General features: G+C 41.6%; 1 protein-coding gene and 2 long non-coding RNA genes across 4 annotated transcripts; 2 read left to right on the top strand and 1 right to left on the bottom strand.

Annotated features, from left to right (window-relative positions):
• Positions 1-43,502: 43,502 nt before the first annotated feature.
• On the top strand, positions 43,503-104,601 carry PXYLP1 (2-phosphoxylose phosphatase 1). 2 transcript variants are annotated; one of them, XM_083442803.1, is made up of 6 exons: positions 43,503-43,699; positions 70,806-70,937; positions 83,827-83,988; positions 86,040-86,166; positions 101,614-101,753; positions 102,832-104,601. In XM_083442803.1, the coding sequence occupies exons 2-6, from the start codon at positions 70,859-70,861 to the stop codon at positions 103,761-103,763; spliced, it is 1,440 nt and encodes a 479-aa protein (XP_083298929.1). In that variant the 5' UTR covers positions 43,503-43,699; positions 70,806-70,858; the 3' UTR covers positions 103,764-104,601. The 2 variants fall into 2 exon arrangements, with proteins under 2 accessions (XP_083298929.1, XP_083298928.1); XM_083442802.1 differs by lacking the exons at positions 43,503-43,699; positions 70,806-70,937 and adding an exon at positions 82,821-83,108.
• LOC310678243 lies at positions 51,552-53,162 on the bottom strand. The gene is made up of 2 exons (XR_014511711.1): positions 53,106-53,162; positions 51,552-51,799 (listed from the first exon to the last, which is right to left on the bottom strand). It is a non-coding gene; the product is annotated as an uncharacterized lncRNA (long non-coding RNA).
• On the top strand, positions 99,741-101,499 carry LOC310678771. Its single transcript, XR_014511957.1, has 2 exons — positions 99,741-100,086; positions 101,279-101,499. It is a non-coding gene; the product is annotated as an uncharacterized lncRNA (long non-coding RNA).
• Positions 104,602-144,179: the final 39,578 nt, after the last annotated feature.

Raw genomic sequence — 144,179 nt, 5'->3', positions numbered from 1 at the left:
TCTACATAAGGCTGTATAATTTTCTTGTGGCTGAATTTCTTTTGTTCTTCTTCTTCTTCTTCTTTTTGGTAATTAATTTTTATTGGTTTCCAAAATAGAACATAAGAAAAGAAGAAGAAAACACAAATAAAATTCAACAAAACACAACCAGGTACAACCTTTATACAAGTGGCAGGCCAATACATACGACTGAATAGAATGTAAAATGAAGGGCTTTCAAAATCCATACATTAGAAAACACCTTAGGAACATGTCTGTCGTTGTACAACTTATTTGTAAAAGCAATAAAGGCCCCCCACTTAGCCGAGAATGTGCCTTTGGCTGTGTATACACCATACCTCTGAAACACATTCTTTCCCTCAAAGAATTCTAGGGACTGTCATTTGTTAAGAGTTGCTAAGCATTGTAACCGTGAGGGGTAACTACTTTTAATTTTAAATCATTTACTTTGCTGCTGGTGTTTTAAACTATGTACTGACATGTAAACCAAATGCTTAAACCTTCAGAAGCTGGTGCAGATCTGGGTGTAGTGGTGATATCATGCACTGATGATGTTCTGCTACAATCACGCCTGTCACACACCACACTGGGGGATTAAAAGTCTCGGGGCTAATGCAATAGCTCTATTGTGCTGATGAATAAGGAACGGTAGAAAAAGGTTGCAACCCTTGTCATAAGGAAACTTGTAAGAACTTGTGATGGGCCTTGTGACAAGCCCTATGTTCAAGTACTTTAATACTTCCTCGGACAAGAGTTCTTTCAAAGACTACATGGACTCAGATACATATGTGGGCCTCTGTGAGGCTTAAAACCTGACCCAAACCTGGGCCTCTGTGAGGCTTAAAACCTGACCCAAACCTGACCCAAACCTTATTACACATTCAGACAGATTTTCTTTTTACATGTCACAACGTTCCCAGAAGGTCTTTTTGGAAAGTCTAAGAGATCCAGAATTTACTTGATAGTTTACATATATGTCCTCATGACCACTGTCAGATTTATGTATAAGCTAAACAAGCTATAGCTTATGGCCCCACTCTCTGGAGGCCCCCTGAAAATTTAAAGGAAAAAAAACCTGGATGTGCATTTCCAAAATATAAGATAAAAAAAACAAATAAAACAAAACATGTGTTTGCATTATTAAGTTTGTTATGAATAAAAAATCATTTTAAGTTAGAGCTTAATAATTATTTCCCTATTAAGATACTTCTTAATTGTATTTCACTATTAATATACTTCTTAATTGTATCTGAATTCAACAATTACTTTGATAAAATACATATTTTGTTACATGCAAATGTCTTTAGATACCTATTAGGTCCATAAATTATGATATAGCATATATGCAATACAAAAAACCGCAGCAATTTGTTTTTGACAAAGGACAGCTGGACATATAAAGGGCCCCATTACCTCCAGTAGCTGAGGGCCTCATCAAACCCAAACTACCTTCTCCTCTTCCGCTCCTGCCTGACTGTCTGACTGACTCTGTGTGGAGAGAGCCTTATCTATGTAGTGATTAGATGGCTGAGTGGGAGCTGTTACACTCATGCAAGCCAGTAGTTCTTAGTTTGTAGTAGCCATTAGAAATAAAAGGAGTTATGCTTCACAGCTAGCTTCCGCGTTATTTATACTCTACTGAGTTTGGTGCTCTCAGTGCTCAGTTGTGAGTCCGGTGTACTGAGGCCTCCTTTCCAGGATTGGAAGGTCTCTGTAAGTGCTCCAGCTGCCTAGCCCAGTCGGGGAAGAACCAGTTATTGAGCCCAGTCGCTGGCATCGGTTGAAAGGCGTACTGACAGGTACTAGGCGTGTGGTACTCAGGTCCAAGAACTGAGGATTTTGGCTAATTCTGGAGAGTTGCAATCTCCAGGTACAAAGGTACAAAGCTGACGGCTGCTCTTGGAACCATCTTTGTCCATAGAGGCCCAAGTAGCCCAAGTGAAGAGTGCCAAGGGTGGATTTGGGACAGTGTGATGGGTTGTCCTGCACAGGGTGCAGGGGTGAAGGCAGCGCCTTCTTGCCTCCTTCCCAAAACCTAGATAGCACTTGCCCAACTTTAGGAAGGAGACAGGAGGGCTCTAGGACCCAGCCAGAGCCTCACCTCCTTCCCAAAGCCTGGTGGCTCCCTGACATGTCTTTGGGAAGGTGGCTTTGGGTTAAAGTCAAATTTTGGCCTCGCACAGGGCACTATGGTACCAAGGCCTGCCCCTGAGAGGGCTTATCACCAGCTTCAGGTGGTGTGTCAACTGCACCCTGTCCTAGACAAAGATAGCTGTAACAGATACAGTGGTACCTCTGGTTACGTATTTAATTCGTTCCGGAAGTCCGTTCTTAACCTGAAACGGTTCTTAACCTGAGGTACCACTTTAGCTAATGGAGCCTCCTGCTGCTGCTGCGCTGCCACACAATTTCTGTTCTCATCCTGAAGCAAAGTTCTTAACCCGAGGTACTATTTCTAGGTTAGCGGAGTCTGTAACCTGAAGCATATGTAACCTGAGGTACCACTGTACTTATAACCTTGGCATTATCAGCACCATGCTCTAACCAACTATACGATGGTTTTATTTTGTATGTAATCGTGCGTTTTCATTATGGGTGTTTATATTCCAATGCTTGTGTAATTGGTTTTTAAACTTGCAAACTGCTTAGAAACCTGCTTTGGCATTAAGTGGTACACATGCATATCTATAATAATGATGATGATAATAATGATAATAATAACAGTTCAGGCAACTTATTTTGCTTTCACAAAAGCATTGAAATGGGAGTCTGTGGGAAAGAATGTTATTGGAAAGAAGATTCATTTACTTGAAAGCTCAATGAGAAAACTAGCCACCCAACTCTGAGCTTCATTTCAGTGTTTTGTTGACTTTCTAACCTTTATGCAGAGGTAACAATAAAGCAGTGGTGCTTGGGTTTTGATGGACACAAAGTTGTCTGTAAGGACTGGAACTTCAACAAGAATTGCACAACTATTTTTGTTTCAAATACTGTCTGCTAGATGTCTGCCCTCTGGTGGTTAAGAAACACCATCACTCTGCAAAAAAATATTCTTTAAAACAGGACTTCCCATACTGTGGATTGCAAGCTTCATTTGGGAGGTCTGTGGTTTCAAACAGCCCAACCCGAGGATGCCAGGATTGAACCTACAATCTTCTGCACACAAAGCAGTCTATTGCTGAGCTATTACCCTTCCCAATGCATTGACATTAGTGTTTAAAGCCCTAAACGACACAGGCCCCAAATATCTGAATGACCGCTTCCTTCCCTACAGACCCTCTCAAGTGTTAAGCACACAGGGTCCTCTTGGTAGTTCCACCAACCTCATAAGTTTGGAGTGGTTGCTCAAGAGAAGGCATTCTCTGTGGCAGCTCCTAGGTGGTTGTGGAATTCCCTCGTGTGCCTGTCACCTTCATTGTGCAGTGTTCATGGTATGCTGAAGATGCACCTCTTTGTCCTGGCCTTTGATGCTGGACATAAGTGTTTTCAGGACCCACCCTATTCCTGTGATTGTGATTGGTTTAAACTGTTTTTATGCTGAATTTCAGATCGTTGTAAGGTGTCCTGGGTCCTGCTGCCAAAAGGTAGGTAATACATTTGTGTTCGTGGGAGCCACTGCAACAAATCCTGCTAGCACAACAGGACATTCTTAAATTGAGATTCCTGCATTGCAAGGGATTGGACTGGATGATTCTCATGATCGCTTCCAACTCTATAGTTCCATGATTATATTTTTCCTTCCCTCACATCTACTCATTGCTATCAGATGGATGTAACTCTGTTGTTCCTGTGCACTTGAGGGCTCCTCCAGCCAGTTTATTTATTGAATATTCATCCTCATTTGCTTGCACAAAGCTTACACAGAGGTGTGATGATATCTGATCTATAATGAACATTCAGTCTAAGTCAGGCATCCCCAAACTCGGCCCTCCAGATGTTTTGGGACTACAATTCCCATCATCCCTGACCACCAATCCTGTTAGCTAGGGATGATGGGAGTCCTAAAACATCTGGAGGGCCGAGTTTGGGGATACCTGGTCTAGGTGGTTTGTAGGGAGGTTATCTGGCAATGAGCATCCATGCTGATTTGCTTGCAATATGTCTATGTGTCTTCCAGTTGATCATTCAATAATTCCACACTTTTCTTTTTTATATAATAAATGTTGGAAATGTAAAGAAAAAGAAGGAACATTTTATCATATGTGGTGGGAATGTAAAAAAGTAAATAACTTCTGGGAAATGATATATAATGAGATGAAAAAGATGTTGAAATATACATTCTTAAAAAAACCAGAAGCATTTTTACTTGGTATTATAGGTCAGGACATTAGTAGGCAAGATGTTAAATTGTTTTTATATGCAACAACTGCAGCAAGAGTATTATTAGCCCAGAAATGGAAATTCCAATGAAAGAAGAATGGCAGACGAAATTAATGGACTATGTAGAATTGGACAAAATGGCAGGAAGGATTCGAAACCTGTGGGACCAGAGATTTACAGAAGATTGGAAGAAGTATATGAATTATTTAAAGAGCAACAAATTACGCTAGTAGGACTACAAGAAGTTTTGTAAGGAGAAATATATGAAGTCAAATGATGACTTTGGGGTATCAATAGTGAAAAGAAAAATGGGTGGTGGTGTGGAATGGAATGGGCTGTTTTGAGGAAATGATTGGCTGGAGCCCTGAACCTATCATGCTGGAGCCTATCAGGAGGGAGGATACAGTGAACATCTTCTTGCAGCTCCCACAATCATTTGAAATACCAAGAGTTATTGAGAAAGGCAGAGGCTAGAAACATTTTGTTAAATATCCTATGTTCATCTCTGTTCCATCCCTTGATTTTTTTAAAAAAGTATATTTATGCGAACTATATATGCATAAAGTATCACTGGGAGATCCCAAGCTAAGTTATTAGCCTGAATCCCAAGATAAGGTAACTTCTCTAAGTTCCCATTTGCTTTTCCTCCATCAGGAGTGCCAGCTTGGCCCTGCGACCGTGGGTGCCCGGGGTTGTAGGTGCCATGCAGTGTGCATGGCCCTGGCACCAAAATTTGTGGGTGCCCGGCCCCTTCATGGGGAATTTTGCTTGGGCACCCAGGGTCCCAGGGAGTTGGCACTTATGCCCTCCAAATGGGCACCTGAAGCCCTCTTAAAATCCTCTCCAAGGAGTTATGGGGTCCTTCTGAACAATGTACATTGCAGAGAGCTTGGGGGGGGGGGTGAGGAGGCAGTGAATGTGGAACTTTCATTCTGTAAGTTAACTTATCTTCAGTTCCAGGTCCAATCTGGGGCACATTTTCCCTTCTCCAGCAGCTGTAGATGGGACTCCGTTGGCTCAGGTGGATAATGGTAGACTCTGGACTTATTGGTCTGATTGGGGCTGGATGGGGAAGAATAGACTGCAATCAGTTCTTCAGATATTATTGACATTTCCAAATTTGTTGATCCTACCCTGTTGAATCTGGGGACCTGCCTCCTCATTCTGAGCCAAGCCCTGGATTTCTGCTCCCAAAATCTTGCCCTAATGGCACCACTGATGGACTCAGGCACCAGCTGATAGCAAATATGCCAGTGCCAGTAGCCACCTTTTTATTAGGAGTGCTTGTCCACGATACATTCCTATGTGGTTGTGGAAGCACGTTATGAGAATTAATAGTTTCTTCTGGAATACTGATACAGTCACTGGGTTGTTATTTTGGGTGAGATATTTCTGATGGATTCACTGCTATTTTTAATTTGATTTAACTGCTGAAATAGTAATGGTATTGAGTCATAGTTATTCCCAGTCTTAGTCTTACATAGCTATTTCAAGTCTAGACTGGATCCGAGTGATGCACAGAAGCCACACAGAAAAGTGCTTCAGTTTTAAGGCAAAATAGACCTCTCTTAGTGTGCCACTCATATACCTGAGTTTATATTTATCAGTTAATCAAGATTTAGATTTTACTGCGCTTCTCTGCAGTTGCCTTATTCATTAGCTGCAAGTACGGTAGTTTGATCTGGCATTTTGGGTACTTGATTTCCTTGACCATTTTTAACGGGAAGTTTATTTACTGATCTTGCACACCTCGGCAAAGTTTTCATATCTGAAATTGAGATCCTTGAATCAGAGGTACATACGGCTTGCAATGAATCAACTTTTTATTAGTTCGTACCTCACAGAGAGGTCTCTCTCCACTAGAAACTGGAGTCATGCAATAAAGCTGAATGTTGTGAGATTCAGAACAGATAAAAGGAGGTCTTTATTTATACGTCACTTTGTTAGTCTATGGAAAATGCTTCCACAAGAGGCAGTAATGGCCACCAACTTAGATGGCTATCAAAGCAGGTTAGACATACTCATGGAGCATCAAGCTAAGTTTTACCTCTGCTATCAGAGTTGGACTGTCCATTGTGAATGTCCATTGCTGGGAATCACAAGTGACTCAGATTCTGCTTGTGGTCTCTGACAGAACAATATTCTGGACTGGGTGGCTTTTTGGTTTGATCCAACAGGGCTTCTCTTCTCTTTATAAAGGTCACACTCTGTGTTCAAAGTTTCAGAATTTTAAACTGATCATATTGCTAATTGTAGCAAATTTGCTTATTATAAGAAATTTCATACTATAGTGAAATGGCACCCCCAGTCCTCCCCACTGTCTTTCTTATGCTTTTGCTCCTTAGATACAAATGAGGGATAAATACCCCATTCATAGATAAGCTTAGTGCCATCAGATCACCCATTACCAGACAGAGTGCAAGGGGACCACTGGTACTGCTGTAGTCCAGGCATGTTTCATATGTTGCCTTGGCAATGTAACACTTACCAGGAGGCGGGGGGGGGGGGGGAGATTCTTCTTGGTTGAAGTTCATATGCTAACATATCCCAGAAGTGCAAACATGTGCAAGCATCCATTTCATAAGCTTACAACCCCCACAGCACCAGGGCTAGTCCTAAAGCATAAGATGTAAACATGTGATTGGGCCAGACTATATGTTTGGGCCTCATATGCGTTACCACTGTAATATGGAGCACCGTGCATACAAAAAAGCATCTTCACTGCACACCATAACACCGAAGTAATGTATTTCAGATAACAGCTCAGAAATGCTAGCTATTAGAGCAGGGGTGGGGAACCTTTTTGACCCGATGGGCTAGATTCTTATCACTTTCGCAGACCAACTTTGACTGACAGGTGTGTTGTCTCACCCACCTATCCCCTGATGTCATAATGATGTCAAGTGATGGACACCTGTCCCTTGCCCCAGTAACTCAGGAAGCTGACCATTGGCCCATCCAACTCAGTATTGTCTATACTGGCAGCATTTCTCCTGGGTTTTCAGCAAGGAACATCTTCCCTCCTCCTTTGAGATGCCAGGGATCGAACCAAGTAATAATAATAATAATAATAATAATAATAATAATAATAATAATAATTTATTTATACCCCGCCCATCTGGCTGAGTTTCCCCAGCCACTCTGGGTGGCTCCCAATCAAATGTTAAAAACAGTACAGCATTAGATATTAAAAACTTCCCTGAACAGGGCTGCCTTCAGATGTATTTTAAAGATAGGATAGCTGCTTATTTTCTTCACATCTGAAGGGAGGGTGTTCCACAGGGTGGGCGCCACTACCGAGAAGGCCCTCTGTCTGGTACCCTATGTATGCAAAGCCTAGTTTGCTTTCAGGGTATTTATACATCTTTTTATTCATCATTTGTCCCTCTCATGCTTTTCAGTACATTTCTCTGTTGCTCTCCTAATTGCAAAAAGTCTTTTGCTTTTTTTAAAGTGGATTTGTTATGCTACGTCTACAGAGCACTTTAATCCTATTTAATTGTGTGAGCCTAAATTTCTGGCATACACTTGAATTCCCCCCCGCCCCCTGAAATAGTGACAGCCTGGAGGCACCCAAATATTGCATGTAGCCTTAGTCGTCTCCACCCAAAGACAACTTTGCAGCATCCTGAACAGCCTCTTGAGATTTCAAGGTAGGAAAGGAGCCTCGGTCAGTACACTTCTTTGCTGCCAGAGGGAGCCTGTGTTCCTTCAGTAAACGTGTGACTTAATGAACACACATTCATATCTGCTCCTTTCCGAATGAATGAAAAGTGCTGCTTGTGGATTCATCAAAAACAACAGCAGTCCTTTCCACTAGCATCTACATCAGTTAATGAAACTAGTTTCCCTAGGATTGCCTGAAACTGATCTTTAGCTTCTAGGTCTTGGTTACTCCTGCCCCAAAGTGGATCAGTCCAGTATCACGGACACCTGTGCCTTTTGGGCTTGTTTTGGTTTTTTTAAAAGGAGAGAGAGAAAAAAGAAGTCAGGAGAAATGGGCAGGAGGGGAGGCATTGCCAGAGGGAGGGAGGGAGGGAGAATATTGAACATATGGTTTGAGAGCAGAGATGGATAAATTTGCTTCCATTTGCATTTTAATGTAAACCTACCTAATTTGCATTTGCAGGGCTGAATGACAAGGGATTTGCCTTTTAGCCACCCCAAATCATTGCCACCCAAATGGAAAAAGGTGAAGGTAAAGGACCCTTGGGCAGTGAAGTCCAGTCAAAGGCATCTCGCTTTCAGGCCGAGGGAGCTGGTGTTTGTCCACAGACAGCAGTCCAGGTCATGTGGCCAGCATGACTAAACTGCTTCTGGTGCAACAGAGCACCATGATGGAAACCAGAGTGCATGGAAATTCTGTTTACCTTCCCGCCACAGCGGTACCTATTTATCTACTCGCACTGATGTGCTTTCGAACTGCTAGGTTGGCAGAACCTGGGACAGAGCAATGGGAGCTCACCCTAGTGCGGAGATTCAAACTGCCAACCTTCTGATCAGCTAGCCCAAGAGGCTCAGTGGTTTAGACCACAGCACCACCCGCGTCCCTGCCACCCAAATGACCAGGATGTGAGAAGGTGCACCTGGTCAAACAAGGTTAGCAAGAGGCATTCCCACTGCATACCATGGCTACCCAGCTCTGAATCAATATGCAGCAACTGAGCCCCAGCTGGGTTATGTGAGCAGTAAGAAATGGCAAAAAATATCCATCTGAGCCTCTCAGCCAATCTAATGTATATACCCCACGTTCATCACATTTCTTCCATGAATAAAACTGTCTTGCTTATCTTCAAATCTGGATTACCCCAAAAAGCTAATTCAGCGTGAGCATATGGATCAAATTGTAACTGAAGAGCCAATATACAGCATTTCTGTCTAGTTGCTAAAACTGAAGGTGGCATCAGAACCATAGGAGCCATCTATGTCGGGCAGTGGGGGGACACTGCCACCCGCAATGTTCTATGTTTCCCATTGAAAGTATGACTACAAATTTCCCCTGATTTTATTGTTTTATCTTTCTGCAAGCCACTTTGAGGGTTGTTAGGTTTTTTTACAGTCAAGCGATATATAAATTTTATGAAACAAATAAAATAAAAGTATTTCCTGAACTTTCTTGCCAATCTGTTTCATGCAAAAAAAAACCCACCTAAGGGAGACATAATAATCTAAATACATTGTTATGCTTCCTCCCACATCCCTGAGTAGTAAGAAGTTTCTTTAAAAGAACCCCCCCACACACACACACACACTTTTAAGAGATGCTGTTGCAATTTTCAGAAGCACAGATAGCATTAGAAGTATTTAAATGCTCTGCTCTGCTCTGCTCAGGAAGCCTTGTAAAACAAATATTCTCTTCCAGGAAACTATAAAAAGGATAAATCAGCCAGCTGCAGACCATTTGGTATACTAACAGCTATCTTCAGATGGAAACCACAGTTTATCAACAACATGGATGCTCATTACATTTTAGAATATCCAGATTTTTTTCTAGTAGTTCTCCTGTGCCTTTTAACAGCTGCATGAGAAGGAACAAATAATCAGGTAAAGTTGATGGAATAAGCAGGAAAGTATTATCACTGGGTGAATTTTCTTCAGCTCTGCAGATGTTAAAAGCATAGGAGTGTTGCCAGGGAAAGTAGTCTCATATTTTAATATGGCATAATAACATGTTCTATCTATGCTACATCCACAGGGCTGCAGAAATCTTAAGACATGCTAAACTAAGGCTGCCATGCTAGAACAGGCCCACAGGCAAGAATCAAGGCTGAGATAGCTACAAACCAGAGCAAACCTAGGTGAATAACAGCAGCAACTAAAAATTAGTTAGCTGGTTATAGGCAGGTGGGATTCAGAATGCTGACAGCCTAGGTCTAATTCAGATGTCTGCAATGGTGTGGGAACTGCTGCAACAATGTGACTCCTACATCACTCCACAATGCAGGACACTCTTAGCAGACTCTGTAAGGCTGGAGGAGCCAGGGCAAGAACGCTTATGGTGTTATGGGAGGGTAAAGCAAGTAGACAGGATCCAAAAAGTAAGTTTCCTCAGAATTATTGACTTGTCAGTGCACCTAGGTAGCCCTCAGCTGGTTCTGACCCAGCCTGCTCAGGTGTCAAAGATACCTGTCTGACATTTAGCAGTTCCTATCTCCATCTGAGGGACGCGGGTGGCGCTGTGTGTTAAACCACAGAGCCTAGGAATCCCTGTGACGGGGTGAGCTCCCGTTGCTCGGTCCCTGCTCCTGCCAACCTAGCAGTTCGAAAGCACGTCAAAGTGCAAGTAGATAAATAGGTATCACTCCAGCGGGAAGGTAAACAGCATTTCCGTGCACTGCTCTGGTTTGCCAGAAGTGGCTTAGTCATGCTGGCCACATGACCCGGAAGCTGTACTCCGGCTCCCTCAGCCAATAAAGCAAGATGAGCGCCACAACCCCAGAGTCGGCCACAACTGGACCTAATGGTCAGGGGTCCTTTTACCTTTACCTATCTCCATCTGAAGACACCACATTCACACGCAAACAAAAGGTATATGTGACAAAATACTTCTTCTTCTTCTTCTTCTTCTTATTTTATTAAATGTAAATAAAGAAGGTCTTAGGATGTGCTACACTAAGGACCATATTTAAGAACCTAAAGTGAGCTCAGGATGGAAAGATGTTTGGCCTCTGAGTGCACTGATTCAGCACATCCAGCCCCAAGGTGAACACTGGGCTGATCACCACCAATCTTCCTAGCAGAGTGCAGGATAGTCAAGATCTGCATAGGTGGCAAGTTCAAAAACAAGGGACTGCTTACTGCTGGCAAAGCTCTTGCAACTTGGTATTGTTTAGTTCCTCCCTTGAGTAAATAGGCTATTCCTGCTCATTTTCTGCTTTCAATGATCAATATTTTTTTTAGCTCAGTAGATGCACTGAAAGTGCTTATCACATCAGACTTTGAACCTAGATTGTCCATCCCTGGACATTTGGAATGTTGATCATCAGGTCACTGTGGTTCTTTATACACAGTGGCAGGAATGTGAGGTTAACTTACACTAAATCAGACCGCTGTGACATCTAGCTTAGTATTATGTAGTACAGTGGTACCTCGGGTTAAGAACTTAATTCGTTCTGGAGGTCTGTTCTTAACCTGAAACTGTTCTTAACCTGAGGTACCACTTTAGCTAATGGGGCTTCCTGCTGCCACTGCACAATTTCTGTTCTCATCCTGAAGCAAAGTTCTTAACCCGAGGTAATATTTCTGGGTTAACTGTATACAGTTAATAGAATGGCAGTGGCTTTATAGAATCTCAGGCAAGTCCCCCCCCCCCCATTCATGCACTCTGAGATCCTTTAACTAGAATGCCAAACACTGAACTAGCAGCTTTCTGCACGTACTGAGCTATGACTGTTCTCTGAATTACCTTCTTTGACTAATATCTGGCTAGCAGATTTGATCTGATACTACTGTAACAGAAGCATTCTTATTTTCCCATTTAAAGCAGCACCACAACCTTTCTGGATCCCTGGAATACTGCAATCTTATGTACACTTGTTTGGGAGTAAGTTCCTTTGGGATTTACTTTGGAGTAAAGCTGCGTAGGATCAAGCAGTGCATCTTAGCAAATGGGTGACCGTGAACAAACTAGGTGGATCTTTGATTACTTTCAGAAACAATTAGCATCAGATGTCTCCAGTTCTACTCTGATCCTTTGAATGTAAGCATGAGCAAGATCAATCAGTGTAATGAGCACAGTGGAACAGAACATGTTTTGCAACTGTTTGTCAGACGAGGATAACCTTGTTTTCTGATCTCTGCAGAAGATGCAATAGAACTTGCTTCATCCTGCTACTGGTTGCCAGATGGCAATTCTCCCTAAAGGAACAGGCTATGCAAATCATAGGTTTCTGCATATTTTCTCTGATATATACAGTATAAGAAGAATGTTTCTCACAGGCAGGCATGAATGTTGGAGCCAAGAATTTCCTGTAACAGTTTCCTCTTCAGAAATTGATTTCTTTCTCTAGTTGAATGAAATCTGGAACTTGTTTAAATCCCTTTCTTTTAGATCTCGTTCAGGTAAAAATGGTGAGGTATGAGCTATTTAGTGACTTTTCTTTTCACTGTTCCTCCTTGCTCACCCCCACCCCTACCCAAACCTACAAAAGGGATTATAGGGGTGCACATACATTTTAAACTAGAAGGGGAAGAAGGTAGGTGCTGAATAAATTTGTGCCATTCCCTTGTCATTCTTTGAGCTGCTGGCGGGGCAAGGCGAATGAGGCGGGGAGCCAAGCAGAGAATAGAATTTCAGCAATGGATGCTGTTTCACCAGTAGAGAATGCCAGTTAGCCAACTTCAAGTTTTTATTCTTTGTACATAAATAAAGCATTTTAACAGTTTGGGACCAATTTACTTAAGGATCACCTTGCCTCAAACAGGCCTATTCAACCACTTTGATCTGTGGAACTTGAAGTTTTATATCATGCTTGTTCTGCACCTGCGAGGAGCTGATCTTTTAGTGTGACAGCAACTTTGTTTGGGAACTCCTATCCTATTCACATCAGGCAGGTGTTTGCATTGTTTTAGATGCCTGCCAAATTTATTTTGCTTAATCTCACCAAGCCTATCCAGATATAGAATTTCATCAGCTGTATTTGCTTGAAATGTTTTGCTGATTTTATTTGCATTTTAATGATAATTGTTTCATGTTTTTGATTTGTTTGTGGATTTTATTTGTGCTGTTGTTTATTTACTGCTTGGAGAGCTCAGTGATTAAGTGATATATAATTTTTTCTTCTTTAAAAAATTGAAACAAATTGTTAAGGGGTCACTGTCATTGAGGCTGAAGTGTGTGGTAGGGGTGCCATTTTTCTACTCTGAGGATCCCCACTGGAGATTAAGCTTTCCATAGGATTCCTCTTAGAGGGACTGTGACACACAATATTATGAGTAGGTTCTGTTGCCGATCAGAAGGTCGGCGGTTCGAATCCCTGTGACGGGGTGAGCTCCCGTTGCTCAGTCCCTGCTCCTGCCAACCTAGCAGTTTGAAAGCACGTCAAAGTGCAAGTAGATCAATAGGTAAATGGCAGGAAGGTAAACGGCATTTCCGTGCGCTGCTCTGGTTCGCCAGAAGCAGGTTAGTCATGCTGGTCACATGACCTGGAAGCTGTACGCCGGCTCTCTCGGCCAATAAAGCGAGATGAGCGTCGCAACCCCAGAGTCAGTCACGACTGGACCTAATGGTCAGGGGTCCCTTTACCTTTACCTCTGCCCTTACAGCTGCCAAGAGTGTTCCTAAATGCACCCGTTTATTTTGCCTCTTTAGGAGTCAATAGCGGCTATGCACTAGCAGGGGAGAAAGTAAAGGGAAGTCCTCAGGAACAAAAAGCCGCTCAGAAATTTGGGGGAGAAACTTGATTTCATTGCATTTTAATGAGGAACTACCTACTTCACACATTCCAAGCCAATATGTGAACTGAAACACAGCTATTCTTTGAAATCCATGTATCTCCAGATTTCACAGTGCACTTCTCCAACCAACTAGTGTACTGCATATTCAAATGTTTTCTTCTTCTTCCATAAACATGGTTTTAACAATGAGTCCGTAAGTCTGTGGAGGCCAATTCTGGATCCATATGTCCTTCCACAGTGGGGACATTGGTTTCCGGGCAGGGGTTGATCACGGTGTGGATTTGCCAAGCGTGCCTTCCTCTTAGCACGTTTCTTCCTTTTGTCCTGAGTTTGAGTGTCTTCAAAGCCCGTGACACCTTTGGTAAAGGCTGTTCTCCAATTGGAGCGCTCGCAGGCAAGTGTTTCCCAGTCGTTGGTGCTTATATTATATTTTTAAAAAATTGCCTTGAGACAATCTTTAAACCTCTTTTGTTGACCACCAGCATTATGCTTTCCATTTTTAAGTTCAGAAAAGGGTAGTTGCTTTGGAAGATGATAATCAGGCATCCACACAACATGACCAGTCCAACGAAGTTGATGTTGAAGAATTATGGCTGGTGATCTTTGCTTCTTCCAGTCCACTGATATTAGTTCACCTGTCTTCCCAAGTGATGTGTAAAAATTTTCCAAGACACAGTTGATGGAATCTTTCGAGGAGCTGGAGATGGTGTTTATAAGTGGTCCATGTTTCACAAGCATATAGTAGGGGAAAGGTTAAATAAAAATGCATGCTCTCATGAAAATAGCACATACTGTTTTAGGGGGAAATGCTTGCAAAAATGTGAAAGGTAGTCAAAACCTGTGCATAAATATGTGTACCTTAGGAGAAATTTGCCTAATAATTCTGATGAATTTTCATGAGCTCCCCCCCCCCTTTAATTGCAAATTGCTGCTTCTATTATGATTGGAGAAAATGAGAAATGGAGAGAAACCCAAATGGCCAGATTCATCCATCCTTTACTATACCTCTCAGCTTTTATCTGCACCTCTTTTCTGTGTTTTATGGCTTTGCAAGGCTGTACTTTTAATTGTTCCCACAGTGCCTGGAACTGGCCATATGCAAGCAGAGGCTGCTCTCTCTGGATCCTTCCTGCCTATTTGGTTTTACTTAACACCCTTCAAGGGAGCTGTGTAGCCTAGCTGTTCCACCAGCCAGCTTCTCTACATTATCCAGTCTGATTTCTCACTGCCTTTTTCTTGCAAGACCTGTTGGCCAAGAAAACCGTCAGCTCTTCCTTGTAATTGCTGCTTATGTTTCTCATTTTCCCAAGTGTATCTTGACCTGCTAGCCTGAAGGGATCATTAAACTTTGCCCAGAACTCTTACTGTAAAACTGTTGAATAATGCTCTTGGAAAATGAGCATGGTTTTGCATTGTTTTGCTTGTGAAATGAATTCCAGTTAGCAGAGAGTCTCTCCTACCACCTTCTTCATTGATCTACACCCTGCCACCCTACATTTGCCTCTCAAGCAGATATTTCTCTTCTTCCTTTTAGTAAATCTCACTTACTGTGCCCATGACATACAGTAAATAGGGCAGTATTCCAGTGAAGTATTGTATTGTGTTTTGAGAAATATGCTTTTTAAAAAACAGCCTTGCTCTTGTATTCCCCTTGAAGACTTGGAGAGCATTTAGGCTTCAATGTACGCCCATTAACTGGCAAAATGTGGGAGCAAATTAGGAGCCAATTTCTGGTGTGGATTCTGTGAGAAGTAGCTAGCCATCCTCAAAAATTCTTTGCACTGAAGCAGGTTAGCAATTTTTCTGAAAGAATTAATCGGAACACCTATGAAAAACCCTTTGAAGGAGAAGGTTTGCAGATTGCGGCATTAGCCCCCATCTATAGACTCAGGCTCAGGAGAATTTGCTCTCATGATGTCCTAGTTAAATACATTGCAATTGTTTCAGGTTTTGCCATTTGCTGCAAGCATGGGAATCTGCAGTGCACTTCCCAGCCACCATTGGCAAGTGATGATGGATAGAAAGTTGCTCCTCAGTCACCACACACTGGGCAATGGTGGGGACCAGGATTCAGGCTAAAGGCACTGTGCCTGTACAAAGAAGCCTATAGCAATGTAGGGTGAGACATGCTGATTGGGTGTGCTTGGCCCAATATATCTGAAGGAGCATCTCCACCCCCATTGTTCAGCCCGGACACTGCGGTCCAGCTCCAAGGGCCTTCTGGCGGTTCCCTCCCTGTGAGAAACCAGGCAGAGGACCTTCTCGGTAGTGGCGCCTGCCCTGTGGAATGCCCTCCCATCAGATGTCAAGGAAATAAACAACTATCTGACTTTTAGAAGACATCTGAAGGAAGCCTTGTTTAGGGAACTTTTTAATGTTTGATGTTTTATCATATGATGATGATGATGATGGGAGCCTAATAATAATAATAATAATAGGCCTTTTAAGAGGCATATCTTTGGAACAAATGGAGCCACCGTTTGTAAGTAGTTGCTTAGCAGCCTCAATTCTTCTTAAATGACTAATTTCTTCCAGAATGCTGGAAAACTATATATATGGAACCAGGAGGTTTAAGGTGCCCCTTCATAATAATAAATGAAGATCTGCTCACTTCATGTGAGCAATGTCCCATCTTTCTTTCCTAAATGCTTGAAGATAGCCAACATACTCTCAAACTTCACACTGGCCTAACTCCATAAGCAAGCTGAGTGGCTGGCAATATTTTTAGGGCCATGAATGTACAATCCAAAAAATGTTCTGTAAGATCCCTTGCAATGTTGCCCCTCTGTTAGTCATGTTTATATTGAGTTATCACACAGCAGGTGTTCGTAGCATTGTGGTCAGTTGCTCAGGAAGGACAAAAGAAAATACTCTTTTGCTTTACTGTAAAACCCTATTCTGTAATGTGCCTTGCCACAAAATAAAGGAGAAACAGTGAAGTACCAATAATCAGTTGCTTGTGTAAGTCATGGTATGCATGTTCACCAAAAGTACTTCCTAATAAGGATAGCCCAGCTACATCAGACCAACTAGATGTCTCTAGGAAGCCACAGTACGTGTGACAATCACTATCTGGATTATTATGAGCTGAACTACATTGCCGCCGCTGTGAACATGTGCCTTTGACCTTTAGATTCCTTCTCCCCTAAAGGTTTTCTCCCATTAAAAATCATTATTGTGCATAGAATATATTCAGATTGTGTGCATTATAGTGGATAAGAAGTGAAGAACAGAGCAAAAAGAAGAAGAAAAGAAACCAGAGACTGACTTTTATTCTGTAGCCATTCTGCTACATTGCTGCACAGAGTCCTTCAGAATTGTAAGTGTATAATTTTTCAGAATTGTGCATGTCCATGAATAAGATATTTTCCCTTAAGACCTATATTTGTTCTTGTGCCATTACAGTATAAAGCTTAGTAGATAGGTGATTTTTTGCATTGGAATGTCCTTGAATAATCCTCTCCTATATACTTTAGAAGCTCTCCTTTCCTACAAGAGAGTTCCTTGATTATACATTACCCAGACTTTGCTTGCCTGCTGCCATTGAACTACATTACTGAATAGCAGTTCCTTTTGAATTAGACTCTTCTCCTGTACTTTTCTGACCCCCTTAGAGACAACTGTGCTGGGCTGTGAATGGCTAGCATGAGTTATCTTTTATTCATTAGGATGCTAAATGTTATTGAAATATATGCTTAATTATTCCCTGCTGAAAACAGTGGTGTTCATGAACAAGTGTTTTGCATTTCACTATGTCCTGCTGCTAGCATAGTTAATAATGCATGTAATAAAAATCAGAAACTATTATTGCAGAAATAATAGAACTTATTAACATGATTCAATTTAGGAAATTGTTACTTCTGTCTTTCAGGAGCCATGAGCAGCCGTCTCTGAATAATTCAGGTGGCTAATCGTTATATGGAACTTTAGAGCTGAAATGCCAACATTTCCTGTTTGTTTAGAAAGAAAATCACTGCACACTGTGCTGCGAGTGCCTTCATCCTGGCATAGGAGTTCAAGAATTCCAGTGCCACCCCAATGATTCTATGCTGGGGAAAAAGCTTGCCACTTCCCCACCCCCCTTATGAGCAGAAATTTAATGGGCAAAGCTTTCCTCACTACTGCATTTCCATGCTGGCAAGAGTTGAATTTTTGCCTATCATTCAAGTTGTTGAATGCACAAAGCCTCTGCAGCTGAGGGGACATGAGAAGAAGAAGAAGAAGAATTTGGATTTGATATCCCGCTTTATCACTACCTGAAGGAGTCTCAAAGTGGCTAACATTCTCCTTTCCCTTCCTCCCTCACAACAAACACTCTGTGAGGTGAGTGGGGCTGAGAGGCTTCAGAGAAGCATGACTAGCCCAAGGTCACCCAGCAGCTGCATGTGGAGGAGCAGAGATGCAAACCCGGTTCTCCAGATTACGAGTCTACCGCTCTTAACCACTACACCACACTGGCTATATGAGATATAGCTGGGGTATTCCCCCCCCCCCAGTCTTGTGGGGAACATATGCAAAAGTGAGCAGAGCAGTGGATGAGCTAGTAGCCTACATTCCACTCACACACAAGTCAAGGGTATCCATAGTACACACAGCCCTCTGTCTGCATCCAGGCAAGCCAGAGACACCATCAAAGGATGCATTCCAGATGAGCAAAAGCCTTTGAGGAAGTTGTAGACCAGGGGCACTGAGGGGCAAGGGCAGTAAGGGGAAGAGGCCTGTGAATCAGATGGAGAGGTCTGTGGGCCATATGCAGCTTTGAGGTTCACCTGAGGCCTGTGTATACCTCATCAATGTTTATGGGTCCTGGTCATACAAAATACCTTATGCTGAAGACATAGGGAACTTGTGGTCTTCAAGATGCTGTTGAATTCTAGCTCCAAACATGACTGACCACCAGATCATGCTGAATTTGAAGCTGCGGTCCAACCTCAACCCCCTTGTGCTGGACTGTGAGGGGTTTGGACTGAGCGGGAGAATCCTTTTGCTCACTTCTGCTGGCTGCTGAACATGCAGGTAGGTGGAAGGCCTGCTAGCAGCAAGCTCCCAAATGGGTATTCCAAGAGTGGGGTGGGGTGGGGGTGAGCTAGCCCAGATCTACTGGATTCTGAGCCATTCTCACTGCCAGTACTGGCTGGTATCTGGCTCGATCTGATTTAAATTGCTGCCCACCCAAATCAACCCACCCTGTTAAACAGAATGAATGAAGCAAGCAGGAACTTTTCACTATGATAGAATAGAGCAGGAACATTCCTCAAGCAACCAAAATTTGTTTCCAATAACTAAGATTAAACATAAACCTGCACATTATGCTTTTTCACAAATGTGCCTAGATATGCTATTGCAATAATTCTCCATTTTTCTCCAGAAGTTGATTATCACCTGCCTGGCTTTGTACCTCCATAGCCCTCATTCCAACAATTACACACATCCATGGTTGTCCCTGGCAACCAGAAGAGCCCAGGATCCTACCTAGATCCTGCTGTATTTTAAACACCTGGAGGCCAGGAAACCAATAGCCATCTAGTGATTTTACAGCTACATCCAAAATGGTGAAGAGAAGCTTTAAGGAAAGTAAAGGAACAGCAATTGGCTGGGAGCCATACACTCAGATTATGTCTTTTGCTTCCTCCAATTGCAAAGCCTTTAGGTCAGTGAGGGCAAGCCTGTGGCCCTCCAGATGTTGTTGACCATCAGGTCTCACCAGCCCCTGTCAGCATAGCCAATGGTCAGGGATGACAGGAGTTGTAGTCCAACTACACCTGGAAGCCCAAATTTCCCCAATTCTGCTTTAGAGCTGTGATTGGGTGATTGGTGGATTTCAAACTGCTAAGTTGGTAGATCTGAGATGCTGTTTCTCCCAAATTAAGTCTGGCAGCACAGAAGATTAATCCCACAGAATAAGGCTTAAAGGCTCACAGTCTAGCATCCTGTTCTAATAGTGACCAATGAGTTGCCTATGGGAAGCCTGTAAGCCGCAGTTCTACTCCTAATTGAAGTGCAGAGTGTTTGAGGACCAGGACATTCACAGGGAAACCAAAATGCTTGTTTACAAAGCTATTGTACTACCAACCTTACTTTATGCTTGTGAAACATGGACCACTTATAAATACCATTTCCAACTCCTCGAAAGATTCCATCAACGGTGTCTCTGAAAATTTGTATACATCACTTGGGAAGACAGGCAAGCTAATGACAGTGTACTGGAATAAGCAAAAATCACCAGTGTTGAAGGAATGATTCTTAAACATCAACTTTGTTGGACTGGTCATGTTATTCAAATGCCTGATTATCGTCTTCCAAAGCACTCTATTCTATTCTGAAATTAAAAATGGAAAGCATAATGCTAGTGGTCAAGAAAAGAGGTTTAAAGATTGTCTCAAGGGAAATCTAAAAAATTGTAGCATAAACACCAACAACAGGGAAAAACTGGCTTGTGAATGCTCCAATTGGAGAACAGCCTTTACCAAAGGTGTCATGGGTTTTGAAGACACTCAAACTCAGGACAAAAGGAAGAAACGTGCTAAGAGGAAGGAACGTTTGGCAAACCCTCACCATGATCAACTCCCACCCGGAAACCTATGTCCCCACTGTGGAAGGATGTGTGGATCCAGAATTGGCCTCCACAGTCACTTACAGACTCACTGTTAAGACTGTGTTCATGGAAGACAATCTTACTTGGCTACGAGTGATCTCCAAAGAAGAAGAATCCATGATTTTGTCTAATCTTCCTTTAAAATCGCTTAGGTTGGTGGACATCACTACATCCTGAGGTAGCAAATTCGATTGTTTAACAGCAAAGAAGTGCTTCCTTTTGTCTGTCTTGCATATTCCAATAGTCAGCCACACTGGATGGCCATAGGTTCCATCATTTATTTAAGTGTACCACATCCATCCAAGGAGGCCAATGTGATCTACATAGTTATCTTCCTCCCTGTTTTATCCTCACAACAATCTTTATTTATCACTGAGAGAGAAAGTGACTGGCCCAAGGCCATCCAGGGATCTTCATGACTAAGTGGGGATTTGAACCCCGGTCTTGCAGGACCAAGTCTGACACTCTAACCACTACACCATCCTGGTAGAGGGGCGGGGAAGTCTTGCTAGCCACTATTTCCATACCATGCATTGTTTCAATGCATCTCTCGTATACAGCTCATATTTTTTCTAAACTAAAAAAAGACCCATACATTGTAACCATTTTCCTCCCAAAGCAGCTCACAGTCAGAAGGTTCTAAACAAAAGTTACAGTAACACAACATTATCAAAAGCCGATTACTTACAGTAGCTGCTCGTTTAAGCATTTTACAGAGCATTTTGCCTCCATTTGCTGGCCATATGTTACATATATGATAGGACAATCACAGGGATGGCAAATTCCGATGAAATATGACTTTATTTGGTATGCATAACATTTGTTTTGTGGTCTTTCTGTATCATGTTGATTTTTGTTGCACATCTGATTTAATGTCTCTTTCTTTTTCTATTCCCTACTGGGTTGTAATTTTAACTTCCTAACAAAGACTTGGATTATTATTTTTTAAGCTGATAACTAAAAATCACACATTATCTAGAAAGTTGGAAAATGCTAAATTCTTAAAAATCTAAACATCTTAAAGTAAAAACAGAGTAGCATCATAACACTGCATAAAAAATGGTAAGAGGCAGCCAGTTTGCTGGATACAACAAGAACATAGGAACCAGGGGAGGAAGAGGAAACACTAGCTTTTATTGAAAGTTGCGAAAGCCTCTGTAGACTTCAGAAATGTTGCCTTATGGAAAAAACAAGATAACAGAAAAATCATTATGCAAAAACATCGCCTTAGAGAGATTTATGCCCCCAAGGAAGAGCTTTTGACAGCATCTAAATATTTACTTTTTACAGAGTTTGGGGACTTCATGAGTACAATAGTCTTAATCTACAAAAGGTTTTTATTGTGCCAAATTTTAAAAAAATGAAGAATGATTTTAGGGGCCTGCAGCAAAAAGGAAGCATTTAAGACCCAGTTATTTTACATAGCATCATTAAAGAGCTCGTTATTTTGAAAGGAAGACAAAAGACGTTGAACGTGTCCCTTTGATTCCCCCTTTGAAGTATCAAGAGGGATTTTGAGATTCACTTGGCATATTTGAAGCTTCTTTGTGTTTATTTTTTTCTTCTGTTTGCAACCAAACCTGAAATTAAAAAACATCTCCCTGATATTCCCATCCTCCATATACTTGTAAATATCCTACCTCAAGAAGTCCGAAAGAAACAATTGTTCCAAGGTTCTGCAGACACACAAACATTATTTTTAGACAAACTGTAAAGTATAATTACTTAATTGACACTAAAATGGGGAATGCCTGAATGTGTACTACTGAAGGCTTTAACATGGGGGATTTTCACTGGAGTATACTAAGTGGTCTCTGAGCTCCTAGATGGATTAAGTATTGTTGTTTTCTGCTAGCTAACATCTGAGTGTTTAACCTTAGATCAGGTGACAAAGGCATTTGGTTGCAAATTCTCTATTCTGGAAGGGTGGTGGCTGAGTCTTTGTTCCCAGGCCCGGTGGGAGTAAAGTGTCTTTCCAGGAGCTGAACAACCATAGGGGCTAGAATGCAAACAAACGGGGGCCTGAGGGAGAGAGAGCTATGTTGGCTAGCTCTGATTATAATTTTCTTTTATTTTTAAGAAGATGAACCTGTGCTGGACTTGTACAATATATTGTATGAAATTATTTGGATGTATCTTTGATGTTTTTGTCTTGCTTTAAAGAAAATTATGACATCAGATTGAATGAAAAAGGTTATTAGTAAAAAGTTTAAAAATTAAAAGATCTAATATTTTAAGATACAAGAGATTAAGTTATATTAAGATATTCAAATTAAGATAAAAATTAATCAAGACAGAGGGAAGGGATTTGTTGTTTGAATATATGACTTGGAATACAGGGAAGGGAGGTCTGGGGAAGTCGGAGAAATAAGTTAACGCAAGGAACATTATGAAGATAAAACTGTTTTTATTTTTGTCTTTTTTTCTTTGATATTTTTTGTCGTTTTGTGTTTGTGTAATTATGTATTTTTTCTGTTTTGGTTGTTGTTCTTTTTTTGTTGTTGTTTCATCTTTTATGTAAAACTCAATAAAATATTTATATATATAAAAAAGAAAATTATGCAAGTAAAGTTTTGAATAATATCTAATTGGTCTGTACAATGCTTCATTCCAAAAGAAGGCAGTTTTTGTGCATCCAGTCACTTCAAGCTGCAGAATATCAATATCTGCAATATAAACACTGATTGATGCAAAATTATTATTATTTTTTTAAAAAAGAGGTGATGAAAAATATCAAGGAAAAAGAGACTTTGAGGGTAGCAGACTCTTATGCAGCTTTCTGAGTGGCACCCTGTCAAAAGCTTCTGAATACTTCTGAACTATCTAGAAAACTATAAAAGGACTAGACCTCTTATGCAAACACACCTCTGTGGTCTGAGCACTTTGATTTCTTTTCTTTTCTTCAAATCAAAACAGATCCCCCCCCAACCCATACATACACATGAGAAAATCTGGACATACAGACCAATCTGCTTGACTAAATCACTTCCACCTCATTATGATGTTAAGTAATGAATGCCTTTTGTGTCTGCATGGTATTGACTAGGGGGTCTGATCACAGCGTTTAAGCTGGCGCGCCATATGGACTGCTAGAATAACAAGAGCTGCGTTGTGTGCCCAGTCTGAACAATTTGGCTCTTTTGCAATCAGGTGAAGAAACTTAATTGTGATTTTCTGTAGGATAGGTTTTGCAGAATGGTTCCAAGTGCGTAATGCAAATCTTCCTGTGACCCTTATCCTAATAGTTATGCACTGCTTGTAGCTGAACAAATATTGTGAGCGACAAGATTAAACAGACAGTGCTGTGAGGCTCCACTTCACTCTTAATAAAAACTCTCTGGAAATTCTGTGGAGATTCTTGTTATGAAGTGGTTCTGTACCATTTGATCTTAGTTTCCTTAGAAAGAAACATTCCTCTTTTATGTATGTACAATAAAATGTCTGTGCAATGTTCAGTTACTGGTGTGTTTACTTTATCTACTTGCCATGCTTTTCTGCTTTCAATCAAAAACATCTATTCTTTCTGTTCTTGAGATTGTTTATATCTGTTAAGAAAGTAACACTTAAATAATAGATTTTTTTATTTTTTAAAATTGCATCATTTCCTTCACAGTTGGACAAACTTGTTGTAGAATTGAGTAACATTTGTGTGAAAACAGATCAATATCACTTAAAAAAAATACCTCAGACTGCCAAACTATACCTAGCAACCTGCGAGTAAGCCCAGTTGAACTCAGTGAGACTTTCTTCTCAGTAATAGCACTGTCAATTATGTCACTACGTACTGGAAAAGATGTCTCTTCATTTTTTAATTTTGCTGATGTTCTGTTTGATCATAACACTTTAAATGCAATTTGTGTTCTATACGTTTGCCAGTAGTGTATCCTAAGGCAAAATTCACAAAGAGAATGAGTCGACAGGATGTGGAACTGATTCAAACTCTACAGAATCTGATAGAAATATATAAAAAAAGCTTTGATCCAGTCTTAAGAATCAATGAAAATACTGCAAAAAGAGGGAACAAGAGCTAATAGAGAATGAAAAATAAAGGGAATAAAAGATACTCAGGCATAAATTTCTGTAAAGAACAAAATCACACTTTGATCTGATAGCTTACAGTTCCATCTTATGTTTGAACTATCTATATGCATTTCATAACATGGGGAAATTCCACTGAAGTATACTAACTGGTCTCTGAGCTCCTTGTTGGGCTGATAATTAACTATTGTTGTTTTCTGCTAGCTAACACATGAGTGTTTAACCTTAGATCAGGTGACAAAGGCATTTGGTTGCAAATCTCCATTTTGAAAGGAGTTGCCTGAAGTCTTTGTTCCCAGGCTCTCCAGGGACTCAGCAGGCTAATGGAGCCTGTGTGTGAGAGAGAGCCATCTTTGTCAACTCTGATTATAAGCACTTTTATTTTTAAGAAGCTGAACCTGTGCTGGACTTGCACAAGATATTGTATGGAATTATTTGGATATATAGTTGATGTTTTATTCTGTTTTACTCTGCAAGTAAAGTTTTGAACAATCTAATGGGTCTGGCCAATGCTTTATTCTGAAAGGAGTCAGTTTTTATGCATCCAGTCACTTCAAACTGCCCAATATTAACACCTGTAATATTAACTGTGCCGATAAGCATCTAAAAGAACGAGAGCTGGAGAGACGTTGGGCTCATCCACACTTTCTTTTATGCCATGTTCTTAGGCACAGGTCCGAGATTTGCAGGTCCGTGTATGAGCAGATTGTTTTTTTTTGTCCCAGTGATTTCCCCAGGGAACGTCTGTGTTTTATCTTTGAATCAGAGGAAATGGCAATTGGGTTTTCCAGTGACACACCTTGCTCTGTACTGTGACTAACAGAAAAGCAATATCTTTTGGGGCTGATAATGCTGTGAGCCCTCCATCCTATGCTCAGTTTTTTTATGTGTGTAAATAAATCCATATATCCTAAAGACACAGCAGTCTCCATTGACCTTTATTCCGAGGAAAACAAACCCTGGGTAAGCTCTCAGATATTGGGGTAGCATGTAACAATATGAAAACATCCTCTGTCTTTATAAAAATGCCTTATTCCTTGGCCTTTCTTTGGAATTGTAACCTTATTATCATTTGATTCATTGCTGAAGCTCTGGGTTCCATGATGTGTTGTTAATACTCCCCCCCCTTTCAAAATGCTATTGTTATATTTTATTTGCACATTTTATCTTGCTTTTATAAACTGCCCTGGGAGCTCTGCAGAAGACTGGACTATTGATCTTTCAAACAAATAAGAGGATATGAAGACTGAGAAACAAGTTTACCAAAAATGCTGATTTGTAAAAAGTGGAAAGTTAATGCATGACAAAAACAATCAAGGCGGTCACCCTGCTGTATGCTTTCAAGTTTTGGGCGATAACATTGGGAGGGGGGAAAGTGGAATTGTGATGGCAGAGTGAGAGCAGCTGAATAAAAGGCTTGATCTTTTTCTCTCTCTTTTTTTAAAGTTCACTTTAAGATTGACAAAAATAGCTGGCTTCTTTCCTGGAGCTGTGTCTTCTCCCTTTAATGAATGTCAATGAAGCAGAGGCAAATAGCTCCATTTTCCTCACGCCGGGGCAGCTGCTCTCAACATGTAGTAATGTTTGGTGCTAGGATACAGATCTAAATTTAATCTTTCCTTGGGACAGAAGCGCAGGGGGAGATTGCAAATTAACTTGAATGTGTTTGACAGCCCTGTGAACTCGTGAATAACACATGTGGGATGGTGGGTAAACATCTCTTGACTCTTCCACCCGTTTGTTATGCCAGGGGCCGCGGGCTCTGTGCATTCTGGATGGTTCCCATGTGTGCAGAAGGAAGAAAGAGACCCTTCTGCGGATCCCTGCAAAGAGGCGAGTTTCTCTCCGGGCTAATGTGCACCCAAATCCCACACCAATTAAGGGGAACTCTGCAGCATCCCGTTTAACGCAGAGAGATAATTCCTCATTTAATCATTGCGTTAGATGAAGCCACAGCATTCGTTTTGGAGCTGGGCGCTTCTATGCAACTAGGAACTAGGGCTGAGCTTATGGAGAGGCGTGTTTCACAAACATTTCAAATGGTATCTGCCCTTCTTAGTCATGTTGTGGGAGGCTGTTAAAGGAGGGGAAGTGGAAACTGAATCCCCACTGTCTCCGCACCATTTACTAATGATCACCTGGTGCTCTGCATGTGACAAACTGAGTCATGCAAGGTACCAGACATCATGCTAGGGATGAGCAAATCTGTTTCAGTTTCATATTTTCCCAATCTTAAGCATGGTTCTCCACATTTCTACACATCAGTTTGGATTATTATTATTTTTAAGTCCTCATGGCATTTTAATTTTGTAGGCACTTTTGTCTCACAGACAAATTTTTGCAAAGCAATTTCCCCGAACACAATGTATTTTGGTATGTTATTTTCACCAAGCTATCCTGTTATCTGCATTTTTTCTACATGTTACTGGGCTGGAGAACTGCATTGCAATCTTGAAAGGATGTATCTCAATTCTCATATTGTAGGTTCATCTTTAAATGCAAACCAACTAATAATAATAATAATAATAATAATAATAATAATAATAATAATTTATTTGTACCCTGCATCTTAAAAAGCAGAGACATCACCTTGCCAACAAAGGCCTGTATAGTTAAAGCTGTGGTTTTCCCAGTAGTGATGTATGGAAGTGAGAGCTGGACCATAAAGAAGGCTGATCACCGAAGAATTGATGCTTTTGAATTATGGTGCTGGAGGAGACTCTTGAGAGTCCCATGGACTGTAAGAAGATCAAACCTATCCATTCTTAAGGAAATCAGCCCTGAGTGCTCCCTGGAAGGACAGATCCTGAAGCTGAGCCTCCAATACTTTGGCCACCTCATGAGAAGAGAAGACTCCCTGGAAAAGACCCTGATGTTGGGAAAGATGGAGGGCACAAGGAGAAGGGGATGACAGAGGACGAGATGGTTGGACAGTGTTCTCGAAGCTACCAGCATGAGTCTGACCAAACTGCGGGAAGCAGTGGAAGACAGGAGTGCCTGGCGTGCTCTGGTCCATGGGCTCATGAAGAGTCGGACATGACTAAACAACAACAACCCTGCCCATTTGACTGTGTTGCCCCAGCCACTTGAATCCCCACCCCCAATTTCTAGCTAAGGCCCAACACATTTCATTCTCAAATCTGGACATCTTCAAATATCTCAAGAGCTGACTCATGGAAGAGGGAACTAGAAAGGGGATTCTGACTAAACATCAGGAAGAACATCTGACCACAAGAGCTGTTCAACATTGGAACAGTCTCCTTCGGGAGGTTGTGGACTCACCTTCCTTGGAGGTTTATAATCAGAGGTTGGATAGCCATCTGCCATGGATGGGTTAGCTGAGATTCCTGCATTGCAGGGGGTTGGACTAGATGACCCTTGCGGTCCCGTCCAGCTCTACGATTCTATTAATGCAATTGGAATGCTTTGGCACCCAAAGCATGGCAGGAAAATGTTCAAAGTTTTTTGTTTCAGATTGATGTTGTACTGAAGGAAGCCTAGTAAAAAGCTGTGAAGTGACTGCTCTGTACTGTTAGATGAGTGTAAAAAGGGTTAGGGAATGTGGGATTTTGGAAATCATCGCTTTTCCCGCTGCCTTCAACATGTGTAGCTGTTAAAGCTGAAGAGCAAAGTGACAAGGTAATTTGAAGCTGTCATGGGAAGCAGCAAAGTGAGTCACAGGGATACATATACCTTCATTATTCAGGTAAGAGACAGCCAGGGGACACACACACACACACACACAAGCATATACACACACTCAAATCAATTCACATATCTAGGTCAAGTGAAGTCAGCCTACCAAGGTTCAGGCGAAAACAATCTTGGTGTCAGCTTCTCCAAGTAAATAAGCCATATTTATTTTTCTTTTCAGTTTTGAGTTAAAACACATGCATTCACACACACTATTTGGGATTAAAAGAGCAGGTTCCTGAGCAACCTTCACCAGAAGCAAATCACAAGGTAGTCATGGCTAGAAAACACAGTGTCTAGCAATGGATATAATGCATTTGTATTTCTTAAATTGTTAAGCAGCCTCAAGGTTGCATGCATAGTTCTTCAACTCCTCATTTTACCTTTACGACAACACTAACAGGAAGTTCCCTCACCCCTTTTAGGTTTTTTTAAACTAGTATCCAGTATCTAGTTTTATTAACCAGTTTTTTTTTTTTTTTTTTAAAAAGAAAACCTAGTATCTTAGATTTATCTGTTTAGGTTGTTTAGTGCTTCTGTGTCCTGGTGTTTTTTGATAATTGGAGTGATAGCCAAATACTGCATACTCAGAGCAGACCCATCTAAATCAATGGATTGCAGTTACTACGTCTATTGATTCAGTAGGTCTGCTCTGAACACAACTAATCATGGAGATAATTGTTGGGTTTTATGACAAGTGCAGCCCTAATCAGCTGTACTCCACACCCTCAAGTGCTTTTGCCTGGTTGGATGAACTTGGACAATGCTTCTTGCTTAAGTGGTTTGAAATATGGGTGGGGTGTAGAAATCTCCGGCCTTTGCAGAGCTGGAATGGAGCCCACTGTACAAAGATAAGAGTCATGTTGGCTTCTCGTCTCGTCTCTTCTCCTCTCCACCTCTGACCCCACACCCACTACTGGCATGCATTTCCTGTGCTGTAAAAGGTCCCCTACAACAGTTTTATGGCATGCCCCTCCCTAGTATCAGTGTCAACTTTTATTCATGTGTTTCGTATAAAGTAATTTAGAAAAATCTCTGCACAATGTAAAAGCAAAAAATTGTTTCATTAAAGCAGAAAGGCGACCCAAAACTAGTAAAAGATTAGTAGAAAAGCAAGTTACAAAACAAAACAGGATTTCAAAATTCAAACAAAGAAAAATGTATGGATGAGGGAAAGTCTGGGCCAAGAAAGAGAAAAAATGTATTTGTGTGTAACCAAACCACCTAGAAATAAATTCACACAGGACTCAAATTTTAGTTTGAGGTTTTGACATAATTTTGGCCACGACTTTATTGATTACAGGCTGTGATTGGTTTGTTTAGGCATTGGTTCAGACTATCTGAACCTGTCCAGGACTGTCCAGGACAGGAACAGAACTGCCAGCTGCCAGCGCAGAGGTCAGTGAAGGTAAGCACCCTGGGAGATTGATTGGGGTGGGAGCAGATCCCAAGATCACACCCAGAATGCTCCCAGGGGCTCTTGCAAGGCCCTATCCCCCTTTCAGGGGTCAGACAAAACCATGGCAAGCCCCTGGATTTCTTTAACAGAATACCCACAAAGCAACCATTGGAGGGACAGCAAGGCCACAGCAACACCTAGTCCTCTCCACCACACATTAACCAATGCCTAACTGCAAACCTTACAAAGTTGTGACAATTTGCTACAAGGTAAGCAAAACCCAAATGGCACCAGCCAATCAGCCAAGTGGGAAAAATTCCTGCTGGGCCTCTGCCCCAAGAGCAGACAACCCACGATGGTATAGCAAGGCCAATGAAACCCTAAATATAGGGAAGGGTGGGCGGTTGATCTGGTGCATGAAGCGAAAAAGGGGAAGCTCAACGGGATTGCGCAGCAGTATATAAAAGTCCCTCAGATGCAAATTTAAGCACCCATTGGTCAGAAGCAGTCCCATGCCTCTGAGGGACCAATCAGGTAGATGTGGCTATCCAAACATACCCACCCCACCAATCAGCAAGCGGTTGTGGTGATCTCACCGCAACACGTGATCTCTGTGAGGAGAACCCGATTTACAAGAAGAGCGAGCTCTGGTGCAGTGTAGGGACTCAGCATGTGAAGCCCTGGGTTTGAATGTCACCTCTGCTCCTCAACTCAAGAGAATGCCTTGGGGGAGGGGGAAATGTTTTCCCCCTCAGTTCCCCTCCTTCTTCACCGCCTCACATACATATTTTTAATAACATTTGTTGTTTTTTAGTTTTCTCACACTTTTTTTTTATGCATTCCATATATTAAGTGGTATAGGTAAAGGTAAAGGGACCCCTGACCATTAGGTCCAGTCGTGACCGACTCTGGGGTTGCAGCACTCATCTCGCTTTATTGGCTGAGGGAGCCGGCGTACAGCTTCTGGGTCATGTGGCCAGCATGACTAAGACGCTTCTGGCGAACTAGAGCAGCGCACGGAAATGCCGTTTACCTTCCCGCCGGAGCGGTACCTATTTATCTACTTGCACTTTGACGTGCTTTTGAACTGCTAGGTGAGCAGGAGCAGGGACTGAGCAATGGGAGCTCACCCGGTCATGGGGATTCGAACCGCCGACCTTCTGATAGGCAAGTCCTAGGCTCTGTGGTTTAACCCACAGTGCCACCCACGTCCCATTAAGTGGTATAGGAATGGTCTAAATAAACAAACAGAATAATAAAAGGTATCAGCCAGAAATAATGCACTGCTGGGGAAAGTTGAAGAATGAACTTTTCTCTGTACCTGACTGTCATTGATGCAAATGAGAGCCCGTGGCTGGTAGGGGTGCAGATGAATTCCAGATAGGCAATTAATAGGCGTGCAACAGGTATGAGTGGCTCCCCTGCCCCAGGGCATTCTGACTTGTCTCCAAGCAAAGTCACAGCTCATGCATATTTTTGGAGAACAAGCACTTCTTAGGCACTTCATAGATCAAAGAATGAAACTGCCATTTCTGGGTCCCAACTGTGCTAAAAATAGAAATATTATCTTGTTAAAAATGGGAAAACACAGAAACATCAATGCTGCTGTGGCTGGTTGGGAGAGTGAGTAAAAGCCAGGAGGTGACAGCATTTCATCTCCATGCAATGAAATCCTTCCAGAGTACCCAGAAGCCCTCTGTGGTGCCAGCTAGTTTGTCTTTCATTTGCTCATATAATTTTCAAATCTTGGCCTGGATAAATATCTTATTGACTGGTGTACAGAATTGGGTTAATGATTCTTTGTGCCTTATTGCATCAATGACTTCGAACAAGGCAACATTCCTCCATGGCGAATGCACTAATCCATTGCTAGGTTCCAATGCTGACATGAAACTATGCTTTGTGCTAACAGAACCAACACCATTGTTTGGGCTTTCAGGCATATAACAGACAACCCATGGTGTCTACTTTTTGTTTCCCATCTACTCACAGTATTTGGCCTCGTAAGCTCATAAATGTACTCCTGCTTCCATGGTGCAGTAGTCTTTTGAGGCTGAGCAATGGCACAAGCTGTAGTTCTGATCCTGGTTTTTCAGACTCAACCAACCATAGTTTGTGTGAAGCTCAAGTTGTTTGAACCATAACTTATGTCTGAACTTATCACACCCATCCAGAATGGGGCCACTAGACTGGTGACTGGGAGTGGCTACCGAGACCGTATAACACCGGTCCTGAAAGACCTACATTGGCTCCCAGTACGTTTCCGAGCACAATTCAAAGTCTTGGTGCTGACCTTTAAAGCGCTAAATGGCCTTGGCCCAGTATACCTGGAGGAGTGTCTCCACCCCCATCGTTGAGCCTGGACACTGAGGTCCAGCTCCGAGGGCCTTCTGGCGGTTCCCTCACTGCGAGAAGAGAGGTTATAGGGAACCAGGCAGAGGGCCTTCTCGGTGGTGGTGCCCGCCCTGTGGAATGCCCTCCCGTCAGATGTCAAGGAAATAAACAACTATCTAACTTTTAGAAGACGTCTGAAGGAAGTTAGGGAAGTTTTTAATGTTTGAAGTTTTATTGTGTTTTTGATATTCTGTTGGGAGCCACCCAGAGTGTCTTGGGAAACCCAGCCAGATGGGCAGGGTATAAATAAATGATGGTGGATAATGATGATGTGTGTGATAAGTCTAGCCAGGTGAAAGATGTCTGTGACAGGAACAAGAATAGTATATTTACATCTCATAGCTTCATACCCAACCAAGTGCAAACTCAACAGGGACCCATAACTAATCACCATTTCATTTAATTGCAAACATATCTGTTGCTTTTACATTTAAGATGTTAGGTGTACACTTAAGGTCCTGCTCATGGGCTTTGCATAGTCATCTGGTTGGCCACTGCAAGAACAGAATACTAGATAAGCCTTTGGCTTGAACCGGTAGGATTCTTCTTAATATCTTATGTTAGGCACACATCTATGTTCTATAAAATATGATGTGTGTGAACAGCCCAAATAACCTGGTTAACAGTTGTGTATATTTCCGAGTATTGTATTGGTTAGTAAATCTTGTGGTGGCAGCAATGTTGACATCTGACCTTCCTGCTCAGTGTTTGCAAGGATGTACAACATGCACAGTACTATTGCATAATAAATCCCAGCTCACACGTGTTAGGAATCATGAAATCCTGGGCACCTGGTCTCTTGATAAATGCCAGAAGGTGGGGCAGCGCTGTCGTTCTCACTTTTGCTTAGACTCCAGGAGATCCTGTGTTTCTCCTTAAGCACGTAACTGCTTACAATTAAGTAGTAAATCCTACTTACAATTAAGTACTGTTACAAAGGTACTGCCAGAATGGGTCTTGTCGAGGGGATACAGACGATATGCATACAGAATAAGTACCAAACTTAGAATCATAGAATTGTAGAAGGCTGATCGCCGAAGAATTGATGCTTTTGAATTATGGTGCTGGAGGAGACTCTTGAGAGTCCCATGGACTGCAAGAAGATCAAACCTATCCATTCTTAAGGAAATCAGCCCTGAGTGCTCACTGGAAGGACAGATCCTGAAGCTGAGGCTCCAATACTTTGGCCACCTCACGAGAAGAGAAGACTCCCTGGAAAAGACCCTGATGTTGGGAAAGATGGAGGGCACAAGGAGAAGGGGACGACAGAGGACGAGATGGTTGGACAGTGTTCTTGAAGCTACGAACATGAGTTTGACCAAACTGCGGGAGGCAGTGGAAGACAGGAGTGCCTGGTGTGCTCTGGTCCATGAGGTCACAAAGAGTCGGACACGACTAAATGACTAAACAACAACAAAGAGTTGGAAGGGACCATGAGAATCATCCAGTGACTGCAGGAATCCTTTGCCCAATGTGGGGCTGGAACCCATGGCTCTGCGATTAAGAGTCTTGTGCTCTACTCACTAAGCCACCACAGAAGGCGATTAAATGACAAGGCTGTTAAATGTGCCTTTTCTTTTAATGGCAATTTTTTAAAAACGCAAATTGCATCAGCTGGTGTGGTGGGGTGAGGACCACAACTAGAATCAAAGCCAGCACGGAGGGATAGTTAACCCTTTCCTTCCTTGTCGTGGTCCTGAGGCAAACCCCAGCTTTTAAAGGTACTCTTTGCTTTGGAAGAAAATCTTCCACTTGTGCCAACAGGAGATTTCCCTCTGCTCCCTGCTCCAGAGCAAATTCCATCATCTGCAAAGAAGACTGTTTAATTTTGTCTGGACTGAGTATTTGTCATCTGAGTCTTTCAAGGAAAATGCATTTTCTTCTTTTAAGTATTTCTGGTTTCAGCCTGGGCTAGGCAGGCGAGCTGATGTAATTCCCATAAATATACTCCATATGTCACTTTCTCTGCTGCTTATTCCAGGTTATAAAACCTTGGAAAAATCTGAATAATAATATGTGGAGAGTGGTTGGGTTGGCAAGAAGCATGTTGGCAAAATGTTACCAAATTAAGACATTCACCCTCTCTTTCTCTACCTTATTTATTTAGTCATGAACAGAAGGGAGGACTGTAGTGTCGCTTTTGCTGCAAATCCCTTGAAGCGAAATGGGCACAGGGGACTGTCAGGCCGGATAAAGATAATTTACTTGGATACAGACTTTCTTGAGTGACAGGGAAGCAATAGCAATGAAACTTACAATGGAATGCAATGGTCTGACTCGTGCTTCAATATTAAGATACCTGCATTTGAATCAGCCATGTGTAATTATTGGTCTCTTGACTCATCACCAGCTTTCAAAACAAGATAAAGGCAGCTACGATAATTTCTTTATGCTTTATTAAATGGGACGCAGTCAGCATAGCCACATAAATCCTTCAATATTAAGCTGCGAATAGCAGTGCTTTATTAAGAACCCCCGCTCAAGCCACAGGAAACACAAGGAATAACGTTTCACTACCTCCCAGTGAATGGTGAGCAAGTACAAAGGACGATGGGAAATTCAATCAAGAAACAAATTCTCCTCTCTGTGAGGTCAGGCAATAGTATTATGTGTGGATGTGGTTTAGAGACAGCCAAATTGGAAGGTTGTTTTTTTTATTTCCCTGTTCCATAGCTGGCATTTCCCTCAGCAAGAAGGTGTGCAAGATGCTCATTTTGCATAGTAAAAAGCATATTTAAGGTCCTCCCACTGTCATTTGAAGCACTGCGGGCCATTAATTATAATTTTGTGGCGGCATAGAAAAACACCTTTTGTAGCTAGGCAGTACATAAGCACGTTTTGAAAAGCCCTGGGCACAAAGAGCTTGCAAGGTAAGCAGCAGATAAGAGACAACAGGTGAATGTAAGCTAAGGATGAATCCACGTAAAAAGAGAGGGCTCAGCTCAGCAGCTGAAATATCCTTTGCTATAAGATGTATTTAATAAATGGGACCATTTCCTACAAAACAGCCTATTTGTATTCCTACACTTTTTATAAGGCTCTTTTGTGTTCTTATAAAGGCTTGCTGGGAAAGTTAAATGTGTTATTGGCTGCAAGATGTCAAGGATTAAAAGCAGGTATTCAAATGCCATAGGTTAGTGGAATGAGTTATAGGCATTATTTAAAGCTCCTGTAAGCACACGGATACCTGGGAGGGCCAGGGCTCCTTTCTTCTGCGTGTCAGAAACATTGTGTGCTCTATTTGCATACAGGGAGTAGGAATGGAGAATAAATCTGATTCAGGTCACATTAAACGCGAACATACATAATTCACACTTTCCAAAATAATAGGAATACCAAAACACAAGTCACCCTTGGAAATCTGTATTACTCTGACTTTTGAAACGCAGTTCTCCATCCAAGTAATGAGTATAGAAATGCATGCAACATTAAAAAGGCATTATTTTAGGGGAAATTGCTTTGCAAAATTGTGTATGTTGAGCCAAACAGTGTGCAAACATGTGCATTTGCACTAAAATGCTGATGAATATCTAAGAGGATAAAAATAAATAAATCAGTGTCTCATGTGGGGAATTAAACTTAAGATTGGAAAAATTCGAAATGGAGAGAAAATGAAATGGACAGATTTGCTGATCCCTAACATGGAGCAATCCCTACTTTGCTTTATTGTTCTCTTGATCCACTTACCTGTCAGAGCTGTTGGTTTGTGGTATAGGTTTTAATACATGGCTCAAGAGTGCTCTCACAATACAATTGCGTGCCTGTTGGTGTTTGAATTATTGAACTCCACAGGCCATAGCCTGGAGGCAGCTCCCATCCTTTGTACACTGGTTCAGTCCCCAGCATCTCCAAGTAGGGCTGGGAGGACTCCTGTCTGTGATGCAGTAAAGCTGCCGCCTAGATAGACCAATAGTCTGACTCAGTATAAGGCAGTTATCTATGTTCCTCATCCCACTGGCTCCTCTCCTCTCAGTTTTAGCAAAATTGTGCTCTTCTGCAGCCTTCTCAGAAGAGTTGTTTAGGTGGGTCGACTCAAAATGGAATAGACCCCTTCTGGGCCCTTGTAATCCATAGAATCACAGCATCACAAGGGTCATCTAGTCCAACCCTTGCAATGCAGAATTATTTTTGCCCAACGTGGGGTTCGAACCCATGACCCTGAAATGAAGAGTCTCCCATGCCTTAAGGCCCTATACCACAAAGAACAGGCACATGAAACCATTTCCCAACAGCCTTATTGTGCACCTGAAGAAATTAGATGCTTAATGAGAAATGACACTGTCAGGATTAAAATAAAGCAACCTCTAAAATAGCTTGTGAAACAAGTAATGGAACACATGATTATATTATGAGAGTATATTACAGTAAATCTGGTTCCTTGATTATTGCTGAGCTTGATGAGGCTAATCTTATAAGAGCATTCTGAGAAAGTTAATGCTGATGAACAAGGAAAAACAATGCAGCATTTGGGAGATATGCAGACTTTTTTGGCTATGTACTTACTGGACTGTAACAACAGATAAACTGGCATGGAATCCAGCTTTAATACCTACCAATAGGCTTGAGCAGGGATCCTGCAAAATCTCTCTCTCTCTCTCTCTCTCTCTCTCTCTGTGTGTGTATATAAGAGAAACAGAGCTTATTCTTAATGGTGTGATGAGTTGCTTGGGTGAGTCAGGATAACTGCTGAGTCCCCTTTTGCCACCCAAATTTGCAGTGGAATAGCTAACAGTCCACAAACATGATGTGAACTTTCAGTACAGGTGTTCCCTTGTTGCAATGATGTTGATGTGTGGCCAAGGTTGGATGGAGATAAAGATGTGATGGAGAGCAGCAGCCAGATATGCTATCCATCATTCCACAACTAAATTAAACATTGTTTTATGCTCTGTAGGGACTTAAGAGCATCTTAGGTTTGGGGAGAATGTGCAGTGAATCCCCGGACCCGTTTCAAATGAAAGGTCCCCTTCATGGATACAGTGTTCAAGCACAACATCAAAGCGGAGGTGGATAGTCTTTATCAGGACTTAAGTAAAAAGGTTTGAGTATTATTTTGTAAGCAGATGGTTTGCCTTCTTCCCACACCATATGGTGTACACAACAGATGCATCACATTTCCTTCCGATTATAGTGGATAGTTAACATCAGCTACATGTCCCTACTTGTATGATTTTCAAGAAAAAGTACTGTATGGAAATATAGGCAAGTACAGGTAGGTTCAGTCTAGCGGCTAGAATGTGAGCATTTGAGTGGGTTTTCAGCATCTGACACCTCAGCTATGGACTCACTGTGAGAGGGCATGAATCTATTTAAGTAAAAAGAAAAAAGCCTAATAAAACTGAAATGAAGCATAAGTGACTGTCTTCACTTAAGGATTGCAAAAAGAGAACCGGAGGACCAGACATGGAAGGAAATATGTATCCTAGGAGGATGCAGGGGGGAAATGAAAATGTATGTTTCCATTTGTGAAGGTTTTTCAGATACACAAAACCTTTAACGACTTGAACCCATTAACCTGTCAAGCTGCCTATTGTGGGGTATTTCCATGCCTCCCACAACAACCTATTTGATATCTGAGGGATGCAGTTTTTTAATTATACGCATACACACTTTTTGCATACCTGGCCTCAGGGCTTTTTTCCCCAGCCAGAATTCATCAGAGCTCAGTTCCGGCACCTTTCAGGTGGGCACCATTGCCATTCTAAGAGAATGAGGGAGGTATTAATGGTGGGTTCCAGCACATCTTTTCCTAGAAAAATAGCACTTCATTGCCCAGAACTATGAATGGGCATCATTTTTGCAACTGCAAGATAGGCTCAATTAACATTACTTCCTGTTCTCTCTAATGCTCAGTCAATGAAGATTCTGGGATATGGCTATACTTCCTGGGCAATGGCAGTGCTTCCATAATTCCACTGTAAAACGACACTCTGAGCTACTAGAAAGAAGGCTATGATACAGATTAATTAAACCAAAGGCAGACAGAACTAATTCAAGTAAAGCTTTGACCAGATGTCTTTCATGGCACTGGGTATTCTGTAATAACATGCAGAACTTTTGTATCTGCAAACAAAGGAAGCAAGGCGGAATGTTCCATGCCTATATTACATTCCATGCACATTGGCGTAAAATGACGCAGACTGTTCTGATTATGAAGGGACATTATTCTTTTCAGATTGTAGATTGGTTCTTTAAGTACTCGGATGTGTTGAAAGAGAGAGAAAATGACAAGGCATTCAAGTCTGTAATTAGCAAACTTAAAGCAGCGTTTGCTAGAAATGAGATACTATCAGAAATGGTTAGTGACCTCTTGCTAGAGGAGGACTGAGGGTTTTACAAAGCATTTGGGGAAGCTGTTCAAAGCATTTGAGCACAACCAAATGCTATGGCTGAAAGGAAGAATTCAAACCTTAAAATTATGATGCAAAAGAAGAAGAAAAGCAAGAACCACAGGCTCTTCCTCAGATTTCAGAGAGTTTTCTAAATGGCATGCTAAATTTCTCTTCTTAATACTGCACATAGCCATAACTTATCTTTCATTCTACACCCATTTCAGACTTAGCAAAAGAACAGTCCAGTTACTACATTGGCAACTTGAGTTAGCAGGACAAGCAGACCCCAGCCTGCATCATTGCATCACCAGGCTCTGAAAAGCCATGCCAGACGAATAACAGAATTCCTATGTTATGGAGAAGGGAATTTCAGCAGCTCACCACTCAGGAGTAAGAAATTCTGTCAAAATGACCTATTTGGCACAACCATTAGAGATATTGGGGACCTCCTTGGCCTTTGTGTCTAGGCGTTCTAGCAATATTCCAGCATTTGACCCTAATCTTGCAAAGTTCAGTACAGGTTGTAAAATCACACCCGAAGAGGTTACAGTTGATGGCACACTGGGAGATTCAAGTGTCAGCACTGATATGAGATAATAGATCTGAAGACAGCAATGAGGCAGGGAGCAAACAGGGATGTAAGGCAGTGCGAGAGAGGTTAAACAGCAGTTTCACTATGTGACAGTCTGCGGGCACAAGAGGCAAAAACAGATTTAGGAGTCTTTGCAGAGCATAGAGAAGAAATATATTTTGGGGTTGGGAGCACATAGGATGGTATCAGAGAACTGTGAACTATTAAATATTTTTGCATGGGAGCAAATATATTTTTCCAAAGGCTATTTATCAGGCAGTTATGGAATATACTTTTAGAAGGCAGCTGCTGACATTTTTATGTTTTTTGGTTCAGCACACAGTGGTCCAGACCAAGTGATAGTCACATATACTAAGGCAGGGATAGGGAACCTGTAGCCCTCAATATTGTTGGGCTAAAACTCTCAACATCCCTGAACACTGGATTTTCTGGCTGAGGCAAAGGTAAGTTAAGAGTCTAACAACATCTGGAGGGACCCGGGTTCCCCATCACAGCACTAAGACATACTATTAGAAATGTAGTGACCCTACATAACACATGGACTTGTATAGTTGTAAGTGGATATGAAGGTGCATTCCCATCCACACTATCTATTCTTATGGAAATTAAATTTAATAGATTATATCTGTGAAAGCACATCTAAATCCTCTGATGTTCACTTAGTTTTTCATGTAGGCCATGGGTCCCTAAAAAGGCTCCCACAAGGATCTAGTTCTTGGTCCTTGCTGCTTTTAGGCCTGAAATATATCTATCATCTATCATCTATCCAGTGGTGTAGCGTGGGGGGTGCAGGGGGGCCGGCCGCACCAGGCGCAACATCTGGGGGGGGGGCGCTCGCACTCGCAGCTCTCTGCCCCTACCTGGCTCACTCACTCTCTCTCACTGCAGTGCTGGCTGTGCGAATCCAATCTGAGCCGCCGGGTCGCTGCCCACTGTGGAGGGGAGGGTGCCAGGCGTGCGGTGCGGTGCGGAGAGAGAGCGAGGGACTATCTGGGGGAGGGACAGTGCAGCGGGGGGGGGGGGCAAATTACTTCCCTTGCCCCGGGTGCTGACAACCCACCCTACGCCACTGCATCTATCCATCTATCTATCATATATCTATAGTACACACACACACACATACATATACATATATAAAGACTAATTGTTGCTGTGGTGGTGGCATGTATGTTTCTGATTTTCCTGAAGTTTACAGCCAGGAAGAGAAATTTAACTCTCCAGTAAGATCATGGTCTTACTGGTAATTTGCAAGGTGGGGAGAGCGAGTGTGCATGCACATGGCACTGTGATGCATGTGTAAGTTGCAGTGTATGCAGGATGCTCACAGTTTCTCTGGTTGGAAATACGCCCAGAGACCCCCTGAAAGCTGATAATGCCTGATCTAGGGCCATGAGTTACATAAGGATCTTTGATTATAGGATGAAGGCATCCAACCAGAAGAAGCTGGAGCATTGTTGAATTGACATGTCCTGACCCAGTCCATGTCTTGACACTGATTTTCTCTGTTATTGGATTGAGATGACTATAAGGAACACATGGGCAAATTTAGTATTTATACAGATTTTAGCAGGACTCCAAACAACTATCATTGCACTATTGGCCAATTTTAAAAATTGATTGATGTTTGCTGTCCATCAAATCATTTGGCAAATTTGCAAAAAAACAAGATCTGCTACTGTCTGTAATAATGCCATAGTATGTTTCCCCCTTTTTTACCTTTCCTGATACAAAAAGGGTGTTCCAAATGCATGGGGTTTGCTTTGCATTATTACCTTCAAAAATTAGATTGTTCAATCGTTATGTAAGTTATATGAAATGTACTGAAAGTATGGATTCAGACTCTTATATTTTACATTTTTATATGAAATTGATCTTACAGTTCTCATTACATGACCACTGGTTATCAAGTTTTACAGAGCAACCCAAAACTGCTGGCTGAAAGGGGCAGAGTATTTGGTAAAAGTCCAGATAACTTGAGATATGCTGCCAGTACATAAAATATGCCAGTGGAACTGCCCTGCTTCAGGGATTGTAGAAAGAAAGGAGCAAAGTCCCCTAGTAAGTGCTCAGCCATGATGGAATTACAGGCTCAATTCCAATTGGTCCACATCTGCCATGCCATGCCTCTCTGTCACCTGGCCCTTGTCTGTATGCTGCTGGGGTCTGAACACAGGTGAGCCACAGTTAGAAAATCAAGCAGACAGATTAGCACTACAGTCTTGGCAGAAGTCCACTTTTCCATGCTTCCACCGGCATTGGAGCTAGGTCATGGTGAACTCAGGTTCCTTCATCCTGGTCCAGACCCCCCTCCCAAGTCTCTGTGCTGTGGGCTGTGAAGCTACCTACTGGGAAGGTTGCTCAGAAGAGAATGTGGTTCCCTGAAAAAAATGTTCGTCACCCTGGTGTATAGGATGGTTCAGTTAATGGCTTGAATGTATGCTGCATGTCACAAAGAGGGCCATATAGGCAGCACTTCTGTTTCTCCTAGGTCACCCAAGTGTCCTGGGTGCTTCACAGATGATAGATTGCATAGGGGGAAATCTTTTCATACACTTCTTATGCTGCAAATGGAGATCCTCAGTAAGCTCCAATTATCCAAGAAAATTAATATGGCTTGGGTAAGCCCATGCATGCTACACATGCACTAGTATTTTCATCAGAACAAAGGAATTCTGTTAAAGAAATTGAACTGACATAATTAGGACGGAACAGATTGGGAATATTGCAGTGTCAGTTCCATAAACATAGTCTATAATTTTTATTTTTATTTTTAATGATGACACAAGCCTTAACCCAAGAGATGCAAACAGATGTCATCCTGTATGGAATGCAACTTCAAGTAGTATTCTAGTTAAAATGTTTCAGACAAGTAGTATTCTAGATAAAATGTTTCAGAGTGAGCCTATAGCCCACCCACACTTTCATTTGTGCTGTGCCTGGAAAGCATGGGGACACAGGGACGCGGATGGCGCTGTGGGTAAAACCTCAGCGCCTAGGACTTGCCGATCGTCAGGTCGGCGGTTCGAATCCCCACGGCGGGGTGCGCTCCCGTTGCTCGGTCCCAGCACCTGCCAACCTAGCAGTTCGAAAACACCTCCGGGTGCAAGTAGATAAATAGGGACTGCTTACCAGCGGGATGGTAAATGGCGTTTCCGTGTGCTGCGCTGGCTTGCCAGATGCAGCTTGTCACGCTGGCCACGTGACCCGGAAGTGTCTGCGGACAGCGCTGGCCCCCGGCCTCTTAAGTGAGATGGGCGCACAACCCTAGAGTCAGACACGACTGGCCCGTATGGGCACCTTTACTTTTAGAAAGCATGGGGGCAAACGATTCCCCCCTTGCTCAGCTCCTTTGCAAGGGAAAAACTGCTCCTAAGCAATAGATCAGAACAAATGAAAAATGGGGGGGAAACAAAATTGCTGTTTGCTCTGGTGGAGTGCTAAATAGTAGTTTTCCCCAGGGAAAAGCAGTGGGTCAAGAGGAAGTATGCATGAGCCCTTAACCACTTCTTGACAGGTGACTGGGCAGCAACCAATGAAGCTGAATACTGAAGATTCAGGAAAGACAAAAACTTCATACAATGCACGGTTAACCTAGAATTCCAGGAGCAGCTTGTTCACTGGGGTGGAAGGACCTGCAACAAACAATGGCCTCCAGACCTCAGCAGTGCTGCCACTTACTGAGACTTACTGGTGAATCTGCGGCTACCAGCGCATCCATGCATCCCTACCTTGCTCCCACCAAGACAATTTGCTCCCTTAAGATGTAGTGATCCCCTAAGATGTAGCGATATTCGCCAGCTTGGGTGGCTTTAAAAGAGTTTCAGTTTAGACATACTCATTGGGGGATGAGGATATCAGTGGCTACCAGCCATGGTGGCTATACAGTGGTACCTTGGGTTAAGAACTAAATTGGTTCTGGAGGTCTGTTCTTAACCTGAAACTGTTCTTAACCTGAGGTACCACTTTAGCTAATGGGGCCTCCCGCTGCCTCTGCGCCACTGCCATGCAATTTCTGTTCCCATCCTGATACACACTTCTTAACCCGAGGTACTATTTCTGGGTTAGCGGAGTCTGTAACCTGAAGCATCTGTAATCCGAGGTACCACTGTATTTTACCTCCAATGTTGGAATTCTATATGCTTAGGTTCTGGTTTGTGTGATTCTCATAGGTGGGCTATTGCTTCTTTTAGCTGTTATTGTTTTATCTGTAATCAAAACTTGAGTCCCTGTCAGAGCAGATGGTGGGGTGTACAAGCAAGCAACCAAGCAAACCAACCAACCAATCAATTTGTTATTCACTAGAGGCTTTTTTAGCGGAGGTTGACTAGCCACTAGTTAGGCTGGTACTTGATATTCCTGCATTGCAGGGGGTTGGACTAGATGACCCACGGGGTCCCTTCCACCTCTACGATTCTACCACGGCTCCGCTTCGTGAGGGGCAGCCAAGCACGTCTTGGGGAAGAAAACCCCATCTCTTAGCGCGGCGACCCGCCCTTACTCCAGGAACCTTCGCTTAGGGACCTGTGTGCCCGAGCGGAGCAGTCGCCGCGCAACACCCTCCCACTCCCGCCTTCCCGCCAGCCTGAGGATTCTCTCGCTCCCAGGATGAAAAGGAGGGAGAGAGAGAGAGCCGGACGGGAGAGCGGCGAGGAGGCGTTCTCACAGCGCAGGCGCGCGCCGTCCTCGCCGTCCCGCCCGGCGGGCGGCAGGTGGCGCTGCCGGGGAAGCCTTCCCGGGCGGCCAATGGATGAAAGGAGGGAGGCGGAGCTCCGGCGCGGAGGGAGAGCGAGCGAGAGAGAAAGCGAGCCAGTGAGCCGGAGCCACGGTCGGCTCAAGTTGGTTCGCGCGCCGCGACGGCGGCAGCAGCTGAGAGCGAGGAAGGGGCGAAGGAGCGGCTGGGCTGAGAGAAAGAGAGAGCGGCGGTTGCGCTGGCTAGGCAGGTAGGAGCTGGAGGGAGCCGCTGCTGCTGCTGCATGTTCTCTCCATTCCCACCCCTTGGAGCCCTTTTCGCTCCTTGCAGAGAAAGAAGGGGGGGGGGGTCTTATCTGTCAGCCAGTCAGTCAGTCACCCCCCTCCCAATTTCTCCTCCCGAGGGTCCCTTCTGCGCCTGCCTTCCCCTTCTGCGCCCTCCCCATAGCTGCCCGGAGGCGGGACAGCGCTTTTCCCAGCGCCCACCCCACACGCGTCCACGCGCACCGTCGTCGCTCCGGTGTGGCGGCAGCGCCTCCTCTCCTCTCGCTCTGAGTTCTCGCTGGCAGCTCAGGCTGCTGCTTCCAAACTGATTTACAATCCCCCCCCCCCAAAAAAAATTCTCCCCATCGCTTTCTAGGCAGGGACTCCCGTCCCCCTCCTCCCTTGCCACTTCTCTGGATCTAGTGCTTTCCAAATCTCTCCTCCTCCGTTCCACTTTAGGAGCCTTTCCTACAGGTTGTGGGGCGGGGAGAGAGGGGGGAGAAACGCCGCCCAGCCCCACCAGTTGAAGCCCTTTGCCTGCCCTATGCTGCCCTAACCTTTCCTTAACGCTGCGTGGCGAGATTCCCATGCCTGTCCAACGTCTCTGCTCCCCCCCTTCCTCCTCCTCCTCCTCCTCCTCTCCAGTTTAAAACTCTCCCGCAGCCTCCCCTTTGATACTTTAGGTCCTCTTTTTCTCCAACGTGTCCTTTAAAGATGCTCGCTATGAATTGGCTCGGGAGGGTCCTTTCGTTTTCAGTTCATTGTTCGCTTTCCACTAGTGGGGCGATTGTGTTTGGTTTCTTGGCACGGCATCAGTTTGCAGAAGGTGGACTTCAAACCCGGGGGACTAGTATTTGGCAAGCCTCCTTCGCATCCTTTTTATCTTTCTTTCACACACCTTCCGTAGCTCAGCTGAGCTCTGCAGCGCTTTTGTCCCCTTTTAAAAAAACCATCCCGGACGATTTTCTTCCTACACCTGGGTTTTGCTCCCAGTTCTGAGCCAGCAGTGTAGTTAGTGAGCAGTTCTTAGGATCATCTGCTGCACATCTTTTGCTGTGTATAAAAAGAAGGAAGCGACTTCATGTAGAGATCTGGGTGAGGGTTGCTATTGCGTATAGCCTTTTGCCAGTTTGATACATAATACGATAATTCAAGCAAGTGTATTATGGTAACTTTGTAATTTAATGTCTCTTTCCCTTCCCCGGGGAAACAGCAAATACAGAACTCAGTTTTCCCTCTTCCTTTATAAACAACAAATACATCTGAGCCTAACATAGTTTTCCTTTGCCAGGGGGTGCTGCACCTATCAATTAAAGCTTCCACTATTTCATGTTTTAATTGTCCCAAGAGTCACTTATGCCATGGCACAGCAGTAAAACTGCTAGCACATCTGCAAAGCTAAGCACAGTCTGGTATGGTTTCAAATTGGATGGGGGATTGAACTAGATGATCCTGAGGGTCCCAACTCTACAATTCTTTAATTGTATGAGTGCATCAAGTTAACCTGCAAAAGCTTCTGCAAGTGTTAATTTAAGTTCTTCCATAGTTCATTTGAAATGAAGTTATGCAGTACAGCTGTCTTGATCTCTTTTAGGAAAAACCTATACGGAGACTGCATGTGCTTTTATCTAGCCAGACACCTATTTTAGTTTAAAACTTTGCTTCACCTTTGAAAATATATATTTGTCTTCTGTTGAAGAAATCGATGGACTAAGTGGATGTAGTAATGAAGGACTTTTTAAAAATGAATTAGATATTCATAAAGAATATTGTGTTGATAGTATGAGTAGAATACAGTATTTAAACTATGCCAAATGGTGCTTCTGAGAGCCATTCTACACATAGACACAGACTATGGAGGTAGAATTCTAGAATGTACCACTTCAGACTACAGGGTTGTGTGCGCTTGCTATTTTGAGTATGCGCCATATAACAAGGTCCTTGAATATAGAATGCTTGCAACCAAGGATTAAGGAGAAATTAGATTCAGTTTGCATTTAAAGGCGGAACTACCAAATTGCTCTTTCCAAAACAGTATATGAACCAAAACACAGTAATCCTTTGAAATGCATACTTCTCCAAATTTTGCAATGCTGTTAATTCTCCAGCTAAACAGTTGTACAAAAGTGCACCTACTTGGATAAAGTGTGTATAAAAAGGCATATAATTGTGAAAATAACATACAAAGTGGCATTATATTGCGAGGTGGAATGCTTTGTCAAAATCTGTACACTTCATGACAGTGAGTTTAGGAGATTGTTACACTAAAATGCTGATAAATTTTCATGAGGATTTTTTTAAATCTGCAAATTCCTGCAGAAATGTGTAGAACTGAATTTAAGATTGGGAGATCTATCTCTAGCTATTACATTGGGGAGAGGGATAAACTTTCCTCATTATCTGTTGGATTCCTGTGTTCAAAGAGTTCTTAATTTGGGTTGCGTTCAACAGTACAGCAGAATGAAGTACTAGACTGGACTGTACTGCTTGAAAGTTCACTGTACAGTAATGCCTCCGCGAACTTCTGCCTCGTCTAGTGTCCATTCCGGCGAACGTCCATGGCAAACCCGGAAGTACCGGAATGGGTTACTTCTGTGTTTGCCACTTGCGCATGCGCAGAAGTGAAAAACCGCACCGCGTGCTCAGACTCAGCGCTTTGCCCTGCGTCCTTTTCGGCTAGCGGCAAGTGCTGCAGAACGGATCCCGGTCACAAAACAAGGTATGGCTGTAGATACAAATCTAAGAGGGTAGGAAACGGTCTAGGTTTGAATTTTCTGCCTGATGTGCTAATTTTGTTTGAGTGGAACTTGATTTTTTTATGTGGGAGCACATTAATCATCTTGATCAGCTTTTTATGCACTTAGGCATTTTGCTGTAAATTGATGCCGTACGTTATGATGATACCCTAGCATGTTCTGATGGTTATCTTTTAGCAGGGTGGGGGAGTATTTGTTCTTCTTAGGTTATTGCAGGTCAAACATCTTTAGTCAGTGCCTTTATATCTTTTTGATGTTGGCGGCATCTGTCTGTCTTGGGAGACAGTGGAGGAGTGCACCTTGAGGAGTAAAGTCAAATTATTGGAGCGTTATAGTGCCTGTCGTGGCTGTAGAGACCAATACAGGAGAGACATGTTTTATTTCAGGTGAGGCAGATGAAGGTGTCCAGTTTTGCTGCTACAGCTGTACCATGGCATTTCTTCCCTCTCTGATCTTTCTTTTTGATGTATACTAAATATTTTATGTATTCTCTAATGTGAGACACCTTGAGATATTTTATGTAGTAGGTGATGAACAATTGCAATTAATACTACTACTGCTAAAAATAGTATCACCTAATTTCCCATCATTCTGCTGCATGTGTTGACACAGACTCAAAAGCAGCTGTAACACTGATGTCCTGTTTTGACATTTATGAAAGGAGGATTAGAGCAGACAGAATTTGTAGTGGGAGGATGCGAGTAGGATGTCAAGTAAAATCTTGTTAAATTTAATCTTTCAAGCAGGTGGCTGAAACTACTAGCACAGAGCATCAGATCACATGCGTATCTTTTATCTAAATGGTTAAACGTGGTTTTTTAATTATATTGGGCATATTGTGATACTAATTTTGATTGTTTAATGCAGATCATTATACTGGGATGATTATTTGAGAATTACTAGGCTAAATGGGTTTCTAAGTGGAATTTATCCCTGCTATGCTGAAAAAAATAATTGCACTGGAGGAAGAGCAAATAAGATACTTCAACTGCAGTCATAAGCATAGTTAATAAGGTGTCCCCTTGAACTCCATGTGTGTACCTCTGTGTAAACATAGGATGGGATTGCAGGGTGCTTGTTAGAATAGCTGTTTAACTTTAGTGTTTTTCTATTCTGCACAGTCTGAAAAAAAATATCTAAGATATTTTTTGCCTCTCATTAAATCTAAGTGTGTGTTAGTGTCAACTGTTGCACCATATAATCATTTTGTTCTAAAACATATTATTTTTTACAGATTTTATATCTATTCTCTGTGTGATTAAAATTCTTTTTAAAAAAATGATTTTGTTTTAAAGTTGCTTAATACACTTAAGTGTAAATGTGGCACCACAATGTGGGGACTAACCTTGGGGAAGCATTCCCTAAGTTGGGGGCCACCACTGAAAACGCCGCCTCTTTTAAGAGGTGATCTTACTATCATTGCATGTGGCATATAGAGCCACACAGAAACATCTCTTATATCTAAACTTATACTGTATCAGATCCTTCCAGTACCCAGAGTGGTTCAAACTACCTATATTCATTAATTACAACTCAGCTAAGAAAAAATGCCATTCCCATGAGATTTGATAGATCTATGTATCCCTTTAGATCTCCACTCATTGTAGTTGGATGCATGCTTGTAGCTGATTTCTCATACTCTTATTTCAGATGAGATCCTCCAAATCTACCGTAATTACTTGTAGCAGAAGTTGGGGGAAGCTAGTAAGTAAGGCAAGTATGTATGAAGAGTCTAGCTCTGCAGTCCTGAGGGTAGGAAGATTTAATTTCTTGTCAATAGCAAGTGACCTCACTATACTATTTATTTGGCAAATTTTATGCAAACCTACCATAGGGTGCACCGGACCATAGGGCGCACCTAGTTTTTAGACGGGGAAATCAATTTAAATATCCCCCCCCCAGCCCCAAAGAGCAGCGTTCAGGCTGCGCACAACCTTTCCCTGCCGGAGGGGTTGTGCGCGGCTATGGCACAAGCCAAGACAGCGAGTGGGATGGATCCCGCTGGCTGCTTTGGCTTCCTCTTTAGCCCCGCGCAATATCTCCCTGCTGGGAGAGGCTGTGTGGAGCTAAAGAAGCCATAGCCCCGTGCAGCCTCTCCCTGCCGGAGGGGTTGCGCGCGGCTATGGCCCAAGCCTGCATTTGCTCCATAGGACGCACACACATATCCCCTCAGTTTTTGGAGGGGAAAAACTGCGTCCAATGGAGCGAAAAGTACGGTACATTGTCTGTTGTAAATTTTTAGTGTGCAATGGCTGAAAATGGAAAAAAAATCAGTGTTTATTTTTTATGATAGTTTTGTATGGTGCTGTGTTCTACACTTAAGTTTACATGGATGAGTGCCAAAGCACCAGCAAATGAGGACTAGGCAATAATTTCAGCTTCTGGACAGCTTTCAAACATATCCGTGTGTTACAGTTGTCTAGCAGGATCTGCAGTAGTCATGGTTGCTGGAACAAGTTTCAGCTAAGAGGCACTGTGTGCTTTAATCATCTTAAAGTTAGAGTTTAGCCCAGGGTTTCCCAGATTTCTGAGACATTGAGTCCCTGATGAGCTTATAAAGTCGCTGTTGGCTCCAACTCCAGTTCTTAGGAATGTAAATGAAATAAAGTAAAGAAATAGCGATGCATAACCAACATTTATTAATCTGAATTGATGGAAAAAAGGAAGCAAAAAAGAGGACAAATATTAATAATGGGCTTTAACAAACATCTGAGTATTGGGCTGCAGGTTTGTGAAGTGCACTCAGTACACTGAGATCATAGGTATTTTTATTATTATTATTATTTGCACTGTAGCTCGTTAACATCTTTTTCCCTTGGGCTGTTTCTGACCCCTTTTTGCTCTCTGCACAGTCTCAGTGACCTTGGGAGGTAATAGTGATCACTTTAGGAGGGACAGCTTCCAACCTAAATATTACTGAAGTGTGTAGTGTAGTCTGTTTCATCAGGAAGGGAAGGGAGCAATGTAACTCCCACCATTAGTCCATTCATCACCTTGACTAGAAAGGTAAACTAGATGGTGGCAAGTATATGAGTCTAGCAGGCTAAACAAAGCAGAGGTTTCATAATATGCTCCTTTAGGAAGGCAGAAATTGCCAATTCTTAAATGGAGGCATTGACTAAATCAACTTCCTTACCATAGTGACATCATCTAGAAAAAGCAAGAGCCAAACACAGATGTCGTTGACTGTACATGGTAAGAAAAAGGTTTCAGCTTATATAGTTAAAATCAGGAAGGTCCTGGAATCTCTGACGTGGAATCTGTAATCAGAGTTAGTCAGAGTAAGGTTACCGTAATAAATTTATTTGAAGTGCTGACATTGAATTTTTCCAGTGGGTCATCATTACCCACTTCAAGGTTGTTGCTTTTAGTGTCTGTGTGTGTGTGTGTGTGTGTGTGTGTGTGTGTGTGTGTGTACAGTGGTACCTTGGGTTACATATGCTTCAGGTTACAGACTCTGCTAACCCAGAAATAGTACCTCGGGTTAAGAAATTTGCTTCAGGATGAGAACAGAAATCGTGCTCCGGTGGCGTGGCGGCAGCTGGAGGCCCTATTAGCTAAAGTGGTGCTTCAGGTTAAGAACAGTTTCAGGTTAAGAACGGACCTCCGGAACGAATTAACTACTTAACCCGAGGTACCACTGTACAGACACATACAGAGACGCACATATACCATAATTTTTGCTCTATAAGATTCACTTTTTCCCTCCTAAAAAGTAAGGGGAAATGTGTGTGCACCTTATGGAGCGAATGCAGGCTGCGCAGCTATCTCAGAAGCCAGAACAGCAAGAGGGATTGCTGCTTTCGCTGCACAGCGATCCCTCTTGCTGTCCTGGCTTCTGGGATTTAGAATATTTTTTTTCTTGTTTTCCTCCTCCAAAAACTAGGTGCGTCTTGTAGTCTGGTGTATCTTATAGAGCGAAAAATGCGGTATATGAAATAAATAAGTCATAGGTTATTTTTTTTCATGGTTGTGTCCAGTATGTTAAAGGCCATTTATCCATATGGGAAAGCATCAATTAACTGTACTACATGTATGGGTTGGTGATAGCATTATGGTTTATTCTGCCATAGAGTAGGTTCAGTTGAATTTATTCCAAGTTACCTGTTATTCAGGTAGTCAGTCCTACTAATTAATTGCCCACCCAGTTCTTGGAACATAGTCCTCAAGTACCAAAGAGTTTAATGTACACTGATCCATTGAGGAATGCATGCCAGAGGATTAAATTGGCTGCCTAAATGAGATCTGTACTTCAGATAGTACTAGAGTTGCAGTAGGATAGGAGGTGCAGTATATTTATAGTCCCTATTCAAGTTACTTCTTGAAACTCATTAGGCTTTGGGACAGTCTTAATAGACCCACCGCATCTACATTGGAACGAACTGTAACGGGTGACTGCTGTCACTGTCACAATGTCCTGTACATAACAGTAGTTAATACTTTCCCTCACCCACAGAGCATCACCCACTCGTTCAGTTCAAAATACTGTACCAAATCTAGTTATGAGTTGATTGGTTGATATCTTAGCAGAACCTCATTCTGGTATTGAGTGTAAAGCCAGGCCATCTGTTTCATGGCATACTTGATGATGAAGACTGAATTCTTGTGCGTCACCAAAATGCTATTGCCACTGATCCCAGCCTGATGCTGAGCAGTGAACCCAGCACATTCCCAGACCTCTTGGCTGGCTCAGCATTTTCATCTGTGAACAAGTCCTAGATGACCAAACTGTAATTACTGAGTTGGCTTTATAAGGTACCTACCACAAAGTTAGCAGGCACCTGACTCTGTGTGCAGGATTCAGGAAGAGCTGATAGATTTTAATGTTCTATTCCCTCTTTCTCCCAGATGACAGCCTTCACTTTTCAATGTCACATGCCCTTATTGTTGAGAAATTTTTATATGAAAACATTGTATATGTAAAATTTATACTCTGCCCTTTCTCTTCCCAAAAGTGCCCAGTGTGACTGACAATATAAGATGAAATGAAACCATATCCCATATGCAATAATTAATATGACAGTTACAAAAATACAGTGGCTAACTGTACCTGCCCCTTTCCAAGTTCCTTTACAAATGAAAATGTATTCAATTTTTTATTTGAACAGAACTAGGGTGTAGAATTGTCTGGCCTCTCCTGGGAATTCCAGAGACACCAGAGAAAGCCTTTGTGTTCACATCCTCCTAGACATCCATTGTATTAATGTAAGAAGGGCCTTTGCTTTTGTTGGTAGACATATGGAGAAGCCATGTCTTCAAGCACTTGGGTTCCAGGGAATTTAGGAATTTGTAGTATCAGCATCTTGAAGATACGGGCAATTTTCAGTCAAACTGAAAGATAAAAATGGAAGAGATAAAAAGGAAAGGAGTCATATACTCAATTTCAATAACTACCTCTTTATTGCACTAAAAACATCCCCTCTTAACAAAGAAATGTCTATATTTACTGGTCAAACTCATTACTATAACAAAGGTTCAAAACCATCTTAGCCCATTATAGGGAACATAACAAGGAATAGTAGATCAGTAACTAATATTTTCCTCTCATAGGTTGACGCAATAAAACAGCATCTTTTGACATTATCTTTTGGGCAGTGGGACGCGGGTGGCGCTGTGGGTAAAACTTCAGTGCCTAGGACTTGCCAATCGTATTGTCGGCGGTTTGAATCCCCCTGCGGGGTGCGCTCCCGTCGTTCGGTCCCAGCGCCTGCCAACCTAGCAGTTCAAAAGCACCTCCGTGTGCAAGTAGATAAATAGGGACCGCTTACCAGCGGGAAGGTAAACGGCGTTCCGTGTGCTGCGCTGGCTCGCCAGATGCAGCTTGTCACGCTGGCCACGTGACCCGGAAGTGTCTGCGGACAGCGCTGGCTCCCGGCCTATAGAGTGAGATGAGCGCACAACCCTAGAATCTGGCAAGACTGGTCCGAACGGGCAGGGGTACCTTTACCTTTTACCTTTGGGCAGTGACCCAGCAGTGAACTGCCCTCCCTCCACCTCCCAGTAAATAAATAATCATCCCCAATGAAGTACTTGGAACTCATTGTAGGAGGATATCCACCCAGTAAGAAGGATTTGGTTCACTATAGAGTTGCATGGTACTCAGCATGAGGTTCGGTTGTAAAACTGTTGCTGTTGAGCTAGTATACCTGCTTTATTTGGGAAATGCAGTACTTTTCCATGTATAAGACTAGGATTTTTTCTTTAAAAGTTATGTTAAAAAGACAGGAGTGCCTGGCGTGCTCTGGTCCATGGGGTCACGAAGAGTCGGACACGACTAAACAACAACAAATGTTAAAAATTGGGGGTTGTCTTATACACAGATAGTGTATCCCCCCATTTTCTTAATTTGGAGTCCCCTCAAAAATGGGGCGTGTTATATATGGGGGCGTGTTATACATGAAAAAATACGGTATATAAATTTTGAAGTGGAAAACAAATTGATAATTCAAATCAACCCACACTGTTAATAATCCAGTGAATTTGTATTTGATGCAGTTGAGAGAGGAAAAGACTGATCAGTTGATATGAAGGCAGATGTAAATGAATAGTAGATATTGGTCTTGTTAATTTATGCTTGTCTAGAAAATTAAACAATGTAGGATTTTGTTATAATCTTTCGATAACTTAGACCACTCACCCATAGTGCTGTGCTTTGTGTCTTTCTGGGTGACATTTTCGTCTGCCACCTGTGGAGACTGTTGACCTTTGGTCTCTGTTAATGATTGTATAATAATGACAAACTAGTCAAATACGGCATCACTTTCAAGTTTTTAGGGCTGCCACGACTCGCTTCTTCCTCTCCCCACCCCGCCCACATCATCAACCGCTATTTTTGTAGTTGAGTTATGTTTTTTGTCTTCGTAAAATGCTTGCCTCAACTTCAGTTTCTGTTTAGTCGTTCAGATAGTTTCCACGCAGCTTTCAGGTTTCGGATAACTTTTTACGAAAGAAGAATGTAAACAGAACATTTATGTTTCAAGTGGAAAAGTTTAAAGGGTCTTTGTGTGTAGAAATATTTAGCTACAGTGATTATTCTCAAGGAATTTGCTACATAGGGAGAAGCTTCAGTCCATTTTGCAAATGCTGCTTTCTGTACTGCCACAGTCTTATCATTTCATCTTAGAGGAGCAGATCAAAAAGTTTTCAATTTAGGCATAGTTAATTGTTTATTTTAGACTGCCTCAGTGGGAGAGAGGAGGAGTGGGGCTTGTTGAGCATGCGGTATATCTTGCTCCTGAACTGCTTCCACTCCAACTGCCATTTGAACTTGAAGAATTGGTGCCTGAGTTTGCTTTTTCTCTATTGACTCCCTGTCTCTTTTCTCTTCTTGAACTGTCTCTTAGATTATAGTCCTGTGGGTAGAGACTGTCTTACTTTAATTGATTGTATTTAAGCTGCTCTGGAAGGGGTTTTGGCTGAAGGGCAACCTACAGATGCTATAAATAAACAGTTGCTTCCCAAGGAAACTTCATTTAGAAGTATCAAGAAAAGTTACTATTTGAATACTGTATATCAGTGGCTAAAGAAATCTCCACAGGACAGCAATTTACCACTGGCAAATTTATCACACGGAGAGGACAGTTCTTCTGAATAAGGAGTTAGTCCACAAAAGTCAATTTTGGGGTGACATGTATGTGCTTTAAGCATGCTTTTGTTTTTAAAACACCTAATGTAAGCATTAACTTTTATATTTATAGCAAATATTTTTAAATATGAAAGGGCCCAAGTGCAGTACAGTCATACCTGTTCCAGATGTCTGTTCGACTTCGAAAATGTTCGAAAACCAAAGTGTGGCTTCTGATTGGCTGCAGGAATTGGAAGCAGCCAATTGGAAGCTGCGGAAGCCCCGTTGGACGTTCGGCTTCCAAAAATAGTTCGCAAACCGGAACAGTCACTTCCGGTTTTGCTACGTTTGGGAGCCAAAACGTTCAAGAACTAAGCTGGTCAAAAACCAAGTTATGACTATATACTGAAGTGGGGTTATGGGTGGAAAGTCCTCTGATCATTACAGCAAGTTATTGCCATGTAATACGCATGGCATATTACAGTGTCTTGTAAGTATTTATAGAATCTCTTCTAGCCATTTATTTAGCATGACCAAGAACTATAGTTTGCACTACATAACTTTTCCATAAAAAGATTTCCAAAGACTACTGAAAGCCTTGTAACTTGATTATAATGATTTACTTGGGTTTTCTTCTTCTTCTTCTTTGGTGATCACTCGTAACTGAGTAAGATTGTCTTCCATAAACACGGTTTTAACAATAAGTCTGTAAGTGACTGTGGAGGCCAATTCTGGATCCATATGTCCTTCCACAGTGGGGACATTGGTTTCTGGGTGGGAGTGGATCACGGTGTGGATTTGCCACGTGTGCCTTCCTCCTAGCACGTTTCTCCCTTGCGTTCTGAGTTCAAGTGTCTTCAAAGCCCATGAAACCTTTGGTGAAGGCTGTTCTCCAACTGGAGCGCTTGCAGGCCAGTGTTTCCCATTTGTTGGTGTTCATACTACATTTCTTAAAATTTGCCTTTAAACCTCTTTTGTTGACCACCAACTTGTATTGGCCTGAATATAAGCCTCACTTTCCCCCCAAATTCTGCCTGTGAAAAATTAAAGTGCAGCTTATATTCACGACCTTACGGTATGCAGCCAGGGGCAAACAGCACCAGGAGTGCGGTGAAGCAGCACCTGCCTCATGCGTAGTCCCCGTCCTTTCCCCCAAGACTGGGAAGGGAGAGAGTGAGGAAGGGGAAAGGCCGCTGGCAGTGCTGCAAGGGTCCTCCCTCCCCAGTATGCAGCTAGGAGCAGCAAGGAATGGAGCGGCTTATATTCAATTAAACCCCCCCCCCCCCAATTTTAAAGGTGCAGCTTATATTCGGGTGCAGCTTATATTTGGGTCAATACGGTATATGAAATTGTAGTATGGAAATATGCCCATGCAGTGGTATCTTCACCATACATAGGTCCTAAGATTGTCATCCTGACTTAAATCTCAAAGCATGGAAAGTCTGACTTGCTGATTTAATTGAAGAGACCTCCTGCAATAGCTATACAAGTGCATTTCTTCTTTGTTGCTATAACCTAAAAATGTACAGAATCATTTGAAGCTTTTAAAAGGATACTTGTTTGGACAGGTTATTAATGGGCTTTGCATAAAAGTAGCACTCCCAGTGCAGTTGTTAAGTTGTGCCAGTGTTTTCAAATGCAATGGAGAATTGGCAAGCTAGATTTTTTTTTATATATAAAAAGCATGTCTTCTACATACAAATTTCCTAAGAAATATGCAGCTTAATCTTAACATGAGTATGATGAACATAAAAAAGGACATTTTAACCGGACACATGGTGTGGATTCACTTTGACTGACTAAAGTGTTAGCCCTTAGTTCACTGCTATTTCTGTGGAATGAGGAATTTCGTATCAGCAAGCATAATCTTTGAGAATAACTTGTGCTGTTTCGTTTTACGAGATTCCTGTTTGTCTTGTATGGATTTTGCCTTGGACCTTCTCAAGAACCATAGAAGAGAGTAAGTGGTAGCGACTTAAGCTGCTTCTATTCAGGCTTATGGGTATCATTTGAAGCAGGAAATTGCACCTGTCCAATTTAGTGACAGAATATTCGCCACCCTTGGGCAAGATATGGATGGTTCGGAAGATAAAAACACATTATGTGCTCTCACTGGGACATGAAGTTGCTTATAAAAGGAATTTTAAAGTAAAGGGTTTTTTATGTAGCAGCAAGCACAATACTGCATGGGTGATGCAGTTCGTGCTACCTCTAATTTTACAAGATTTACAAATTAACACCCCAAAGTTACTAGCCATGTATGATACCTGTATGTAGCGAGTGAATAGTTTTACCACAGGGTTGCTGCATCAACTTCTTGGTAGGGTCTGGCCATGTTTTCCACTTTCTGCAATTTGTCAGACTACATGAATCAATGTTGAAAAGATGACCAGCTTTTCATGGTAATTCCTCTCTGTGTGTGATGATAACACACACACACACACACACACACACACACACTTTCTTTTTTGCATTCCATTGCTTTTAATTTGAATTCTAACCCACATATAAACATTCTAAACAAATAAGTTATCTATTTGTTCTGAGAAAATGTTCATATGTGTGTGTGTGTGAGAGAGAGAGCACGCTGAAAAGAAGCAGTTTTGAGTTTTTTGAACAGTGTCAGAGACATGCGAAGAGAAACACGTTAAAGGGTTTCTATTCTTCCTATTGCAATGCATGTTGAAACTGTGAATTTGTAAATGACAGTTTGTTATAGTGATATTGTAAATCACCAGGGGTGTCTCCCTTTCAACAGACTCTGAATTTTCTATGATGTGGGCAAAGAGACCAAGGAACAAAATAACCACCCTTCTTTGTTTCTAGTTCTGTGTCACAACTTTCCTGGGGGATAAGACTGATAGCCAGTCTATTATTATTACTTGTTTCATTATCCAGTTTAAAGGTATGGAGTTACAGTTGAGGACTGTGGTTTGGTTTTGGTTCTGTTTTTTGTTCAATGCTTTCCAAGCCCCAAGTTAGATGAAAGATTCCTGCATTGCAGGGAGTTGGACAGGATGATCCTCTTGGTCCCTTTCAACTGTATGATACTATGAATTCTAATAAGAGATGCTAAGTGGGACATACTCTAGAACAGTCTAATAATTATTTGCAGTATTTCAGCATTGACTTGCACCAGCACTTTTCATTGACTGCATAACTATCATAGAAGTAAACATGAATAATTTTTGTTCATGTGTAGTCTTCCAGTAGGACTACAATAAGTAAATATATTTAAAATTTATGTAGTAATAAATCAAAACAAATAAACAGCAACGCTTTGATTTGAACCACTTACTTCGCCAAACCTTTGTTAGGCTTTGAAAAAATAGGCCATCATAAAACATCAGTATATAAAATTTTAAAATATGTACAAATAAACAGCCATGTAAGAACGAGGATTTTCATTGGAGTTTCTTCCCGCTAAATAGTGTCATTCACCACTTTGAGAGACTCAGTTGCTAAAAGCTCAGCCACCCTTGCAGTTACTTTGGCATTGAGTTTGCTTTGGCAGATGTTAAAGGAATATAAATTGTGTATTAAGATCAGCAAGCGTTGATCGATTCCTAACTCTACAAGTACGAACTGAAACAAAGGACAGTGATCAGCCCTTCCCTCTCGGGGCAGGAAACTGCGAACTCCCCTTTTTCCTCTGGAAAGTACTCATGGGGAAGGGGAAAGGAGGAACCAGCCAGGTGACAAGACACTCAGGTTACCACCACAACTCCTCCCTCAACCCCTCCTTTTTGTGATTTATCAATGATGTAGTCATGCTGTAGTTGTGATGTAGTCTTAGGGGTGTAACATGAGGGATTAGTAGCTAATAAAAGTTGGGGTCTCCTTTTGTTCAGGGCTTCCATCTTGCTTCATCTTGCATTGGGTGGCAGTCCTGTCATGACAGTCTTCAATAATGACCAAGCCTATTGGCTGCTGTTTTGCTCCAGTTGTCCTGGTTGGTGTCTTTACTTTTTGTCGGATTTCTCTGTTAACAGTAGAAAAATTGGGTTAGATGTTGTGGCCACGACAGCATGTAGGATCAGCCCCAAGATTGAGATTGTAAGATGAAGATGTTCCTCTGAGGTGCTACAGATATTGACTTACGCAATATTTAGAATCTTGGGATAAAGAAACAATGGTTTCTTTCTCCATTATTTTTTTTAAAGAAAATGAAGTCTGACTTGTAATCCAGGTGTGACCGATACCTTAAACAAAACACACAGGCAGAGAGCAGAAGTAAACAGAAATGGGGTATTCTGTTATCAGTGCAAAGCCAGGAGTTAAACCAGTTAAGTAGTAATTGCTGCTTTATCTCAGAATCCTAGGTGTGCAGCCAGATATTGAAGCCCCTCCTTTCACATTCCATTTTGGAAGTGAGTGTACAAGCTGACCTCATGGATGCAACACCCTACTTTTTTCTTTGTTTTCCCTCATCCCAGTATTCCCTGCTTTGTGTAATATTTTGACTGCTGAAGAATTCTGGAGAACATAAAAGCTTACCACGTTTTTTTGTCTTTTTGGTTGGTCCTAATAAAGATACTGCTTGACTGTGGACTTTTGGAGTTTTTTCTTATGGACCAGCATAGCTAACTTAGTTTATACTTATACAGTGGTACCTCAGGTTACATACGCTTCAGGTTACATATGCTTCAGGTTACAGACTCCGCTAACCCAGAAATAGTGCTTCAGGTTAAGAACTTTGCTTCAGGATGAGAACAGAAATTGTGCTCCGGTGGCGCGGTGGCAGCAGGAGGCCCCATTAGCTAAAGTGGTGCTTCAGGTTAAGAACAGTTTCAGGTTAAGTACGGACCTCCGGAACGAATTAAGTACTTAACCCGAGGTACCACTGTACTAGCATAAAACGTATACACACTTTCTCACACATTAAGACCAAACTCAGAAACGCTGATAGCTGTTTGACTGATATTTCCCTTCCAATTATGCAGTATTTTACTATTCCCATTAAACTGTGGCAAAGCAATTGATTGGTAGCAAAATATCTCATGCGGTAGCTGGAGGAATGGATATAATGGGAATGTCATCCCTTGCTCTACAGATTGGTCTAGGAAATGCTTTCAGGAGTTTCCTTGACAACTGATTTCTAGTGCAAGAACAATTTTGTATTATTACCTTGAATAAAAGCTGTAGCTTTTATCAACCTGTGCGTGCCTTTTTTTGTAGTTGCTGGTACAGTGTCCAAAGAATAGCACAATGGAAAGCAAAGACTGAAACTGGTAGCAGGAGGAAATAATGTAATGACAGGACAGATTTCCCAGAAATGCAGATTATGTGATCAAGTCATCTAGGCTTGCCACACATCGCTTCTTCATTGTGCATGGAACATGTATTTTAAAAAGTGTGTGTGTGTGTGTGTGTGTGTGTGTGTGGTTTATTTGTTTTTAAAGCCTGAATAAACTCCTTTACCTCATCATTTTCTCTGCCTCTATAATTTCCTGTGCTCCTAAATAGTACCTTGCTATCTAATTGCATATGTTAAGTTATTCCCAAAGGCCATTAATTAGCTGATGGCCTACGTTGGAGAGTGCCTTTTGGCCCCTTGGCATTTATGCTGTGAAGTGCCACATGACACTATTTAATCCTCAGTGCAGTTGAATATCTATATGAAACTGTTGGGAGTGTGGAGTACGGTGCCATACATATGCTGACAACACTCAACAATATTTCTCTGGAACATGTAAAATAGCAGAGATTGTGTGGATCCTAGATTGGTTCCTGAATGCAGTGGTGTGCTGGCTGAGGAAAAATAAACTGACCTTGAATCTTGACAAGACAGGTGCCGTGGATGAGAAATTGGCTAATTACCTCCAGTCTGGAGATGCTTCTGGATCTAGCTTTGCCACCGGAGGCCCATATGGCCTTGGTGGCTAGCAGCACCTCTTGTTACCTTAAGGCGATATGATGGCTATTGCTGTTCTGCTCAGTCATATCTCCTGGCCGTCAGTGTATCTCTGTGGAACTAACTTGCCTAGAGTGAGGAGAGAGTAGATAGAATAGCATTAAGTTGCCAAACATTCAGCTTGTACTACAGTGGTACCTTGGGTTACATACGCTTCAGGTTACACACTCCGCTAACCCAGAAATAGTGCTTCAGGTTAAGAACTGTGCTTCAGGATGAGAACAGAAATCGTGCTCCGGCAGTGCGGCGGTCCCAGTGCGGCAGGAGGCCCTATTAGCTAAAGCGGTGCTTCAGGTTAAGAACAGTTTCAGGTTAAGAACGGACCTCCGGAACAAATTAAGTACTTAACCTGAGGTACCACTGTAGTTCCACATTAGGTGGTCCAACCTTTGCACATCTTGTCACCACAGGGATACTGAAGAACAATCTTGCCTTGAGGAAAGGAGAAACAATACTTAGAGAACTTGACTGAAGAGCAGTCATAATGCAATGAACACAGAGGCCTGAATGCAGACAACTGAGAGCAAATATCTAAGGGAGGTCTTAAGTCGCATGCCAGTTTGGAGAAAAATGGTTCTTTTTGCTTTGTCCTACTTACTAACACTCAAACCCAGGACGAAAGGGAGAAACATGCTAAGAGGAAGGCACATTTGGCAAACCCTGATCGTGGTCAACTCCTGCCTGGAAACCTATGTCCCCACTGTGGAAGGAAGGACTTGCGGATCCAGAATTGGCCTCCACAGTCACTTACGGACTCACTGTTAAGACCGTGTTCATGGAAGACAATCTTACTCAGCTATGAGTGATCACCAGAGAACTACTATTAACACTCACCTGTTGTGACATAACCAGGGATGAGAGAATTCCCACTCTTCCATTCCTTTATTGTAGTCGTTATTCTGTATTATGAATCTGACTTGTTGTTTCCTTTCTGCTCTGCTATCCTGTGTTTATTGTATCACACTCATTATAGATTGTTAGGGGGTTTTGTTTTTTAAAAAATCATTTAAATTGTTTTGAGATGCCTGGTTTGAAAAGAGGTATACAAATACTACAAATATTAAGGTGTTCCTGTTAGTATATAAAGCCCTCAGCAGCTCCAGGCCAGTTTACCTTTCCATTTTCATGTCCATTTAACCAATTTGATCTGCAGAACTTATACTTCTGCAAGTGCCAAATAGTGTTCATTCCACATCTGCCAGTAATTAATATTTTAGTCCGGCAAGACGTATTCTCTGGAACACCCTGCCTATTACAATCAGGCTGGCATCCTCACTATACTTGTTTAATGTCTGCTAAAACTACCCAGACATAGGGTTTTATTAGGTATACATTGTTTTTAAAATTTTGTTTTTAATTGGTACTTCGCCATAAACATTTTACAATATTTTATGTAAACAACTTGCATTTTGTCCCCTTTATTGGCATGCCTGTTCAAAACAGTGCTCAACATGTTTTTGTGTGTGTGTGTGTGTAAAAGTCTGTCTAGGTTGTGCTTTTAAGATGTGTGTGATAAGACAGAAAAAGCAGGAGATTAAGAATAACATGACACCACAAGTCCGTAATATTCTTTGAGCTACCCTGGAGTGGAACTGCAGGGAAGCCAAAGCATGTTAACACTATGAAATAAAAGATCTCAGTCTCTTTGCCTGAGAACGTGCAAGGAATTTAACTCCAGTAGATATTGAAAGCAGCATATAATCCTTCTTAGTTGATAAGAACATGATTACGTAACGACTGTCCTGATGGGTCAGTCCAAAGGTCTGGCTAGTCCACCGTCCTTTTTCCCACAGTGGCTGACTATATGCCTATGAGATTCCCACAAGTGGAACATATACACAATGACTTTAGTGTGTGATTTTCAGGGCAAAACTGTCCCCAAGTACTTTGCATCAGAATCATAACAAACACTATGTCCTAAGCCATTAGAATATTTGCAATTTCACCAAGAGCTTTTAGGTGGTACTTAGAAGTTTGTGAAATATTTATGATTTAATAAAAACGTTTTTCCCATAACAGGAGATAGTGGGAATTTTTAAAAAGTGGTCTTTTACAAGGCGTGCAGAGAAAGGATATTTTCTTTAAAACAAAGTTCCATGCTTTTTAATGACGCAGTTGTTATTCTTATCTTTGGGCCTTGTGCAGGTCAAGAACTTGTTATTCAAAGAAATGCTCAGCACTTTGCTTTTAAACAGAGGAAAGCGAGGCATAATCTCTGTTCCAAATCTCTCCAACACTTCCCCTGAACACTTTGCTGCTCACTTCCAGCACTGCAATTTGTAATTGAAAAACAAGTGAAACACATGATTAAAGAATTAATACAACCAAATTATCAATTGTCTTTTCTTATGTTTGTATTCTATCATTCCCCAATACTTGGGACTCGATGATTTTGCCATAAGTGAAATCTTAATAAATAAATAAATGTATTTGCACTAACTCTGTATGACAAGAATGGTTAACATTTTTTGGCCTGAGAGTCAAATTCACCCTTGGCCAACTTTCTGGAACCACATACCAGTGGTGAGTGTGGCCATCTCACAAAGTTTACACTACTGTCCTACCTTTTTTTCTTTTAGTTACTTTGTCTTGCCATTAAATCATACAAGTAGCATGAAAGTTACAGCTGGGCACTAGGAGTGTCTAAAACAGCTAAACCTGTGTTTAAATGCAACCTAGACTCAAGCTGGGAGCATTGCAGTCAAAGAACAGTGCTACTCTTGGCTCTCTCCTTTTTCTCATAGGGGCAGGATAATTCTTAGTTGTACAACAAAACAATAGTATAATGGCCAAGTTACTTATCTAGTGAAGTTGAAGGGAGATAGCAGGAGAACTGAAGGCTTTTTTAAAATAATAAACAATGAAATTTGGGGCCTTGGATTCAAACCACCCATCTCTTGCATTTGCACAGCATGTATGTCATCAGTATCTACCCATTCTATTCTTCCTCCTCTGCCATGTATGCACAGTGACACCCCCCCCCCCCGAGTTCAGAAACAGCTTTTCAGGCAATATGAGAGGCTGCCTCAGGAAGGGTCAGTGATAATTATACTGATGTAGAGGGAATGCTAGTCTTGGAGCTGGTGTGCAAGAACATTGAAGATTCAGAATATCAGATGTGGGGATGTAGGGTAAAAGGCCATGTTGAGCATAATTCCATGATCATAGGCATGACTAACAAGTATATTTGGTGGCTGACAAAGGAAATAGGGAGGGCTTGGAGAGGGGAAGATTAGAAGCTCTGTATTTGCAAGAATCCAATTACTAAATAATCCTTTCAAGCTATTACATAATCCTCACTGCCTTTTCATTTGAAAAATGGCTGCTAAAGAAAAATTGCAATTTTTATGTTCTTCTACCTCTCTCTCTATATATATATCGATTTGTTTTGGTTTGAATAATTAGGAATCCCCCCCCAGTAGTGTAAAATATTGTGTAATAGTGAGAGGCGCATAACTGATGGCATTTATGAGAATTATTTCCCCAACTAAATAGCTACAATTATGTCGTACTCCAATAATCTGTGAAGTTATTCTATGTAAACTTCAGTCGCGATCTATAGATTTGCTTTTTCAATGTTGAAGGTAAAATATTCAGATGTGATTACTGATTAACACTCATCCTCTTGAAGAATATAATAGCTGTTTCGCACATAATGCTAAACGAGATTATTTCTTAGCAAGAATGAGTATGCATACAGCCACTCGGTTGGAAAATCTTGGCTGCTTTGTTCTTTTTGCTGCTCCTGCTGCTGCCATGCTACCTAGAACTAATGGCATGGTTTGGTTTAGCATTAGGTGTATACCTGTGTTTGTGTTTGTCTTGCTCCTAACAAGCCACAAGCTGTAACCAAAGTTTGATGTTTGTTTACTGCATGCAATTTGTTTTGGGAAGAAAAGCATTGAGACTAGTTTAGCAAAGGCTGAACCCTAAGAAAACTTGGCGTAGGTGTGCAGCAGTGACCATTGTAATCCTTAATCAGGTGAAGTTCAATGTGTGGAGATGGGGTTTCGAATTTATTCTTGCAATCCATTACTTGAAACACTTTGCTTTGACATATGTAAGGCTGGAAGAGGTTGATTCTTAATAAAAATTTCCAGTTGTCTAAAGCAGGGGCAGCCAACTGGCAGCCCACAGTCTACATCCGGCTCCTGTGGCAATTTGTCAGTCCCTGGCAATGCTAGCTAAGTTGAATCAAAGCAGTTAAAAAATTAACCATAGTTTCAGCCATGAGGATCATAGGAAAGTTTTCAAGATGTAAGAGAAAGAGAATCCATACTTACATTTTGCATCTTGCTGGTGCGTAAATGTGAAGAGTATTTTGGGATCCAGGCTACTATCTGGTGAATGGCTGCAGTGATACAGGGTTAGCCATTCTGGTTTAATCTTTTCAAATTTAATTTTCCCCTCCTTGGCCCCTTCTCTTAGTTCTGTGCTGGAGCAGTCCTTAAAATGTTTTGCCCAAGCTCAAATTAGCTATCTGTCACACTGACAAGGTGTTGAATTCAAAGGACTTACTGCAGCTTGGTTCTTGTAACCAAGCCTTTGGAAGCAATAGAAATTTACTGCACAGTCTAATAATGAGATTTACTCAGGGTGGGAAGCAACTCATTTGTGCAAAACATTCTGGATCATTAATATATGGAGACGAGGGCTGCTTTTAGTTGCCATGACAGGCTATGAAGTACAGTCCTGCGATTGTCAGAGATTTCATTTACAGAAGTCCATGACTGGGCTAGTGATGTCTTGTTGTAACTTACAAAACAAAACTGTAAATAGAGCAAGAATTGCTGGTGTGCATCGAATGTATTGTGGGCAGAGCACACAGGGGTGTGTGTGTGGGGGGGGCGAGTATTCTCTCAGAATAACACAACAGAACTTAGTGGTGAGCCTAGGGTATGCGGTTTTTCCTGCTATCTTTCCATACAATGTTATACAAACGAATATCTGAATAAGGCTAAAGATTGCACCCCTTGGAATGCAAACGCCTGTTTCTTCTGAACAATATCTTAATATTTTGCGCTGGAAATGTTCTTCAGATGTTAGAAAGATTTTCTACAGTAATTAGGGAAAATCATAAGAAAACTTGATCCTAATACTCCGTGTGCTTGTTATCTCCAGCTTTGTGTCACAGAGAATCCTAGACTTTCTGGGTTGCACATCAGAATGTTACTTGCACCCCTCAAAAATTGATCTTGAGGCTTGGGGGACCCTTCATAACAGATTTGGGGCTATGACAGCAGAGGAAGGGGAAGTCCCATTGCACAAGTGGAGCTCTGTTCATGCAGCATTGGATACAACACACACTTTTTTAAAAAAAATCAATAACTAAAGACATAAGATTATTGGAAGATTAGTCGAAACATTAAAGATGTGCAGTCAGTTGATTTTTCTTGAGTTCATTAATCAACACTCTTCAGTGACTAGTTCAAAGATGCAAAGTGAATCAAAGTCTCAATAGGATATTAGTTTCTTAATCAGGAATATTGATTTAGAAAAGATCTGCTAAATCACTTAATTAGTTAATCAAAAATTTCAGAGTGCATGAATTCACTTTGCAGATTGAATAGGAAGGAAAATCAGTGGCAGGTGGTAACTTTGTTAAAGGTTAAAGTTCTGGGTTAGCAGCATTCAGGAAAGGGATCAGCAGATAAGCAGAAGACATGAGAATAGTCAAAGGTAGAGTGAAGATAATGCAGATTAGCCACCCAGTAGAACTTGGAAAGACTAACAATAGTATTCATTCTGAGTACAAAGAACAGGAACAATGTTTTCTTGTGGGTGTCAAGCGCAGTGTCTGCTCAGTGTCACTCTCTTTCCATTGCTGAGGCACACACAGAAGTGTTCACCACAGCAGCAAACAGATCTTTGCAGGAAGGATTTGGAAATTCCTCCTTTTGTTCAGCCTCCCAAGGGACTCTTCTTCCCCCCTATCTGCTCCTGCTAGAGCTACAGGACAGACAGAACTTCCAGGTAGAATGGGAAAGGCAAACTGCCAAGCAGAACTGAGCTGAGCTCATGGCACATACTCATACGTTCACCTGTATTATTCTGTTTTATGTCTAAGCAAGGAGTTAAGGGTCAGTCACTCTATATTTATTTTTCATAGCTGTTCATAATAGGTGAACAGAAGCCTAGAGGCCATTAAGAAACAGTCAAATTGTGCTTCAGTCAAAAATTTGCATGCTATGTACAGGAACTTACTGCTAATTACACCAGTGGAAAAAGGTAACTCGGCAAAAGAAGTGTGATAACATTCCCCCAAAGATATAGTGCATGTATTTCCTGATTCTTATGTGAAACTTAAAAAAGTGGAGGATAAGATCCTAGGTCCTCCCCCCCCCCCAAAAAAGCTATATTTTAAATTTAACTTCTGGAGTTGCTGATAGTTTGAAAGGCCCAATAACTTTTGAAGAACTCACAAATAATGATTCCTTATGCTCTAACTAAATCACTGAGAGCCTCTGATGGGACACTTCTTGAGGTTCCTCACACCCCTGAGGTTTGATTGGCAAAGGAGACTTGTTTTCCCCAACGCTGCTGTAACCTTCTTGGGGGCATATCTATGTGAGAAGGAACAACTGCTGTCTCAGTAGATTGGTCTGTTGGAAAGCTGGAGGAAAGCTGTTCTTTTGCCTTTCCTGTAACTTTACTACATTGAGTTACCGTATTTTTCCGTCTATAAGACGCCCCCTATTTTGGGGGACTCAGATTTAAGAAAATGGGGGGAGATGGCCCATGTATAAAACACCCCCTCATTTTTTACATTATTTTTAGGGGGGGGGACCTAGTCTTATACATGGAAAAATATGGTATATTGTATATCTTGTTCAATGTTTGTATCGTTTACTTTCTTCCTTACAGTGGTGAGTTTTTTCATTTACTGTTTCTCTCTCTCTCGCTTTCTCATATTGTGTCAGTTTGCATCGTTTTGATCTCTCACACCAGATAAGTACAGTAATTTCATGGAGGCAGACTTTGAAGAGTGCTATTGATTATTATGGAGACAAGCCATTTTAATCAATTCATTTAAGCTGTCACAGTGATTCAGTGTAATAATGTGTTTACTCTGGGCGAGACAGGAGGCTGCTGCTCTAAAGTAGCAGAACGATGGGCTGCTTCTGACTCCCGCATGGAAGTGACCAAATACTCTTTTGTATGGTGGCTGAAGCAAAAACTGCTAAACCTGCAGTTTGACCAAATTCTCTATACAAATCTACGCTACATAATCTAGAAGGGCACCATTATGGAGTCCCTTGATGTGATTAAGTCAGATCACATGGTCATACTGCATTGCTGAGAATATTTTTGGTAGCCTCTATATACAGTGGTCTGTTATATGAGATCCAGGGTGTAAACCCAAGACTGCTTCATGTTTTTATTATATGGGTCCATTAATTTAAACAATCTGGTAGCTTGCTGTAGAAAGAACACTGCAGTGAGATACCAATGACTCACAAGCGATGGTGATGTGGTTTCTTTGGCTAGGCGGCTTCTGGCTGACAACAGTATTCGTAGAAAGAAAAAGGAGTGCCAGAAAGATTATAACTCAAAGGGAGTGCCAGAAAGATTAGAACTCATAGCAGTAGTGTTCATTGTCTCTCAGGGGCTTCACATGCCGCCTCCTGCTCCATAAAGGGAACCTTAAGCATCTAGTGTACTTCTTAAAGAGCCCTGTGTGATGCTGTCACTTTGTAGAACAGCTCAGGTTGGGTAGATAAGTCTCCTCAGATTTATTGATGGAAAAATGTAGCCCATGCATAGTTCTGAGGCAATGGGCTGCTTTTATTTAATAAAAAAAAAGGAAAAGAGAGTGTATGGCCCAGTTATTATGATTGTTTCTTAAATTTCTATACCCCCTTTCATCCGAAGATCACAGGGCGGTGTACAGTATAAAAACACCAAAATATGTAACATAGTAACAAACAAAAGAGTTAAAAAGGCCATAGATTGTTTCATTAGCCAAGGCCTGGGAGAAGGAGTTTTTTTGCCTGGCACCTAAAAATATGTAACAGAGGTGCTAGGCAAACCTCCCCAGGGAGAGCATTGCACAAGTGGGGAGCCTAGCTACAGCCTAGCTCCCCACTCTTCCCTTGTTGTCTAAATGTTTATCTGTAATTTCAACTTTGTTGATATAGCCTCATGCCGTACATCTTAATATTTTAGCTATATTTCCTTTCTAGCAGTTAGATACTTCTGAAAGGTAAAGGTAAAGGGACCCCTGACCATTAGGTTCAGTCACAACTGACTCTGGGGTTGCGGCACTCATCTCGCTCTATAGGCCGAGGGAGCCGGTGTGCAGCTTCTGGGTCATGTGGCCAGCATGACCAAGCTGCTTTTGGCGAACCAGAGTCGCGCACTGAAACGCCGTTTACCTTCCCGCTGGAGCGGTACCTATTTATCTACTTGCACTTTGACGTGCTTTCGAACTGCTAGGTTGGCAGGAGCAGGGAACAAGCAACGGGAGCCTTACCCCGTTGCGGGGATTTGAACCGCCAACCTTCTGATCAGCAAGTCTTAGGATCTGTGGCTTAACCCACAGCACCACTTCTGGTGGCCTTCAAATATGATTAATAATAATAATAATAATAATAATAATAATAATAATAATTTATACCCTGCCCTCCCCGGCCAAAACCGGGCTCAGAGCAGCTAACATTAAATGTATAACGCATTAACATAAAATCAGGCAATCAATTAAAATACATCCTAAAATCAGATCGGAATCAGAAAAAAATCAGAAAAAAATCCAATCAGATGGCAACCCGCAGATTAAGAGATGAGTATTATTATTTATTTCATTTGTGAATGTATTGCTGCATCTATGGTGGTCCTGTAACTTGATTGCGTTAGGTTTATTTGTTTTCCTGTATTCTTGTATGAGGTCCACCCCCCACCCCCAGTAATAGATTATGATAGACTTGAAAGTGACAGTTTTAATATCCTGGCTGTGTGTCATTTTGTTTGGCAATGTAAATAGTTTTTATTGCAGTATTATTCATGAGTTATATCGTATTATTGTAATACTTGTACTTGATCCCAAGGAAAGCCAATATCAAGTAGCACCTGAAAAGAAATTGCATTGGCAGCTTCTGTTGGGCACAGTTGTTCATTGGGAATGATCCCAAATCAATCATGGATGGCATAATTACTTTTATTTATTAGATGTCACGATTTTCTTTTAAAACACCGTTTTTGCCTTGCTCTGGTATTTGAAAGCCATTGGCAGTCCAGGCCTACATTGACAAGAGAGAGAGAGAAATTGACGGGGTGACCTGCCAAAACCAAAACCCTCCTGGGCCAAAACCCAACTGTACAGATGCTGGGCTGTCGTCATTCTCTTTTCCCTCCTTTCGTTGATCGTTTTTTCTTGAAGTGTTTTCCTACTTCAAGGGAAGGGAAAGAAAATATGATTGCCACCTCAGGAGCTAGTTCCACCCCCACCCCCCATTCCAGGGCTGTGTCCGGGAAATTGAAGGGTTTTGAATCCACTGGACTCAGAACCACACATTACATGTCCTCAGAACATTTCCTTTTTGCCCTCAGCAGTGGTGAGGGAGTATCAGTCACTGTCCTTACATTTTCTTTGATGGCTGGGATGGAAGTTCTCAAGGTGGACAACCTTCTCTGCCTGACAGGGAAGATCCAAAACATTTCCTATGGCCCCTTGGATGACCTCACAGGGATCATAGGATTTAGCCTTTAAACAGTTACTTACGTTACTTAAACCCACTTACTTCAGTGGGTCCATTCTGAGTATAATGACTCTGAATAGTTGGATACTGTTATACTAACAGCTTTGTACAAAGCAAGATTTGGAATTATATTTGTATGACTTTTGAAATGCTCAGAATATCAGTCCTCAATCGCATTTTGAAATAAGCTGAGTGGGTTTTGCTGAATAGTTATGTATTAAAACCTTTATTTCCCAGTAAAGGGCCCCTGGCACTTGACAACAGGTGAAGAACAAGTTTGGGAATTTGCTTTCAGGGGAAAATAAACTTAGAATGAACAAAAGGCTTAAAGGAGGAGGCAACAGGATTTTTTGGTACGCTGGAAACTATTTATTGACTATTGCAAAGGGAACTCACTGCTTCCTCAAGCAAAGCAAAGCCTCTTTATTATTTGAAGGTAGGGATGACAAAGGTGATACCCGCCAGCTCAGGGCTCAGTGACCTTTTTCAGCCGTGGGCCAGTCCACCGGTCCTCAGACTATATTTTGGAGGGGGAAAAATAATGAATTCCTATGCCCCACAAATAACCAAGAGAGGCATTTTAAATAAAAGGACACATTCTACTCATGTAAAAACACGCTGATTCCCAGACCATCCGCGGGCCAAATTGAGAAGGTGATTGGGCCGCATCCGGCCCACGGGCCTTAGGTTGCCTACCCCTGCTCCAGCTATTCCTGGTCGGCATCTCTCATAGGCCATGCCGGCTGAGGCCAATGGGAGATGGAGCCCAACAACAACTGGGGGGGGGGCACCACATTATTGGCTACCTCTGTTCTAAAGTATCAATTTAAAATGGAATTTGTAAAGATACAATTGCAATTTATTAGTTTAATTCAGTAATCAGTAATAAAGTGGTAGTAATGAAGTGATTAATAATAGTATTAGGTAGTAAAGGATAGCAAGGTAGGCTCTGGTGAATATTGTTTTGACTTTTTCATATACAAAATGTGTATATTTTCTGTCTGATTTTTGTTTTATGGAAATAGTTATTTTGCTAGTACTTACTAAAAAGAATTTTTAAAAAGAAAGAAATCATGTCCTTTTTTTCCTTAATCCTGGAGCTTCAGAGTTTCTCAAAAGGGTGACGGTTATCTCTAATGCATTTTTTTGTATTTGTGTTGACAGGAAGTATCTGACTATGGAGGTGAAATCATGAAGAAGTAGCAGAAAGAATAATAATGCTTTTCCGAAATCGTTTTTTGCTCTTGTTGGCCTTGGCAGCCTTGTTAGCCTTTCTGAGCCTTAGCCTACAATTCTGTAAGTATACCTTGGTTCACATTATGTGAGAAGTGTAAAGCCTCACAGCGTTCGCCATGGCGTCTATTAAATTTGGCCTACTTTCTGTTTGCCCCCAACCTTCCTTTGTAAACCACGTATTTGAATGTAGCTCAAAGGAAGTTGATGCCAAGCTGTATATGTGAATGAGAAATGAATGCCACCACTTTTTCAATTCTAGAAACATGAGTTCTACACAGATTCTAACCAAAGTCATGCTGATTGTGATGATTTCCTGGTTTGCATGTAACATCAAATCATTTTAACTTTATGTGCACATAGTGGTGCATACTTCTACAAAGTCCCTGATGTGATCCTTCCCTGCTCCTGTATACCAGAGGAGAAATAAGTCGGTGGCTGTCTTTATGTATTATGTAAACCAGTGCTTGTGGATTGTTGATCTACAACAAACCATAAGCGATTGCCAAGGTTTCTTGGGGAAACAAACCACAAACATTTATTTTCACCGAACACAAAGTTGCTCAGTTGGTTAGAGCATGGTGCTGATAGCGTCAAGGTTGCAGGTTTGATCCCTGTATGGGACAGCTGCATATTCCTGCATTTCAGGTGGTTGGACTAGATGATTCTTGGGATCCCTTCCAACTCTATTATTCTGTTATTCTTTCTGGCATGGCAGGGGCATGGAAAGGGCTCATCAGGAACTTTTGAGATGCATGCACCAGTATGCTGCTCATTTGTGTTAAGCCACAATTAGTTTTTTCAGTGCATTTTAATGCTACATGTGAATTGGACTGATTGAAGGAAAAGCCCTCCCCACCACCCTGTCTATGTGCTTTCAGATAATTGCTTGATCATTTAAAAAATATTAAGAACTATGTTTTCTTTAAATAGAAATGCATTAATTGTGTCTCTTTCTACAATTTGAGTAATTAAGTAAAGCGTAAAATGTCAGGGTGATTCTCAAACACAGAAGCTTGGTTACAGACTGGGGGAAAAAGAGAACATATATATACTTATTTATATTGGAAGCTAGAAGTGGAATTTGCAGTAATATGATCAACGCAAACTCTCTTTCCAGGGTTGTCATGCTGTAAATACTTATATACTTTCAAACAGTTAGTTGCTTCTGTGCTGGCCTTGGCTGACTAGATACCTGCTTATGTGATTGTGGAAAAACTTATCTCAAGATGATTTTCCATTGATTAATTCAAACTGTGGTGACTGTTGCTAGTTTTTGAGGTCTCTGCTTTTTTAGACTTCTTTAAATAACGGTAGAAGGAAAGTATTATAACCTCTCTTCTTCGTAATATGTGAACCAGCCCTCATGTATTGAGACAGCATGCCTTTTTGTGATGGACTCTTACTGATTCCGATTTGGCATGTTTTGCTAAACAAATAGATGTTCCTACTGATTGGCTGTGATACATTTATATACAGTGGTACCTCGGGTTACATACGCTTCAGGTTACATACACTTCAGGTTACACACTCCGCTAACCCAGAAATAGTGCTTCATGTTAAGAACTTTGCTTCATGATGAGAACAGAAATCGGGCTCCGGTGGCGCGGCGGCAGCAGGAGGCCCCATTAGCTAAAGTGGTGCTTCAGGTTAAGAACAGTTTCAGGTTAAGAACGGACCTCCGGAACGAATTGAGTACTGTAACCTGAAGCGTATGTAACCCGAGGTACTACTGTATAGTGGAGATCTGCATTGGTTGCTGATTTGCTACCAAGCTAAATTCAAGGAGTTATTATTATTACTATTATTTACAGTGGTTTCTTGGTTCTTGAACTTAATCCGTTCCGGGAGTCCGTTCAACTCCCGAAACCGTCCAAAAACCAAGACGCGACTTCCGATTGGCTGCAGGAGCTTCCTGCACTCAAGCAGAAACCACGCCAGATGTTTGGCTTCCAAAAAACGCTTACTTCCGGGTTTGCAGCATACGGGAGCTGATTCGTTCAGCAACTAAGCCGTTTGGGAACCAAGGTATCACTGTAAAGCCCGTTAACAACTTGGGACCAGTTTACCTACAAGATCACCTTACCCCCCCCTCTACTCCCTATGCTTTTTGACTGATTTGATGTTTGCATTGGCCGAATGTCTGTTGCTTTATGTTTAGCATGTACCTTGATACTGTATGTTGAGTGCCTTCAGCACCACACCTCTGCTGATGGCTTGTTCTGAATTAATTTTTCTCATGTCTGTTTGTATTCATATTCCATATTTTTATTGGGAGTAGAGTTGCTGAAGATCTTGCTTCCTTTATACTCCATTTTTGGGATCTCTTGGTAGAACTGTTCACTGGCTAAGAGTACATTATTGGTATGATAAGCTTGTGTTTGTTTTCTCCTATACAAGTGCCATAGTATGAGAAAACAAGGAGTCTGTAGCAGATTATTAGGATGAGGTTCAGGGGAATTGGCACAGGTAACTCAAATGATGTCTTGTTTTCTTGCTTCTTAGCAAGGGCTACAAATTACTATTCCACCCTAACAATTTGTGACCATGGTTGGGTTCTTGCAAAGATTTCCAGTAAGTAGACATGGGGAAGCAATTCAAAATGAATCATTCACAGACCGTACTCAAAGATGAACTCTGAGCTGCAGCTGTCTATGAATTCAGCTTATGAGATAGTCTGCAAGCAAATTGTATTGATTAACATTTTAGCTCAATATTTTCAGCTGAATGCATCTTGGTTGACCATTTATAATTGAAACGTATGTGCTTAGGAGTCATACTTACGATGCACATATTATGTCAGAACTGCTGTAAGGGAATGTGGAGGGGGGAATGGGATTTATTTATTTAAAACATATTTCTTTTTGACAGTATGTATCAACAGACAATATATAAGGGTTTTGTTGATGGCTGAAGATCCTGTTGCTGTATTATTTCTGTGTGTACAGAGTTACACATTTCCTCAGCAAATACGTCTTATAGGTTAGGCTGGCATTTGCCAACCTCCAGATGTTATGGACTACAACTCCATAAGTCTGAACCAGATCTGCTGCCTAGGACTCATAGTTCAAAACATCTGGACCAGGTTGGAAGTAGGTGAAGGTCATGTTAAGCACTACACTTGTGCCTTCTAACGTTCTCCTGCCATGGTTTGACCTTCATTAATATTAGGATGGGTACTCCATGCCTCAGCTATTATTTATGCATAAAACTATTTATCATGCTACTAGGTCATAAAAATATGCCACAACAGCTTGCAGAAATAAAGCAAACAAAGTTAAAAAGTTAAAAACAGGCATCAGTTAACCATTGTTAATGGTCATATTGGCACAATGGCATTTATGACTATTTGTTTGTTTTTGTTCTTCGTGGACGCCACAGCATGTTGGCTATCATTCTACCCTGAGGTTATTTTGTTCTTTCATAAACCTTTATCAAATCATTCCATGCTTTCCCTCCAGCCCTTTGGTAAAGCAATGAACCTATATTCGTATAACTGCTTTTATTTATTCATTTGGCTCCTTTGCTAATCTGCTTGATGCAAAGGAGGAAAACCTTTGTCGCAGTGTTACATATACAGTTTTTCTTTATTAATGTTTATAAACTTTACCCACTCCTCTATTTCTTCACAAATATCTCATGCTTCCTACTTTCTGTCTTCCTTTTGCTTGTCTTTTTTCAGTTTCTGTCCTCCTTCCATTATAATATAATAATAATTTATTATTTGTACCCAGCCCACCTGACTGGGTTGCCCCAGCCGCTGTGGGCAGCTTCCAGCATACCGTATTTGCCCAGATATAAGCCGCACCCGCAAATAAGCCTCACCTTTAAGATTCAGCAGCTTGGGACCCGTGGACAGGATAGGCGCCGTTGCCCCATGCTCCTGGTCTGCTCTGTGTGGGGAGTGGGACCCGCACCGCTTTGCCGGCAGCGTAAGGTCATAAATATAAGCCAAACTTTAACTTTTCACAATCGGAATTTGGAAAAAAAATGTGGCTTATATTCAGGCCAATACGGTATATAAAAACATAGTAAAACATTCTGGTCTGCGTTAGCAAATGTTTTGCTGCAGACCAGAATTAGCAAGATGTCATCTTATAAAGCCATTTTAGTTGTAAATGGTGACATGTGTACATTAAAAATATAGAAACATAGAAAGTGGGTGTATTTAAAAGCTTTCATTAGCTAGAATGAATAGTTGATTTACTGTATGTATGTGGGAGATGCAAACAGCAGTTGAATTATTGTTTAGTTAAATGGCTTCAGGCTAATAATGTGGAAAGTAGCTAACAAGCCAATGGAATCTCCCTTAGTTTACAATATATTCCTTTGAAGACTCTGAGCTCCCAGGACAGATCCATTATTGTGTTGAAATAGTAGGAAGACAAGGATTTTGGCAGTCTAAATCGCTGCAAGTATATATTTTTTAATTTGGCAACAGTTTTTAATTGACTGTATTTCACCTGGTTTGAGAATAGGAAAGCTGTAACACCTCATTATGTCACTTAGTTGCTGTCTCCTAGAGAAAACAAGTCAACCCAATAAGTTCTGCCACAGTGTGATGTGGAGCTCATGTGCATTAGATCCTAGAACAAAGAAAGATGTAGTAGTGAATAGAACATGCTACTAAGTGGATAATGTGTGCACTGACCTATTTTGCATGAACACTACAAATCTGTACACATTTGAGTCTTGGTGGGAGTGGGTGATGATATATTTGTGTAGTATGTATTAAGTATGTAAGCATTCGCTATATAGGCAATGGGGAGGTTAGGTGAAAAGGTGATGTGGTTTTGAAGAATATAATGGGATCCCATTCAAGACTGATATGAGGTGATAACTGGTAATTCCTTTGCAGTAACTACTCTTAAGTGCATTGCGTGATTATATGCTGTTTGAAATAGGCTTGCTTAAAGCAAAGTCAATTTCCTTTCATAACTTACGTTAATACTATGCCAGCCTAGCTAACTGTTGCTGGGTGGTGAAATCCCAATAAATAGAACTATCATATAAAGTTCACTGATTGGTTGCTATTACTGTATTTGTTAGACTTGGGCTGTCCAAAGTTTGTCAATAATTCACATTCCCACAGGTAGCATTTAATGCATGGATGAGCTTCCTTAAGTCTAATTTGGAATTCAGGTTTTGCTAGTTTAGTGATAATCTTCACATTTGTTTCTGCTGCACTTTTAACAAATGCAGGGCATGTTCCTAGCAAGACTGTAAATTCTGCAAAAATGTAAAAATAAAAAAGCAGAATTACTTTTAAGTTACATTGTTTTACTTTATCTATTGGCTTCACATGTCAGTTGCTTTTCAGACTTCTACCAAGGTGTTATAATTATTGAGCTACAGTTATATTTTATGCATGATAATTAGGTGAGATTGTCGATACTTTGCATTAATTTCAAGGAGGAGAAGTGAGTAGGTGTATGACTACTGTCTGAATTACTTTCTGTAAGAGAATGCAAAGAAAAAAATCTGGATGAACTTTTCACATATTTAATTTTCCTCCTGTCATGTGGAATAATCTCTGCAGAAACTAATGAGAGCAGGCTTTTAAACTTAATGCTAGTTTAGTGATGCTTGCACAGCAGTCTGGATGTCTACTGTACATACAGTCTGCACAGATGTGCGTCTCTCTGATGGGTACCATCCTCAAGTATATAGGAGCCTCCTCAATGATTGAGTGAATGGGAATATGGGAAATGGGAATATGGCTAGTTTTAGCCTGGGTATCACCACATTTCCTTGTTAGAATCGGCGGCACATTTTAAATTCTTGAGAATTCTTACTTGGTAAGCAGGCTTGAAAGGGAAGGAGATCTGTTTCAGGGAGCAATCCCACTGAACAGCAACTCTGTTGAAGACAGCACAAAATGGGTTATCTAAACACTCAATGGGTTTTCTTTATAGACTCAAAGAGAATGACTTACAGCAGAAAAACAGAAGGTAACCTTATGGAGCAGTTTCACAAAAAAGCAAATCTACTTCCTAAACTTTAAATATGCTGTTACTTAAGTATTTCTACTTCCCTAATTGCTGTTGAAAGAGCAAAACAGCCGTAGAGTACAGAACTTATACCAGATCAGTTGTCTCATCACTGAATGCTTCTTCTCCTGAGATCTAATGGCCTGAGAGCCAGCCACCAAGGAGTTAATGGCCAGTGATGATTGTGCTATGTTTGCCTTCCACTCCTGGAATCTGTTAAGAAGGAAGGAGCTTCCCTCTTAGGCAGACTAGGCAGCTCCTATGGCCAATCTCCCAAGTTGGTAAATTCACTTCTTCACAGCGTCCATTTGTATTGTCTCAAAACGTTGAATTCACTCAACTAAAAGGTAAATCTGTTCAGGAAGTTGTAAAATCCACGCATCCTTGCATTCCAGGTGGCATTGTAGGTTCCCAAACATAGTTGGAAGCCTCCATTGGGAACAGTGGAAATTTAAAGATGGGGTCTCAGCTGGTATGTGTGGGAAAGAAAGCAATGGGAAATGCTGGGAAACATTGGCAGAGATATGACATATGTTTGGTCTTTCTGAGATTTTAAATAACTCATGGGAGAGTTTGTTATTTAACCAATGCATTTTCTTCTGTACTTGTGTTTGAACTTCCTTTGCTGGGTAAGCAAAAGCGATCTGCTGCAATTTCAGTGTAGCCATACTTTGAAATCCATCTTAGCTGGACTAATACAGGGGATAACCAACAAGTGAGGCTGTTGAATGGTTTTGCATTACTGCCGTTTGTGTTAGAGCTTTCCAGACACCCCAGTTCCCAGTAAATTGAGCTTGTTTGGAGTTGTATGGCATGACAGTACGGCCATTCACCCCTAAGGATCATTTTTCTGCATTTTCTTTTCCTTCTAAAAATGTAACTAAAAATCTGTTTTCTGTTACTGTATTTTAGATACACAGGAAATAATTTCAGAAGTCATAATTTATGGATGTTTACTGTGGTGTGTTTGTCTGTCTTGTGTTCTCCAAATGTGTAATGAGTTTCTTAGCAAAGTATTGCACGTTGAAAAGCAATCATACTGTTCTGTCTTATCATTGTGTAATCTGCCTCATCGGTACATGTGGATATTGCTAATGTCTTTCAGAAGGAGGATTAAAATGATGGAATCTTGCTATGGCTGGTGATAAATTTTATCTTTAGACCCCTGGGCAAATTTTTATAGAGGTAATTAAAAGAAAATGGTTGGAAAGTGGCTCAGTACTTCCTGTGTTGTGCCTTGAGCATAAGACATGTTGGCGAGATGAAGATTGCTGTTTATATCCATGAACACATATTAGCATGTGAGATAAGAATATGATTTCTATTTCAGTTTCAGGCGGGTGAGATGCATTGTAAAATGCTGATGTATGTTCAGTTATAATGGGCTAAAAATTATCAATATTGTCTGGTCTCTGTTTTCTTAACCTGTAGGAGGCATGTGAAAATGCATTGGGTATGTTAAGATGTAAGTAACAGTTATCATGTTTTTTTAAAACCATAAATATTAGGTGCGGGAGGTAGTTTGTATTGGGACCACAGTACACAAGGAAGGTTCATTCCAATCTATGATTGAAATGAAAATCAGGAACATTTTCCTGCTGTGCACCTTAGGGGGGGTGGGGACTCCCATTGAGACCAATGAATTGTGGTGCAGGGGCTGTTTCTATGAGGCTGGCTATTCCACAAGGAACCCTGTAGTGTAGCCAAGTCCATCAGGCTTGAAGTCAGAGCCTCAGGTAGTGACTGCAAGCCTCTGTTGCCAGGGAACAATGGGGAGAACATTTTAATAATTCCTCCTTTTTTATACTGCTTAAAATATTCAAAATATCTGTAAGTGGTGTACAGAAAACTGAAGAAGCAACAAACAACTTAAACAAAGCATTACACAAATACACAGCAACATATAAAAATGTTACACTGAGACAAAGTTACAAATATATATAAATCAATATAGGTTCATTTTCCTTCTGACACATGCTCCTTCTCAGCCTCCAGGTTCTCTCTCAGGGTCCAACAAAAACAGCGAGAAGAGTTTCTGGAAACAGCAGGCATCCCCCTGGTTTCTCACTCTAGACTTGCTTTTTATGGGCAGGCCCAAGGTGAATGGTACTTCCTTAGGCTGCCCAAAGCTGTGTTCCATTCAGCTGCACTTTTTACACTCAGTTTCAGGTGCAGTAGGTTTGTTGAGTTTCCCAGGGAGTTCAAAGGATGGGAAGAGGGGGACCCCCATCAACTCAAAGCTTTTTCCTCCCCCTTTGTCTTCCTCTCCTCCAGCTGCCTGGCCCACACCTGGTGTCATATAATAATAATAATAATAATAATAATAATAATAATAATAATAATAAAATTTATTTATATCCCGCCCTCCCCAGCCGAAGCCAGGCTCAGGGCGGCTAACAACAATAAAACAGTACAAAAGTACAGCACAAACAACACTCTAAAATCATTCATTATAAAATTAATTAATTCAAGCCAGTGGCAACCATTGGGCCAGAGCTCCGCGGTGTGGGTCAGGTGGGTGTGGTTTTGGACGAACCGCCTCACAATGCCAATTGGGACCTGTGCCAGGACTAATTCAGCTGGCAGACAGGAGATAACACACCCCTGTTTTAAAGGGATCTCTGCAAGCAACGCTCAGGCCTTGCCTGAGGTCTTGGAGAGCTTCTGCCAGCCAAAATAAATCATGCAGAATTTGAATGATTTCAACAAAAACACACAGAACTCTTTCGAAAATTGCCCTTAACTGAGGATACAGTGGTACCTTGGTGTTTGAACTTAATCCATTCCGGGAGTCTGTTTGACTCCCAAAACTGTTTGAAAACCAAGGCGCGGCTTCCAATTGGCTGCAGGAGTTTCCTGCACTCAAGCAGAAGCTGCGTCGGATGTTTGGCTTCCAAAAAATGTTCAAAAACTGAAACACTCACTTCCAGGTTTGCGGCGTCCGGTAGCCGATTTGTTCAAGAACTAAGCCATTTGGGAACCAAGGTACCACTGTACTTTTAGTATTGTTGTTGTTTAGTCGTTTAGTTGTGTCCGACTCTTTGTGACCCCATGGACCAGAGCACGCCTGGCACTCCTGTCTTCCACTGCATCCCGCAGTTTGGTCAGACTCATGTTTGTAGCTTCGAGAACACCGTCCAACCATCTCATCCTCTGTCGTCCCCTTCTCCTAGTGCCCTCAATCTTTCCCAACATCAGAGAGTCCAGGGAGTCTTCTCTTCTCATGAGGTGGCCAAAGTATTGGAGCCTCAGCTTCAGGATCTGTCCTTCCAGTGAGCACTCAGGGCTGATTTCCTGAAGAATGGATAGGTTTGATCTTCTTGCAGTCCATGGGACTCTCAAGAGTCTCCTCCAGCACCATAATTCAAAAGCATCAATTCTTCGGCGATCAGCCTTCTTTATGGTACTTTAGTATTAGCATTGTGTTAATATTAGTTTGTCAGCAACATAAGTATGTGTCACTTAATGCTTGGTTTGCAAGTTTGCTCTCAAACTTAGGAAGCTGTTGATGGTTTCCTTTTTAATATAATTTTATTTCCATGCTTGTCAAAGGTAATGGAATTTGTTGATTTAGCTACTACACAAAAGTCTCTTGTTATAGTGTCACAATATTGCGATATTTGTAACTGTCTTACTGTAAACTGAGAGGCCTCTAAAGCTGCTGGAACACATTTGTTGCCTGATTGACTTGGCAAAAAAAAGACTTTGCTCAGTCTGCTGTCAAGTGTGCAAGGTATTTCTTTAGCAATTTGTTTACTTTGAAGTCCCCTGTATTTCAAAATGTAAACACAGTAAACAGTTTCATTCTCTGTTTGCCTTTCTGTTTAAATAAAGTGTGTACTTGAACAATGTTACTTTATTTCTGGTTTCGTCTGCTTCTGTAAATCCTTTTATTTCCCTGTTCTGCAAGGAGAGTTGAATGATCTATCTAGTAATCTCTCCCCCTTTTTTTGGAGGGTGTCTTCTATTTGTGTGAATTATGCAAGGTTATATTAAGCACAAAATATATACTAAAGACCATTTATTTTGAACATACGGCACATTTTGAATTGAAAGTTTGGCATTTCAAAGAAGTTTTGTTTGCGATTTCTCCCTGTTTTCTCTTACTTTGATAGGAAATGGATCTGCTTGGCAATGCAGCACAATAAAAACAAGGCCACTCTAGGAATGAAGGATTGAATGGAATTGGGGAAATGGAGATGGGAAAGACATGTTAGGGGTTAGGAGGAGGATAGCTCATGAGATCTTACATGTCTGTTAACATTCACATCCTTTCTTCATAAAGCGTAGTGGAGAGTTGCATTCAAAGTGGGAATGGCCTCTGCCCCTGATCAAACTGGGGCCTTATCAGGGCCCTAGTTTAGGGTGGGGGCTAGAGGGGGTTTAACTCTTTGCTCTCTGCTGTGGTCTTGATCTGGACCGCGGCTCCTGCACCTTCAATTTGTATTGCCAAAGGAGGATTCATTAAACTGAATAGGTGGTTCTTTTGACAATGCTGGCAATAAGCCTTGGATCTCTATTGTAATGGAGTAGTAAAGGTAAAGGGACCCCTGACCATTAGGTCCAGTCGTGGCCGACTCGGGTTGCGGCACTCATCTTGCTTTATTGGCCGAGGGAGCCAACATCCAGCTTCCAGGTGATGTGGCCAGCATGACTAAGCCGCTTCTGGTGAACCAGAGCAGCGCACGGAAATGCCATTTACCTTCCCGCCAGATCAGTACCTATTTATCTACTTGCAGTTTGATATGCTTTCGAACTACTAGGTTGGCAGGAGCAGGGACAGAGCAACGGGAGCTCACCTCATCGCGGGGATTCGAACCGCCAACCTGATCGGCAAGTCCTAGGCTCTGTGGTACTATGGCATTAATCTTTTGCCCTCCACTGTGGCCCCAATCTGGAGTGTATTCAGTGGCCAACTTGTTTGTCAGTCAATATGAAGACTGAATTATTTCAAAAGTTAGCAACTAGGAAACATCCACCAATGGTCTGTATGCACTGGCATGCTAACAAGCTGTAATCCTGGCCCCTCTTACCTAGACGTAAGCCCCAATGAATTTGCTTTCAAGTAGAGAAATACCGTATTTTTCGCTCTATAAGACGCACCAGACCACAAGACGCACCTAGTTTTTGGAGGAGGAAAACAAGAAAAAAAATATTCTGAATCTCAGAAGCCAGAACAGCAAGAGGGATCGCTGCGCAGTGAAAGCAGCAATCCCTCTTGCTGTTCTGGCTTCTGGGATAGCTGTGCAGCCTGCATTCGCTCCATTAGACGCACACACATTTCCCCTTACTTTTTAGGAGGGAAAAAGTGAGTCTTATAGAGCAAAAAATACAGTAGATGGAATTGTGGTGTAAGAAAGCTCATACTCCTTCAGAGCTCACCGCAACACATGACTAGAATTATGCTACAATCCTAATTATGCTACTCAGAAGTAAGTCCTGTTGCATTAAGTGGGGCTTACTCCCCATTAAGTAGGTGGAGTGCAGTAAACTTGAAGTTCTACAATTCCTTCATTTTTCTCAAGCAATTGACATAAAAGATGTTAAGTAGTCCCAAATATACAACTTTATAATTGAGTCTGGCATGATAGTAGTCCTTAAATTGGCATAGCAGATGGTAAGATTTTCTGCAGTGCATTCTCAGGTTTGCTTTGTGTCTGAATTGGCAGCATTGGCATTGTACCCATTCAGCTGTCTAATCCATATGCAACTTATCTGTCTCCTCCAGGCTGGGTTTTTTGGGGGGGAGGGGGCATAATATCTGCCACTGGGTTTTCTTAATTAACCATTTATTTCCCCTCTCTTTACGTAGCATATATCCACCCTTTAATGTGCTTCTGTGCTAATTAGTCTCTTACTTGTGTTTTCCTTTTTTCTGTATTTGTATATTTTAGTGAAAACTACTTTGCAAGATTTGGAAACCACAAGCCCCTTCTTTAGGGAAGAGGGATAATGAACTTTGAATAGTTCTTATTATGCATATTTTCTCTTCCATGCTGATGAAAAATTGCCACGTAACTTGAAAAAGTATTTGCTGTATGACCTACTTCCTACGTCAGTGAAAAAGTTTTAAACAGTTTGGTTGCATGGAACTGAAAGAGCAGTCTGTATTTAAGGCTACCACTAAGAAAAAAATTCCAGACTGAAATGGCTACTTTCTCTGCATACTCTTTTTGGACCGTTTGTGGTTGCAAAGGAAAAAGAAAATGGGAAACAGATTTCCTTTCTTTTATTCTAATTTTAGGTAAATGGTTTAAAATTGATGATTTTGCTGCAGCTGCTTTCTTCCTTCTATGCTTTTTTGTAATGCTTACATTGCTTCCTATTCTGATTACTATGCTTCAAACAAAAAGTAAACATATCTTAACGTTTTGCAGTCCACTGAAAATATATATAAGACATAGTCAGTGATACCGAAATGCAAGTTTGTAATATTGATTTGGCTTATTGCACGGGTCTTTCTTTCTTCAGAAGTAGCTTTTATCGGAGCCACTGTAATGCGTATATTCTTCCTATTAAAATAGGAACATTTATTATTACAAGTACTGTATTTGTATTTTTGTGTAACTGTAGAACATATTATGAATTTGTAGCTCCTTTTAAAGGTGCTATTGTAGGACTGTGGAGTAGGGTTGGGGAGGATAGCAGATGGGCAGAGATTCCAGGTATATTTTGAAATATATGGTAAATTGCACTTGCACCACAGAAATCAGCTAGGTTAATCTAGCAGTGTGGAAAATATTTCAGTGGCAGGGCATCAGTAGTGATGATTCCACATTTCTTTTATTTTATTTTTTGTTTCCAATCCCCCACCCCTTGTTGTGTGTCACACTTATGGTATACCTAATGTAATAGGGATATCCTGGAAAACATTTGTATTTATATATTGAGTCAAATAATAGAGCTTTAACATAATGCAACAATAGCAAAATGATGTGAATGTTGCTTATTTGTATTTTTAGTACACTTGATCCCTGTTAACCCTGTTAAAGAAGATGATCTTGGCTCCAAGAATCGAAAGAGAATAATGCCTGATCCTTTGACGGAGACACCTGCTATAGATCCAATTTTTGAAGCCCAGTTTTATTGTAACATTCCCAACATACCTGAACGCAGTATGGAAGGTAAACCTGTTACAGCATTGGTGTCTGCTGCTTTATTTTTGTGTAATTACTGGTGTTTTAATTTCAAATGCACGCTTTGATACAGAGTGCTCTTAAAAATTTTCCAGGTAAAAGCGAGCTGCTATAGTAAATAAAGTAAAAGACAAAGCTTTGAAAACCTCACCACCTACTTATGCTTGGCTCAGTTGCAGTCAGTCCTACTGGATCAGACCAAGGGTTCTTCTAATATGGCAATGTGTTTCCTTTTTAAAAAAATAACAATTTATTGATTTTCCAAAAATAAAAAACAATGCAAAAACAAAACAAATTGACTTCCATCTAATCCCTTCCTTGGTTCTATTATTTATAAAGATACTGCATGTCCATTGTTAAATTTGTAACATATTTAAATCACGTATTATCCATTCATAATAAAATTACAAGTAATCTTAAAACCCTGCTAATGTATTAACCTGTGTACATTGCTTATGTATATATGCAATAAATATCATCCATTCTTCCTTAAATTCATTATCATCTCTTCCTCTTAATTTCAGCGTCAATTTTGCCATTTCAGCGTATTCCATTAGTTTAACTTGCCAATATTCTTTGGATGGGACACCTTCTTCTTTCCAATATTTTGCTACTAACTAAAGTCCATGCGGCCATTGTTGCATACATAAACAAATTCTTTTGTAATTTTGGTAGGTCCACTCCTATAATACCTAATAAGAAAGCTTCTGGTTTTTTAACAAAGGTTATACGCCAATGTGTTTCCAACACTTGGCTGATTGGATGGTCTTGGAAACATGAATGCAACACGCTTCCTTGCAAACAGAAATTGAAATATAGACCACCTTTTAAGATAGGCTCTAGAGCAATCAATAATCTGAGGAGGCCCTCCTAGTTGTGCTGAGTCAAATAGGAAGCTTCATTAAATTCAATGGCATTCACTTCTGAGTATGCATATATAGGATTGCACTGTAAATTGCGCAAAATGTTGAGGAAGAGAAGAAACTCCTCATTTACGTAAATGACACATTAAACGCTGGAATCTTGCAAAACTGAACAAAATTACGTTTGTGAGAGACAAATGAGGATGCATTGATAAATAAATTTGAAGAACTGGAACATTTAAATAATCTTTTGGAATTCCAAATAGACAATTACTGTATATACTCGAGTATAAGCCAACCCGAATATAAGCCTAGGCACCTAATTTTACCACAAAAAACTGGGAAAACTTACTGACTTGAGTATAAGCCGGTTCACCACACCACAAACCATCTGGTGGGCGGAGTGTGTGTGTGTGTGCATACGCACACGGCAGAGGGGGCTTCTCTCCTCCCCCCCAGCCCCTCCTGTCCCCCTGCCTACTTAGGGTGCTGCTGAGAGGCAGAGGCTGGCGGCGGCAGCAGCGGAGGAAGAACAAGCAGCCCAAAAGGGCTGCTTTCGGGCTGCTCGTTCTTCCGCCGCCGATAGGGACCCTCACTCGAGTATAAGCCGAGGGGTTTTTTTCCCCAGCATAAAAAATGTGCTGAAAAAGGCAGCTTATACTCGAGTATATACGGTATATCTGATAATCCTTTTCCCATTTTAGTACAGTGGTACCTCAGGTTACATACACTTCAGGTTACAGACTCCGCTAACCCAGAAATAGTGCTTCAGGTTAAGAACTTTGCTTCAGGATGAGAACAGAAATCGTGCTCTGGCGGCGCAGCGGCAGCAGGAGGCCCCATTAGCTAAAGTGGTGCTTCAGGTTAAGAACCGTTTCAGATTAAGAACGGACCTCCAGAACGAATTAAGTACTTACCACTATATTTCCCCTCCCTGTTCTTGTCTTCTAACAACAGTTTATAGCATATTAGAATAATGCATCTTTGTTGCTGTTGGATGTTTGCTTTTGTATGTGTTTATGTTCTGTTTATTTTTTGACTTGTAAAGATCAGTTTATGTGTTTTTTTTCCTTTATTGCCTACATTGTATGTAGCTGAATATATGAACTTGGTGAATTCTAGACTTCTAAAACTGATTGTTGTTGTTTTAAACCAATTTTAATGTTTCTTTTATAGGTCATGCACCTCACTATTTTAAACTGAATTCTGTTCATGTGCTGATTCGCCATGGGGACCGATATCCTCTTTATGCCATTCCCAAAACGAAAAGGCCAGACATTGATTGTACATTAGTGCCCAACAGGTAAAAGTTTCGGATTTTACCATTTCTCTCTAGGCTTTCTTTGTTCAGTAGAATGCAAGTACCCATAAATAGTCCATGGGCATTCTGTATTGGATTTCCACATGCTCAAGCAAAGACGTAAATACTTTAAAAGGGTCCTTTCTATCCGTAGTGCCTAGTCTATATGTTCACACAAAATAAGTTATTTTCTGCTCTCCTCTGTTTCCATCTCTTGCATAAAGATTTCTAAAGGTTCAAGGAATGATGAAAGTGCAGATAAATAATGGAGCATTATTTTATTTACTGAATTTGTTTGTGTGCCCATCAATTTAAACTCTCTGGTCGACTCAGACAACAAAGAATACTAAACTACATTAAAATACAATAACTGAAAAGCAATAAAGACAATAAAATGCAGCATTAAAAGCTCTCCTTCGGAGCAAAGGAAAATAAAATCAGTTAGCTGCTCAGATTATAAAATAAGTGCACCTCAATTACTAAGACCCCACACAACTTGTTTTGTTCTACTTCTGTTTTATAATACAAGTTGTTTAAAAGGTGAGTAAATAAAAGCCTTTCAAAAGGAAGACATCTAGTGAGCCTCTTTGGAAGCCATTCCACTACTGCGAAGGCCCTCTCCATCTTCTCACCTTGTTTGAGAAACTTTGTGGAACTTTGCCTCTGATGATGATCTTACGGAATACACTAGGTGTATTCAGAATAAGGTGGTCTCTAGGTAAAGGTAAAGGGACCCCTGACAATTAAGTCCAGTCGCGAATGACTCTGGGGTTGCGGCACTCATATCGCTTCACAGGCCGAGGGAGCCGGCGTTTGTCTGCTTCCACAGACAATATTTCCGGGTCATGTGGCCAGCATGACTAAGCCGCTTCTGGCGAACCCATAGCAGCGCACGAAAACACCATTTACCTTCTTGCCGGAGCAATACCTATTTATCTACCTGCACTTTTTTTGGTGTGCTTTCGAACTGCTAGGTTGGCAGGAGCAGGGACCGAACAACGGGAGCTCATCCCGTCACGGGGATTCAAACCACCCACCTTTTGATTGGCAAGCCCAGTTGGCACAGTAGTTTAACCCACAGCGCCACCAATTTAGCTAACCTAGTCCCAAGGTATTAAGCGATTTAAAGATTAAAACCAGCACTTTAAATGAGACCCAGGCTGGAAGCCAGTATTACATATAAAGCCCTGCCATAATATGATATAAACACCTAGTCCCTGTTTCAGATCAACAGTTTTAGACCATTGTTAAAGGCAGCCCACATTGCAATATCCTAAATTTACCTCTGGGAGTTACCAGAGCACCTGTAACTGCAACTGAGCTATCTCTATTGATGTATAGTTACAGCTAGTTTATCAGCTGGAGTTGATAAAAAGGTGCTTTGAGCCACAGAGGCCACATGAGCCTCTTAAGGCAGTGCCGCATCAATTAGCACCCCCACACTGTGAACCCGATCCTTTGGGAAGAATATAACACCTTCCAGAGCAGGTTGACCAACACTCATCAAGAGTATCTTTGTTTTATTTGTGTTGAATCTCAGTTTATTAACCCTCGTCCAGTCCATTAAGCTGCTTGGGCAGAGTTCTTCATCCACAGTCCTTCTGAGCTGGACATATTTTCCATGCTGGAAAGTCAGTGGTCAGCTGGAATTGACCAAGTGCTAACCACATCTGTATTCTCAGGTTCCAGTAACTGAAAGCCATCTAGAAAGATGGGACCCAATGATGCTGTACGTTAACCACAAGGGCCAAACAATTTCACCTTCAGAGTGTGTAACAGCTAGCAACTGAGTTATACCTTGGCCAGATGGTAATTGGCCCTGTAGCACTCAGATATGCCCCTCTGGAAAATGATCGAGGAGGAAAAAATGCTTTTCCCACCTCTATCAATGCCACATCGTAGGCTAGATAATGGGCTGTAATGCAATCAAACTCATCATAAGTTTTTTTCTCCTTCTGTGTCAGGGTGTTTTGAGGCAAGGAGAACCACAGAATCTCCCTGTCTCTTCATTCGTCCGCTCACAGTCTTAAAACAGTTTGATATATTCTGTTTGTCAGTTATCTTTCTGTAATGTTAGCTGTAGTGCCAGCTCAGTTTGAGAATAGTGGTGTCCCCACCCCCACCCCCGTTTTTGAACACTTTGTGTGCTCCTTCAACAATAGTGAGATCCTTCTGAAATGCAAGTATGTTGACTATGGATTCAGTGTAAATAAACTGCATTCAGAGGTGTTAAAATAATTGACACGTTCATGTTATAAATTGCTTATTGGCATCACAGATGGAGTCTAGTTTACTTATCTGATGGTTTTGTCAAGATAGGCAGCTAGAAAACAAAAGTTCATTTTTGATGCTACGAAAAGGGTCAGAACACATGCTTAAAGATTAACTAGAATTGCTAAAGGAGGACAAGTAATATGTTGAATGAAGTTGTATCATAATTATAAAGATAATAGTTAAAACCAATCCTGGTTTGTGTTAAAGGTATACCATTACGCAAAGGTGAGGAATGTAACATGATCTTTATATGTGTTCAGTATCTGTAAAATTGCATATAATTGAATTTGGAGGAGGGAGAGAAACAACCAACAGCATATTGCGGTAAACACATTTTCACAAACATAGCTGTACAATCCTGAAACAGGGAATGTATATTAAATGTTTTTAGGGTTGAACCTACTTGGTGTTACCAAAGTGTACTGGCCACAGTAAGCAATTAAATTCTATAATAGGATAAGCAGTTAGTAATGTGCTAATTGCAGTGATAGGATTTTTTAATGAACTTACTCTAGGGAATGAAACATTAATTGAAGAGAGATAATTCAAAGCCATTTGGAAAGCCTACAGGGTTTACCAGTCTCGGCTCTAAAATGTCTTGCTGTATAGCATTAAAGAAAATATTTTGCAGAGTTGTCAAGTGCATGTGACAGGGGTAGAAACCTTTTTTTTTTTTAAGCCTTAGAAGCTGTATAAAACTTAGTTGTAATTAAAATCAGCAGATCACACTGTAGAGAGGCCCACCATACATTGAATTTGGAAGGTCAGTTTTTTATTCTATCCAGTGAGTTACTTCATCAAAATTTATTCAGATCTCCTGATTTAGTTGTTCTCACCAATCACTTGGGAACAACAATAACATTTTCTGAGAAGAGAATAGTGTGATATGTGTGACTTTTGATATGTTAAACTAATTCATTCCTGGCATTCCTTGAATGCCACCGCAAGGCGAGGTGTTGACTTCTTTCCACCAAGCAGAGAAACTTGGTGGACTCTCAAATACTCATCCATACTGAATTTTTATAATTGTTTAATGTGGCTTCTGAAACATGATTGGATAGAACCCCCATAGAGGCCCTCTGGTCCTGCCCCCTCGCTGAAATAGGGTGACTGGTAACCAGCACATCCTTTCTTTTGAATTGTACTTCCACTGAGGCATAGTCTATTTCTTTTCGATAAATGTGTAAAACAATGATATACCTAGCAACCTTAGGATAACATGCATCAGGTGAATTGGACTCTGGTCCATCAAACCAATAATAAATTGGTTAGGCTTTAAGATGCACCAAATGTTTTTACTGTTTTTTTGCTGCAAGAGTTTAACACAACTATTTCTATGGAAGGTGTTACTGGGCAAGCATTCAGGTTGCAGATTGCACCTGCCACGAACAGAACATGCTTCTTGGGGAGCCATTCATATTAGCTCCAAATTTCTGCAATGTGCCTACATGCTGGCCGCACACATGGTTCTCTTGCTTTTTTTCTAGAAAAAAGAGGTACTTTGACCGACAACCCTCAGTTGAGGAGATTTTTTTCAGGGGGAGCAAAACCTTTTTTTTTGGGGGGGGGGAGAAACGCACTGCCCCACAACCTCCGACATATGCACACAGCTGCCAGTATGCTACAAAAGGCTGCCAAAACACACCAAAGAGGTGGTGGAACTCAGTTCTGGTGAGTTACGGCTAAAAAAAGCCCTGTTAAAGGGCTTATCTAAAGCTAGAAGAGAGGCAGATGAACTTCATTGTGTGACATCGTGGAGAGGAGATGAGGGGATCAGCAGCTGTGGAGGCAAATTGAGCTATCCCTAAATAATTGCAGGACTATTTTAGGAACTTTCTAGTTAGGCTTGTAGTGTAGCAAAGAAAGTTCTTTATAATGACATAGTGACTTCTGTGAAAGTAAAGTTGTTTGTAGTGAGAATTAAAACAATGGTAGAACTGCCACATATACATTCATACTGACAGCTGTTTAAGATCAGTTATTTTTTCATTATAATTTGTATTTGTTTAAGCTCTTTGGACTTTGTCTTGAGTTAAGTATCCCATTTGTATTCCACCCCATTCTCCATTTCATTTAGTATTCCGCAGATGGAGTTCATTAATTACGCAGATTATGCTGCAGCCCTATGGACTTCTAATGGATATGCAGGATAGCTTAAGGGGTCCTGCTTGGGCTTTGTGAATTAAGAAGTGTGGTATATAAATAGTGAAGAATGAATGTAAGAAAATAGACCAAGTCCCTGGGGATTTTTCCTGTCAAATTTCAATTAACATTTTCAAATCAAGGTAGATTTCCACAGAGAAAACTTGTTTTTGTAGCTGTTCACCAGAATAATTAACTTGCTATTTGTGTGTGTGTGTGTGTTAGGATTTAGATACATCATACTTTGGCTTTATATTAATTTCAGATGTGAAAGATATGCTGCTTGATTATAATCTGTTCAGAATGCCACCATCTAGTTTTATAAAAAAAAAAGGTAAAGGACCCCTGACAGTTAAGTCCAGTCACAGACAAATCTGGGGTTGCAGCACTCATCTTGCTTTACAGGCCAAGGGAGCTGGTGTTTGTCCGCAGACAGTTTTTCCACGTCATGTGGCCAGCATGACTAAGCCGCTTCTAGTGAAACCAGAGCAGCACACGGAAATGCTGTTTACCTTCCCACTGGAGCAATACCTATTTATCTACTTGCACTTTGACGTGTTTTCGAACCGCTAGGTTGGCAGGTGCAGGGACTGAGCAACGAGAGCTCACCCCGTCGTGGGGATTCGAACCACCAACCTTTTGATCGGCAAGCCCAAGGGGCTCAGTGGTTTAGACCACAGTGCCACCCACGTCCCTATCTAGTTTTATAGTCAATAGTAATGAAATGGCAAAAAGAAAAGAAATGTATATACCAGTTAAAAGAGGCAAATACAAGCTCTGTTATCTGACACTTCAATGGCTATAACAACAACAATGGCAAAACTAACATTATTTTTTTGAAACCTAGTCAGGTAAGTTTTCATTCCATGGATGTCATTCACTGGTGCTCATGTATATATTGTACAAATTATTCCAGCAGGGTCTTTTTTGTCTGATGTCCTCCCAGCAACTCCTGTATGCAAACTTCTTGAGCAGTTAGAAATCCACCAGGCAAAGGCTAACACCATGTGTTTCTTTCCCCTTTAATCTCTTGATCAGCAGCTGTTATGTCAAGGGAGCTTAAAATGGGAGGTCTGCTTGTCGATGTCAAACTTTTGTACTCAATATGCATTTCAGAATATCCTCTGATTGGCAGAACATTCTGTTGGAGGGTTTTCTTCAATACATTGGAAGTGCTGTAAATGAAAAAGAAAATTAGTTCAACTAGTAAAAATATGGGATGGATTTCAGTTCGTGCCTTTGCACTCATTGAATAATCTTTGAGCCATGGGTGGGGTCTGCAAACAAAAGGGGGGGGGGCAGATGCTATTTTTCTTGGCTGTCTTCCCCCTGTAGCCCCAATAGTCCTGATAAATTAGCCCCAGAGACTTAGGAGATCCTCAGAGCAGGCTGCAAGGTGTCAGCGGAAGGGGAATCAGCAAAAATTGCCTCCCTCCCTCTTATTTTTATGGCGTTTGTGCTGGATCAAAAGCTATTCCATGTGTACAAAGGCATAAATTGGATTCTAGCCACGGTTAGAGTTATAGGCTTTTCGATAATTCACTTCAACATTGCTAAAAATTTGTTGATAAGATTTTTAAATTTTATTTTTGGACATATGAAAGCATCAAGTTAAACATTGTTACACCCCCAAGGTATTAAAAAGGGCCAAGTTGTGTAATTAATCTCTTGCATTTTTATTATTTCCATCTTTTTATGGAAATTAATTTTTAAGAATCTCTCTGGAGGCTTAAGCTTTCAAACTACACAGACTAATTTATTTGTGTTCCGCTCAGCCCCAGCAACCTTCACATTGTTGCCTGGATACTCCATCTCCTGAAGTATCTGTAAATTGGCCAATTCAACAGCAAGATTGCTAATCTGATTTTTTTTAAAAAAAAAAAAGAAGAAAAAGCATAGGGAAAGGTAATTGGCCTAGCAGCATCTGAAATACTTTTTCAAAATCTCTTTGCCACCTCTTCTTTCCATTCCTTCTATTGCGAATTATCACAGTGGGAGACTTGTATGTAGGAAGCTTCCTGTATGGCTCCTAGAGACTAGCTTGCCTTGTTTGATGGTGCACTATTAGACTGGCATGCAACAAGGAAGTTTTCTATTGCTAAAAACGTTGAGATTTCAAAATACAGATTCCCCCAGTTTCTAGTAAATGCCACCATCTGCAGAGTATCTGCTAAATAAATTTGTGGCATGGCATACAAATATAGATACAGAAGCCCAATTTGAGACAAGTGGTGAAGTGAGTATATGCACATCTATTGTGTGCCAAGCAGCTCACTACAGACTCCTGAGTAACTTTAGCAGTAATGGAATAAAATGAGAAGTCTGCTTGTGGATCAGTAATTAGTTAAGAAGCAGAGAGCAGGAAAAACTGGACAGTTCTTGCAGTGGAAGGATGTAAAAAAGGAAGCCTCTGAAGGGGTCTGTACTATTTAAGTTGTTCATAATCAATTTAGTGTTGGGGTGCGCCGTGAGGTGCTCAAAATGAAAAGAGATTGTGAAGAGCTCCAGAAGGATCTCTGCAGACTGAGTGAATGGGCAGTAAATTAGCAAATGCAACTTACATTAAAGTGTAAATTGATGCACATTAGGGCAAATGAGTCTTAATTTCATGGAGTCTGAATGGCTGTTGACTGATCAGGAATGAGACCATGGGATTGTTGTGGATACAGTAGCATCATAATGATGTCAAAGCAGCAGCAGCAGCTGTGAAAAAGGTCAATCCTTTTTAGGGAAGTTTTTAATGTTTTATGTTTTATTGTGTTTTTAATATTCTGTTAGAAGCTGCCCAGAGTGGCTGGGGAGGCCCAGCCAAATGGGCGGGGCGTAAGTAATAAATTGTTGTTGTTGTTGTCATCATCATTATCCTGGTTAGAGGTAATTTACAAAGGAATTGAAAATAAACCCATCAATATCATAATGCCATTATACAAATCTTCATTGTAACCACACATGGAATACTGTGTACAGTTTTGGTTGCCTCACCTCAAAAAGGATATTGTAGAGCTAGAAAGGTTTAGAAAAGGGCCTCCAAAATGATCAAGGGGATGAAGCAACTCCCCTGTGAGGAAAGGCTACACGTTTGGGGCTTTTGAATTTAGAGAAAAGGGTTAAATGGAGACATGATAGAGATGTATAAAATTACATGTGGCATGAAGAAAATGGATAGATTCTTCTTCTTCTTCTTCTTCTTCTTCTTCTTCTTCTTCTTCTTCTTCTTCTTCCACCAGAACTTGTGGACATCTAGTGAACTTGAATGTTTCAGGACAGACAAAAAGCAAGTACTTCGTCAGACAGCCCAGAGTTAAACTGGAATTCATTCCCATAAGAACTTAGGTGGCTTTAGGAGAGGATTAGACCAAGTCAGGGAGGGCTAAATCTATCAGTAGCTACTAGCCATGAAGGCTATTTTCCACCTCCACTGTACAGGGGCAGTATGCCTCTGAATGGGCAGTGCTGTTGCCCTCAGGTCCTGCTTTTGTGCTTCTCATGGGCTTCTGGTTTGCCAGGATGCTGGACTAAATGACAATTAGTCTGATCCAGCGGGCTCTTATTTACTTATGCAATAAATGAAAGAGGGTATGGAGGAAAGAGTCCCCTTAAGAAGACATATTGAGCCCAAATACTTTTAAGAGCACCTCATGGATTTTTTTGCTAAGAAAATAAGTTTAAGGAATTATGAGTAAGAAAGAGTCAAGCATCGCCCCTGATCAAAATTATTTCTCCATTCAAAATTGCAGCCTTGATTTTGCTTTCATAGGCTCACGTTAGCTTGAATACTATTGTCATTCATTCAGACACTATTAACAGTGTGCTATATTCTTATTTTCTGGTTCTCTGGCATTTGGCGCTTTTCTCCTAGAAGGGAAATAACTTGTTTTTCTCCCTCCTTGTAAATGTTTGTGAGTAATATTAGAGTGTCTACAAGATCTAGGGGATTTTTTTTCAAACAAAGGAAAGTACTGTGGAGTCCAAACAATCATACCATGCCTAGGATGATTATTCTCATTTAAAATGAAAGATAAAAATGGAAACTGAAATCCAAAGATTTTTCTAAAGCGTGAGAAACCAAAGTGACATAAGTCAGTTGATTTCTATATTCTAATATTATTGATGGATGAAGTGTTAGGTCTTCCTTCAATTCACTGGCAGCACTGTTTATTATTATTATTTATTAAGGATGTTTATATTCCGCCTTTCCAATGGAATATCACTCAAGGTGACTAACAGTAAAAGGAAAATGCATGAAACTACAAGTCACATGCTCAAGCATACATACCCCATTCAGAAGAAGAAAAAGAAGAGTTTGGATTTGATATCCCACTTTATCACTACCCGAAGGAGTCTCAAAATGGCTAACATTCTCCTTTCCCTTCCTCCCCCACAACAAATACTCTTGAGTGGGGCTGAGAGACTTCAAAGAAGTGTGACTCGCCCAAGGTCACCCAGCAGCTGCATGTGGAGGAGCGGAGACGCGAACACAGTTCCCCAGATTACGAATCTACCGCTCTAAACCACTACACCACACTGGCTCTCATAATTCATCATAATGGATGATATTTTGTCCAATTGAAAGCCTTCAGACAATATCTGCCTGCTATTTTCCTACACATGTGTTCAAAGAAATCTATGAAATGAGGTTCTCAAGGACACATAGATGTAACTATCCAGTTGAAATATTAACCTTTTTCTTGGTTTATTCTCCAGATGGTTTTGATTATTCTTCTGAATGGACAGGCCAGGCCCTAGGTAAACCTGTGTTTGTACTAACTCTGCTTTTAGAAAACCTTCATTTATTTGTGGGGGTTACTTCACAAACATACATGTACCGTATTTCACCACGTAACGGTCACATTTTTTATGCTGAACTTTCCTTTCCAAAAAGGGTGTGCATGTGACAATTATGCAGTGAATTATGGGATGGAGGTGGAGGTGGTTGCTCAGCACTGCTTCCCCTTTTAGGGTGTCCCCAAGGGCATTTAAGGCGAGCGGCAGCCGCAGCCACCTGAGTCTGACTTTGTCTCGCCTCGAGGCTGGAGCGTGTGGTGAGAGTCAACAGCACCACTGCCAAGCTGCCTCCTTGCCTCTGCACAACCCAAGGTGGCAGCAGCAACAGCAGCAGCAGCAGCCCGGGCTTGGTTTCGCCTTGCCATGCCTCTACAGCTACGTCCGCTTGGGGCTAAGACAATGAGGGCCCAAACTCTGGCCCTAATCACCAGAAGCGCCCCCTGCGGACCCCCAACTCGTCTCAGAATTACCACTGCAACTATTATGCAGGCCAGTTTTCTGGGACCAATTTCGGGGTCTGAAAAAGGGGTGCGCGACTATTATGCAGTGGCAATCAGTATATGGTGAAATCTGCCATGTTCTATTTGTCTTGAAACCACGGAGCGGGAAGTGGTCCACTACATCTATCATGCAAGTAAGAATACTGGTTAGTTATGAAAATATTGTTGTTAGAGAGGTTGTTTCTAAGTAATAAATTAGTTTACCTGCATTGATTTTCCTTATCTTCTGCCTCTTAGTTTTATGGAGAGACAATTAGGACAGAGAAAACACATGGAATTGTCTTGTTTTCACTAGCTTTGGCTGGAGTTTATGAACCATTTCATTAAGATTTCACCATAGCTTTTCCCTTGTAGCTGGGACCTGGTTGATTGTTACAGAACTTCTGTTGGTAAATATGATGTTTGTTTTGCTATTAGTTAATATGAAGCCTGACAGAATTAGGCTACTGCTTACTATATATGCATTTGTGGGCACATGTAAAAAACACCCTTCATTTTACGCAATCCCTATCTTCTTTCCAACCTAATAGCTGAAGTGATTCTGGGGAACATCTGCAGGTATATTTAGGGTTGTTTGTGTTGTCACATGTATTTTTTGACAGTTAAAAGGTAAAGGGACGCCTGACCATTAGGTCCAGTCATCTCGCTTTATTGGCTGAGGGAGCTGGCGTACAGCTCCCGGGTCATGTGGCCAGCATGACTAAGCTGCTTCTGGCGAACCAGAGCAGCGCACAGAAACACCGTTTACCTTCCCGCCGGAGTGGTACCTATTTATCTACTTGCACTTTGACGTGCTTTCGAACTGCTAGGTGGGCAGGAGCAGGGACTGAGCAACGAGAGCTCACCCTGTTGCGGGGATTCGAACCACCGACCTTCTGACCGGCAAGCCCTAAGCTCTGTGGTTTAGCCCACAGCGCCACCCACATTACATTATTAAATCATTAGCTCAGCCAAAACAAAGTTATGTCGCTGCGGTGCAAAAACAGGCTGCACCCACCTTTTTGTTGATTCAGTTGTGATGATAAAGCTGTCTGTAAGTCCCCCAACATTGCAATTCTATGCACGTCCATTTAGGAATTAAGCTCCATTTAACATAGTGGCACTTACTTCCAAGTAAACATGCATAGTTTTGCATTGTAAATGCACATTCAGACTTCTGGTATACCAAATAGGTATTGATGTGGTTTTGCATATGAAGGCTGGGAGTGAACTCTCTGTAGAATTTGCCCATGTCACATTGGTTCTTAAACACAAAAGGTCTCAAGGTCTTCTATTTCACTTTTCCCTTCCTGATATAGTATTATATCTACAAATCCAACCATAACTAGAAGTTTTCTCATTTGTATATTCTGTACTTTTCACTATGTGAAAAGTAAGGGTAAGGTGTCATACAGTGTGCTTATATGAAGTGATAGCATGGCACCCCCTAGTGGTTTAAGTTTAAAAAGTCTGGTATAATGTAGCAAAGAGTTGCCATTTAATTGACCAATTTCTTTTGAGCACTTGTTCAGACACAGAATGGAACTTAAGTTAACATTCTTTTTCTTTTTAAAAAAACCACCTGTATTGCCTAATGCACACATTAAAACTCACAACATTATATATATATATATATATATATATATATATATATATTCTTTTTTCTTTTTAAATAAACCTACAATAGCGCAAATGTCAATACAGTGAATGGAGTAAAATCTTTGTAGACAATGCAATGTACTGAGCTTCAGGAACTTTGTGTTATATAGTCTCACATTAGGACATTAACCAAAAGTAATAGGTTGCTATTGTAATTCCAAAAATTATTAGTAGGAAAGACTGATGAAAGGTATGTCTAAACTATAGGGGAGATTATTTTATTTTGGGTTCAAGAAGGTGTACATCTCTCAGCTTGACTCTTTCTATAATTGGTATCCTCCTCTAAGAAAAGGTTTCGTGCTGGGAATGAGCAGCAGGAGAGGCAACGCGACTTTGACCAAGAAAGTAAATGCCAATAGATGCAGGACAGTGATCTCTTTCAGCTTCTGCCTTCTGGAAGAAGGTACAGGGTTATAAAGACTAGGACTATATGCCTGAAAAACAGTTTCTAATCAGATGCGATTTTGGTTTTAAACGCAGTGTAAGGTAGTCTCTATGGGAGTATATTGTATTTAATTATGGGGTATCAGAGTTTTTGGGGGGCTAACCAGGCTGGGATAGCTGAGATAGCATGCTTGTTGGTTTTTGAATGTCTGATGTAGATTCTTTCAGTTTCATTGTTCTGTATGGGACAATGACAATAAAGATTATCGTATTGTATTGGAGCACCCTTAACTCACCACTGCATAATTTAAGAGCTCTTCAGAGTTGTCTGGATGTAAGAGATTCCTATGGTGGCAGTATAACTCTCAGACAGGGTTTGGAAAGTTGTGAAGGCTTAGTCGTTACTTCAGAAAAAGAGGAGAGAAGAATACTTTTGAAATAAGTAAGCAGTTAAAGAGTAAAAACAACTCAGACTCTTCTCTGATTTTTAACTGTGGCTTGATCGCATTGCATGAGCAGAGCACACTTCTGCCTGCACAGGTAGGAAGTGGCAGAGAAAGCCATCTCCTCCATCTGCACTCCCTGTGCCTCCGAGACAAGACTTCAGGTGTAGAAATAGCTGCCTACCTTGTACAGCAGCAGAAGAGCCTTTCACTCTTGAAGTGGGATCCTAGGATGCAAACAGATAAATGTAGCTACTTTAAAACACACACCAGAACAACCCCCTCCTCCAAAGTAATGTAATGAAATTGTTGTCGTCTTTCCCCATTATATACGAAAGTCTTGTTGGAAAGGTTGAGACCAGTCCTGATGCTAGTAAATGATTTGCACTGTGATTTCATGGGATCCTTTTAGCAAGGGGTAGCTAGCTGCTTCAGCTTTGCAAAATGCCACATGCATTTATGATATTAATCAAGGTGTCTAGGCTGTGCAGTGGTAAGAGCAAACCTGCCTGTCAGTAATGGGAAAGAAGCATATAAGAGCAGAGCTGTTAATAAAAACTGCTTGGTGGCTTTGGTCTAATTTTCACTCCACTGAGTTGCTGTCCTCTGGTTTGTGCAAAAGCACACTGTTACCATGTCACTCCTGGATTAAAATGTAGTTTGGCAGTTTCGTGGGTGGCTGCTAGAAGTGAAAATGAAAAGAAGCACCCAGCTGTGTTTCATTCTGATTTGATTTTTTTTTTGAATGGTAGCCAGTTTCTTTAAATGGATTTCCTGTGCTAGGTTTTTAAATTGGCATGTACTGATATTTGGAAATTGGCATATGAATTGAAGTTAACTAGATTTAAATACAGTCATACCTCGGGTTACAGACGCTTAGGGTTGCACGATTTCGGGTTGCGCACCACGCGGACCCGGAAGTACCAGAACTGGTTACTTCCAGGTTCTAGTGCTTGCACATATGCAGAAGTGTTAAATCGTGCTTTTTGCATTCACAGAAGCACCAAATCGCATCCTGTGTGTTCGCACATGCGGCGCTGTGGGTTGCGAACGCTGCGGGTTGTGAATGTGCTTCCCGCACTGATCACGTTCTCAACCCGAGCGTCCACTGTACATCCAGATTTTTGCATATTATTATTTTTAACTATCCAGAGACTCAAAGCACCATGTAAAATAAAATACTCCTTCAAAAGGACTTTACAGCATCAAATATGGGTACCTGTATTGTATTTGAATTGATTTTATGTATGTGCTGCTGCTGTTTTAAATTGTATATATGTAATTGGTTTTTTAATGTTCCTGTAGTTTTTATATATGCAGTTTTTATATATGCATTTGCTTTAACTGTATTCAGATATGTAACTGTTTATATTTGCTTTTGGTTTTATTATTTTGTATATCGGTTTGGCTCATGAGAAGTGATTTGTAACAAAATAAATAATAATATGATATAAGGAGGTGATAATGCAGCCTAACTTGCATGCAGCAATATTAATAGTAATTTAGAGGAAGCATGGATCTCCTGCTCTTCTTGTTCCAAGCTAGACTTTTTCTGCTTATTTCTTATTTGACATTTTCATGGGGTGAAACCATGTACTGTACAAATGTGTTCATCACAGTAATTTCCCACCTCTCTTTTAACAAAATAAATCCCCAGAAATTGGTACTGAACCATCCATTGCCTACCACTCTGCACACCAGATATGTTGGTTTTCTCTTTTATGAAGATAGTAGGTCATTTCACGGAGATCTACCTTGTAGATCTCCGTGAACTACAGAAATCAAGTAGTCTACCTTGATTTCAGCAAGGCATTTGACAAGGTGCCCCATGATATTCTTGTAAAGAAGCTGGTAAAATGCGGTCTTGACTATGCTACCACTCAGTGGATTTGTAACTGGCTGACTGACCGGACCCAAAGGGTGCTCATCAATGGTTCCTCTTCATCCTGGAGAAGAGTGACTAGTGGGGTGCCACAGGGTTCTGTCTTGGGCCCAGTCTTATTCAACATCTTTATCAACGACTTGGATGATGGACTCAAGGGCATCCTGATCAAATTTGCAGATGACACCAAACTGGGAGGGGTGGCTAACACCCCAGAAGACAGGATCACACTTCAAAACGACCTTGACAGATTAGAGAACTGGGCCAAAACAAACAAGATGAATTTTAACAGGGAGAAATGTAAAGTATTGCACTTGGGCAAAAAAAATGAGAGGCACAAATACAAGATGGGTGACACCTGGCTTGAGAGCAGTACATGTGAAAAGGATCTAGGAGTCTTGGTTGACCACAAACTTAACATGAGCCAACAGTGTGACGCGGCAGCTAAAAAAGCCAATGCAATTCTGGGCTGCATCAATAGGAGTATAGCATCTAGATCAAGGGAAGTTATAGTGCCACTGTATTCTGCTCTGGTCAGACCTCACCTGGAGTACTGTGTCCAGTTCTGGGCACCACAGTTCAAGAAGGACACTGACAAACTAGAACGTGTACAGAGGAGGGCAACCAAAATGGTCAAAGGCCTGGAAACAATGCCTTATGAGGATCGGCTAAGGGAGCTGGGCATGTTTAGCCTGGAGAAGAGGAGGTTAAGGGGTGATATGATAGCCATGTTCAAATATATAAAAGGATGTCACATAGAGGAGGGAGAAAGGTTGTTTTCTGCTGCTCCAGAGAAGCGGACACGGAGCAATGGATACAAACTACAAGAAAGAAGATTCCACCTAAACATTAGGAAGAACTTCCTGACAGTAAGAGCTGTTCGACAGTGGAATTTGCTGCCAAGGAGTGTGGTGGAGTCTCCTTCTTTGGAGGTCTTTAAGCAGAGGCTTGACAACCATATGTCAGGAGTGCTCTGATGGTGTTTCCTGCTTGGCAGGGGGTTGGACTCGATGACCCTTGTGGTCTCTTCCAACTCTATGATTCTATGATTCTATGAGATCATTTAGAAAGCTAACATTGTCCTGACAGCAAAATAGTAGCTCTGAAATAGTGCACCCTGGGTTACAGCAGCACAACTTCTTTGGAGGTTTTCTTATGTATTTTTAGCTGTTGCATTTCTTCCCTCTTCCTCCCATCACATGCTGGGTTTTTTCAGGCCTTAACACCCATCTGCATGGCTGCATATTTCATTTCTTTTAAGAGCAGAGTTTTGTCGTTCCCCCCCTCCCAGCAGTAGGTATGCCTTCATAATGAAATGGTGTGACTTGACATAATTAGAGCACTTTAATCTTTACAGCTTCTTCATGCGTTTAAGAGTTTTTGTTTGGTTTATCTCCTTTAGGAAACCTTCCCATCCTCAGCTTGAAGCTTTTATTAGCCATATGTCTAAAGGATCAGAAACCCAAATGGATGGCACTCTGAGCAGCATGCCTCGTTACCCCAGCCATTCACTGTGCGAAATGGGAGAGCTTACACAGACAGGTGATTTTCTACAGCTGTTTTATTTCCATGTCCAAAAGAAACCAGCATGTCAAGAGGCTCTTTGGTTCTTAATTGGAACTTCCTAGGTGGTTGTTAAGGGTTCAAAAAATGATTTTTGCAGGGGACATTGCTGATACTTTCTAAAGGATACCATGGTTGTAGTAGCAATATCCCAATTGGTTATGGTTTGTTTGTTTGTTTGTTTTTTTAAGAGAGAGAAAATTCTCATATTTCCTTCTTGTCTGTACAACCATTTAAGACTTGTGGAACTAACATTTTTGAAAAATCAATACGTTTTTATATTCTTAGCATGATCTGCCCACCCTGGCCATTACCCTTTCACACGGATAGTATGAAGTGACTGCATGAGCAGAAGGCAGCTCAGGCACTCAGTATTTTTATACTCCTTCCTGTGCAGCCGCATGTACCCCCAAAACCTTCTCGGGGGTGGGGGGTCGGCCAGAGTTTGGTGAACATTTGGAGCTATGTCACATGGAAGGGAAGATTCTTCTGAAATTGGACAGAGAGATTTTGTGCCATTGTAGCTGGCACTGGAGCAAGATCGTTCTGTTCCAATTCAGATGATTTCCCCCCTCACATCACAGCCCTTGTGACACAGCTCCCAAAAGGGTCAACCTTTGACCCTCTTGAGAGGATTTTTGACTGGGTGCTTCAGAGGGGAAGGAGAGAAAGAATAAGGTAGGTTGCATGCCTTATACCCAGGCAGCCGCTGGATACAACACAATTTCTCTAACAGTACAGTGGTACCTCTAGCTTCGAACTTACGGTAATTTGTTCCGGAGGTCCGTTCTTAACCTGAAGCTGTTCATAACTAGAGGCATGCTTTCACTAATGGGTCCTCTTGCTGCCGCTGCGCTGCCGGCACATGATTTCTGTTCTCATCCTGGGGCAAAGTTCTCAACTCAAGGTAACTCTTCCAGGTTAGTGGAGTTTGTAACCTGAAGCGTTTGTAACCTGAGGCATTTGTAACTCGAGGTACCACTGTACAGTCTTCCCAAGATCACTCTCAAATTATTTCATAGAAGAATGCTTACCTTCTTCTTTTTCTCTTTTGAAGGGATTGTACAGCACTTGCGAAATGGACAACTACTGCGGAATATTTATATAAAGAAGCATAACTTGATACCAAGTGACTGGACGAGTAAACATTTGTATTTGGAGACAACTGGAAAGAGTCGAACACTACAGAGTGGGCTGGCACTACTGTATTCCTTCTTGCCGGAATTTGACTGGAAGAAAATTAACTTTAGGCACCAGTGGAGCACAATTTTTTGTTCTGGAAGCTGCGATTGCCCGATAAGAAACCATTACCTGGAGGAGGAACAACGGCGCCAGTACAGCCTACGGGTGAAAAACATACACTTGGAGAAAACGTATGCAGAAATGGCAAAGATTGTCGGCATACCCACAAGGCAGTTGAGGGCTTCTAACCCTGTTGATTCTATGCTGTGTCATTTTTGCCATAACGTCAGCTTCCCGTGTACCAAGAATGGCTGCATTAACCTTGAGCACTTTAAAACAATCAAGACGCATCAACTTGAAGATGAAAAAGAGAGGCAGGAGAAGAAATATTACTACTTGTATGCGCTACTGGCCACTCATCCTATCCTTAACCAGACAGCCAACCGTATGCAGCGCATTGCAGAAGGCAAGCGAGAAGAACTATTTGCCCTTTATTCTGCTCATGATGTCACCTTGTCCCCTGTTCTGAGTGCCTTAGGCATCACTGAGGCCAGGTTCCCAAGATTTGCAGCCAGACTAGTCTTTGAGCTGTGGAAAGATGGAAAGAAATACAAAGAACATTTTATCCGCATCCTTTATAACGGCGTTGATGTCACATTCCAGACTTCATTCTGCCGGGATTATAACAAACATTACACCAAACTGATGTGCCCCTTAGAGAAATTTGTTCGTTTTGTTAAACAAGACATGTTCTCACCTTTTAATAGCACCAATTACTATGATGCATGTCACAGGAGGCCATTCTAAACAAGGGAGGAATAAAATGTTACATTTTGTATTGTCAAAAAAATTGTCTCCAAGGCAGCTTCACACTGTCAAATCCTAGTGTGCCTAAGTGCAAATGAATATAGCTTGAAGTGGTTTTGTCGTTTCCCCCCAAAAAAACTGCATTCTAGATTGATTTAAAATGTCATCAATTCATAATGTTTGTCAGCCTTAGCAGCACAGGGCCTATGTTCTTTTGTGCTCCAACTTGATTTGTCTCTTAGCTGCTGTAAAATGGATATTGCTTGAAGAACTGAATGAGTGCATTCTGGTTCCTTGTTGTTCCACTGTAAAAGTTGCCACAGTAAACACAAACCATACTTGTCATAATTGAAAGTATCCTTCATTCCACGAATCCATTCATATGATCTAGCTAAAGTGGGAATCTTTTTTTTCCTTAGGGCAAAAGTGTATTATAGGCAGGCTTTGTTTTTAGGTTTTTTTTGGGTGATTTTTTTTTAAAGGTGCATGGATTCAAATGCTTCTGATGTGTTTTCTTGAACACATCACTTCTAGCTACTATACAGGGACTACTTCATACATGACATAGATGCTGTAAAGATTGTTACTTCATGGTAGAGGCTGCCATGTTTGACATGGCTTCTTGTTGTGTTTGGTTAGAACACATGCGAATCTACATCAGCATAGATGACTTCCTAGGAGGCATTAACATTGTCAGAAATACTTTTTTGGAAATTACCTGTACAGGCAATCCACACAGGAAGCCATTTATATATAAAATCAGCTTCTTTGTGGAACCCCCAGCACATAGAAGTGCTTGGGTTTTCTTTAGGTAAGGAGCTATCATATGATATACAAAGCAGCCCCTGGGGTAGATGAAAAGAAAAGTTCCGTTCTTTGCACTTTTAGCACTTTATGTGTACTTCAAACACAAAGTACAAGTTGTGTCAGATGCTAGGAAGGATTCATACACAAGAAGTGAAAACTTAAAATCGGGCTTCGGATACATTCTTTAGGAACTGTTTATGTTGTTCAGATCATTCGTGCTGTGATAAGAAGCAGTGTGTTATAGCCGTATGTTGTAATGGCTGCATGTAGCCAAACAAGAACTTGACTTAATGCTTAATTTTGTAGTCCATTTAGTACTTTTATAGACTAGGAAGACATTTTATAAGCTCAGTCTGGTTTTTTACTGTCTGGTGATTGTACTGTAGTGTACTAGATTTTTTTTTTAACCTTCTTTGTAAAGGGATGCCAAAAGCTGTTTTTCAACACTTTACTTTGGGCGTAGTACAAAGATTCAGAAATCTATTATAAATAATTTTACTGGATAAGTTAATAATGCATATTAACTCAAATTTTAGATTCCTTACATCAGATTTTTAGACAGCTTGGAAAAGCATTTTGTTACTATTGGAATGCTGAGTTTTGTAATGTCAAGAGTTTTTAACACACCCTGAAACCAGACTTTAGTGTAATTTGTATTGAAATGGTGGTAGCAATTAAAAGGAGCTGTAATTTGTGTTCTGACTTTATTGGCATTTCAGCCCCCGTTTGAAAACAATGCATTTGAATGTTCTATAAATAAAGTTTTGAAAAAAATCTTTGAAGTGGTTCCTAAAAGCCAATATTTCTGTTTGTGCTCTTCAAACCAGAGTTTGCAAAAATGATCTTTGCCTAATCGGTTATGTCAAAGGTTTGTTGCCATATTGGTTGTTGAAATTTAATAGATTCTTAATTAGTGGTGCTTGATACATCACAAGGATACTAAAAGCTTCATAGAAAATATGTAACTGCAAAGAAAGTATGTAACTGCAGAAAAGCTTCAAGCTCAAATATGAAGCTAGGTTACCGCAGTATTTGTGATAGTTGTTCCTATGAAAAGCCTGCCATTTTATTCTATTCAGTACACGTTCAGGTGGTCTTGCTCAGAATAAACCTGTCAGACTACCTATTCCTCAAGAGCAAAATCAGTCATAGACAAATGAGAAAAGCAGGCACAGAAAGGAGAATTCTGTGCTTTGCCTCTAAGTTTTGTACCTTGAGTCAAACAAAGAGGAATTATTCCCTGACCAGTCAAGACCAAAAGAGAGTATTAAAAAATGGGGATGAAACCTGCAAAGTGTTCCAAAAAAAAAAAAATCCTCATATACAAAATGTGGCAACTTCTAAACACAATAATGAAAGAGAATAAATGCAACCTTAAAAGCCTTATGGTTAGGACCGAAGGAAAGGTTTTTTTTAATGAGCTTTGCATAGGTACAATGCTACATTACCAATACTCAAGCAGATATTGTTGGCTGTTATAAACAGCAGTATGCAGAAAAAATTCCTATCCAGAAAGAGATTAAATTATACATAGAATATCTTCCTTGTTCTTGCATGCTTTGCATGTAAAAAGTCCCAAGTAAAATCTAGTCTTTCGAGGTAGCGATGGGAAACATTGGAAACCTCGGAGTGGCTCTGCCAGCCAGGGTTGACAAAATGGGTGCACCAATGGTCTGACTTGGTATAAACTGCTTCCCATGTATCTGCAGACATAGAATCATAGAGTTGGAAAAAGTTAAAGCATTATCTCGTCCAACTAGCTGTCATTTTGCAGGAAATTCTTTACTGCTTTACCCCTGTAAACCAGTATCTTGCCTTATACAGGCTTCAATGAAAGAGAGTCCTCCAAGACTATCTGTTACACATTTGAACACCTCAAGGCATCAGAGAGTGTTTCCTAATGTTTTATCTTATCAGAATTTCCATTCTGGGGATTGCAACAAAAGCTGGCAAAAAGATGTTATTTCTTCTACGCTCTTATTCTTAGATCCACTTTTTTTGTAGACGTGTCAATCCTCTGCAAGATTTTAAACCTCAACGCCACCCTGTGGCAACGTTGATTTGATTTTTCATGTTTTTTGAAACTGTGTAGGAAAGGCTTAGGCTTCCCTCTTGTGGCCAAATGTAATAGTACCTTGGAAAGTAATTGTAATTAAAAGCTATGCTCCTAAGAGGAAAAACAAGTAAAGTTCTTTCTACAGATTTTTCTAAACAAGCAGATTGTCAGCATTCTGACTAGAGAGATCAGTTTAGGGCAATATTTACATCCCCAAACCTTATACATTTACAGAATTATTATCAGTGATTAAACACGTATTATATTGCATCGTATTTATGTGAGCAAAATGTAAGAGACGTCAGAACAATTGTGGAAAGTCTGGCCCAGTATATAATGGCAGAGGTTTTCCATTCTTCCACTCCTCAGCTGCCGCATGTGAGAGAAATAAAGGACACAAACCCTGAAATAGCTGATAGTCATTTATTCAAACCTCTGCCATTGTTTAAAGCCTCTACTTCCCTCTCAGTTTCCTCCATCCCTGCTTCACTTAAACTTCTGCCATTGTTTCAAACCACTAGTCTCCCCTTTCACTCCCATGCCATAGCTGCTATTGTGCAACCTGCCTTCACTTTTTCTCCTCTATTCCAGCCTGACTTCCAGGCTTGTGATGAAGCACTACAAATCTTCCAATGGGGGCTGCGCCATGACATTCTTATGTTTTTATTATAGAGAGAGATATGTTTCCCCCTAATTCCTTAAGAGTCAGTTCACCTGAGACAAAAGTAGCTGTCCACCAAACATTTTGGAGCGACTTGCCTTCACAATAGTTGTGCAATTGAGAAATGCAACCCTTTAGATCACAGCAGTCTGCACACAACTAATGAAACGGCACAAGTGTTCAAGTAGTTAGTTTTGAACTATGCCTTGGCAGAAGTGCAAGTAAATGGCAGCCAGGCAAATGGCTTGGCTCAAGTGAAGCCACTCTTTGCAGCTATATGGCAGTGTCCTGGTTCCCATGATGGCGATCCCAGTTTTTAACCTGGCCCCTACAACAGGAATCAGCATGAGCGCAAAAAGAAGAACCTAACAGCCCCTAGTATCCGCATGTGGAGAACAGATTTCCAAGGCAGTTCGCATGGTTGTCAACAAGGTTCCTAGGGGATCAAGTCTCATGGCATGCAAAACTAGCTCTGCCATATGATTTAGTTGACAAAAAGTGGCAATTAGAAATGGTGTCAACTCAAAGCAAGAAGAACAATGCGCTGGGTGCATTGCTGCCTTGGGCTAACATCTGTCACACTAAATATTTGCAAATAAACAAACCTATTAAAGTCAAAGTCTCCTTATGGATAATTTGCAAACATGAAAAGCGGATAAACTAATTTGATAAACAGACTGCCTTGAATAGTTGTCCTTGACATAAAAACGTGTTAATCACTTGTTTTTCCATGGAACAGTGGTGCAGGGTTTTTTAAAAAAATAATAATAATTGAAGCTGTAAAGCAAACAAGGCTTGAAGTGTCCTTGCTGTTTCTATGAAGACTAGTTTAAGACACAGAAACGCAAGCAATCTACCCACAAAACTAACATAAATAGGAAAAAATAATAGGCCAGCTCTAAAAGGCCACTCACTATCTCAGCACAGGCTTCCATGTGTACATCCAAATGTGTACATGAAAAACTAATAATAATAATAATAATAATAATAATAATAATTTATTTGTACCCTGCCCATCTGGCTGGGTTTCCCCAGCCACTCTGGGCGGCTTCCAACAAAGACCAAAAATACACTAAAATGTCACACATTAAAAACTTCCCTGAACAGGGCTGCCTTCAGATGTTTTCTGAATGTCAGGTAGTTGTTTATCTCTTTGACATCTGATGGGAGGGCGTTTGGGAAACAAACCTTTTGTACACAGTGGCTCTATATGCAAATCTATCCCCTCTGTTGAAATGAATATGGTCTTGAGTATCCTCAAGAGAAATATGCTATCTATACAATCATGTCCACACTAAACATGAGAGTCATCTCAATGATAAACCCTACACAGGAAACACATAAGACAATTCCAATACATTTCCACATGTTTCTTTGGATGAATCATGTCAAAGACACATCAAACACAACAAATCGGGACCGTTTGTAGGAATGGTCCTACCAAAAGCCTGCATTTTGAAGAAAAGGGAATACTTTTGGAGGGTTTAGATAAATCCTTTGATCCAAAAAGATAGCACAGGCACATATTTAAGAAACCTATGAAATGCCTGTCTGAAAAGCATGTTACTTTAAAACATGGGGGTTGTTCTCCAGTCTACCTTGGTTTACAACCAGGGAGGAGAGCCAGTGGCCCTCCAGTTGCTGTTGGACTACAGTTCCCATGATCCCTGATCACTGGCCTGCTGGATGGAGCAAATGGTAGCTGGAGTCCAACAACATTAGGAGGGCCATAGGCTCTCTAGCCCTCATCTACAACCTGGCAGTGATGGTTGGCCTGCTAGGTATTGAGCAACATTAAATATTCCTCATTTCAGGAGACGATTCTCAATGGCTAGGTTACTCACCAAAGAGTACAGTGGTACCTCGGGTTAAGAACTTAATTCGTTCTGGAGGTCCGTTCTCAACCTGAAACTGTTCTTAACCTGAGGCACCACTTTAGCTAATGGGGCCTCCCACTGCCGCCGCACAATTCCTGTTCTCATCCTGAAGCAAAGTTCTTAACCCGAGGTACTATTTCTGGGTTAGCAGAGTCTGTAACCTGAAGTGTCTGTAACCCGAGGTACCAGTGTACTTCTTCCAAACGTGGATCTGGGCACCCAGAGAATTCCCCTTTTATTCTTTAACCAAATACAACCAACCAACAGCAGAAGCAAGCCTTAAAATCCCAGAAGGTTTTGCATATGTATTGCCTTGGTTTTGCTTTGGCTGTGATTGACTTCAGAAGTGAGTTTTGCTTTGGCTGTGGTTGGCTTCAGGAGCTAGCTTCCTGGCAGAATCCCCCCCCCCATCTTTAAGGAGGGAGGGTGGAGGTGATGGGGAGGTGAATAAGGTACAGGTGTACCAATGGAGCCAATCCTATGCTCCTAACTGTGTTTGTTCACACAGGGCTGACCTCCCTACAGCCTGCCCACGCATCCCAGTATATGGCAGTGGTGCTATTGCTGCTCCATCCAAAAGGGCAAGCCACTTTTGGTTGTTTTGATGACTAGGGTTGCCATATTTCAAAAAGTGAAAATCTGGGCACAAAAGATGTTGAGCTTGTTTTTTCTTTTTTTCAAAACTGGAAAAAACCCAAAAATGTTTTAGAGCTCTTTTGTGCTCTTTTTTCCCCGGGGGGAAACGACACTGCCGACATGGCTTGCCCTACATCTGGATTTTCCTGGACATTTTCCCGATTTCCGCCCAGACACTGCTTCTGACTGCAGTATTCCGGGTATGTCCAGGAAATTCTGGAGGTATGGCAACCCTACGACTCTCTTTGGCATATTAACTATCATTGTTAGTTATTTTAGCAAATGTCTATTTTATAGTTTCCTTTTGTTGCAACAGATCTTCCTGTAAACTTCTTTGATTGATATATTAATAGACAAACACAATATACAATATCAAATAAGCTCAGTTATAAGCTGAACTGTTTATTTTAATTGTATGTTGCTCTAAATAGCACTGAGAGATAACAGCAAAAGCTGTAAGTATCCTAACAACAAGATTTCTTAATGTTTTGTCGGTTCAGTAAAAAATAAACAATGCTGCTTAAAACATAGCTGTGATGCCTTTGACAGGCTACCAGCCTTTCTTTGTTTTTCACAAGGGTGTAAACTCTTCAGCCTTTCCAAAATGGAGCCTAGCTCTATGTGAATATTTCATCTGTCAAACCCAAGGCCCAGAATGTGGCAGCCTTGAGCTTTCTCTCCAGATCTAGTATCCTCAGGAGGGTGCGAGTCTGTATTTCTTCCATGGGCTCCTGCCAGAAATCTCCGTTGGGGGGTGAATAGAGGCTGGCTGAAACCTACTATGTTTCATTATTTCCTCTCTCTTAACCAAAGAGGTTGAGAGAGATTTCCTGTTAAGTTGGTGACAGGCTGCGGTGTGTTAGTAAAATGCTATGCTAGAAGTGCCATTCAGACATGGAAATTAGTTGTCCTTGATGCATTCTTGCATGATTGAAACCACGTATTTTTGAAGTGATCTACTGAGAAGCTTAAGGGTCGGGGGGGGGGGGACAAAGAAAAGAAAACGAAGGAAAGGAAAGGAAAGGGGAGGGGGATTTGTATTTTTGAGCCCAGCTTCAAAGCTGCAGTTAGATGCATCCACTGACACTTGCCACATATTCACATTCTGAAACAAGCTTAAACTGAAGTCTTCATTCAGTTATTGCTACCACTTCACTGAGAGAACTTCCTGGACACAGTCCTATTTCAGGAGCTATGATTTAACAATATTGAAAAAGTTTAAGGTCGAAAGGCAGGCATGCACCTTGCTTATTGGGAGAATAGTATACAGTGGTACCTCGGGTTACAGACGCTTCAGGTTACAGACTCCGCTAACCCAGAAATATTACCTCGGGTTAAGAACTTTGCTTCAGGATGAGAACAGAAATTGTGCTCTGGCGGCGCAGCAGCAGCAGGAGGCCCCATTAGCTAAAGTGGTGCTTCAGGTTAAGAACAGTTTCAGGTTAAGAACAGACCTCCAGAACAAATTAAGTTCTTAACCCGAGGTACCACTGTATTATAAGCTGAGAAATGAAAATGTGGCCCTAGTACCAGACCTCTGTTTTCTAGGCTGACTCAGAGAAAGGACCCTTGATTGTGTAGATAACAACTATCCAGTGGGCTTTGACTGACCCACTTCAGGGCCAAACTAGATGTGATGTGGGGATTCTGTGATTAGGGAACCCCCTGTCTTTTTTTTTTTTAAAAAAATATTTTTTATTAAAGATTTTAATGAAATACAAAAGAATGTGCAATCTCTCTTTTTGTTGTTCAGATTATAAAGCCTTGGTTACATTCAGCGTAAGGCAAGATGGTATCCAGAGGTAGGGGGAGAGAATAGAGGGAAGAAGGTGGGTGATAAACTTTTTCTTTAAAAAATGTTTAGGGCTACTCTCATTTTCTTACTCATATTGAAATACTGCCCCTTAATGAGGCCAAACTTAGAATCACAAAATGTTTAGGGGTATGCATACCCTGCGTCCCCCCAGGAAAAAAAGCACTGGCAGCAGCAACATTTGTGTCCACTTGATTTGGATTGGGGGCATAGAGTGAGAAGAGGTGCATTTTAATCCTTTGCCTTCACACCTGTTCCCTAGTGAGAATATCTCTGCCCGCTGCAGAGAAGAAAAAAATCCATGGCAATCCCATTGCAAGTTTGGTGATTGATGCATGCTGCACTTGCATACTAACAGATCTATCTCTGCATGCATTCTTGGGCAATGAGCACTGAATCCCAAGTATTAATTCCTCCCTGTTAACGGGACTGTGTAAGGCATAAGGCTGTGCTTGTTGTAAGCAGATAGGGTCCCCAGACAACCATGCAGGGACTGAGCGATGGGGAAGAAGCAAATGTGGTTTTTTTTGCCTTGCCTCTGGCAACACAAACAGAGTTGCCGGCAGACTTCCTCCGCACTGGCCGTGCTGGGCCTGCTCCTTTTCTTTCCGTGGCCTGAGGAAAATCGTCAGTGAATGCTGCTCAAACAGCAAGGAATAAGATGCTTTTGATCCAGAAGGAGCATTGCTCTGTGCTTTGCAGGTTTAAGTACAGTGGTACCTCAAGTTACAAACACTTCAGGTTACAAATGCCTCAGGTTACAAACTCTGCTAACCTGGAAGAGTTACCTTGAGTTGAGAACTCTGCCCCAGGATGAGAACGAAAATCGTGTGCTGGCAGTGCAGCGGCAGCAAGAGGCCCCATTAGTGAAAGCACGCCTCTAGTTAAGAACAGTTTCAGGTTAAGAACGGACCTCTGGAATGAATTAAGTTTGTAACTAGAGGTACCACTATACTTGTTCCACAGCAGTTTCTAAATTAAGCTGCATGCTGAGTCTGATAGTTTATATTTCACAGGACATGAAAGCCACAGTTAGAAAAGCCAGGCATTCTGAAATATATTTCATTAGCAGCATCAAATGAAATATACACCCATGAGCAGGTATTTCTCTCTCTCTCGTAGTAGCATTTCATTAAGATCCCAGCCAGGGTTGTTTGGAGCAGAAAATCAACAGTGCGTCATTCTTTGGATGTTGTTGCCAGCTGCAGATTATCTTAGTCCCAGGGCCAGTCCAAAGAATTTTGCAAAAGACACAACGGTGCTTCTTCCCCTTCCATGTACAGAAGCTGAACAGACTGGCAGCCGAATCAATCAGGATCCTTCACCATACTTAAGGGCAGCTAGCTAGATTTGAGGGTGGCAGGCAGGCTGTGTAGCACACATAGATTTATCCCGCAAACTTACATCCCATTCCCTTTCCGCATGCTGCTGTCCCTCATCATCCTCACAAGGCAATTAGGCTTGGGCGGGTGTCCCCAACTGAAAAGTCTTCTTCTGAAAAAACCAAACAAAACCTTGGCATGTGAAGGGAATTCCAAGGGCAACTAAAGAGGGGAGGGTTAATCCTTCGAAGAAACCAAGCCTTTGATCTAGCCATTTCATATCTACTATGCAATCACATCCCAGTTAGGCTAGACACAATGCACAGTACACTCACCTCTCCTCTCCTAAAGCAGGGAACTGGGAGCCTGACACCCTTCAGATGTTGATGGGCTCCAAGTCCTATCAGCTACGACCAACATGCCAATGGCTAGGGGTAATGGGAGTTGCACTCCAAGAGCATCTGAAGAGCCACATGTTCCCCATGACCTACCAACCTCATTGTGTCCTCAGCCAGCTCTCCCACCTGACTGCCTTCTTACAACCAGTCCAGAGGATAGCCTTGGCTGTAAGCTGTCAGGCCTGAGGAATTCTCTCCCTCCCTTCCCAATTCTTTCAAGGAGTTGGGAAGAAACAATAAAGCTTTTAACTAGGCTTTATTCAGTCACTGTGGTAAGAGATAAAGAATTCCAGTCTTCTCTCCATAATGGATTGGCTCCTCCTCCTTCCCCCTTCCCCAACAGCATCGGCCTCTACGGAAGCCTCCCATTGCCAAACGTCGCTGAGTACATTGCACTTGTACCCTCAATGACCGTTGCGTCCTAGGGGACTGAAAATCCTCTATGCTGTCTACTGAAGTGTTCACTGGCTACTCTCTCCCTTCCGTTAATTCTCCTAACTCAGGATAGCTTGGCTGCTTGCCTGTCTTTGTCTCATTATCTCCCTCATAGCTTGGCTGCAATTCAATACTCTCTCTCTCTTCCTTGTCAGCTATAGGAGAAGCACAGGGTGGGGTGGGTTGGTTGGGAATCCCCACATGCCTCTGTCTCTTCATTCCAGTCCCTGACAAAAGTTTCCTCTTTCTCACTCTCAGTTTTGTATTTGTAAAATTCAGAAAGGAGGAGGAAGAGGACTCTGCCTGTTATTGGCTCTGACGCCACCTACGTTGGCTTCCTTGTCTTCTGCCCTACCAGTCCCAATGGACACCGCTGACCATGTGGAGAACTCTCTCTTCCCATGTGTAAGACAATGGAGAAGGAGCCATTTCAGAAGAGGTCATCCTCCTTTGTGCTCATGCGGTCATCATCTTAAAACAAACTTTCCCCTTCCTAAGTGTTGTTTTATTAATGCTCCGATTTATGGAAATTTAAGCAATCAATCTATCTCTCAATTGATTAAAATTTATACTGTTCATCAACTATAGTTTCTTTAATTGCGTGAAAGCCCCACTTTCTTGCAAATATGAAGAAATACAGGCATTACAATCCATTAAAACTGCCTCCCCCCTCCCAGCTACAGCTTGATGAATTTGCACAGATGGCACAACATTGCAAATGTAGTTCATTATTAAAAATTGCCACAGGAGGATGCCCTTAAACACACACACACACACACACACACACAGAGAGAGAGAGAGAGAGAGAGAGAGAGAGAGAGAACAAGGACTTCATTTCCTGAAAAGTCTGGGGAAGAAAACCGGGAACAGAAAGTCTTACATGAACATAGCTGTCATTGTTTACAGTCCTGGCAACATCTCTCTACCAAACTGGCACCAATAGCAGCTTTATTCAGATGTTATTAAATTGAAAGCATGCAGAAGGTGTGGGGCTGTGCACTCTGCGCATGTTCTCACTGTGTTTAGCCACAAGGTTCAAAGTAGTCTTGTAAGTATGTGCATAAACACACAAAGTTTCCCACAATCAGGAACCCTCTTGTGACAGGTCCCCAACTGCAGGAAGACATAAACCTTTTCAGGTGGCACACCCTTTGCTAGGTTGGGGTCAGTGGGGGGAACTGGTGAGCAAGACCCTGAACTTCCTAAGGATATAAAAAGAGCCTGCGGGATTGGGCCAATGCCCCAGCCAGTCCAGCATGCCGTTCTCACAGCCAGGAGGGATGCTGCTCCTTGCTGTAGCAGTTTTTGTTTTTTTAAGTTGTTAAGAAAGGAAGGAAAAGAAAGGAAAACAGAGAGGAGATGCCTCTGCTGTCCTGAATTTCAGAACACACTGGTCCCACACTGGAATATAAGTTGTTTGTTAGCTGCCAAAAAGGATGGCACAATTATCTCCCCCCTTTCAAATCAACAAAAGCATTCTCAAAAGGTACTTTGGCCCAGGACTAGTTTAAACTGACCATACTTTGAAATATTAAGAGAGATAAAGTTGTATCAAGTACAATACATGCAACTAATAAACCAAGAGATTGAATGGAAAATCAAACAGATGAGACAAAGAACATTTGATTCGGCAAATAAGTGTGGAAAGTTATTGGCATGGCAAATAAAGAAGAGACAAAAAATGAACACTATTACAAGTGTGGAGGTTGAAGGAAGAATGTTGCAATATCCCAACGAGATCAGGAGTGCTTTTCAAAAATATTTTAAAAAGCTCTACTCTCAACAACCACAGAAAGAAACAGAGATAGAAGAATTTTTGAAAGTGAATGGGCTACCAAAAATATCGCAAGAAAACAAACTTAAACTGAGCAGTAGGATAACAGAACAAGAGATAGAGAGTGCCATCCAAAATATGCAACTAGGCAAAGCTCCGGGACCTGATGGGCTGACTGCAAGATATTATAAATCATTGAAAGACTGGCTAACTCAACCCTTAAAAGAAATATGTAATGAAATACTTCAGGGGAAAAAGGCTCCAGAATCGTGGAAAGAAGCTTTTGTGACTCTTATACCAAAGACAGACGTTGAAAAACATCAACTTAGGAATTACCGGCCTATATCATTGTTAAATGTGGATTACAAAATATTTGCGGATATCTTGGCGAGAAGATTGAAGAAGGTACTAACAGAGGAGATTCATAAAGATCAAGCAGGCTTTCTCCCAGGAAGACATCTATCAGAGAACGTAAGAAATATAATTGATATTTTGGAACTTTTACAGGAAAATATAAATACAAAAGCGGCGCTGATATTTGTGGATGCGGAGAAAGCCTTTGACAATATCTCTTGGAGTTTTATGAAGAAGAATCTCCAAGGCATGGGGGTAGGCCAAGAATTTGAAAATGGTATAGGGGCAATCTATTCTGAACAAAAAGCTAAATTAATAGTAAATAATGTTTTGACAGAAGAGTTCAGAATAGAAAAAGGAACACGACAAGGGTGCCCAATTTCCCCACTACTTTTTATATCGGTCCTGGAGGTGTTGCTGAATACGATCAGAAAGGACCAATTGGTCAAAGGGATACAGGTCGGAGCTAAACAATATAAATTAAGAGCTTTCGCAGATGACCTGGTTTTGACGTTGCAGGAGCCAGAATCTAGTGGAAAAAAAGTTTTAGAACTGATTCAAGAATTTGGCCAATTGGCAGGCTTTAAATTAAATAAAACAAAAACTAAGGTTTTGACAAAAAATCTGACAGAAATTGAAAATGAAAGGTTTCAGAAAGAAACAGGTTTAACAGTAGTGAAGAAAGTTAAATATTTGGGAATAACTATGACAGCAAAAAATGGGAACTTATTTAAAGACAACTATGAGAAATGCTGGACGGAGATAAAAAAGGATCTAGATACGTGGTCTAGCTTGAAACTCTCACTACTGGGGCGCATTGCTGTAATTAAGATGAATGTATTGCCAAGAATGCTGTTTTTGTTTCAGACACTGCAGATTATTGATAAAACTGACTGTTTCAAGAAGTGGCAAAAAGATCTATCTAAATTTGTCTGGCAGGGCAAAAAGCCAAGGATAAAATTTAAAATATTAACAGACGTTAAAGAAAGAGGGGGCTTTGCCCTGCCAGACCTAAAACTCTATTATGAAGCAGCAGCTTTCTGCTGGTTGAAGGAATGGCTACTTCTTGAAAACACAGATATATTGGATTTAGAAGGGTTCAATAATGCATTTGGCTGGCATGCATATCTATGGTATGACAAAGTTAAAGTGCATAGAATGTTCAAAATTCACATTGTCAGAAAAGCACTGTTCAATGTCTGGATTAGATATAAAGATCTTTTGGAAAACAAAACTCCAAGGTGGTTGTCTTCAATGGAAGCTAAGGCAGTAAAGAGACTCAATATGGAGGCAAATTGGCCGAAGTATTGGGAGATTTTAGAACAGGATGGTGACAAACTGAAACTGCAGAGTTTCGATAAAGCGTGTTCTCCAATAAATGAGAGCACGTGTTGCGGTGTGGGCCACCGGGCCAGGCCTCTTGTTGCCAGGCTGGTTAATAGTTATTGCCTGGCATCTGTGATTGGATAACCGGGTTGCTGGGGCAAATTGTATGTTGCAAATTGAGTGGGTGGGACCATAGTCTTTAAATATTGGTGCACTCTGGTTTCTCTTTCTCTTTGCAGAGTGCATCGGATCAGGAGCAATCTTCTCATTGTCTGGTTACATTTCTTTATTTCCCCCCTTCTTTTTAATCCTCTCTAGTCCCTTAATTAATTTAATTCCCCTCTCTAGTCCCTTAATTAATTTAATTCCCCTTTTTTCCTGTTTGATTTCCCACCCCACCCCTTTCCCTGCCCTGTGGGAAGATTCTCCCTGTACCTGTGAGCGCTGCCTGTGCATAATCCTCCTGGGCTTGCCTTTCCCAATAGGGAGAGAGCCCCCATTAGGGGCTTTCTTTTGCAAAGAGGTTTCCCCCATTTTTGCCTGTTTAATTGTGGGGCTAGTCAGGGCTGTTCTCAGCCTAGCTAGAATCACTTTGTTTATAGTATCCCCAAAGGTTGGCTTTATTTTGGTTGCATGCAGTGCTGTTGGCCGAGTTTTAATTTAGCCTTGGGCAGGAGCACTATATTGAGTTCCTTTAATATTGCAATGAGACAAAAAAGGCAGAAAGCAGAAGCATGGAGGCCTTCACGGCCTTCTCGGCCTGCACATATCATTGAAGCCTAAGCCTGCTACAGTTAGCAGTACAGCAATTGTTAGTCTCTGTGGTATGTGACTCACTTTCTCTATAAGAATTTATCTGTTTGCAGGCTCACTTGTGGCTAATGTATATCGTAGGCAGACAGAGTGGAGCCAGAGGCTCTCCGTGCCTCCAGTGAGCACTCTGTGTATGCTCTTTAACTATGCTGTTTCTGAACAAGTTTATTTTCTTCAAGTTTGTTTGCCCTGATAGTGGCAACTGCCATTTTAGAGACGAGCCGTTGTGGCTTAGTGGCTAGAGTGCAGGACTAGGACCTGGGAGACAGGGTTCATATCCCCCACTTAGCCATTCTTATCACATAACAAAACAAGCTGCTCCTTTTGGACTATTCTGTTGCATGGTAGTTCGGCCCACTTGTGATATTGCTCCCAAAAAGAAGTTCGGGTTTCTTGAGGGCATGCTTCCCTCTAAAGGGCAAACAGGGGCACCTGGACAGGCGGTGGGCTGCCTCGAGTTTGTTAACTCATTGGAAACATTATGTCTGGCCTAGCAGGTGATCTTAGGGCTTGGCCCGCTTGGCCCTAGAATTTGATGGCCTCTGGCAGCGTTTCCGGCCTGAATAGCTTCCCCATGTGGTGCACAAAGCATTGGTTTCACCAGTTCCTCACATTTAGTTTTTTGCAGACTATGACAGAGCCTTTGCAGATGCCTCCAGAGATTGCTTCTCCTGCAGAGGTTGACTTGCTGATGCCCTAGGTGCCTTCTTCCAGAAGGAAGCGTCTTCAGAGGTGGCGATCCATGAGCAGGGAAAAGGGGAGCAGGGATGATGCTTACACCTCCTTGCAGGTATGTCAAACCTGGGTCTCTAGGGACCATCCTGGATAGCTCAGCTGGTCAGCGTATGGTGCCGGTAATCCATCAGATGTCTACTACCAGACTTTTAGAAGACATCTAAGGCAGCCCTGTTTAGGGAAACCTTTAATGTTTGCTGCATTACTGTATTTTAATCTTTTGTTGGAAGCTGCCCAGAGTGGCTGAGCAAGCCCAGCCAGATGGGCGGGGTACAAATAGATCATCATCACCATTATTATTATTATTATTATTATTATTATTTTGTGGGAGAGTGGACTAGATCATCCTCAGGGTCCCTTCCACCCCACTATTCTTTAAGTTGCAATTCACTATGGGAACGTTAGATGCAGGGCTGCCATTATCCCCTCAGCTTGCTAGGATCGCAGGGACGGGGACATGTGGACCACTTGCGCAGCTCCACATTTCAAATGGAAATTCCCTGAGCAATAGAACCTTAAGCTGTATGCAGGAAGCTGGCCCGGCAGCAGCTTTGTTGGGACTTTTTAGGGTTTCTGGCCGGCGTTGGCCCTGTAAATCTACACGTCATGGTGGCAACTCAAGGCAGGGCATTCTGCCCAAGTGGGGGCTGGCGACTAGCAAGTAATAACTCGATACCTCTCACCCATATTTCCATAAAAATATCTTCCTTGAAAGCCTGGCTAAAAGGTTATCTAGATGGGTCAGTGGTTTTGTGCTTGTGGGAAGGGTTTTCCCAAGGTTTGGGATTCCTCTGGCTTTTCAGCCAGTGGCTCAGAACACAGCAACTCTAAGCCAGTCAGAGAGCTACCTGTGGTAGCAAGTAAGAAGGTTAGGAAGCAGCTTTCATTGGGACGCATGGAGGTATCCCCTTGATTCTCCTGCTATTCCTATTTTCATTTATCCCCTTTAGGGATCGTCCCTAAGAAAGCCCCATATAATCCCCCTTATAATTTATCGCATCCCATAGGCACCTCAGTGAATGACTCTCTGGAATTGTTCCGTGAAATATGCATCTTTGGATCAGGCAGTTGAGCTTACCAACAAATTGGATGAGGGCCTGGTTGACATTATGCGATATTGAATTGGCTGTTAGGCTGCTGCCAGTTCACCCTCTAGATTATAAGTAGTTGGGCTTTAATTGGATGGTCCTTACATTTATAAGGCGATGCCAATGGGTTGCGCTATAGGCTGTGCAGCACTCAAGTCCTTTCTGGTTTGAACATTGCGAGTCAAGACTCGTTTAACTGGGGGTACCATTATTTGGATTATCTTACTGGCTGGTTCATGTGACATCAGCCTCTGCTAAGGCTTACTGTACGCCCCTTTTATTCCCTGAGGAGCTGGGTGTTCCCAGTGGATAGGTCAGTGGCTCCACTGCCCCTTTAACGTATTTGGGGGCTAGCTGGATACCGTTGCTCATACCTCTGCTTGCCTGTGGAAAAGCTGTTTGCCGTGAAGGACGTTATTCTTGTAATACTTCCTCTGATAGCAAATGTTGCTTTGTCAGATTCTATCATTGCTAGGTCAGTTTAAAAAATAAATAAATAAATAAAATAAAATTGGCATGCAGGGTGGTTGTTCCAGGCTGCCCCTTCCATTCCTGCTTGGCCAGGTGGTCTCTTCATCATCCTGTACAGTGGCCTTGAGCCTGGCAGGGCAAGGCAATCACATGTGACCTAATGTTTCTTGAGTTTTCCCCACTGTAGTGTCAGCGCACATCTGGACTGAGGAGTACAGGGACCGTCGGGTCTGTCTTGGTCTGATAACCAGGCAGTGTGAAGGTCCTGGCAAAATGGTCCTCATGCTTCGGCAGTCTCCGCCCCCCTTTTATGTGCTTTCCAGCTGCACTGCTTAAGGTTTAATATTGCGTTTCTGCTCGTTTTATTACGGGATCATCTATTGTTTTCACTGTCACTATATCCCGTTTTCAGTTGGAGAGCTTCAGATCCTGGGCTCTGGACGCCCAGCTATAGCCGGATTTTCTGGAGCTCCTGTGGCGCTTTGGCAACAATTGATAATTTAGAGGAGGAGTAGCTTACATTTCCCCTTCTGCTTTCAGGTCTTATGAGGAGGCCTGGACTGATTTCTTAGCGTTTAGCTGGCAGTCCTTGGCCATTCAGAGGAACTTGCCTCCATTCTCTGAGCAGGACCTGCAGTAATTCGCCCACCTGCTGCAGATTGGATGCACTGTTAAAACTATCAGAATTCAGTCCGCTGCAATGTCTGCTGGAATAAAGCTTTAATTTTTCAGAGACTCTCCTAAAAGTGTGTCGTGCGCAGGGTCTCGGAAGGTTGGTAAAGGCTCCAGCCTTCACAGGACTGCAGGCAGGAAGCCGGTCAATCTTGACCTATGCAGTATCCGCAACAAGTTAATATTTGTCTCCTGGTTCTAGTTCCAGACGAGACTTCTTTCAGTATTCCATTGTAATTTTGGTGTACTGAGGGTTGGGGAAATTGGAGCCAGCACGGGGCTGAGAGTTTGGAGGCTTATTGCCTCTGGATTTTTCCTTATCTGCTTTGGAGCTTGTCATAAGTGTCTGGAGCTCTAAGTCAGACCTAGTGGGCAGGGTTGCCATCATCGGGCTTCCAGTCACAGATAAGGTGGGCCCTTGCCCTGTTATTGTATACTGAAATATTTGGCTTTTCGTTCCCCTGGGGGCTGGCTCGATTCTAGAAGTTGCTGGTTCTCGTGGGTTGCTCCTTCGGGATATATGTGTTTCCCTTTTGGAGTTGAGACTTGTAGTGCGCAACTCCACAAACTGACCAGCTGGGTCGGGGGGAGGTTGTCCGCCTCCCAGTGACTGGGGAGGTGGGCCCGTTCCCGGTCAAGGATGCAAGGAAGTACTTGGCCTTGAGACCTCCTGAGGACAGCCCCCTACTCATGCATTAAAATGGTCACCCTTTGGCGCGACACCAGTTCACATAAGTCATACGTAAGGCCATCTCTGCTTGTGGGATCTCGGCCTCTGGTTTCGCTCCTCATTCCTTTCGCATAGGTGCAGCAACTATGGCAGCCCATTGGGGCTTCTCAGCCACCAGGATCAAGGATTTGGGGAGATGGAAATCGTATGCTTTCAAGGGTTATGTGCGAAACAAAATGCTGAGTTTGGTACTAATGCTTGTTGTTTCAACCCTTGTAGATCCCACGCTGGTCCACGTCTGGATAGTGGGACACAGCATCGTTCATTGGGCTGGCAGCAGAGCGAGGCAGTCTGCAAGGGGAGCGTGTCTCGGCCTCCCACAGCACGTGCAAGTGTCATGGTTTTCCAGACGCGGAATGTCATGGGGAGAGTTTATGCCGCTGATTGGTCACCGGCTGCTCTCAGACCTCCCCACTCTATGGCCATAGTGGTGCAGCTGGGAAAAAATGATGTGGCAACTATTGATTGCCTTGCTTTGCGCACCTCAATCCAAAAGGGATTTGGAGGCATTGGCAGCCTTATTACCTTCAGTGAGAATAATTTGGTCTCACTGGTTGCAGAGGCAAACCTGGCGCGGTGTTCCCGCCCGGAGGCCGCTGAAAGGGCCAGGAAGCGCATTAACTCTGCTGTTTGCGTGAAGGTATTGGAGCTGGGTGGTTTGGTGATTTCGCACCCAGACATTAATTTTAAGGCTGAGGCCCTTTACCGGGCAGATATAGTGCACCTCTCCGATTTGGGGAATGATGTTTGGCTGGATGTGGTGGCTACTAAATTGGGTTCCTGGTTGGGTTTGTGAGTGGTTGGCGGCGAGCGTTAGAGCTCTTGTGGCGGTTAGGCATTGGTTATAATATGCTGGTGTTGGAGGGGGCTGAACAGGCGGTGCCTGCCCCTCCTATTGCGATGAAGGGAATTCTGTTAAAGGAATCCTGGGGCTTGCCATGATTTCGTCCAATCCCTGTTATGGGACCAGGGCCGCCCAATCCCTGTTATGGGAATCCCTGTTATGGGACCAGGGCCGCCCAATCCCTGTTATGGGAATCCCTGTTATGGGACCAGGGCCGCTCAATCCCTGTTATGGGAATCCTTGTTATAGGACCGGGCAGGCAAGCTTTCGGGGAGCTGCTGGGGAGAGCGGCGTGGGTCCGACGCTTAGCTCAGGTGACCCCCCAGTTTGACTTTCTCTTCTACTGGCTACCGATCGGACCTCGGGATGCCAGTTCTGTCCCAGGCGGGGGGACAGATAGTCATAACCAATGTCTAAACAACCACTCACTGATTTTGTATTTTAATAAAGTTGTGGCCAAAATAGTGCCCAAAAACCAAAACTAAATTACGTGTTATGTGTGAAGTTATTTGAGGGGTGGCCTGGGGACCTACACGCGCAAAGCGTGTTCTCCAATAAATGAGAGCACGTGTTGCGGTGTGGGCCACCGGGCCAGGCCTCTTGTTGCCAGGCTGGTTAATAGTTATTGCCTGGCATCTGTGATTGGATAACCGGGTTGCTGGGGCAAATTGTATGTTGCAAATTGAGTGGGTGGGACCATAGTCTTTAAATATTGGTGCACTCTGGTTTCTCTTTCTCTTTGCAGAGTGCATCGGATCACCCGCCCACCCGCCCTCTTTTCCGGTTGACCTTGCTTTGCCTGTCATGGGGGTCGTCTGCCTTGGCGCAGGGGCCTAGTAGGAATTTTGCCATTTGGTGATTGGCTGTGCCATTTGGTTTTTGCCTACTACTCTGCAATTCGTCACAACTTGTAAGGTTGCGGTTAGGCATTGGTTATAATATGCTGGTGTTGGAGGGGGCTGAACAGGCGGTGCCTGCCCCTCCTATTGCGATGAAGGGAATTCTGTTAAAGGAATCCTGGGGCTTGCCATGATTTCGTCCAATCCCTGTTATGGGACCAGGGCCGCCCAATCCCTGTTATGGGAATCCCTGTTATGGGACCAGGGCCGCCCAATCCCTGTTATGGGAATCCCTGTTATGGGACCAGGGCCGCTCAATCCCTGTTATGGGAATCCTTGTTATAGGACCGGGCAGGCAAGCTTTCGGGGAGCTGCTGGGGAGAGCGGCGTGGGTCCGACGCTTAGCTCAGGTGACCCCCCAGTTTGACTTTCTCTTCTACTGGCTACCGATCGGACCTCGGGATGCCAGTTCTGTCCCAGGCGGGGGGACAGATAGTCATAACCAATGTCTAAACAACCACTCACTGATTTTGTATTTTAATAAAGTTGTGGCCAAAATAGTGCCCAAAAACCAAAACTAAATTACGTGTTATGTGTGAAGTTATTTGAGGGGTGGCCTGGGGACCTACACGCGCAAACTAAAAAGTAAAGTCCGAGATTGGCTTCATTATTATCAAATAATGGAGGTATTTAAAATGGACAGAAAAATTGGCTTCCAGGTGGAAAAATCAAAATTGGAAACAGAACTATTAGAACCTAAAACAAAAATATTGTCTAGAATGTATAATTTGCTGCTGAAATGGAATACACAGGATGAGGAAGTGAAATCGGCTATGATTAAATGGGCTCAAGACGTTGGCCATAACATAATGTTTGCTGACTGGGAAAGGTTGTGGACCACTGGAATAAAGTTTACGGCATGTAATGCCTTAAGAGAGAACATAATGAAAATGATATATAGGTGGTACATGACACCAGTCAAGCTTGAAAAAATGTATCATATGCCTGATAACAAATGCTGGAAATGTAAAGAAGCAGAAGGTACCTTTTTTCACCTTTGGTGGACGTGCCCAAGGATTAAGGTTTTCTGGGAAATGATTTATAATGAATTGAAAAAAATATTTAAATACACATTTAGAAAGACCCCAGAAGCCTTTCTCCTGGGTATGGTAAACCAACAGGTTCAAGTGAAGGATAGAACTTTTTTTATGTACGCTACAACAGCAGCAAGAATACTCATCGCACAATACTGGAAGACGCAAGATCTACCCACGCTGGAAGAATGGCAAATGAAGCTCATCGACTATATGGAACTTGCAGAAATGACCGGCAGAATCAGAGACCAGGGAGAAGAGATGATGAAGGAAGACTGGAGGAAATTTAAAGACTATTTACAGAAGCATTATAAAATTACGAACGTTTGAGGTTAGCAGATTGAATGTAAAAGAATGTTATTATAAAAATGACAATGTTAAAGAAAGTATATTTAATAAGACATAGGGAAATGTAAGGATAAATAAGACAATAATATTAATCTGAACCAAAGATACGCCAGAGGGAAAGAGTTTACTACCAGAATATAAGACCTAGAATACAGAGTGGGAAGGCATGGGGAAGTCGCAGACCTAAGTTAATGCTGAAGAATATAATGATACAATATTTGTTTTTAACTCTTTTATTCTTACCGTTTTCATTTTTCTTTATGTTTTTGTATAATGTATGTATTGTTTTTCTTTTGCTTTTTTCCTTTTGATGTGTTTGTCGATTTGTTCTTTTTTTTTGTTTATTGAATGTGGAAAATAAAATATTATATAAAAAAATAAAATAAAAATAAACTGACCATACTTTCCAGATTCATCAGGGAACTCTGGTTAGCGGAAGCAGATCTTTCTGATCTTCTTATAGCCACACTAGAGAAGGAATGGGAAGAGAAAGCACGTAAGTGTGAGATTCATTCACTCTTGTTTTTATTCTGATCCTGATCTGATTTTAGGATGTATTTTAATTGATTGTCTGATTTTACGTTAATGTATTATACATTTGATGTTAGCCGCTTTGAGCCCGGTTTTGCCTGGGGAGTGCAGGGTATAAATAAAAATCATCACCATCATCATCATCATCATCATTATTTAGCATTATGGCTGAAGTGGACCGCTGATTTCCAAATGATGGAGCAAGCATCCCTTTGATGTAGTCAAAGACAACTATGAGCATTGTGACATCTCAGCATATGCCTTATCACTTTCTATAGATTTATTTCTTGTAAATTGCTAATACTTAAGCATCTTCTCCTACCTATAGGATTTTTATTTTATTTTATGCCCTTCTGTTGTCTTGATCTTCTTAAATTCCATTTCAATTCACTTTGGGATGAAAAAAGATCCTCCTCCCTTTCTTCCAGGGACAGATCCACCTTCCAAAATACATTGCAGCTTTACCAGAAATTTGCATGGAATCATGATGAACTGCATCATAAAAAGAACAACTGGGATGAACCCCATGCCAAATGTAATGTATTCAATGATTCAGATTCTCTGTTAACGTTTCTTGTACTTCTTTCAAAATTCCTGGGGGGAATGGAAAACAAAAAGAGCAGAGGCAGAGGAAGAATCAATAGCACGAAAATTCACTTCTAATCTAAAATGACAGGTTGACAGCAATTGCATTCAACATGAATTGCAAATTCACTGCAGAAGGAGGATCTTAATCTGATCATTTATATCATAGATCATCCTATAATGCAGTGTCTTATGTGCGCTAATAGCTTTTGTATTGTCTTAAATGCCCCGGTAGCCTATTTGGGTTATGTGCAACAACCTATATATATTTATTTACGTGGCGGACTTAAGAAGTCTTAGGGTGAGGTAGAGAAATATTTCTTGGGCAGAAGTCTCCCCTCCCTTCTTACTTTGTTAGAAAGAGTAGTGAATTAATGCCTATGCTGAAAAAATCTGGATGTCATTTGGATATGGATATAAATTGGGCATTTCATGACAGTAAAACCTCTTACACAAAAACTGATAATTCAGGGTTCCTGATCACATGCATGGTCCCATGCTTTGGGCAAGGTCCATTGCTCAGTAGGAAAGCATCTGCTTGGCATGCAGATGCTTCCAGGCTCAATCCCCAGCATCTCCAAATAGGGCTTGGAGAGGCTCCTGCCCGGAACCCTAGAGAACTAAGAAAGGTAAGCTAAAGGACCCTTAGATGGTTGGTGCTGTGGTCTGAACCACTGAGCCTCTTGGGCTTGCTGATTGGAAGGTTGGCGGTTCGAATCTCCGCGATGGGGTGAGCTCCTGTTGCTCTGTCCCAGCTCCTGCCAACCTAGCAGTTCAAAAGCATGCCTAGAGAACTACTGCCAAGCAGTGTAGACAAGTTGGACAAATGGTCTGAATCAGCATAAGGCAATTTTCTATACAGTCGTGCCTTGGTTTTCGAACAGCTTAGTTGTCGAACATTTTGGCTCCTGAATGCCGCAAACCTGGAAGGGACTGTTTTCCGGTTTGCGAACTAATTTTGGAAGCTGAACGTCCGACGGGGCTTCCGCGGCTTCCAATTGGCTGTAGGAGGTTCCTGAAGCCAATCAGAAGCTGCACTTTGGTTTCCAAATGTTTTGGAAGTTGATCAGACTTCCGGAACGGATTCCATTCAACTTCCAAGGTGTGACTATATTCCTATAGTTTGAGGAAAATTGACTCTTTGGGTGCCCTAAACGGAGCATAAGAATTGGGTACAAGTTTGTGGTAGGATCCTAGATCATAAAGTATAAAATATGTTTGGCTAAGGAGACGGTTTGTTGTCCAGCCTCAGCTCTTTTCTAAACCCATCTAAATCTAACATCAAGGAAACCTACTTCTGGCTTCATCTCAGTGGGCTGCAGTAATGGGGCTTAGCACCGATTTTTTTCCTGCATGGCTATGAAATCTTGCCTATTACAGTGATTCAGAACTTTATTCCCAGTTAAAATAGGACCATAAATTATAACGTTAGTGCTTTAAAAATAAATAAAAAAATCCTGCCTATTCTGGCTGCCCCTGACTGAATCCTTGGACACGGATCACAAGCTCTGGTACTTGGAATAATTTTTGCTTCTGTGGCTGGCAGGTCAGAAGAAAATTCATCAGTCAATTCATTACGGTAGCGGTAATGCTGTCTCTTCCGTAGAAGCGTAAGCACTCACTCTGTGCAGTCTCCTGTCCCTGGAAGCAGCTGTTGTATTATATGGAGGTGTATAGTAATGTTTCTGTCAGAGGCATCAATTGACCTTCAACAATAGTGATTCTTCCATATAAAATTTCCCCGGGATTGCTTTGCTGTTTTCTTTCACACACACTTTATGACACTAATAACACTTGCTCTACGGGAAGGGTGTACTTTGATTCCCCTCTTTGTTTAAAACGTCGAAAACAAGATGGTGTTGGGAGGCTCGCTCACTTTCAAAATTATGCTGATGACTGTGCCAAGTCAGAGGCGCAAGCTTCCAGCCGTTCCACCAACCTTGAAAGGGTAATAAAAGCATTTATGAATGCTGGTGATTTTTAATGGCAACATTTTTCTGACGACCTCCAGTGCCTGGGACAATATAAGGCTGTTTAGCTCATTATGAACTCTCAAAACACATTACATACAAAAGAAATTAAGAAAGCCATAAGCCCATGGATTCAAAGAAGGTTTTCAATATCTAAAAATAAAAGCAGTATAGCTATAAAATTTAATACCCCACCGAGCATGAGAAAGGGCTGCTATCATCTGTGCTGCTCTTTCTTGCACCACAGTTTGTCTCGTAGTTGTGGCTGTTGTTATTTTCATTTTAAAGGTGTGTGTGTGTGTGTGTTTTTAATATCCTTATTTGTATTTTTCTTTTCTGTATAAAACATTTACTGGAGCTACTTTATATACAGGCTCAGCTGGGGTTCCAGAGCCAAATGAATACGATGGTGTGTCTTGAACTCATGGAATGGCAATGGAACTGCTCCCAATTTTGAAAAAATAAAACATTCCTGGAAAAATAAATAGCATACAGAGAACCCATAAAAATAGTGATACTGTAAATAAGTAACCTGGCACACATACCCTCCTTGCATATGCAAAGTATGATGACTTCCTGGCATTCACATGCCCACTTCCTTTGTTTTGTGATATCCCTTTCATAGCCTTTTGTTGAGGATGTTTTCTTCGGAACATGCATGTGTCCCAGTTTAAAAAGAAAATACTAGAGAAGATCAAGGATTGTCCCATTGCCTTCTTCATGGATGTGCTATTATGGTTCCAGTGGTAGTGGATTCCCATTGGTTAGGCTGGAAGGCAGGAAGACCAGGAATAGGTGGAACCAGATGTGGCTTCATAAAATATGCTACAGACAAACAAGGGTGACAGGCCTCAATGCCTTTCTTATGATCTTCCCAGAAGCATCTGGCTGGCTACTGTTGTAAAAAAGGATTGCCTATGTTCCACAGTAATAGGTGAATCTACACAAACGTGACTGGCATTAAATTTTCCTCAGTTAAGATTGGGTGTGGACCCATATATTCAAGTAGTTGTCATACCATTCCTGTTGCATATGACTTGATTCACTTGTTTGAATCAGCAAGAGATTACTTTATTGTCCTGAATATTATAAAGTCCTGAATTAGATCCCTCTTAATTGGCCTGATATCCTCCCCATATCAGCTACTCCTGTTATTCTTGTACTTCAATAAATAATTGCCTATCCGAAATGTAAACTTAATTTACAACGAATTCATTTGAAAGGGCCTATATCATACTCATGATAAATAAAGATGTCTCCCTAGCCCACCTAGTCACCCGGCTAGTACAAAAGATATGTGTGGCAAAGACATTTTGAGCTATCCCGGTGATGTGTTCAAATGAAAGCACTGCTCTGTCAACACATAATAGCTCTCTCTTCCTACTTCCTTCCCTCTTAATGACAGGGTCACCTAGCTTAATTGTATTCCCCTATTTCTTTCTAATAAGTAGCCTCTGAAAGGAATTAATGATCAGACACACTCTCAAGCTAATGGAAATGAAACATTGGATCAAGAGCATGTGGGTGCTTAGATAACTTTTGAAGCAGGCTAGAAAAAGCAAACCACCACATGTAGCTCATTTTGTAAGCCAATTTGCCCACAGATTGTCTTTGTAATGCGTTTCTTGCTTCAGTTGACAAAAATAGTAATTTCGACCCCTTCATGCATCATTACACTTGCTGCGGGTTTCGTCCAAAATGGGGATGCAGGGGCAATGCTCTCTTGCCAAGAACAGAATGACAGTGTTGTTTCTGCATATGCTTTACATGTGGTCAAGTATTATGGTCACACTGGCCAATGGGTTAATTAGTATCTTCCTACGGATCCAAAAGACGAGGCTTCCTTCTTTACCAACATGTGTCTTAAATGCAACTGGAAGTTATTTTTGACAAGCCCTATTTTAACGCGGGGTAAACAGAAGAAGAACAGAATAGTCCTCTTATTTTTTTTCAATGGAGCTTCCTTAGAAGGACTTCTGAGGAACCTCCATTGCAAAAATAATCAGGACTTTCTGATGTTCTTAGGATTGTATTCCACAACCTTACATGCATCTCCAAACCACACTTATAAAACACATTGTTCTGCCCACTGGCCCATCCAAGGTCTGTGCATTCAGCAGATGATGTGACTGGGATGCTTCAAACCCACAACAGTGTATGCACATAGGCTCTTTCATATGTTCCTTGACTCTGCAGACATAGCCCATGTGTTTACCTAGAGTTCTGTTCATGCCTTCTATAGCATATGCATCTGTGGGGATCGTGTGCCTTCCTCCATGCTTTCAGCAAACATGGTTTGAAGGCAGAAATAGGCTTATGCCTTTATCCCTTTGCCATGGCATCTAATTCCAATTCTGATTCTCCAGCAGGATAGCAGTGAACAAATAGGAGTTAGAGGATTAGCTCCTCAATGGCATCAAGCAGCAATTCCTTCTTCATGTCACTATGACTAGGCCGAAGCCTTGCTAAGTTTCAGGAGTTGGGTATGCAGCTTCTTTTGAAGTCTTTCTGATCCCTGCACTCCAGAAATATTGAGGGCTTTAGCCCTTGAATTATTTTGTTGATGTTTTTGTTGTTGGTGGTAATCTCTGTCTTTGGCCTAGTATAGGAGCACTTGGGGAAAATGTACCTGCCTGTCCCCAGAGTATATCCTGTGCTCCATTTGCACAACAACCAGGAGAACAGACAATTCTGTCATTCAAAATAAGTTGCATGCGTTTACACTTAGAGCGTTTTTAACATGGCAAAGGCCGTAGAAGGATGGATTGATAGCTGCTGGTGATTGACTGCTCTTCCAGCCTCTGTGCCATTTGCTAAATGATAGGCATGAGTTATTACTCATCCTCATTATTCATGCCAAAAGGACCCACTATTATAACTCATCATGAAGTGAACTCAGCATGAGCAACATCATAAATCTGTAGGAAAATAAGATTGATGATCAGTGTACGTTTATTTTGCTCCGTAATTTATGTGTGATGCATTTTGTCAGGGCAAATGATCATTTTCTAATCCCAAAGCCATCCTGTTTGCTTGCTATAAGCCTATAACCAATCAATATTATTAAAAATGAGGGCACTGGAGCCTGTGAGTGATAACTCATAATGCTGCAAGTGACAGACTTTCACTAAAGAAGCTCTCCAGTTGGTACTGCAGCCGTAATGACTGCTTTAATGGTGGCTGTCAAGGTGCCACTAAATTTCTTCCCAGCTATCACCACTGCCTTCTAGTTATAGGAAAATCCTGGAACTGTTGACTTGAGAGACAGTCATTATGAAAGAAATATTACGTGCTCTGCTGCTAGCCTCATGCTGTGTGTTACAAGGAAGGGTTAATAAATGGCAAGGAATCATCACTTTTTTCACACTGAAAGGACATGAAGACTCCTTGCATGCTCTAATTATACAGAGCTTTGAAAGAAACAACTGAAAGAGACTATTACCCATCTTTTAGGGGATGCAATGACAAATAGAAACTCAAAAAACTTACTCAAATATCCATAGAAGAAGCTGGTGCGTTGTGGGAGGGGTATCTTTTGCTGCAGTGAACAATCCGCTTTAAGTTGCATGATTGTGTTGCACTAAGTTTTTAAAGGGCCAGAAGTCCTCTCCTGCCAAATGATAGTGAGCATATGAAGGACAATACCCATCTAATATCTCTTTATTTCCAACATTTAGGTTTTTAATTAGCTACCCTCTAGATCTTAAAACATATCCAGTACTTCCCATGAACATTGTGATAAAGAAATATAGACTTCTATCTGTTATGGAAAAACAAGTTCATTGGTTCCTTTCCCCCAGTGTAACCAGGTGACATCATACTTTCTGAGAACAGGACATTAGGTTTCAGCAATTTATATATTCATTTATTATATTTATTATATTTCTACCCTAACCTTTATTGTGAATGATTCCAGGGCATGTTACAGTATCATACAATCAACTGGCTGATACAGTAATAATAATTACATGCAATTCACAAAACAACCAGAGCAGATAAAATACTATAATTAACAGACAGTATTAAAAAGAGACCATAAAACTGCAGGAGAACTCTTCCCAGAACACTAAGTTAACCCCCAGATACCTAGGTAAATAAATATATTTTAAGTTGCACCGAAACTAAAAAGTGTCAGCACCAACTGACATTCTATTGTTAGCCTAATGGATATTCTTCTCATCTGAAAGAAATTGCAAGTCTGTTTTTGCAAAGGTCTGTAAAACAGTTAGAAGGCTATCAATAGCAATCAGTCATTATTGCTAATGGATGAAGAAGCAAGCTGTGAACTGCCTTCCCTTAGAGAAGCAGAAATCTATAAGTTGCTGATAATTACAAGAGAGGCCAGTGGAAATGAAGGCATTAATATATTTGGCAAGGCTCCCAGTTCCCAAGTTCACTTTTTAATCCAAAACGTTGACTGACTCACACACCTTAAGTATAAGTTTGTCTCAACTTTTGAGTTCAACTTGAGTGTGAAATGGTAAAAAAAGACATCAAAATGACCCAAAATGCAAAGTTCACTGTCTTGCTGAGAATTTTTTTAGGCCCTGTGTGGTATATCTTCAAAAGAAAAGTTAACGGACTGCACCACTGAATGCATATTATACAGCAATCTGCATATTGTACATTGTAATAATAATAATAATAATAATATAGTGGTGTTGTTATTGTCATATAGTCACCATGAGAACAGCAGTGTAATGCAAATTTGGCTCAGTGACTTGCTTGATCAGGGACTTAACAGCCTAGGCCAGGATATGTCATGGAGCATCTTCTCAAGAACCTCCTTCATGAAGTTTTGCAGGAAGCCTTGCTCAGACTCAAGAAGAGTTTGGATTTGATATCCCGCTTTATCACTCCCCTTCAGGAGTCTCAAAGCGGCTAACATTCTCCTTTCCCTTCCTCCCCCACCGCAAACACTCTGTGAGGTGAGTGGGGCTGAGAGACTTCAGAGAAGTGTGACTGGCCCAAGGTCACCCAGCAGTGCAGACGCGAACCCGGTTCACCAGTTTACGAGTCTACCGCTCTTAACCACTACACCACACTGGCTCTCAGTGTGGCTCTCAACCAGCATGCACATATTTTTTCTTTATTTAATGGTGGCATGAGAGCTGTCTTAAGCCATTGAAAAGTCTAACTCCAACACTATTTTAAAGGCTTGTTTTTCCTCTGCCAGACTTAGGCTGGCTAAGCCAGCTTTCGCCCTGCTGCCAAACAGAGTTTGGATCTGGTGTAACTTGACACAAGGTTAACTTATACCAGCTTGCCTTACATCGGCCATCTTCCCACATGAGTACAGGGTGGCAATCTGTATATTACTAAGACAGGCTTACAACAACATACAAAATACTGCATGACGATGAATAACAGGGTCAATGAAAAGTCTCCCAATTAACCTCCCGATGGATGGAGAGGTGCTCCAAGTCATTGGGGAAATTGCTCCAGGCCATGCAGCAGTCATCACAGCCCTGCTGGTACTACTGCCTGCCACTGCTACCAGCAGACTGCCAGTTTGCCAGAGCGAAACCTGGCGTTGGCCCTCTCTCCGAGCCATTGACTCTAGTAGCTTCAGGCACACTCAAACACTGTCTTAAGCGACTTGAAAGGAGAGTCATTGCCACTCATTGTACACAATGCTGAGCTACTAGATGGAACAATGGCCTGACTTGGGATGGAACAGCTTTCTATGTTGGCATGGGATGAGTGTCAGCAAGCACAAACCCTTTTCTGTGCTTTCTCTGAATGTGTCAAGAAGCAAGTTGAAGAAGTAAACATAGAATCCTTGCAAGACACAGCGAAAATCTGGGAAATGCCACCAGCATCTCAGCTGAAGTCCAGTACAAAGTGCACTGTCAGAAAGCTGGCATACCTAATCTGTAATAATATAACAATAAATATTAAAGTTTCTCAGTCCTTGCTGGTGTTGCTTTGGGAAGCAAAACTCTCTTGCGGCTGCTGCTAGATTTACATATAATGACAAGCTGGAGCTTATGCTGATGACTGAGTTGCACAGCAAGTTGGGCCTGGTCTTTATCTACACACCTGCAAAACTCTTTGGTAAAAAAAACACATGCGCACAAAAAAACTCAAGGGCAAGTCAGTAGCTTAAAAAAATTATGATGGATAGCAGTAATTATAAACCAATAATATACGGGAAACAGAAAAGACTGCAAAGAATTTCCTGCCATGTGCATTTTAGGAGGCATCTGGACTACATCTGGTTAAGCGTGGATTTAAAGGACTGCAAGCATTCAATGATACATGATTGTGCTATCACAGATAATGATATAAAGCCATAATTTATAATAACTAAAGAAATTTGTGTGGGGTGGGGAAGAAGCATCACTTAGGTTTATTTTTGCAGAGCTTGGATCCAGTGTATAAATTGACAGAACAATGCTGGATATATCACCTTGTGACCTCACATTCACTTAAAAAAAAGTTATGTTCAAGAAGATTGATAACAGTCCTGAAAGAATGTGATGCCGGTACTACTATTAGCATTACATGGTGACATGAAAATAGGACTGGCCTGAGCTTTCACATTTTTGGTTGGGGAAATGAAAATGATGTTATTGCAAATGAGTCTTTTAAATAATTCTGTTGATCTTCCCCAGCGAATGATGGCTATGAACTTGGCAGACTATTCAAAAAACCAAAAAACCCAACAACACACTAAAGCACATAAAATATATTGCTCCTTAAATTTTGAAGATCCTTCCCTGTCATAAAATAAGCATCATCTGTTGCATCTTGCTCTATCTAACATGATTTAAGTATGCTTTGCCATTTGTAAAAAAAGTTGAATAAACCAATTCTGTTAGTTAAAGCAACAAGTGCCAAGTTACTGTACCAAACTTTTTCACTCAGGTTCAACTTTTAAACTAGACAGCAAACTACAGTATGTAAAAACAAAAGTATCTTTGGGGTGGGGTTGTTTTTAAATATTACGCATTAAATAAAAATGATAAGGCCTTTGGGCTCGGTTTAGGAAACATGCTAAAATCCCATAGGATATTAAGGTAGAGGATGATGCAATGGGAATTCTGTCCTGTTAAGAACAAACAGTGCCAAGTGTTATAAGCATTATAAATAATGTCTGTGTCCTACCACACACATAGTATGAATAGCCATATTCTAAAATGGTCTATAAAAGCAGGAGTTGGGAGCATAGTTTTCCCAGAGGGCTGGATCCTAAAGTGGCCAACCCTCCAGGGAGCACATGGACCTCACTGTTACCAAATTCTCACTGCAGCTTGAATTCAACTCCCCTGAACTCAAGTTGCACCAACAAAGGAACAGCCCAGAGGCTCCAGCTTCTGAAAAACATTGAGGGGGCCTAATGCGATGTCCTGACATCACGTAAGCGACATTGTGAGGAGCCTGGGGATGGAGCTGAATGTGGTGGTGGCATGGCCCCAGCAGCTGGTGGCCCCTGTCCTCCCTCTCCCCCAGCAGCAGCAGGAGAAGGAGCCACCGGCCACTGAGCAGTACTGCACCCGGCTCTGCGTTCACCCTCCTATGCCCTTTGAACATTGGGGGGCCCTAAACAAACAATGGGGGAGGCAAAGAGGCTTGGCCCCTAGCAGCTGGTGCCTATGGTACGTTCCTTGGCAGCCGTGACTTCAATTCAGTGCTCTTTGCAGCTGCAGGATTACCTGCCCTGTGGCCTGGTGTCATATGAAATCAGGTGGATGTGGCTTCACGGAAAAGGCCTCCTGGGCCAAATTAGGAGCCCTGCTGGGCCAAAGCAGACCCACAGGTGAGAGGTTCTTCACTGCTGCAACAGATCAAAAGAAGTGCAACACACAGGCACTGATCAGTGCTAAGCATGGAGGAGAGTTGAAGCAACAATTCACTTCTTCCTTTCTGACTCACTCATTTTTTGAAGTAATGGATTTTGAGCATTTTGACATATCCCTTATGAAAGCTGTACTGAAGCCCTTCAAATCCTTGAGCAAAATGCTGCCTGATAAAAGAAGACAATTCTGATGTGCCACAAAGCTGAACGTAGCCAAAATGCACTACGGAGGGTTGGGATGGGCAGATCTGTCAATTTCGGTTTCTCCCAGCTTCTTATTCTTCCAGCCTTAAGTTTAGTTCTCCGTATTTCTGTATCAGTTTATTTTTTAAAAAAGAATCCTCAAATAAGTATTTCAGTGCACAATTTTTCTAATATGTACATTTTGCATGTGATTTTATCAATACTTTTGTATGATTTTTTTCATTAGTATATGCATTTTTATGCATGCCTTTCCCAATATACACATTACTTGGTTTGGAAACTCCTTAGCAAAATTCTGAGAAGTGTGAAAGTTGATAGATAGCTGAACTTCAGTTTTCATATTGTTTCAGACACTGCAAATTAGGTCGTTTCTCATTAGAATGCATACTAAACCAAAACCACCCCATGTCTAATACAAAGTTAGCAATGAATGTCATACTTTTCAAAGAACATGTTGCTATTTCTGTTCAGTATTCCTTTTATAAACTAGCAGTTAGTTTCATCTCGTGGGAAATGAGTTATTTTTCATTCATTGATTTGCAGCACAATCCTATGCATGTCTATAAGTCAATGGGGTTTCCTCTCAGGTAAGAGCCTTACTGAACCAACTTATGCACAAGAAACTGTTGTAAAGCACACCAGTGTATGTTAAGCCAGTGTCAAGTTACACCAGATCATATTTTCTTCAGGCACCAGATCATATCCTCTTCAGGGCTACTGTTGCTACTACTCTGCCAAAGCCTGGAAGAGGAAAAACAAGCCTATAAAATAGTATTGTATGCCAGGGTGCCAGGTCCAATTACCAAGTTGAATGGCCTTAGGAGCCAGTCAACACTTTCTGGTTATCCCACCCCTGGAACAGCCTTTTGGGTAGACTTGGTTCAAACCTTGGTTCAGCAGGCTAAGTTTGAGATGGGATAAGCAAGTTACGCTAGGGTATCTTTCACTAGGATCCACTGCATCCTAAATTGTTCATCCAGGCAGATCTTGCCATAGGATTGTCTCCTAATTTTGTGCTGCCATATTGAAAAATGGCAACAGATAGAAAACTTGGAGGCACCATTTTCTTTTTTCTATTTTTTTATTAATCACTTTTAGCAAATCAATTTATAAATCAATATAACCAATTACATTTCCCCACTCCCTCTCCCACCCTCCAGAGACTTCCCTCAGCTCCCCTCTCTGATTTGTTTATACATATTATTCTCTCATGTTGTAAAATTGTACATATCATTGCCTTATCTATCATATGCTCTACTAATGAATTTGTAGGTGTTTATTCAAAACCTGCCAAGGAGTCCAAATCCTTTTGTTGTCTTTTAAAATAGTTTGTAAATAGTTGCCATTCTTCCTTGAAATCACGATTGTCCTTCTCACACAGTTTATATGTCAACTTTGCCAACTCCACATAGCTCATCAGTTTTTCTTGCCATTGTTGTTTCATTGGGATTTCCTCATTCTTCCATCCTTGTGCTAACAAGACTCTTGCCTCTGTTGTAGCATACATAAATAGGCACCATTTTCAAGAGCCTAATTACCATGCTTGATAAGATGAATCTGAAACATCGGACCATGTCACAATGGAAACTTCTTCAGTGTTAAATATGGAACAGGTCAAATGGCATCCCCACATTCCAACCATTCATTGAAATATGATGGCAAACAGCAGCAAGGAAGAAAAAAAAAAAAAAGAACAAACACCATCAAGAATAGACAGAAGGCAACCCCCCCAAATTTGTTCCAGCAGTATGTAGCAAAGGAAGTAAAAAAATTGCAAATCTCATTTTTATTCCACAGCATTTTTTCCCTCAGAAGAAACACAAGCAATTTACAGGAGATTGCAGCTTGTAAAACATTTTGTGATTCTTGGCAAAGAGTTGGAGGACTACATCATCCTTGTAGTCTTCTTCTTCCTCTTTCTCCTTCTGCTGAAAGTGTTCAGAGGTTCTGCTTTTTCCTTAAGTAAAATGGAAGCAGATCAAGGTCATCTATGAGTCTACTGACTCTCGATATTCCCTGAGCATCTGTAAATTTGCCAAGGATTAAACTGAGTTATGCGGGTGTTTTCAAAACAATTTAAAATCAATTTGGGTGAATTATTACCAGATCACTGGAACCGTGGGAAGCAAGGTCAAAAGATCTATAAACCATGGGTGTCTATTTTGAACCTCCACATGTGGAATATGCTCTTTCCAGGTAGCAGGAGCCATCCGATGTAGATGGACTTTACCATCATCATGTCCAGTTTGAGGACTATCCTTAAGGCATCTTTCCGGCCACTATTAGAAGAAAGAATGTTCAGTAAGCACTGGCTCGAAAGAACAGGACAATACTTACCGTATGTTTTAATACTGGCATTTCTATACTCCTTTCTGGGCTAAAAACAGCAAACACTTAAATAAGGCTACATACAACAAGTTAGGCAACCTACTTTTCTTTTCTTGATCCCGAAGAGCCCTGCCAGTTAGAGTAGAGTAGAAAAGAAGTCTGACAGCTTCATATGTTCTTTTTGCTTTGGCCCTGGAAAACAAAATGAAAGGTCTTTGCCTGTTTTAGGTAGCGATCCTATACACATGGTATAAATCAATGCCACTTTGTTCTGAGTAGAGAAGAATAGGATCAGTCCTGTTTAAATTCTGCACTTACTTTCATTACCATCATTACTTTCATTTCAATTCTGCACTTGCTTTCATTACCATTCTTAGTGCAATTGCTGAAATAGTTGCTGTTATGATGTAACAGTACTCTGAGGTATAGTGTGGTGTGCTTTTGATTTTCATGTAAAGTAGATACCCAAATTGTGCTATTGAGCAGAGTTTGGTCCATATAAGTCTCCATGACTTGATGTTACAACCCGATACACCGTGATAACCCTTTCCCCTCCTCCCTGCTGTGAAACAATTTGAAGACACCTAATTTCAAATTATATCTCACATGTTCACAGGCTTTAATCCACAGATGACAAGTTGAAGCAACATTTGCATTCAAATTGCACCATTGGATTAATCACATTGTATTTGCTGCAAATAATTAATTTGGCTCCGGTCTGAAAGTAAAATTAATTGAGTATTAGAAGCACCAAGAGATTTCCTTATTACTCAACATGTGCAGGGGAAGAAAAAGTACCTACAGTATTAGAGTCCTATTTCCTTAAAATATGTTTTTCTTTCATCAGATGGTACTTCTATTTTTTTTTCTATTTTAAAGTTTCAAATGTGAACACTGAGGAAATTTAGATCCCTGCATCTTTCTTGTCATTAGAAATTGCTGTGAGATTGTGAAAAAGCTTGGCTTCCTGTTTCCTGTGTGCCAGGGGATGGGCGCACAGATGGAGATAACTTGCTGTGAGGAGGGGTAGCCAATGTTGCAACCTCAAGATATTGTTGCAAACCATCTCCCATCAGCCCCAAGCCATCATGGCCAATGGTCAGGGACAACAGGAGTTATTGGCCAACAAAAGGGCACCATATTGGCTACCCCTGAAATGAACTTAACTTTCTCCAGAAATGATGCGATGAACAGGAGGGTTAGGCGTGTCGGTGAAACATCGATCTGCTTTCCCTTTCCCTGTGACTACTGCCACATTGTTTTCCAGAAGCCTCTTCATTTAGTGGAGAAATTGCCAATCTGATATGCTGACCGAGCTGGGTGAAACCCTGTCAGTTTCTTCACCATCAAAAGGAATTACACTGCAGGGCTCTCCATGTTTATAGAATCTTAGTCCTTGGGAAATTGCTGACTGAATTGCTCCTTCAGCTGGTTTATACTTGTGAATGTCACTTTGGGACATACTGCCTGAATTAGTAGTTTCAGGTTCAACTTGTTTGTTGTTGTTGTTTTTTATATTTATAAAAAAAATCAATTTAAAATACAAACATAGTTTCAGGAAATCATCCATCGGATTGCTCTCTAACTCAGTCGGCACCTGATAGATTACACCTCTCTGGAGAAACCTACACGTTGCATTGGTCAATTTCAGCATATGCCAAAGTCTATATCCTGCCATTTCATTTCTGTTTCCATTTTCTTGTCGTTTGGAAGATAGCAGTTTGTGAGTGCTTAAAGGTCAGCACTGCAGATATCAAAATATTCCATCTGCGTTCCTGGATATGCCACCCAAATGGATATGGAGAAGCTTTCCAAACCTCTCCCATAATAGATTTTAAAAGCAAGTTTGCTAGGTGGCTGAAGGGAGGAGAGAGAGAAACCTGTAACATATATATGTGTATTTGCTTTCATATCATTTGCTTAGACGACAAGGCAGAACTCAAACGTGAGTGAATAAGTAGCAACTGTAGCACATGTAGCAACTCAGTGATAAATTCTGCACTGTGCAGTTAGCTAGTATGGTGTTCCCATTACCAGTGCTCCCCCCCCCTTAATAAATGTTTAGGGGTACTCTCATTTTCCTACTCATATTGAAATACTGCCCCTCAATGAGGCCAAAGATAGATTCACAAAATGTTTAGGGTTATGTGTACCCCTGTGTCTCCCCAGAAAAAAAGCACTGCCCATTACTATGATTTATGGGACTAGCCAGGACGTGGGTGGCGCTGTGGTTTAAGCCACTGCGCCGCTTGGACATGCTGATCAATGGTTCGAATCCCTGTGATGGGGTGAGCTCCCGTTGTTTGGTCCCAGCTCCTGCCAACCTAGCAGTTCGAAAGCACGTAGTGTAAGTAGATAAATAGGTACCGCTCTGGCAGGAAGGTAAATGGTGTTTCCGTGCACTTCTCTGGTTTTGCCAGAAGCGGCTTAGTCATGCTGGCCACATGACCCGGAAAAACTGTCTGTGGAAGCGGACAAAAGCCGGCTCCCCCAACCTGTAAAGTGAGATGAGCACCACAACCCCAGAGTCATTTGTGACTGGACTTAACTGTCAGGGGTCCCTTTACCCTTACTTTTTTATGGGACTAGCTAATGCAATTCTGAACGAATCTCTCTCAAATTAGACTAATTTGGGCCCACTCACTTGATGTTGCCTATGGCCTCCTGTACATGTTGTCCCCTGCCACTGTTGCTGTTCCTCAGTCATGTGAAAGGTGTTTACATTTTAGGGTCTGAACAACATCCAGGCACACACACAAACATCAGGGCTGTGAAGTCCTGGCATGGTGGGGTGACAAAGGATGTATACTTCGCCTTTTAATAAACTTTCTCAGAAGGCCGACAACAATTTCTAGATGTCAGGAACAGTATGGGTGTCTTTTATAAGCTTTGGTAAGTTCACCAACTGCAGCTTTTCCGTAGAAAGTGGAGCTAACCTCCATTATCAATTCCTTAGTTATTCCCAGGCTGGATAATTGCAATGCTACCTTTTTGGACATTTCAACCAGCTCAAAATGCTGGTCCAAAAGTTACAGTATATTAGCCCATTCTATAGCAGAAAACACACACACAATTTTCCTCCTATGCCTTTATCCTCCTTCGGTAACTAAACGGTTCACACTTCTGTCATCTAATAGTTCAGTCAGCCTCTTCAGTTGTCTCCAGCCAAGAAAACAATGTGCAGATGCCTCAGTAGTTATGCGGGCCACAGTTTCAAAGCAGTGTGACAACACATGACTAGTCAGTTGTGTCTCTGATTAGCTGACTTCCTCTTGGGGATTACTCATACTTGTCTACATAGGCAAGGGAGTTGGGATGGTGGGTTGATGCATCACTCCCCTTCGTGCATCGACTCCCAAACACTAAAGTGGGCAATTCATAGATCATACTGTTTAGTATGCCTGCACCCTTGTTTATGTAAAACAGAGAGGGGAGGAAAAAAAGAACAGTTTCCAGAAACAAATTTGACACAGCCCACTTTCCCTTGGTTTTGCAGATTCCAGTTTTCCGTGTCTTGGGGTGGTGGTGGTGGTTTTGATATTTTATTTCACTGGCAGTTCTTTAGAAGCTGACAGATCCTTTGCAGAATGCCATGTTTTAAGGTGTGCCTATGTTAGAAGTTTGCTTGCACTTTCCCCTCCTTCCTCTGTTCTTTGTCCTGTGTTGAATTTAAGAACCTACTTATATGAGTAGCACCATTAATGTTACTGGGAGGTTTTCCCCTCAATGTTAATTGCCATGATGTTTTGGGGTTGTTGTTGTGTTTGTTTTGCAATTCTGCAAGATCATAGTTATGTAGGGAAAGCTTAAACCTCCTTGCAAGCTTTAATGAGAATAATGACTCTCCACAATACAGTGGTACCTCTGGTTATGAACTTAATTAGTTCTGGGGGTCCATTCTTAACCTGAAACCGTTCTTAACCTGAGGTACCACTTTAGCTAATGGGGCCTCCCACTGCTGCCGTGCTGCCGCTGCCGCCGCTGCCGCCCAATTTCTGTTCTCATCCTGAGGTAAAGTTCTTAACCTGAGGTACTACTTATGGGTTAGCGGAGTCTGTAACCCGAAGTGTTTGTAACCCGAGGTACCACTGTAACCTCAGTGGTATTCAAATAAACAGTTATGCTAGTGCAAGGACTTTTAGTCGAGCAGTGTGGCTTTCTCTTCCCATGTGCCCCCCTAAATCTGCCCCAGAGGGTTGGCTGTAAAGCCCCATATAAATGGATGTTTTAAATAATAAATTCTTCTTCTTCTTTCTCTTTGGTGATCACTGATAACCAAGTAAGATTGTCTTCCATGAATATGGTCTCAACGGTTGTTTAATATAGATGTGGCTTCCATTCTCTTTAGTAGCCAGCTTCCTCAGAAAACACCCTGATCTTGAGTTCTCAGGTGTTTTCCCCTCAATATATTTTTTCTGTTATAAAAACGGTGCTTGATTCATTAAGAGGCTTAAAGGGATCTCAGGGGTTGCATGTGGGTCACAATATAATGCAGAGTTAGAGGCACTAAAATCCATAGATTTCAGGGAGTTTGATCTGCCTAACTTTGTCCTGGGTTTTGACTTGGAGGGTCTTGCCCTACACCGCAGCAGACTGCAAGCTGCAGAAATAGGATCATCAGTAGGAAGAATGATATATCTTGAAGAAGCTGCCCCAAATCAACATTACAACCAATGCTACATTTGTGCTGGTTTGCCTATAAAATCGGGAGAATGAAGACAATTGTGGAGACTGCCTGTAAGAAGAGAGAAACATAAGTTGGAAACTTAACCCTGAACAGGAATCACATTATGGGTTAATGAGCAGGAATGTCTGGCGTAGACATGTGTCTTGGGAAAGGAGAAAGCAGGGAAATTCTTCCTGCTGAAGCTGAGCAAGTATTCATATATTCATTCATGAGCTTTCCTCTATGGAAGGTTTAAACTGGATGGATGTAGAGAGGCATTGCCAGCTGCAACAGGTCATGCTCCCCATCACACATATCAAAACCATCCATAATTTAACAGGATGCCCCTTAGTGTGTGGCCAAACATGTACCATCATCCTGGGACTTCGTAACCAGATGTGCTTTTTAGCAGCTAAAAGATACGGCTTTGTTAGCTCAGGGCTGGTGTCATTTCCATAAATCTTTGCGGAACTATCCTCTAGTTTCTGGCTGGGGGGAAATTGACAAAATATTTATAATATAGACAGCAAGCAAAAATATATATTTTTGAACTTCACTGCCAACTACAGTTTCAGTTCTCTCTTGGTTTCCTCATTAACAAGCTATTCATTCTGATGTGTAAAAGGTTTCAGCTGGCTTAATTCACTGGGAAGTGAAAAGGACAAGTTGATTTTGCCTTTATGTTGGACTTTTGCAGCAAAACTAAGGTGAACAACTAGGTCCTATAGCGGGACTTTGATGTTTTGCTACCCTGTAACTAAGTTCTATCAGGCTGACTTAAATTTGGGTTATGAAACACTTCCTAAAGCAGCAGTATTTGCATTCAGCATTGAATTTAATCAGGCAGCCCTGCTGCTTAAGAAACAATCAGGAATGCCTGAACTGACTGTTGAGGCCACAGTTGTTGAAGAACATCTTGTTTCCAGAGAAGTGTTGTGTACCCCTTAACACTGTGGCCTAGCAATAGACGTGGTAGAGCCGTGTTCAGCAGAGATAGGACCACAGTGAGGCCAGGCCCTTCGACAGAAAACTGCTAGATGGGAGACATCACTTCATCAAGCTGCAAAAGGTAAACATGATAGGATTGGATTGGATTGATCTTTATTACGGCCATTGGCCCGTTACACGACAGTTTCCCATACCAACATATTATACTTAAAACTCCAAATTTAAAATCGCCAAAGCTTACAAAAGACAAACAGTAACCAAAGCAAAACAAAAACAAAAACCACCATCAT

This window comes from Podarcis tiliguerta, assembly GCF_965153285.1.
Source record: "Podarcis tiliguerta genome assembly, chromosome: 5".
Lineage (NCBI taxonomy): Eukaryota > Metazoa > Chordata > Lepidosauria > Squamata > Lacertidae > Podarcis > Podarcis tiliguerta.
Note: the sequence above shows the minus strand (reverse complement) of the source record. Positions and strands in the feature narration are given on the sequence as shown.

Excerpts from the sequence above, each read along its gene's own strand:
- PXYLP1 (XM_083442802.1), top strand. The coding sequence starts at position 83,012 with ATGGCTACTTTCTCTGCATACTCTTTTTGGACCGTTTGTGGTTGCAAA. Across the intron at positions 83,109-83,826 it reads TTCTTTTATTCTAATTTTAG|TACACTTGATCCCTGTTAAC; the intron begins GTAAATGGTTTA and ends TTGTATTTTTAG. Across the intron at positions 86,167-101,613 it reads TGTACATTAGTGCCCAACAG|GAAACCTTCCCATCCTCAGC; the intron begins GTAAAAGTTTCG and ends TATCTCCTTTAG.